Source organism: Myotis daubentonii, chromosome 1 (assembly GCF_963259705.1).
Source record: "Myotis daubentonii chromosome 1, mMyoDau2.1, whole genome shotgun sequence".
In the NCBI taxonomy this organism is placed as follows: Eukaryota; Metazoa; Chordata; class Mammalia; order Chiroptera; family Vespertilionidae; genus Myotis; species Myotis daubentonii.
Genome location: NC_081840.1, coordinates 233,185,702 through 233,319,659, shown reverse-complemented (window position 1 = coordinate 233,319,659; position 133,958 = coordinate 233,185,702). Strand labels below are relative to the sequence as shown.

Here is a 133,958-nt window from a genome sequence, read left to right as displayed (position 1 = left end):
GGGGGGCAGCCCGGAGCGGGGCCGTGCCCCCTCTGCTGCGTTCTCCTGGGCAGAGAGCCCAGCCGCTGCTGGGGGGGGGGGGTCGTGGCTCAAGGCAGGCCCGGCAGGGGCCCTCGGAGAGTAGGGTCCTGACAGTGGCGGCTCTTGGCGAGCCGGTGGCCCCTGCCCAGCCTCGGCCAGCTCACCGGGCACACTGCTGCCTCCTCCAATTAGTTCCGGGCAGCACCAAGCACCAGCATCCGGCCGGCCCGGGGGGGGGGGCAGGGGCCGCCTCCCTCTGGCTGCTGGGTGCCCGCCTGGGCTGGGGGGCCGAGCCTGCACTCTGGGCCCCGTAAATCCTGCAAAGGACACCCCCGTCCCTTCCTGAGCTCAGCCTAAACCTCCTGGGCAGGGGAGCTGAACCAGGTCACCGCGGACCTGGGGAGGCCACGCCCCCCGAGGGTCTGTGCCTCGGTTTCCCCGCCTGTCCAAGGAGACCGGTGGTGGGCTGGCGTGAGGACTGGCCGCCCCGGGGTTCTTTGTCAGGAGCCACCATCACCGCTGGCTTCAGTCCTCCGGCTCCCAGTCCCACGGAACATGGGTCGCCCCAACCGGAGGCTCAGGGAGACCCCCTGGCCCCGGCCTCGAGCCCGCGGACGCTGGGGACCCCAGGACCCACAGGACCAGCTGCCACTCTGAACTGGCGCCCTCCGGCTGAGCGAGTGGCCGAGGTTTGTCCGCGGGTGACCATTGCAGGGACCAGCGGGGGCAGAGGGAGCGGGGGGGCTGTGGCTGGGACTCAGGGCAAAGCTCGCAGGGCTTCCTGGAGGGGGTGACAGGCCAGCAGGACCCAGAGGAAGGGGCATCCGTGAGGGGGAGGCTGCAGGGAGGAGGCGTGACTGGGCTGGCCCCGGGGGCCGGCCGGGATTCCTAATTCAGCCGGAGCCTGCGGAGTCGGGCTTGTTTATTCTTGGCAGGGAGGCTGGTGCTGGGGGCGGAGGCGGGGGGAGATGAAGCCTTTTCAAAAAATAATAATAATAAAAACGCTCATTTAGAAGCTCCCAAGACGTGCCGAACTCCAAAAGGTCCTGGAAAAGACGCTGAGAAGGTTTAAGTGTAAATGGACCCAAAACATCATAATTAAATTTCCCTTAAATTTACCAGAGTTTGGGGTCAAAGAAAAAATAAAACTGAGGGAAAATACACTTGAGGTTTTCGGCAAATGCCAAGTGCTTAGGAAAATAGATTTCTGAGCTGCTCAGCGGCTACCGGCCTGGCCCCCGCCAGCCCAGCCCAGGAGCTGTGGCCGCCTTAACCCCGCCCTCCCTGGCCGCCTCTGGCCACCTCCACACTGCCGCATTCCTGCCCCCCCCCCACTCTCCCCACCAGCTACCTCCTGCCCTCCACCGGGCAGAGGAGCCCTGGGGGCCAGGCTCTGGCAGGAGCTGGGGGCCTCTCACCCCGGCCTGGGTTGGAGCCCAGGGCAGCCTAGGCCTTCCCCTCCCCTCGCCTCCCCTCCCCTCCCCCACCACTCTCTGTGCCTCCTGTTTTCTGCTCATCAGGAAACAACCACATTTTCCAAACCTGAAGTCAGGATTTGAGGTCTAGTGGCCGGAGGGAACCAAGGGGGCAAAAAGGCCAAATTGTTGGACTGGGGCTATCGCCGTGTGCATCCAAGGAGGCAGACTGCACAGCACATGACTCATGCGATTGCCCTTTTCGCTCAGACTGCCAGGAAGCTCGGCGCTAAAATGATGGGTATTCGACGGTAGAGTCAGGGTTGGCCAGTGGATTTGGAACTAACTTCTCTTATCTGTGTTCTTTAAAATTCCATTTCTGTGGTAAGGAGCCAATCAATTGTGCTTTTTATTTCAATCCTCCTTAAATTTTCTGAGAATAAAATAAAAAGGCAGACGTTACCTACCGTCCACCACAGACAGCCCCGGCCTTTCTCAGTCCAGCTCAGTGGGGCAAGGAGAGGGCCCTCCTCTTCCATCCCTGGTGACTCCCTGGTCCCTGGGGCCACCCCGTGCCCCGCCAGCAGACAGGGGCGTCAGTGGCTTCCGGAACATGGGGATGAGCTGCCTGGAGCAGGTGGCGCCCCTCCCTGTGGTCCCAGAGCCTGGGAACGCTTCCCGCAGCAGCAGCACACCTCTGGGCAGGGCGCTCCCTCCGGAGGGGGCTGAGCAGGGCCTGGCATTGGCCTTGACCGGCACCGATGGGCACGCGGCGGCCTCCACGGCCTGCCAGGAGTGCCGTGGACAGCACGCGGGAGCTGGATTCGAGGCCACACCAGGAGGGGCCCCTGGCTGAGCGCACCTCACTGCCATGCCCCAGCATCAGCCTGGCCTGGCCTGGGAAGCGAGGAGGGGAAACGCAGGCACTGCTCCCCCCCGCCCTCCTCCCCCGGCACCCTGCACCCCGCTTCCCTCCCACGAGGCCCTTTCGGAGCTCATGGCACAGGCACAGGCCCCAGCAAGCCGGCCGCCGGCTGAGTCACCCACCAGGCTGGGCCGGGCCGGGCTGCCCTCAGCCCCCTGACTCTGGTCTCGCCCTTGGCCTCCCACACTCACCTTCACTCAGGAGACCCTGTGGGTATGGGCCTCGGGAGACGGGTGGGCATGGGGGTGGGGACAGGGAGGCTGAACCCGGAGGGGTGCCCTGCACCCCGCCTGGCTCACCCGTCCAGGGGCCCGGCGAGGGCAGCCTGACCCGGCCAGTGAAGTGTGGCGTCGCAAAGCGTCCTGGGGGACATGACCCCGAGGGGCTGTGGCAAAATCGTGGCTGCTGGCGGCTCCTTCTGGGAAGCGTGACCGCAGTGAGGACCCGTGACGACGGTGGTGCGTGAGCCGCGGGCCTGGCCCCTCGCCAAGGGGGGAACGCCCTGCGCGGCGACACCACACTCCCGGGAGGACGCAGACGTGGAGACACAGCCGTGCACAAGAGCCTCACCTTGTCACCGATGACGCCGCCTCACGCAGCCCCCCCCCCCCCCCCCGGGAAAGCGCTGCGCTCAGACCTTCGGGACAATCTGGCCAAGTCGGCCCAGAGCCACCAGAAAGGCCCTTGACCTCTGACCTGAGCGCCACCAGACAGGGCCCCTGGAGAGGCGGCACCCAAGGCACCAGCCAGATGGGGCCCGTCCGGGTCCGGACCCCGACACCTGGCCGCGTGGCCTCATTTGGGAAAAGGGACGCGGGGACGCGGGGGGGGGGGGGGGGCCAGCATCCGGGACAGTGTCCTTACAGCGATGGGCGGCCATGTGACCCGGGCGGGCGGCAGAGGGTAGAGGAGGCAGCCGCAGCCCAGGGCGCCTGGAGCCCGGAGGCTGGGAGGCAGGTGGAGCCCCGGGAGCTGGGGGGGCCGGGCCCTGCAGCACCTGGTCTCAGGCCCCTGGCCCGGGGATGGGAGAGCCTAACCTCCAGCCAGAGGGCGGGGACTGTTTCAGGGGGGAAAGGACCCCGGGCTGTCAGTGCCGGGGTCAGCCCAGGCCTGCTCACGGCCCCCCAGGCCTGGGGAGAGGCCAGAGGCAGAAGTGCCCGTGCCCTGCCTGCTGGCCACGCCCTCCCAGCAGCTGGAGGGCACGAGGCCTGTGGTGCCTCCTATGCTGTGGCTTGTGGGGACAGAACAGGTGGGGGGGGTCAGTGGGAGAAGGAGGGGGCACTTAGAGAACAGCCAGCTCAGGCCCTCAATATCCCGGACACGCCGGCCCAGGCTCAGTGCTGGAGGCAGAGAGCTGCCTGACGAAGAGGAATGGACGCTCGCCTCTCAGAGGCCGTGGGGTGCGGGACCCCTTCTCAGGGCGGGAGGGGACCTGCTGGGGACAAGGCAGAGCCCTTTTTAGGCCTCAGAAGGGTCCAGTGGGAGGCCAGCCCTCATGTGCCAGCCACTGGCCCTCCTCCCTGCCCCACCCCAGGCTGACTCCTGCCCGGCCTACCAACTTCATCTACAAAGAAATCGGGGTTCGAGCCCAATCCAGCCCCGGCCCCCCAGGAAGGGGGCCCAGGGAGCCAGCAGCCCACCCCCATCCCAGCACACTGAGCAACTAAGTGACTGGTTAATAGATTAGAGCCGAGTGTGTCCCTGGGGCCCTGGGCTACAGTACCCGGGGGAGGACCCCGTGTGGGTGGCCTGGGGCTGTGACTCCAGTGGCAGGGGCGGCCCCGTGCGGTTTGCGGGCCCCAGCCTGTCTGGGGGACATGGGCCTGGGCAGAGCAGGTGATGAGGGTGGCGGGATCCGGCAGAGGTGCTCGCCTGCCCGGCGGGCTTGAGGGCTCCCTGGGGTGAGGGGGGTGAGGGGGGTGAGGGGGGTGAGGGCCCAGTGCCAGTCCCAGAGGGTGTCATTGCCCATTTTCCTGATGAGCAAACCGCATCCCAGAAGGCACGCCCAGGTGGCCCCGCTCTGGCTCCTGGAGACCCCATCCCTCCTGGGCTGGCCTGACAGGGGGCGGAGGGCCTCTTCCCGGTGAAAGTGGCACAGAAGCCGGTCACCCTGGGTCCTGCCCAGCGGGCACACCTCAGGCTCTGCCCCCAGCTCCTGGTGGTGCTTCCTCAGAGCCCTGGGGGGCCCCCAGCCCCTGCCCTCCATCCTGATGCCTCCTGGGGAGCAGGGAATGACCCCGCCCGCTCGGGCAGCTCAGCTGCAGGTGTCGGGCAGCAGCGAGCTTCCGGGGTGGAGGCCGCTGGCATCTCAGCCCCAGGCAAACAGGCGGAGGGTCCCGCACCCCAGGCCTTTGTGCAGGGTGCCCCGCCCCCTCCGTGCCGCGCCCCTGGGCTCCCGCTCCGAGGGCTGGCTGCTCACACCTCGGGGTTCAGCGGGAGCAGCTCCTTTGCTTTGAAGCCTCTCAGACACGCTTCACCCACGGAGGCCCCTGGAGCCCCGGCCGAGCGGCCAGGAGACACCCGGGATGCGCGCTGGGCCAACACAGGTCTGCGCTTGGCCTCCCGGTGCGCCCGGCGGGGAGACAGGGACCTCGCTCGCCTGCCCGGGGCTCCCACGCCCTCGGAGACCGCCCGGCGCCCCCGCCGGCCTCACCCCCTCTAATCCCCTCAGCGGGCAGGAGCGAGCGGATCCGCGGCCCCGCCCCCAGACCGCCCCAGGGGAGGGGAGGGTCCCCGCCCCCGAACGCGTCGGGGCGGGCGTGGCCGGGCAGGCAGGGCGGGCCCGGAGGCGGGGCGGGCGCGGGCCGGCCCCCACTGGCTGCCGCGCGCCCGGCCGCCTGGACTCAGTGCGCGGTGGCGGCGGCGGTGGCAGCGGCGGGCAGCTGGTGCTGCGCGGTCCCGTCCTGTTCGCCCGGGGACACGGCCGCACCGGCGAGCGGACGGCCGCAGGGCAGGGCGCGGGCGGAGGGCCGCGGGCAGCGAGAGGAAGAAAGGGCAGCGCACAGCGAGCAGGGCGCCGGCGGCCTCCAGGTCGGTGCGCGAGGTCGGGCGGGCGCGGGAGGGGTCGCGGCGAGCGCTCGGCGGGGCCGGAGCGCGCGGCGGGCTCGGATCCCGAGCGGTCCCTGCAGCGGGGCCGCCGGGGCGCGGGCTTCCCGCTCTGGAAAGTTTGCCGCCGCCGCCGCCCTGGGAGGGCTCTGCAGCAGCCAGGGAGGGAAGGGGGAGGAGGGAGGGACCGCGGCGGGAGGAGGCGGCCGGCGCCAGGCGGCCCGGGAGCGCTGGGCGGCGGCGGCGGCGGCGGGCGGGGCAGCCGGGGGTCCTGGGGACCGGGGCGCAGGGGCCGGGGCGCAGGACCCGGCCGCCGCCGCTTCCTCCCCGGTGCGCCCGGCCCGCCCGAGTCACCAGCTGCTCGCCTCCCGCAGACTCCGAGCGGCGCCCTCCTGCCGCCGGTGCGGAGCCGGAGCCGGACCATGGGAGGCCAGCCCGCGCGCACCGCCTGAGGACGCCCCCGCCCCCGCCCCCGCCATGGGCGCCCTGGCCTGGGCTCTCGCGCTCTGCGTGGCCGTGGCGGTCGTGACCGGCGCCGCCTCGGGGCCCCCGGGTGCAGAGCAGCGCGTCGTGCGGAGAGTGGCAGGTAAGGCAGGGCCGGGCGGCACCGGGGAGGGGCCCGGGACGGGCACCTGGTGGTGGGGGGCGCCGCTCCCAGTCGGCCCGCGGGCGCGCCCTGGACTGGCCTGCGGGCCGATGCCCGGGCTCCTGTCCCCCTTCCTCCCCGGGGATCGCGGCCAGATCCGTCGCGGCTGATGGTGGGGCGCCCTGAGCCGCCACCCGAGCACGAGCTGCCGCGTCCGCAGCCCCCGCCCCGCCTCCCCAGGGGGGCGCCGCCTGCCCAGGCACCGTCGGAGGGCGCGGGGCTGCCTCTCCGGGGACCCTGTGGTTGCGCCGCGGGGTGTGTATTGTCGGAAAGTTCCTATTGTGGGTGCCGCTCCCCCGGCCTCCCTGGGCCCCGGGTCCTGGCCAGCTTCGGCCACAGCGAGGCCGGACTTTGCAGGGACGGTGTAGGAGCGGGTCGGCCCTGCCCCCGGGGGCCTGCGTGCGAAGGCGATGCCTCCTGGTGCCCCGTCCACACCCCTCCCCTGCCTGTGGGTGAAGGTGTCTGCCCCCCGCTGGTGGTCAGGGTCTGGCGGGACGTCGGGGGTCTCAGGAGGACCCGGTCTGCGCGGCCAGAGCAGCGCAGGGAGCGGGTCTGTGCGCCAGGCTCCGCCCCGCACACGCGCCGGCCCTGGAGGTGCGGCGGGGCCCCCAGCAGGCCGGCCGGCCCTACCCTTGCCGCCTCCCGGGAGTCGGGGCAGAGACGCGTGGCCCGGCTGGCGGCCACCGGGAGTCCCGCCCGCGGGGACCGTCACCTCCGGGGCGCTGACGGGGCCTGCGGGCACGCTACCTCCAGTCCGGGGCCGCGCCGAGGGCGGCCGGAGCCCGGTGAGCTCACGCCCCACCCGGGCGGGCGCACCGAACAGCCGCTCCTTTGTACCTCGGCGCGGCCACAGACGCGCATTGACGGCGGGAGGTGCGAGCGCGGCGGCCCGGCGGCCGTGCCAGCGAGGCGGCCGCAGGCGGGACGGGACGCAGGCAGATGGCGGCCCGCCCCGCCCGCGCCCCCCGCGCCCCCGTCTCCGGCAGCGGCTGCAGCCTCCCGGAACAATGTCATTTTTTTATGAATGAAAGTGGGCCCTGCGCTTGAATGTGCGTGTCATTCAGCGGCGTGACAGGGGCCGCCGGGAGGTCAGCGCGCGCTTTTAGCGCCCCCGCTTCCAGGGCGCGGAGTGGCGGCGGCGGGGGCCCCATTAGCATTCCCATTCGCATTCAGATAAAGATATTACTCCCTGCGGCCGGGAATGCCAACTGGCCCGGGCCGGTCGGCGGGCCCCAGGTCCTCCCCCGGCCCCCTGCGGCGCGCGGGACCGTGGGCGCGGCCGCCTCCACCCCTTCCCCAGAACGGCCCGCCTCTGAGGCCGGGGCCTGGGACGCACAGCCTGGGGCGACCCCGCCGGATGCGGGCCGCGGGCCCAGCGACAGGAGGGCCCTCGGGGCCTGGAGAGGGAGACCTGGCCGCCTCCGGGCCGGAGCGTCCTGCCCTCCCCCCGCCCCGCCCCCGTGGTAGAGCTGGTGAAACAGGTAGTGAGTGGATAGGTCAATAAACTTAATCCGGTTCCTTCAAGAGATGGGCTGGGCAGGAAAAGTACAGAGTTCTCCTGAAATTTCCAGAGGGCCGGCTGGCCCTCCCCCGGGACAGAAGCTAGGGAGCCCGCCGGCTGGGGTCCAGGACAGGGGGACGGTGTGTGCTGCTGGACCCCCCCCCCTCCCCGCCCCCCAGGCAGCCCCTTATTCCCAGAGGGTCCTGCTCTCCGCAGGGGCTGGGCAGGGTCCCCCCCAGGCAGGGGGGTGGGGGCAGCAGAGGCCGCCCCCTGGGTCTGACCCACCCAGCCAGCGGGGGTTCCTTGCTGAGCATTTCCCAGAAGGCACTGGCTGCAACCTCTCCCACCTCCTCCGTCCACTGCGGGCTGGACTTTGAGCCTCCGGGGCCTCTGGGTGGTTCATTAACCCAGCATGAGCCCCAGGCTGGACTGCGTCCCCCAGGCCCCCTCCCTCGGGGCCCAGGGCCCACTTGGGGTCTGTCGCCCTAAGAATGTCCACGCTCGGAAAAATCCTGGTGACTTTGAACCAAACTGATAGTTGTCGGGCCGCACGAGCCCGCGGGGTGAGCCAAAGCTCGGGAGAATGCGGCCTTGGGCCCAGTGTGTCCTTTAGGGTCCGCGTGGGGGGTCTCCGGGGCGGGCCGGGCGCAGGGTAGCGGGCCTTCGCAGCAGAGATGGCATGCGGGCCTTCAGATAGCCTCGTGGTTTCCCGTGCCCCCAGGAGGGTCAGGAAAAGATGGCTCTGAGACTCCTTTCCGAGGTCCATTATAGGTGCACAAAGACTCAGTCCGTTTCAAAGGTAAAGTCTGACCTTTGTCAGGAAGCGGCAGGCCTCGGACGTGCCGACCACCACGGCCCACCACGCCCCGTCCCGCCACGGCCCGCCCCACCACGGCCCGTCCCGCCACGGCCCACCCCGCCACGGCCCGCCCCTCCACCGCCTGCCGTAGTTAGTTAGGAACTCTGCAGGCACCCCCTGAGTGTGTCCGGCTCACTCACTCTTCAGGCCCATGTTGCCCACGGACCCCGTTTCACACCGGCACCTGGAGAGGAAAGGGGTCTCCTTGAGGGAGGACCAGTCTGCTGAGCGGGCGTTTGGGGAGGTCCCCCCATCGGGCCACCCCGGCCTGAGTGACTTACAAGTAAACGAGCTGGAATCGGGGCTGCGCGTCCTGACCCCTGGCCCTGCCCTGGTGCCCCGGAGCCTGGGCTCCTCACCTGTCCCAGGAGACTGATAATGGAGGGGTGTAGGAGGATTAGGCGGGATAATCCCGTAAGCCCTCATCAGCCCGCCCAGCCGGAGCCCCCCCTGATCCCCTGACTTTGTGATGAGACTTTTCGGAATGTTCCTGGGGAGGGAAGGCCAGAACCTTTGCCCGGAGGCCAGGGTCCCTCTGAGGCGCCTCCGCCGGGCTCTTCTGAAGCCTGTGCCTGACCCGGCCGGGTGGCTCAGTGGTTGAGCGTCGACCTAGGAACCAGGAGGTCCCAGGTTCGACTCCCCGTCAGGGCATGTGCCTGGGTGGCAGGCTCGATCCCCAGTGGGGGGCGTGCGGGAGGCAGCCAATCACTGATTCTCTCTCATCTGTGATGTTTCCATCTTTCTCTCCCCCTTCCTCTCTGAGATCAATTGAAAGTATATATATTTTTAAAAATAAATAAAGCCCGTGCCTGATGCGGGTGCGGGGAGAGCAGGAGCTTCCACGCTCCACACCCGCTCTGCTCCCTGAGCGCCCGCGTCGGGTCTGAGTTAGATGCCTGTGTCCCCCTGCCTGACACTGCTCCCTCTGCCCCTGTGCCTCCCCATGGGCCCCCCAAGGCTCTGAGTGGGGCCCCCCAAGGCTCTGAGTGGGGCCCCCCATGGCTCTCTGTGGGGTCCCCCATGGCTCTGAGTGGGGTCCCCAAGGCTCTGAGTGGGGCCCCCCATGGCTCTCCGTGGGTCCCCCAAGCTCTGAGTGGGGCCCTCCATGGCTCTCTGTGGGGTCCCCCATGGCTCTGAGTGGGGTCCCCAAGGCTCTGAGTGTGCCTGGTATGTTGGATCTGCAGGGGCGGAGACTGACCTGGTCTGGGAGGCTCTGGCCTATGCAGGCACCCAGCTGAGCAGGGCGGTGGGCAGGTCAGGGGTCAGCCCCTCACCCCACCTCTGCGGATGGCTGCCAGGCGTGTCTGGCCTGGGGGTGCTGTGTCCCTCCGGCCCCCGCTGGACCAGGTTGAAGCAAATCCTTGTGCAGATGCCTCGCTGCCCAGACCAGAGCGGAACCAATGCTGTTGCCCTTGGCCGGGGCTGAGGCTCCCCCCCCAGCCCGTTCTCCGCCTTCTGGGGGGCCTCCGTCGGCTCTCGGCACTGGGTGGTCCCCACAGGACACAGTGGCCAGGACTGGGGGGCTGGAGGGCAGGCCAGGTGTCTGACACTCGGGTCCCCAGGGACACAGACTCTAGACGCTCCGGACACCCTGCCCGTGGGCACAGGGCTTAGGAGGACGCCGAGGTGGGGGGCCGAGCCGCCTGTCCGGGGAGCCAGGCCCCAGAGGGGCAGCTGGGCCCTCGAATCTAGGCCACGCGTCGGCGGAATGACAAGTAACGGAGCTGCCGACCCCGCGGGTGGGGCAGGGGGCCTGAGCCGCCGGACCACCCGGCCCGTCCTGGGCCCAGAGCCCGGGCTGCCCGCCTGCGCTGGGCATTGTCTGGCCCTGGCAGGGAGGCCGGGGGTGGTGGTCAGCCCAATGGGGGTGTGTCCCTGGGTCTCAGGCCTTGCTGGCCTCCTGGGAGTTGGGCAGCCGCTGGCGTGCTGCGGTGGCCTCCTCCTGTGACATTTTTTAAAAGTATATTTTTTTATTGATTTCAGAGAGAAAGGGGGAGAGAGAGAGAGAGAAACATCAATGATGAGAGAACCATGGATCGGCTGCCTCCTGCACGCCCCACACTAGGGATAGAGTCCGAAACCCAGGCCTGTGCCCTGACTGGGATTCGAACCGTGACCTCCTGGTTCATAGGTTGACGCTCAACCCCTGAGCCACGCCGGCGGGCACCTCCTGTGACAGCCTTCTCCCCAGCCTGTTGTCACCTGCAAAACCGCGCTTCCAGCTCCCTTCGCCCCAAACACAGAATGGGTTTTGCGTTCCTGAGTGGTTGGCAAAACGCGAAGGAAGGAGGCTGCCGTGGCTGTCGGCCCTGCCCTGCGTGCAGCCTGCCTGAGCGGCCACCTGTCTGCATGTGAACCTGAGCGCTGTGCCCGCGGCAGGCTGTCCGGGACGGGGGACCGGCCCGGGGGCCGGGCTGCAGACGTGCCCGCCCGCCGTGCTCGGGCTCTGGGTGCAGATCCTCCGTCACCAGGCCCGCCTGGACCCGGACCCGCCCGCCGGGCCGACAGCCGGGCTGCAGCCGGTCCACCTGTGAGGAGGCGCCTGGTGCCTCCGGGCTGTGTGCCCGGCCCAGTGCTCTGGGTTTGGGGCGCCTGCCTCACGGCCACCCGTCTTGCCCATAGAGGTCCCGGGACCGGAGCCCCCCCAGCAGGAGCAGCTGGTGTTTGGCAGCGGGGACACCGTGGAGCTGAGCTGCCACCTGCCTGCAGGCGTCCCCACGGGGCCCACCGTCTGGGCCAAGGACGGGGCGGGGCTGGCGCCCTCGGACCGCGTGCTGGTGGGGCCGCAGCGGCTGCAGGTGCTGAACGCCTCCCACGAGGACGCGGGGGCCTACAGCTGCCGGCAGCGGCTCACCCAGCGCGAGCTGTGCCGCTTCAGCGTGCGGGTGACAGGTGGGCGCGGCCACGGCCTGAGGGCCCCTGGTGGAGAGGGGGGCACCCCTGGGGGCTCTGTGAGGGACAACCCGCCCGGGGTCCCCTGGGCCGGAGGAGACAGATCAGGAGAGGACCAGCCTCGCCGCTGAGGAGGGTGGGTGCCTGGGTGGGGGTGCCAGACACCAGCCCCCCTCCAGCCCCTGTTGGGGCGATGGGCACGGCCCCCTCCATGGCCCCTTGTTGGGATGATGGGCACGGCCCCCTCCAGCCCCTGTTGGGGCGATGGGCACGGCCCCCTCCATGGCCCCTCTCCCCTGCACTGCAGATGCCCCGTCCTCGGGAGACGACGAAGATGGGGAGGACGAGGCAGAGGACACAGGTGAGACCAGGCTCCGGGCTCCCGGGCAGGTCGGGGCTGGGGACCTGATTCCCCAGACACAGCCCATCCCCCTCCCCCCCCAGGGATGGGGCCGCTTCTCACCTGCTGGTGAGAGACAAGGCCTGACCATCACCTGTTTTGGTTACGAGTGGGACTCCCCTCCCTGTGGGGTGGCCCTGGTGTCTGCCCTGAGCTCGGGGGGAGGCTGGCTCGGGGGACACAGGGTTTCGGATGAGGAGGCTGGGGCTGGGTGTGAGGCCTGTGGGGAGGGTCCGCTCTGGGTGTTAGTTCAGCAGGCGGTGGTTCAGGTGGCAGCCGGGGGCCGGGGCTGGGGGCTGAGGGCAGTGGGGGGGCGGCCCCAACAGTCCAGGTAGAGGGGACGGTGGCCAGGGCGCCGCATGCCAGGTGCAGGCGCCTCTCCTGGGAAGGGGTGTTGTCACCCCCGACGGCGGTGGGTGGGCGACCGAGGTGCTGGCCTGGGCGTGGCAGGTGGCTTTGCTCAGCGTGGGGGGCCGGTGAGGGGTCATGGGGACGGGGCCTCTGAGGTCCAGGGGGCAAGGAGGTGAGGACCCAGAGGGGAGGCCTGGGGGTCTGAGATGCAGGTGTCCCCTGGTGACCCCCGAGGTGGCCCCTGCCCTCTCCCGCCCTCACGCTCCCAGCGCCCCGCTGTCCCGGCCACCTCGGGCGGGGCCTGGTGTCCTCTGGGCCCCGGGACGCTGAGGGCCGCGCAGGGCTGCCCCCCAGAGGAAGTCACCGCCACTGCCCCGCCCCGCCCCCCCCCCCCCCCCCCCCGTTCCTGCCCCTCAGACCCTGGACCCCAGACGGCTCCTCTTCCCAGCATTTGTTCAAACTGCCCCACCTGGCCTCAGCCCTCTGTGAGGTGGCTGCCTGGGGGGGCAGCTTGTGGGGAGGGTGCCTCCCCCCTGGGGACACCCCATCCCAACCCCCGCCCACCCAGCCTCCAAACTGCAGGAAGGCTCCCCCACCCGGCCCAAGAGAAGCAGAAAAACCAGTCGGGCTCCGGGTGAGAGTGGGCGGGGCCTCCTGGTACCCTGTCCCCTCCTCCCGTCCCTCCTGCTGTCTGTCCCTCCTCCCGTCCCTCCTGCTGTCTGTCCCTCCTCCTGTCCCTCCCGCTGTCTGTCCCCTCCTCCTGTCCCTCCTGCTGTCTGTCCCTCCTGCTGTCTGTCCCTCCTCCTGTCCCCTTCTGCCCCTCCTGCTGTCTGTCCCTCCTTCTGCCCCTCCTGCTGTCTGTCCCTCCTCCTGTCCCTCCTGCTGTCTGTCCCTCCTGCCCCTCCCGCCGCCCTCAGGCCTGAGCGCTTGCTGCAGAGGTGGCTCAGGGCTCGCAGACTCAGCAGCACCCGAGTGCCTCCAAGCTCTGGCTCGAGGGGCACTGTGCCCCCGCCAACTGGGTGTGGGTGCTCCCCGAGGAGACGCCTCCTGTCAGAAAGCACCCTGGGGTCCTGGCCGGTGCGGCTCAGTGGAGGGAGCGTCTGCCCTCGGACTGAAGGGTCCTGGGTGCGACTCTGGGCCATGGTTGGGCGTGTGCAGGAGGCAGCCAATCGATGTGTTTCTCTCACATCAGTGTCTCTCCCCCTCTTGCACCCTCCCCTCCACTCCCTCTAAAAATAAATGGAAGATTATCCTTGGATGAGGAATAACAAAAAGTAAAATAAATGAGAAACAAAACAAGCTTATTACAAAGAAAGAAGGCGCCGGGGGGCGTGGACAGGGAGCGGGCCTGGCCTTGTCGCCGGGAGGGGGTGTCCCACCTGCCGGGCCCCCCACGCCGGTCATGGACTCCGCGGGCCCCTCGCCAGCAGGGGCCCCTTACTGGACGCGGCCTGAGCGGATGGAGAAGAAGCTGCTGGCCGTGCCCGCCGCCAACACCGTGCGCTTCCGCTGCCCGGCGGCCGGCAACCCCACGCCGTCCATCTCCTGGCTGAAGAACGGCAAGGAGTTCCGCGGGGAGCACCGCATCGGGGGCATCAAGGTGGGCGCCAGTGGTGGGCGGGCCCCGCACTCCGGGGCCTCGCCGCTGCCCGCTCACCCCCCCCCCCCGTCTGCCCGCTCACCCCCCATCTGCCCGCTCACCCCCCCCCCCCGTCTGCCCGCTCACCCCCCATCTGCCCGCTCACCCCCCTGTCTGCCTGCTCGCCCCCCTCTGCCCACTCACCCCCCATCTGCCCGCTCACCCCCCTGTCTGCCCGCTCACCCCCCATCTGCCCGCTCACCCCCCATCTGCCCGCTCACCCCCCCCATCTGCCCGCTCACCCCCGTCTGCCCGCTCACCCCCCCATCTTCCCGCTCATCCCCCCCGTCTGCCCGCTCACCCCCCGTCTGCCCGCTCACCCCCCGTCTGCCCGCTCACCCCCGTCTGCCCGCTCACCCCCCCATCTGCCCGCTCACCCCCGTCTGCCCGCTCACCCATCTGCCCGCTCACCCCCCCATCTGCCCGCTCACCCCCCATCTGCCCGCTCACCCCCGTCTGCCCGCTCACCCCCCCATCTGCCCGCTCCTCACCCCCCATCTGCCCGCTCACCCCCCCCCGTCTGCCTGCTCACCCCCATCTGCCCGCTCACCCCCCCGCCCCCCCCCGTCTGCCCGCTCACCCCCCATCTGCCCGCAGCTGCGCCACCAGCAGTGGAGCCTGGTCATGGAGAGCGTGGTGCCCTCGGACCGCGGCAACTACACGTGCGTCGTGCAGAACAGGCTGGGCAGCATCCGGCAGACCTACACGCTGGACGTGCTGGGTGAGGCCCGGGTGGTGGGGGGGAGGTGGGGGGGAAGCCGGGCCGGGCCGTCCCTAAGCCCCGCTCGCCCCGCCCGTCTGTCCGCAGAGCGCTCCCCGCACCGGCCCATCCTGCAGGCGGGGCTGCCGGCCAACCAGACGGCCGTGCTGGGCAGCGACGTGGAGTTCCACTGCAAGGTGTACAGCGACGCGCAGCCCCACATCCAGTGGCTGAAGCACGTGGAGGTGAACGGCAGCCGAGTGGGGCCCGACGGCACGCCCTACGTCACCGTGCTCAAGGTGGGCGCCGCCCTGGGCGGGGCAGAGGCGGGCGGGACCCCCTGCAGGGCTCCACTGGGCCCGGCCCTGCCCGGAGACGGCTGAGTCCCAGCTCGATCCCAGTGCGTCCTCCGTTTCCCCCTCGCTCTCGGGGATGCCTCCTGCGTGGGCTCGGCCCCAGGGCCCCGGCCGGCCAGGCACAGCCGAGTTCACCCAGCACCCCTGGCAGGCCAGGCGGGGGCCCCCTGAGCTGGGGCGGGGGTGGCGATTGGGCGGCGGTGTTTGTGTGCAGTCAGCTCGCCACCCAGCCGGCCTCCCGGCGCCTGGGGGCAGGACAGCCTCAGCGGGGTTCCCATGGCCCCAGGGTGGGGGCCACCCGGTCAGATGGTTGCGACACTCGCAGCCCAAAGAGAAACATCTGTTTCAGAGACGAGACAGGCTGATGGGGGTGGGGAGCAGGGCTCAGGCTGAGGACGCTGGGCCCCGCCTGGTGGTGCCTGCGCCCTGGTCAGCGTGTGAGCTGTCTGTGGTGTCACCACGGGCCCAGCCGGGCTCCAGGGGGGCAGGGCGGGCACCCCCCCACCCCGAGGGCCTCTTGGGGAGCCTGCCAGGCCCGTGCTCCATGTTGGGGAGGGAGGATGCGCAGAAGGTGCATCCTGTGAAACCACAGTCTGTTGCCAGGACGTGCCTACACGCCTCCTCCAGGCAGCCCTCCAGGCTGGCACAGCCCCAGTCATTCCTTGGGGGTCTCCCACATCCTGCCTTGGAGTCTCAGGATCTGAGGCTGCCCTCCCACGGGTCTCGACCTGGACGGGGCCACTCCTGGGCAGCACCTGGCGCCCGGCCGGCCCGCGGGCCCTGCTGAGCCGGGTCTCTTGTCCCCGCAGTCCTGGATCAGTGAGACTGTGGAGGCCGACGCGCGCCTCCGCCTGGCCAATGTGTCCGAGCACGACGGAGGCGAGTACCTCTGTCGAGCCTCCAATTTCATAGGCGTGTCTGAGAAGGCCTTTTGGCTGCGTGTTCACGGGCCCCGAGCAGGTAACGACTCTGTCCCACGCCTGCCTGGCACGCCGAGCTCCAGCTCCGACGCCCTGGCCCTGCGCCCGCCGCACGCCCCGCCCCGCTCGCTCCCCAGCCTGCCACCCGCTCGCTGCACATGCGGTCACCTCTGCAAGCCGGCGCCTGTGCCCCCGTGTGACACCTGCCTGCCTGGAGCCGTGGCCCACGGCCCCTGCCTGCGCCTGTGCCACCCACAGAAGGCCCTCAGCCTGGCAGGGCCATGCCCTCCGTCTGTGGGCACCTGCTTTCCTCCCATCTCCCTGGCCCCCTGCTCCGCTGTCTGCTCACTTCCCGTTGGTCTGTCTGTCCCTCTGCCACCTGCCTGTCCTCCCACCCCCGCCCAGTGTCCACGCTAACCCCGCACGCTGCTGGCCGCCCCGCTGGCCGCACGCCTGGCGCTCACTGGGACAGAGGACTCGCCGGTGAAGGGACTGGCTTCGGGTTCAGTGTGGACGCACAAGGCGGAGGACCCTCGGCCACCATGGCCGTGGCGGCGGCCGTGGCCGTGGTGGTGGCGGCCGTGGCCGTGGTGGTGGCGGCGTTTCCTTTGCAGCCTGGTGGGACCGTCGCTGGTGGACGCTGGCTCCGTGCCGCGGGGGGTGCTGGCACGGCCTAGCGCTCTTTCTCTCTTCGTAGACGGCAGGCGCTAACACCACCGACAAGGAGCTAGAGGTGCTGTCCTTGCGCAATGTCACCTTTGAGGACGCGGGGGAGTACACGTGTCTGGCGGGCAATTCTATCGGGTTTTCCCATCACTCTGCGTGGCTGGTGGTGCTGCCAGGTACCGGCTCCTGCTGCTGCTGCACCTTTCTCGGGGCGCTGGCTCGGGACACGCCAAAGCCGCCAGGGACCGGCCGGGGGTCCTGAGGCTCACGTCCGCCCGGCTCCACGCCACGCCCTGTGCCTGGGTTGGGGTCAGTCAACCTGGGCCGCGGCCGGTTTGGCTCAGTGGATAGAGCGGTCAGGGTTTGATTCCCCGTCAGGGCGCAGGCCTGGTTGCGGGCTCGATCCCCAGTGTGGGGGGCGTGCAGGAGGCAGTCGATCCACGATTCTCTGTCATCATGGATGTTTCTCTCTCTCCCTCTCCCTTCCTCTCTAAATCAATAAAAATATTTAAAATAAAAAGTCGACCCGGCCCTGTCCTGGCCCAAAGCGGCCTCCATTGAGCCCCCACGCCCAGCGGGGCCCCGGAGCCTGGCGGCGGCTTTGGCGTCTCCCCGGTGGCGGGTGTGGGTGCTGTGGCTCCACTTGCGCTCCTTCTCTCGGGCACTTCAGACCCCAGACCCCACCGCGTGGGGCACCGTGGCCTCGGCACCCACCCGGGGCCGCGCCTCCTCCCCAGCCCCCACTGCGCCTGCGGCTCCCGTGGCCGTGGCCGTGGCCGTGGCCGTGGGGCTGCGGTGCGGCCGGGCCAGGCCCCAACGCCCGTGTCTTTGCAGCCGAGGAGGAGCTGGCGGAGGCCGGCGAGGCGGGCAGCGTGTACGCGGGCGTCCTCAGCTACGGCGTGGGCTTTCTGCTCTTCGTGCTGGTGGTGGCCGCCGTGACGCTCTGCCGCCTGCGCAGCCCCCCCAAGAAGGGCCTGGCGCCCGCCGTGCACAAGGTCTCCCGCTTCCCGCTCAAGAGACAGGTAACAAAGGAGACAGCCGGTTCCAAGCCGCCCGCCCCGCCTGGCTCGCCAAACCCCCACGACCACCTCCCGGCCGTGCGGGAGGCCCTGGGGCTGCCCCCCACCCAGCGCGGCCCCGCGGCACCGACCTGCCCTGCCGACCCAAGCAGGTGTCCTTGGAGTCCAACTCGTCCATGAACTCCAACACGCCCCTCGTGCGCATCGCCCGGCTGTCGTCCGGCGAGGGCCCCGCGCTGGCCAACGTCTCCGAGCTGGAGCTGCCCGCCGACCCCAAGTGGGAGCTGCCCCGGGCCCGGTCAGTGCTGGGACGGACGCCGCGTGCTGGGGCCCTGACAGGGGGGTGGGGGGGCCATGCAGAGACCTGATTGGATTCAGGTGGGACTCGAGTAGGAGCCGAGGCCGCTGTTGGGTGTGAGGTTGGAGGAGGAGGCTGGGCCGCGGGGTGCCCGTGAGGTGGAGGCAGGATGAGCTCTGTCTTGAGGGCGTGGTGGCTGGGGCGGGGGGCGGGTCAGGGACTTCGTCCTCAGGAGCAGGTCTTGGGGGCAGGTGTGGAGGGCTTCCCGGAGGCGGAGGCACTGGACTCATTACCTCTGCCCCTGCCGCCAGGCTGACCCTGGGCAAGCCCCTGGGCGAGGGCTGCTTCGGTCAGGTGGTCATGGCGGAGGCCATCGGCATCGACAAGGACCGGACCACCAAGCCCGTCACGGTGGCCGTGAAGATGCTGAAAGGTGAGTGAAGTGAGGTGCGGGGAGCGGGCCGGCGGCGCGGCGGCACTGTCCCACGTGCCCTCTGCCTCTGCACAGACGACGCCACCGACAAGGACCTCTCCGACCTGGTGTCCGAGATGGAGATGATGAAGATGATCGGGAAGCACAAGAACATCATCAACCTGCTGGGCGCCTGCACGCAGGGCGGTGGGTGCACGCAGGGCGGTGGGCGTGCAGAGGGCAGTGGGTGCACACAGGGCGGTGGGTGCACGCAGGGCGGTGGGCGTGCAGAGGGCGGTGGGTGCACGCAGGGCGGTGGGCGTGCAGAGGGCGGTGGGTGCACACAGGGCGGTGGGTGCACACAGGGCGGTGGGTGCGCAGGCAGTGCCCCCCTGAGGCCCCTGTGCCCGCAGGGCCCCTGTATGTGCTGGTGGAGTACGCGGCCAAAGGCAATCTGCGGGAGTACCTGCGGGCGCGGCGGCCCCCGGGCACCGACTACTCCTTCGACACCTGCCAGCTGCCGGAGGAGCAGCTCACCTGCAAGGACCTGGTGTCCTGCGCCTACCAGGTGGCCCGGGGCATGGAGTACCTGGCCTCCCAGAAGGTGAGGAGGGGGAGGCGGGGTCCGGGGTCCGGAACGGACAGCGCTCCGGGCGGCCCCGCGGGAGCGGCCGGCGGTGGCCTCAGCCTCAGCCCCGGCCCCGTCCCCAGTGCATCCACAGGGACCTGGCCGCCCGCAACGTGCTGGTGACGGAGGACAACGTGATGAAGATCGCAGACTTCGGCCTGGCCCGCGACGTGCACAACCTGGACTATTACAAGAAGACCACCAACGTGAGCCGGGCCCGGGCGGGGCGGGCGGGCGGGGGAGGGGAAGCTGCCGCCGGGGGCGCCCGTGCAACGTGCGGCTCCCTCCCCGCAGGGCCGGCTGCCCGTGAAGTGGATGGCGCCCGAGGCCCTGTTCGACCGCGTCTACACCCACCAGAGCGATGTGTACGTGGCCTCAGGACTCAGGTCGGGGGTGGGAGCTGTGAGGGGCCCGGCCCGGCCCAGGGTGGGGCGATGGGAGCTCCAGGGTGAAGCTGGGTCCCCAGCTGGAGCCCCACGGCCTCTCGGGCCTCCACCTCGGCCCGATCAGCCGAGTGCCGCGTCCGCCCCGTGGGCCTGCTCCGGGGCAGGTGGGAGCCTGTGTGCTGTGTCCCCCCAGCTGGTCCTTCGGGGTCCTGCTCTGGGAGATCTTCACCCTGGGGGGCTCGCCGTACCCCGGCATCCCCGTGGAGGAGCTGTTCAAGCTGCTGAAAGAGGGGCACCGCATGGACAAGCCGGCCAACTGCACGCACGAGCTGTGAGTGCCCCCCCCACCCCCACGGCCCTGTGCCGGGCCCGGTGGCGGTTCCGCGGGGCCGGGGGGAGGCGGCGGGACCCTGGCCGGCGGGCGCTCACCGCCTGCCCCGCAGGTACATGGTCATGCGGGAGTGCTGGCACGCCGTGCCCTCCCAGAGGCCCACCTTCAAGCAGCTGGTGGAGGACCTGGACCGCATCCTCACGGTGACGTCCACCGACGTGAGTGCTGCCCCTCCCCCGCGCGGGCAGCCCGGGAGGGGGGAGAGGGGAGGGTGCGGCCTGTGACCCCACCCGCCCGCCCGCAGGAGTACCTGGACCTGTCGGTGCCCTTCGAGCAGTACTCGCCCGGCGGCCAGGACACCCCCAGCTCCGGCTCCTCGGGGGACGACTCCGTGTTCGCCCACGACCTCCTGCCCCCCGCCCCTCCCAGCAGCGGGGGCCCGCAGACGTGAAGGGTCCCCGCCTTCCGGCCGAGCCCCCCCCCAATGTGAGAGTGGTTCCCGGCCCGCCACGCTGCTCTGGGTGTGCCGCCGGCCACCGCGGCCCAGGCTCAAGACCTGGCACCAATGGACGGATGGACAAATAGACAACTGTGTGCGTGTGTGCGTGTGTGTGTGTGTGTGCGCGCGCGCGTGAGCACACGCGTGTGAGAGTCTCCGGGTCCCCGTGCAGGGGTCCCTGGGTGCCCGCCCTGCTGTACCATGACCTCCTGGCACCTGTGCCGGCAGTGCCAGGGGGACCGAGTGAGAATGTAAGGGCTCCCCGTGGGCCTCCCTGCCCCCATCCCTCCCTGTCACCCCGAGGGGCGCAGCTCCGGGCTCCGGCGTCCTCGGGTGCCTGAGCTGAGCCTGCAGGGACGCCCGTGCGGCGAGCCCCCCACCCACGCGGCACCTTGCGCCTGGGGTGAGTGTTCGCACACGCCCGCCCCCCAGGCCGCACCTCCCACCCTGTCCCTCCGAGACTGAGATTACGGGTACCGAAGGCGGGAGCCTTTAACTTCTATCCGAAAGGGTTACTCCAGACGAGTGTACATTTCTCTAGACGCCGTGTGACGCGCGCGTATGTAGTATCCACATGGAAGAAGGCGGGCACGTCGGCAGCACGGGCCCCGGGGCTGGGGTGGGAGGCCCCTGTGGGCGAGACACCGAAAACCGCCCGAGTGGAGGCGACCCGGCAGCAGTTTTGTTTTAAAAATTGTACCTGGACCCGTGTGTTCGTAAAGCTATTTATGGGCCCCCGACCCCGTCCCCTCTCCCCACCCCCAAAGCTGTAGTGTTCGGCCCCCCGTGACGGCGGCGGCTTCAGTCTTAACTTATTAACAGCTGAGAGGGTTTGTGCTTTGTCTAGAGGGGCCGCTGGGCGGGGGTACCCAGCTCTGGGCACCCCCCCCGCCCGCACCCCCGGCCGGAGCAGCCCCTCACACCCGGAGGTGGCGAGTGGTGTGAGGGCCTCTGGGGAGGATAGGGCTTCCCCTGGCCTTTCGCAGGGGATTCGATTATCTAGGACTTTTCTGTAGGAGATTTATTTTTTTGGACTTCAAAGCAAGCTGGTATTTTCATACAGGTTCCCGTTGCCGTGGGCCAGCCCTGCACCAGGCTCAGATGTCCTTAGATGTTACAAGTTTATATATATCTATATATATAATTTATTGAGTTTTTACAAGATGTATTTGCTGTAGATTTAACACTTCTGACGCAATGCTTTAGCCTTTACAGCCTGGGCCGCTGCCTTTCGGAGCTGGGGGGACGCGTGAGCTCACTGCCCGTCCTGCTAGCGCCCCACGTGGCAGCCGGCGAGCCCCACAGGGCTGGGGTGGTTTGTTCTCGGCCCCCTGCCTTGGGGGGGCCAAAGGTGTCGCCCCAAACTGGCAAACGCGCTTCCCAGAAATAAACAAAGATTCCGTTCAGCCTCGGCCGCAGCCTTCCGGTCTCCTGCCCTCGCCGCCCTGTCGCCGGCCCCCGAGGAGGGAGGGGTGGCCCACTGCTGCAGGAACAGCGCGTGCTGGGGGAGGAGGCCCAGACGGACATCCCTGGAGGTCCCGGCACAGGGCTCTGGCTGGGGTAGGGCGTCCTGGGCAAGGCCTGGGGGCGGGGTCCGTGTGCCCAGTTGCGTGGAGCCTGGCAGGGCAAAGCCTGTGTGTCCCTGAGGGTCTCCATGGCCCGGGTCTCGGGTCCCCAGTGGCAGGAAGTGCAGACAGCCCGGTGTCCGTGGGAGGGGACAGGGAGGCCACCATGGGGGTGGGCGGGCCCAGCTCCTGGAGTCCAGGTGGGCTAAGGGGGGGTTACGTCCAGACACCCGCACCCGGTTCTGAGGTCCCCCCTCTGCACCCTAACCCCTGGCATCCACCTCCCCTGGCAGCTGGGCAGGGGCAGGCTTCTAGGAGGGGCCCCCAAGGAGCCCCCAGACTGCACTAGTGGCCACACTCCTGCTGTGTGCACCTTACCTGTCCTGGGTTCCAGGCAGCGGGTGTGGCCGATACGCTGACGCCACTCAGGGAAGCGCCCAGCCCTCCAGACCCCCAGTCGTGTTTGCACCCGGTCAGGGCGCGGCGGGGCGGGAGGCGAGGGAGGCCAGGACAGCGCGGCCGGGGCGCCCTCTAGCGTCCTCGCCGCGCCCGGTCCCTCCTGCTCCAGACACCAGGGGCCCTCGCCCGGGGTGTGGGGGGCCTTCTGGGAAGCCGGTGGAGACCTCAGCGTGGCACTGGCCGGCTCCAGACGCCAGACAGGCGGGCACAGATGGCTCCTGCGTCCGTGCCTCCCCTGACCTAACCGAACCCACCAGCCCAGCTCCATCTCAGGCCCTGCCCCTCGTCCTCCGGCTGCCCCACCCGCCGGGCTCGCCTCCTCCCCGGTAAGTGGGCGGGTGTGGGAACAGATGGGGATGCTGCTGCTCAGGTTCCTGGAGGCACCCCGGAACTAGGTGCACACCTCCCCAGGACCCACCAGTGTCTGGTCTGGAACGGCTCCCCTTTTTCCCACTGCGGGGCTGCGATGTGCACCAGGCCCTGGCCCTGCCCCAGCGCCCGGGGCCTGCAGGGCAGGACGGGCCCAGCATCCTGCCGCCCCAGCGCTTCTAGTGTTCCGAGAAGGGCAGGTCCAGCCCTGCCTGCCGCAGGCTCACAGGCCTGTCTGGATTCCCAGGGTCCGCCTGAGGAAGGACCCACAGCACCAAGGGTCTGGGTACCTGCTGGGGACACCTCTGGCCCAGAGGCCAGGCAGGGGAAGGGGAGGGCTGAGGCCACAGCGGGTCTCGGGGTGGGTGGCCCTCAGACAGCCCGTTTGGTCCCCCAAGGAGCCTGGTACCAGTGCAGGGGGGAGGCCCCCCAAGATAGACTGGACATCTTGGGGTGGTGGGGGTCCTATCCACCAAGGGGCCGGGAGGGTGGGGGAGACCACCTCTGCTCTCTGTGGGCGCCCTCCCCGGCAGGCCTGCTCTCCACCCAGGGGAGGCCCCCCGCCCACGGCCCTGGGGAGCAGGCTGTGGTGAGACGCACCCGCCTCCTCCAGGAAGCCCCCCAGGCAGTGGGCCCCGTGCCCAGGGGGCCTCGGTCTTACAGAACAGAGCTGTGCTGTCCTGAGTGACCCCAGGTTGGAGGCATCCACTGAGGGCAGATGGGGGAGGGCTGGGCAGCAGCGAGCCTCCCGACCTGGACAGATCCAGCACTGAGGGGCCACAGGTCACCAAGGCAGCGCTTTATTGAATCCCGTCCTTACAGCAGACGGGCGCCTGGTCCCAGCACAGGGACCGTCTGGGCACAGGGTGACGGGTGGCAGTGCGCTCTGCCACAGCAGGGGACACCGAGCGAGGGGGCTGGCGCCGGCAGTGCCCCTTCCGTGCGGAGGGCGAGGCAGAGCAACCGGCCGCGCAGCTGCCACCAGCGGACGATCGAGACATCGTGACGTCCTCTGAGCTGTTACAGGAACATGAACTCGACGTTTTCATAAAAACATGATTTCCAAGAAAGGCGACGACACATGTGAAGCCGGGCCCTGGACACGGGGGCAGAGCCAGTGCACAGGCTGGGGCCGCAGTGAGAACGCCGGCTCAGGGACGGCCCCGCGGGGCTGACGAGTCCTGACGGTGAGACTCCAGTGACCAAGGACACGCTCCGACAGCGTGGGGGGCGCAGCGCCAGGGCAGGGCCAACAGCCCCCTTAGCCACCGTGTCGCCGCGACTCCCATTTCTAGGCCCACCACGTGCTCCGCCTGCGTCTGAGCACGGGTTTCAGCTGCGGCGAGTAAGTCCAGGACCGTGAAAGCCACACAAACGCCAGGGGAGCCCAGAGCAGACCCCACCTCAGAAGCGGAGGCTCCGCTAGCAGCCCGCGCCCAGTGCACGCACAGAGCCCTGCAGCTGGGGGGGGGGGGCATGCTTTCTCCCCAAAGCTGCAGGCCACCCAGGAGGGCGGTGGCAGCGGAGGGCACTCAGGGGCCCGGCGAGGCGGTGAGGACAGAGGAGCCGGGTGCGGCGGACGGCCCCATGGGACTGCTCACCAGGACAGCCACCGTCCCTGGCCACTGGCCAGCTCTCAGACAGGTGCAGGTCACAGCTGAAAGCCAGGCCACGGGAATGCGTGAGGCAACCCTCAGCACCACGGGGCACAGAGTGCAGTGCACACACCGATGGGATGGACCAGGGGTCCTCAAACTTTTTAAACAGGGCCAGTTCACTGTCCCTCAGACCACTGGAGGCCGGACTATAGTTTAAAAAAAAACTATGAACAAATTCCTATGCACACTGCACGTATCTTATTTTGAAGTAAAAAAACGAAGTGGGAACAAATACAATATTTGTATTTGCATGCGGCCCACGGGCCGTAGTTTGAGGCCCCGTGTCCTGTGCAAAGGCTGACGTCTGAGGAGACAAACGCTACTCCTATGCTGTGTCAGTTCCTCCGCGCCCGGGAGGAAGGCGCAGTGAACTGAGCAGCTCCTTCCTGAGACCTCCCGTCCGTCTGTCTGTCCGTCCGTCCGGGAGTCTGGCCACGCCTACGCTTGGATTCCCCGAAAGGACAGTCTTGCCTTGAAGGGCGGGTCAGAGCTGAGGCCACAGGCCACCTGGCCCTGCCCACCCCCACGCGGACACCTGCCTGAGCGCCAGGTACTGAGACTGCCGAGTGCCAGGCTGCACAGGGCCCTTCGCCAGCCCCAGGGCTGCCCATCACAGTTCCGGGAGTGGCCACCGGCCTGTGTCTCGGAAGGAGCTGGGCCAGGAGTTGGCATGATGGGCACCTGGAGGCCTTGGGGCTGCAGGGCTGACAGGGTGGCGCCCGGGGCTCCAGGGCCAGGCCCACCGCTGGGCGGGCGCAGTGCTAACAACCCCAATTAGTAAACCTTCTAAAAGCCACGCCAGCACAATAAACACGCAAACAGCCAAGCTTCGTTAGTGGGCCACGCCGTATTTACATTAGCGTCACGCCCGAGTCAGGCAGACGGCGAATTGGTAAGGGGTCAGGTGAGAACCAGGTGCATCGAGAAGAGCTGGCAGACGGAGGCCCCGGGAGCGTGGCGGTCCTCAGGCGTGGTCCTCAGGCCACAGAGCGCTAGGCGTGGCCCCGACAGTCGGGCGTCCAAGTCCACAGACCAGTGTCCTGAGCCGAGGGCCACGGGCCGGGCCTCCTCCCAGGACACCCACGGGCGCAGGCCCGAGCCACGTGAGCCGGCCCGTGGCCACGCGGGGACGCAGACACGACTCCCTGGGGCCGGGGATTCCAGGCTGACTGGCTCTTCGTGGAATGGTGAAAATTAAAAATTGCTTGATGGAAGTTCCTGATTTATTCCAGACAAAATATCAGACGTGTCACTAATAGAATCGCTTCCGCAGGAAGGGGCCGGGGGGCAGCTACCCCTTCACCTCGGCCGCCTCCTTCTCGGCCTTCTCCTTGGCCTTCTCCTTCTCCTCCACCTTCTCCTCCTTCCCCAGCGTCGCCACGATCTCGGCCACCTGGCTGGTGGAGATGTGAATGTCCGCCTTGTCCACCAGCTCGATCACCTGCACACACAGGAAGGACAGGGCTCGGGGCCGGCTTCCTCAACCAGCACTCGGCCCCACGCCGCCCCCAGGGGCTCGGTGCTCCCCCGGGGCCCAGGCTGCGGGGCACGTCCATCGGGACAGGCCTGCCCTGGACAGAGGCTCCGGCAGGGTGCAGGGTGCGGACTGCTGTCCATCCCGAGGGCCCCAGGGAAGGGGCAGGGGGCCTGGACTCGCCCTCCAGCCCCTGCAGCCGGCAAGGCGAGGGCTCCGAACGTGCTCCTGCCAACCCTCGATTCCCAACGAGACCGAGTCAGCCCCAGCCCCGGGCTGCCCAAGCTCCATGTGCCAGGGACCCCCGCAGTCCCTCAGGGTCACCCCCAGGCCTCAGAAGTCCCCCATACAGGCCCCTAGGACTGCCCGCACCCCCTCCCCGGGGTCTGCCCATCCAGCCACCGCAGCAGCAGCCCTGCCAGGGCCTCAGACCCACCTTGACCAGGTCATTGATGTTGATCTTGCCGTCCTTGTTGTCGTCCAGGGCCGAGGCCAGGCTGACCAGCTTGTGTTCTGGAATGTGCTTGATTTGCTTCATGGCACTGATGAGCTCAGTGACGCTGATGACAGTGTCCCTGGGGAGGGGGACAGGGAGAGCTGCATGTGACAGCCTGCACCCGTCGCAAGGCGCCCAGGCCAGCCCCGCCCCGTAAACGTGGGGAGATCTCGGACCAGTGAGGGCAGGTGGGCCCACACAGCCCAGCAGGTCAACCAGGAGCGGACGCTGCCCTCATCTGGGGGTGAAGGGTCTCCACCCAAGGACAGGACAGCACAGAGCCCGGCCCCGGGGGCGCGAGGTCAGCCACCACCTGGGGGCAGTCATGCTGGGACACCACGTGGGTGACTACTGAGTGCTTGGAGCGAGGTGGCCGCGGTGGGGAGGGCGGACAGCGGCGCACAGGGACAGAGGATGGCGCGCTGACGGCAGCCTCGTGGAGAAAAGAGGCTGACGGGAGGCGGGGTTCTGGCCGAAAACACTGGGTCAAGGCAGGGCAGCTGGGCACCAGGCTGTGCACGCACTGGTCAGCAGCCCGAGCCCTCTGTCCTCGGCGTCTGGCTACACTCACCCTGCGGGCAGGCCTGGGGCGGTGGGGCCCAGCTTGCCAGCCTGCTGGTCCGCCTCCAGCTGCGTGAGCAGCTCGTCGATCTGCCCAATCATCTGCTGCACCCGCTTGGTCAGCCTCTTGCTGGCCTTGGACTCCTCCACCTCCATCTCCTTGCCCGTCTTCGAAAGCTCCTTCTTAATCTCTTGCAGGTCCTGATGGGATCACACTGTATAAGGACTGTCCTAACCACTTACATGCGGTTACACGGTGACCGGCTCACACCGGCACCGCATGCTGTGCCCAGCACACACGTGTTCTGGGCTCCGCGGACTCGGACACCCTTGTCTAGAAAGGAGATGCAGTCTGTCTGGCACCTCACCCTGCGTGTGTGGCGAGTGGCAGATCAGAGTCAGAGTGTCAGCATCGCCTTACGTCCCTCACCAGCTTCGGGGGGGGGGGGGGGGCCTGAGTGTAGGAGGAACCTGCTCTCTCCAATCAGCCATCTTTTCCCAGCAGAGCTGTGAAAGCGTGGCTCCTTTAAGTCCCATTAGGAAGTGATACTGATAAGTAACAAAATCAGCAACTATGAAAGAAAGTCAGGAATGAATAAGACTTCACTCAGCAACCACCCCGACTCCACCTGGCGCCTGCAGGTGCGGAGACACCAAGGGTCCCTGAAGAGGACTTGGTCAGACCCCCTTCCTCTCCAAGGGCCTGTAGTAATAACATGGCCCTTTGGCCTATCAGATATTTAATGGAGGTGTTTTTGGAAACTGGAAGAAACCATAGTCTTAGGAGCAAATCCCACAGGCCCCCCGCCCCGCACCCTCAGCCCCACACCCTCAGCCCCGCACCTCGCTGTAGTCCCGCACCCTCAGCCCGCACCCTCAGCCCCACACCCTCAGGCCCGCACCCTCAGCCCCGCACCCTCAGCCCGCACCCTCAGCCCCGCACCCTCAGCCCCACACCCTCAGGCCCGCACCCTCAGCCCCGCACCCTCAGCCCCACACCCTCAGCCCCGCACCCTCAGCCCCACACCCTCAGCCCGCACCCTCAGCCCCGCACCCTCAGCCCCGGCCCGCACCTCGCTGTAGTCCTGCACGTCTTCCTTGAGCAGCTCCAGCTCCTCCTTCTCCTTGGTCAGGGACGTCTTCTGCTCCTTCAGCTTCAAGCAGGCGTCGCTGAGGATGTCGATCTCCTCCTTGGTGATCTCCTCTTCCTGGGAAGGAAGCCAAGCAAAGACCCCGATGAAGGGGTCCCTCGGGGGGCGTCGCAGGCGGTGCACAGGCGCCCTCCGCTCCCCTCCGTCGTGGGCGTGCTGGTCACCTTCACGCCCTCCAGGACGGGGGCCGTGTCCTCCAGGGCCTCTGGCGGCAGGGCCGCGTCCACCACCTCCGGCTGCAGCTCGGCCACGGGCCTCGCAGGGGCAGCTTCCGCTGCTTCAAGTGCCACTTCCTTCTGAAACACAGGCCGGGGCTGCTCGGTGCCACCCACCCACGGCCTCCCCAGGCGCCCACGCCGTGCCGATATGCCGCCGGCCGGAGGGCACACTCAACAGCCAGCGACGGGACGGTGGACCCGGGTCGCCCAGCAGCGTGACCTACCTCCGTCGGTCTCAGTGCGGGCGACCGGTGACCAGGGGCAGGCACAGCCCAGCCTCTCCCACCCTCCGGCCCTTTCCTCACCCCGGCAGGGAGCTGCGCGGGGACGCGTGTGGGAGCGGGAGCCCACCCGGGGCCGGGGGCCTGAGCACAGCCTGGGCGGGCGGAGCTGGCCCCGGGGCGGCCCGAGCACACCTGCCCGACCGTGCCGGCCACCCAGGAGGAAAGGAGGGCCCAAGCCCAGGCCCGTCCCCAAGGCAGGGCCTGCAGAGGTGGAGCAGGAGCCGTGCGGCGCCAGCGCCCGGCACTCACCGCGGCCTCCGAGCGCCTCTGCCGCTCCTCCCGGTGCTCCTGCCGGATGGCCGCCTCCTCCTGCAGCGTGGCCTCCAGCTTCGCCTTGTTGTCCACCTGCTCACCCTCCACCTCCGCCGCCTTCACCTGCGCTTCCTTGGCCTGCAGAGAGGGCGCGCCTGGGGTGAGCCGTAGGCTGCCACCCCCAGAGGCCCACACCCCTGGCCCTGACGGTCAGCCCCCGGGCTTGGAGGGCACAGGACGTACTGCGGGGCCCCAGCTGCAGGGTCACGAGGCCCGAGGCCACCCATGAGTCTCACAGGCCCTCACTGCAGGCCGACAGAAGGGGGTGAGTGGTGGGCACGGGGGTCACACGGCTGTGGATGGTGTCCTGTGGTCCTGCCCTCAGAAGCCAGGGGGCCCCTGGAGCACAGGGCAGGAGGTCCTCCCGGCCACACGTACCACGATCTCGGGGAGGGTCTGCAGCGTGGACTTGAGCTGGTCGGCGGGCGACAGGGTGTCTGGGAGGTACATGGCTCGGGACAGGATGAGCAGCGACGTGGGGATCTCCTGCTGCAGGTGGAGCTCCAGCCACTGCAATCGAAGGTCAAGACCTGGCCTCACCTGCCGGCCTCACCTGCCGGCCTCGGCCCACCCACACCTGAGACCTGGCCCTCCGCTGCCCTATCTGGTGGGGGAGGAGGGGAGAGGGGGCGGGGGCAACAGCCACACAGGACTTGGGTGGGTGGGGCTGATTCACTGCCTCGGTTCCTGACTCGATGCCCACCGGTCAGCGGCACGAGACGCCTGAGGACCGAGTTAGCGGCCGGCGGACAGGCCTCCAGGCGCCAAACACTGACGGAAAGATTCGCTGCCAGCCAAGTCTTCGCCTCAAAATGGCACCAAGCCCTGACGGTGGTGGTTGTGAATTCCCGCGGCCTGGGGGTTCCCACCTGCTGTGGCCCAGCCCCACATGAAGCTATTTTAGTGACAGAAAGACAACATTCAAACCGACAAGAGACCCTGACAATCTCTGGACAAAACTGGACACAGACAGAAATGAGATGAGAAGGAACTCAAAGGTCGGGGAGAAATGCTAAGGAGGGTAAGTAGCCAGAGGAGGGAGAGGCGAGAACACTGGACCGCATGCCCGAGCGAGCTCCGTGAGGCAGGGACGTCGCGTGCACGCTGGCCGTCGGCAGGCACAGGGTGGGGCCCGCCGCGGAGCACATCGCGCACTGGCCTCCACCTGGAGGACGCGCTGACCCCCGAGGAGGGGCCGCAGCATGGCGGTCAGGAGGCGGGCCGCTGGGCGCCCTCACGCTCTCCACCCTCCACCTTCCGATGTGGCAGGCGAATGGCTCTGAGCGCCACCTTTCCCAGGGCCGATCCCACCGGGGCGGGCGGAGCCGCCCTGAGCCTCTGGAGGGCGGTGCGCTAAAACCCGGCCTCGGTGAGACATGCCCGTGTCTCCAAGAGCGAACACGGTGCTCACCTGCCCAGAGGACGGGAGCGGACAGACAGGACAGGACCGCACTGCAGCCCTGGGAGCCACCGCGGCCTCCGCACATGGCGGGCACCGGGCACCACAGACCGAGTCAGGCACCTGTGCAGGCCCCGCGCCTGAGGCCCGGCCGCTGCCCGTGAGCCCGCGGGACTTGCAGGTCTCCTCCACGCTTCCCACAGGAGCCTGAGCGGGACTGACGCCCGCGGCCATGCCCCTGGCCCGGCCGCCGCGAGCACGCACCTGCTTCAGCTGGCTCCGCAGGCGGTCTTCTGTGACTCCCAGGGCCCGCATGCCTCGTGCCCGACACGCCGCCTGCAACTCCTTGACGTTGAGGCTGTCCACACCCTCCTCTGCAATCAGCTGGAAAAGAAAGTCAACACGTGGCTGCACTGTCATTCTGAAAGGGCACCAGAGGCTCCCGGCTTAATGGCCACTTGCTTGGGAACCACGTGCCCCTTGTCAGCCACGGCCTCAGAGGCTCTGCTAAGTAACACACGCCCTACCAAGGCCCCGCCTGGGTTTGCAGGGACAGGAACTGACCAAGAAGGGCCTGGGGAGCGCACACGGCCAGGACCAGCCCCAAGGCCGGCGTCTGGAAGGAGGGCGCCTCCACCCAGGCCCGCGGGGAGGGTCCCAGCACCTGTCGCTGCCCACAGCCCACCCAGCCCAACCCGAGCCTTGCTGTTCGCTGGACGGAAGAGAAAGGGCAGAGAGCAGAGCGACCACAGGCTCCCAAGATGTCTCACAGCCTCAGCCACCGCTCCCAGCCAGAGGGAGAAGAGGGGCACGGAGTCCCCTAGACAAGGACATGGGATGCAGCGCCAAAGACACCGTGCAAGGGAGGAGGGAGGGAGGGAGGGAGGGCAGAGACAGAACGACAGGCGCTCCCGATCTGTCCCCACCCCCACCTCGATTCGCAGTATCCTGAGGGGGACAGGGGCGCCCCCACCCCATCTTCTTAAACGTTCATCCTGAGATGAGACAGGTGGCGGTAACCTGCCGAATCCGGGCCCCGTGGTGACATCGCCCCAAGTGCAGAACGAGATCACAGCCAGGTGACAGCACGTCCCTCCCGCCGCCTCCCGCCCAGCCAGCCCTTCATTTCGCTGCATCCGACGCACGAGTGCACACAGGATCCATGTAACTTGCGGGGGATTCCATGAAGACCATTCACACAGGCTGCCAGCGTATCAACAACTCGCCTTTCCGTGCCAAGGAGCACGGCCCAGCACGGCCCTGGTTACACTCGCCCACTGAGGGCGCCTGGCCCTGCCCAGCATGCAGTGCTCACGAAGAAACTGCGTGCCTGCTTCCGGCCCCCATCCTCCTGGGGGTTCCGTGATCCCACTGCGACCTCTCTAGTGTTTCTGGGTGGCCCTCCTGTGTGTGGACCCTGAGAATAAGACACCTACTAAACAAGGGCTCCTGGAGGCTACCTGGGCTCGAATTTCCAAAAACAGCCTAGCACAGCTGGTGTTTCCCAGTGGTTGAGCGCCAACCTATGAACCAGATGAACCAGGAGGTCCCGGTTCGATTCCTGGTCAGGGCTCAGGACTGGGGGTGGGCTTGATCCTTAGTGGGGGGGGCGTGCAGGAGGCAGCCGGTCCATGATTCTCTCATCATTGGTGTTTCTCTTTCTCCCTCTCCCTTCCTCCCTGAAATCATTAAAAAAATATATTCAAACAAACAAAGTCCCAGAGCCTGGCAGCTGTTTCTGCACAGGCCTTCACCAGCGGCACTCTGAGGAGCCGCACTGCCCGGCCGCCGAGGCGTGTCCTTCTGCCTGAGCCAGCCCCCACCGTGTCCACGCGGGCACCACACCTGCGTGACCGGTCCGGCCGCGCGTCCTCTCCCCGTCCAGGTGAGCCGGAGGAAGCGCCCTCTTCCACTCGCACATGGAGCCCCACGTCACGGCGCCATCACTTGGGCTTTGACCGTCGAACGTCATCCGGGAGACGTGCGGAGAGCCTGCTGGACTGACCTGACGTTTCCTTCCTGGTGTTCCAGGGCCCTCCCCTCACTTCCTGCTTCAAAAACCTCCGTCAGGGTCTTCGAGGACATGCCTGCTGGGAACACACAGTAGCTTTCCCTCTTCTGAGGTCTGACTTCCTCTTCGCCCAACAGGGAACGCTGCTGGACACAGAACTGTGGGCTGACATTCTGTAGTCTTTGTCCTGCAGGCGAGATGCTGTTCGCTCTCATTACTTTCAAATGACTTCTGTCCTTGAAGGCTCATTAGTTTGACTGCGGCGTGTCCTGCAGGGTGGGGGTTGCTTTGGGTCTGTCCTGTCCGCGGTTCCCAGAGCCCCCACGACGGAACTCAGCTCTGCAACAGCCCACAGGTCCCGGAGGCTCTGGCCCATTCTCACCGTCCTCTTTGTAGTTCACACGTGGAATTCTACAACTTCCCTTGTTCACGGGGCCTGTGTTTTGTCCTGTCCATCCTACGGGAGGGCCCATGCGGGACTGGACCTGGGCGTGAGGAGCAGCTTCCTATTGGAGCCCGGGTGTGTGGAGTATGACGTTATGAGACTGGGCCCCGTTTCAGTCCTCTTAGCTGCCCCTGACAGGGCTCTGGGGGAGTAAGGGGCGCTCTTCTAACCATCTTTATAGACTTTGCAATTGGTTATCTGGCATCTGCTGATGGCCCAAGCTATCTGCATGTCCCTGGCAGCCCAGCTTTCGTGGGTGCACAAAGTCACCTTTCAACCCTTTAACCACAAACCCCGACCTCTGCTTCACTTCCTGCCCAACCAACGTCTCCAGCTGGCCACCCCACCAGTGACAACGGCCCAGCCCCTTTCCTCCAGCCTCCCCTGCTGCCGCTTCCCGTTCGGGGGCACCGTGGCCGTTTCCAGGGAACCTGGAACAGCAGGCTCCCTTCACGGGCACCGATCTCTCTGTGTGCATCAGCCAGCCCATAAGCAGCACCCAGGTGCATTCTGGGACAGGCACGGTGCTGCTTCCGTCCTGCACGCTTCCCGGCTCCCCGGCTGGGAGGCAGGAGACCGCGTTATGCCCCGCCTGGCCTCCACCACCGCACCTCCCGCAGGGGGAGGAAGTGTCCTAGGACTGTCAGGTGGGTGCAGGTCTCACACCCACCCATGGACGCGGGGCGGGGCCAGTGTGTCCTGGGGTGTCTGGCTAGAGTCTTCTCTCCCAGGGCAAGCCTGTCCTGTTCTTGGCCGAGAGCAGGCTCTGGACTTGCCAGTGTTTCTGTCGCCCAAGGCTGGGATATGAGGCACGAAGACACTCGGTGGTTCCTGGGGTCCCAGGGCCCCCCCACACCACAGCCCTCTCAGGTGTGCTTCCTGCTTCCTGTCCAGGGAAAGGGCCCACCCCCTATCGACAGCGGAGGTCGCGGGAATCTGAGGCACTTCACGGTGGGATGACTTGTCCAAGGTCACAGGACAGGTGAGTGGCAGGGACTCCACCCGGCCACCTGCCTGGAGCCGCCTCCCGAGAAGACGGCGCCTCAGGACGGCCCGCCCGCTGCTCTCCAGCAGAGTCGTGCCCTGAGCACACCCTCCCCGGGAGAAACGCACAGCGGCCGCAGCCGAGCTCCTCTCGCCCCCACACACTCAGGACGACAGGGAAGGGTAGCTGCCCCAGGAGCCGGAGAAGCCAGGGACCACAGGACACAGGCGCGTCTGGAGACCAGGCTTCAGGGCAGTGAGAGTCTGAGGGCCGGGCCGGACCAGGAGGCCAGGGAGTGAGCTGGCCATCCGGGAGCCGCCGGGCCCAGCGGCATACGCCAACTCGGAGCAGGCGGAGTCCAGGCAGAGACCACTGCTAAGAGGCAGCCACCTTGCCAGGCTAAGAAGGAGCAGCGGGAGTCCGGGGGCTCAGTCCAGAAAGAGCAGGACCCCCTGGCGTCGGGCCTCACGCTAAGCAGGCACCGGGGAGGAGCTGGCAGAGCCTTGTGCAGCAGGCGGGCACCCGGGCTGTGCCGTGGGAGCTCCGGGCAGAGGGCACCCCGGAAGCCAGGCCAGCCCTGGGGTGGTGACCTTGTGGGGGCTCCTGGAGGAGGACCACACCACCCAGAACCTCACTTCAGACAAGGTCTCTATTTGAAAAAGCTAAATACAACCAACAAGCCAAGCCCAGAGAGAAAACAATGAACACCTGTTTCATACTGTTATTGGAATAATTAGACGTGAACTAAGACTAGCATGTTCAAGAAAACAGACAGCAAGATGGACAGCTTTATGTGAGAAATGAAATCTTAAAAAAAAATCCTGGCATTGAAATGAGGAACTCGGAAGTGGGTCTAAGAGTAATTCAACCCATGCCCTGGCCGGGCAGCTCAGTTGGTAGAGCATCATCCTGATACACCACGGTTCAGGTCTGATCTCGTCAGGGCACATGCCCAGGTTGCGGGCTCAATCCCCAGTGTGGGGTGTGCAGGAGGCAGCCAATAGATGTTTCTATCTCTCTATCCCTCCCCCTTCCTCTCTCTAAAATCAGTAAGCATATATGTACTTAAAAAAAAGAAACTTACTGGAGTGCTGTTTAGGTAGCAGAAGACTGGCTGCAGTAACGAACAAGCTACAATGCACTCATCCGAGGAAGCGTCAGCCAGGCATCAGAACGCACCTTCCCAATGAGCACCAGCAACATGGGAGGATCCGATGCCACGCCAGGTGGGAAGTCACTTGGACGGCACGATCCCAGGATCATTGATCCCAGCAGACAGCACCCACGTGCCCACCAGGTGGGCACAGCCGAGATGCAAGGCTGACAGACCACCAGCGATGCCACCCCTGCTGCGAGGATGGCCCGATCGTGAGGCGTCACTCACCTTGTCGTCCGCCTTGATGGAGCGGAGCCGCATGGTGAGCTGGAAGCGCAGGAAGTTGTTGGTGCCCATGGACTGCAGCTCCAGCAGCTTGCACAGCGCCACCAGCTGCGGCCGCGTGAGGTTGTCCAGGGTCAGCTCGTCCTCAAACAGTTTGGAGAAACGAATGATTTCCTCATTGCTGGGTCTCTCCCCGGTCTCTCGGATCTGCAGGAGCAATGCTGCGTGTTACTCACGGCGGAGGCCTGTTCCCTGAGCATGCACAGGCATGTGTGCACACACGCACCTGCGCACAGCACCCCTCCCAGGCCCAGGGGCCACCAGCCCCAAGTGAGGAAATGAGGAGGACCGGGAGCTGGGGGAGGTGGACTGCCTGGACGATCAGGCGCAACCTCAGAATTGCCTCTAAGACTCAACGCCGAGGGCAGCCCAGCCCGGAGGGTAGGCTGGCGACTGGAAGAGGCCCGGCCTCCCCCTGCTGGCAAGGAGGCCCTGCCACTCTCCCCACCTCAGCCATGGCTGTGGAGCAGTCTGTGGTCCATCCTCTCCCCTGCCCACCCCCCGCTCGTCACACTGCAGGGTCTTAGGTTCCTCATTTGCCAAACTCTCCCTCTCCTGGGGCTGCTGCAAAGTTGGAGGCAGAGGCAAGTAACTGAATGTCAGCGGGTTCAAGTTCTCGGACTGAGGTTCAACCTGAGTGCGGAGGGAACCTCCATAGACCCTGGGCAGCAGCTGCCGCCCGCCCGCCCGCCCGCCCGGGGAGGGGGTCAGGAGCGCCCCCTGCTGCTACAGTAGAAAAAGGGAGGATGGCAATGAGGACCACTCCCCAGAGAAGACGGGTGGCCCGAGGCTCTAACCAGCACTAAGGACAGTGGGCTGAGGCCACAGGGGCTCCGAAGCATCAGGGCACCTTCTGGAAAAACAAGGAGAAGTCTTTGGTGGCGCTGCCCGTGGCCGCCTTGTTCTTCAGGGCCATCTCCTCAATGGTGTCCTGGAGGAACTTGGCCAGCTCCAGCTTGACCCGCAGCTCCTTCTTCAGCCTCTCCTCCTGCGGGGCAGAGACGGGCGCTATCCTCTGCCCAGACCCTCCCCGACGAGCGGGGCTGGAGCGTCCCCTCCAGCTCCTGCCTCCCACTGTGCCACCCAGAGCAGGGCTGGCAGAGTCCACACCCGGCTGGGCACGTGTCCCCACAAGACCTCACTGACCGAAGCAGGCAGGGCCGCACAGCGGGGGGCTGGCCTGCATCCCACCCCACGAATGGTCTCAGCCCAGCTTGAAGACACGGTCCGGAGCAACCATGCCGCACACACATCTAAGAGAAGGCGACCCGGGGGGGGGGGGGGGCACCGCGAAGGAGCACGCTCGAGCCCGAGCCCGAGCCCGAGCAGGGCGGCGCCTTCACCTTGATGGACTGGGTCTCGAAGGTGGACGGCAGCATGTTGGGGAACAGCTTCACCGCGACGGGCAGCAGGAACTCCATGAAGGGCACCACGACGAACACCAGGAAGGGCACCAGGCGGAAGAGGTCGGCGCAGATGCGGAGGAACTGCAAGGAGTGGCGGGGTCAGGGGTCACGGCGCACGGCCTGCAGGCCGGGAGCTCCAGGCCACCGGGACCCACAGGAACTCCCGGGCCGTCCCTCTCGCCGGGCCTGCAGGAGAGCTGGCTGGGAGCAGCACCCGGCACTGGGGCCTCCGGGACCCTGGGGTCCTGCTCTGGGGAGACAGCTACGGCAAACACAGTGCTGCCCACAGGCGGGCCTGGCCGGTGGAGAGCAGCCACGAGGACGGGTCGCTGCTGGGAGGCTGTGGCCACACCGCCCACCCCCCAGGCTGTGCGTTTCTCTGGTTCTTCCTGAAAGGGCTGGACTTAGCACTGAACTGCACGGCGATCGTTAGGGAAAACCCAAGTGCTTCCCCAACATAAACACTCTGCCCCCGGGGGTTGTCAGAACCCCGCCAGGCGAGCGCGGCTGCCACTCACAGGGCGGTGGGCGGAGAGGCCAAGGCTGCCTCTCCATGTCCTCACCCCACGCCCGATGGACTGGCCCGCAGGCCTCTGGGGAGAGGCCACGTGTAGAAACACCCCCGCTGCTGGGTGTGGGTGTGGCTCCCGCCAAGAACCAGCTTCCGAGGGAGGGCGGCCCCTGCTGGGCAGGGCTGGGGGGGCTGTGCGAGGCACTGGAGGCCAGGCCGACACCCACCTCTCTCCCAGGTCACGCAGCCACGGTGCTTCCCGTCTCTACTGACGCTCCCAAAGCAGCAACTGCCTCACTCACCCCGCCTCCCCGCTCACCAGCTCTGCTGCCTTTTCCGCACATTCGTTTTTCTATTTATTACCCTACGTTTTTCATTTGTTTACAATGCATTCTTGTTTTTATTTTATGCTCAAATGGTCCCAGATTTGGCCATGGAAAGGCCCGTCAAGTGGGTGCTGCGTTTTGTTTATTTTGTTGTGTTAATCCTCACCCACGGATATTTTTCCAGTGATCTTTAGAAACATCAATGTGAGAGAGACATTGATTGGTTCCTCCTACAGGTGCAACTGAGGACGTGCCTTGACCAGAATCAAACCTGCGACCCTCCAGTCCTTGGGCCGATGCTCTAACCGCTGAACCCGGCTAGGGTCAACTGTGTGCTTTGTTTTTTTCATAACAGCACATATTGTCTTCAACCAAGTAGCAAAAACCCTGTAACTTTCACAGCAGAACAGGGCAGGGAGGGGCAGAAGAGAACCTGAACCATACAGCCTTATCTTGCGAGTCCCCAAAAGGCAGTGTGCCTGTAACCCATGTCCAGTAAACACTAATTGGGAAATTCTAATCCAACTGTTCTTCAAAGTACCCATCTGCACCCTTCTCCCAGCATCCCTTGGACTCCAGCCAGGAAACACTCCTATGTGGTCCATGGAACCCTGAGCGCCGCATAAAGCCAGAAGCCAGTGCTCACGGGTCACAAGCAACCCCCCGCCGTGACCGAGGCCCCTCTTCCCACGGAGGAGCCTCGGGGTCAGCCTTCAGGGAAGGACATCCGGGGCCTGTCCTCGGGCTCCAAGGCCCTGAGGGCTGGAAGCTGCCCCTTGTCCCCTGGACTCGGCACAGAAGAAAAGACACAGGGTCCGGGAGCACTGATCCCAACAAGCCACGCAAACAACCTGGAAGGAGCTGCACAGCCCAACCACAGGGGAAGCAACGAGACGGCAAAGGCAGGCCACCAGCCCCCGCAACAGCTCAGCAGACAGGGCCCCGTCGGCGGGAGAAGCAGCCAGAGGACCCCAGCACCAGCGCCCAGAGGACAGACCCACAGGCACCAGGACCCGGGGCGGGCGGGCGGGCGTGCGCATTACCTGCCTGCGCTCGCGGCGGGTCAGGCTGTGCCCGTTGAGGATGCGCCAGAGCATGCGCGCCGCGATCTTGGTGTCGATCCAGAGCAGGCGGAAGCCGTGGTAGTAGTGCTTCAGCTCGTCCAGCACCCGCTGGCCCAGGGACTTCTTCACCGCCACCTCCGCCGGGGGGCTGTACACCGGCCCGCCCTCCTCCAGCTTCTTGTTCTTGTCCTTGAGGGACTTGAGCGACTTCTCCACCACCGAGTCGTCGCGCAGCGCGGGGGAGGAGTGCCAGCAGCGCGCGGGCGGGAGCTGCGGCTGGGCGACCAGCAGGCCCGCGGAGGCCGGGGCCCACGGCGCTCGGGCCACCGCACACGCGCGCTGGGGCCTCCGAGTCCAGCAGCCCAGGGGGTCGCCTCCGAAGGAAAGGTGCGCGGGAGCACAGCCGCCCGGCAGGACACGCCTGGGAAGGGAGAGAGCAAACAGCCATGTCTGACCTCCCCGCCCCCCCCACCGTCTTCCCTGCGCACAAAACACTTCCTCCACTTCCCTTCCCGATGCCTGCAGCCCACCCAGCCCTTCCCTCCAGAGCGGGGTGGGTGGAGGAGCTGCACCCCCGGAGCCACAGGGGCTGGGGCCTCACAGGCAGGACGCAAGCACAGGCAGCAAAAGCTGGACCCGGAACAGACACCCCAGCTCTGGGCGGGTCTCCCAGGCCCATTCCCACAGGCTCTGAGAATCTGGGGGTGGGGTGTGGAGCAGGGAGGCCCTCTCCCCTGTAGAAGGTGGCCTTCTACAAAGACCTGCCGTTCCTGAGCACGTCCTGAGATCAGCGAGGACGCGCCACGTCAACGATGGCCTGGACCTACCACCCGGGCGCCCACAGGTGTCGGCACAAAATAGCAAACACCAAGAAGCCTTTGCCAAGCCCACTGCCTCCCACTCAGCCCATCACTGCGCCCCTCGCCCCAGCAACGGGCAGGCGCTGCTCCCTCAGGCCGCCTGACCCACAGCCTGTCCTCCTGGCCCGTGACACTCAAATCCATCACGCATGCTCCGTTCCCCTGCACCGGCTCCGTGAAGCCCCGTGGGAGACCACAGGGGCTTCTGTATCTGCGCACCTGAGCCCTCTCCATCCACACTCAGGCCCCAGGGCGCCCGGGCTGTGGCCGCCAACGTAGGCCAGGCTGCTCCCCGGGCCCTACAGCTGCATCCTCGGGTCCACCCACAAAGCGGCCCTGGGAGGAGGGCGGCAGCAGCCTGAGTGCCTGGCGCAGGGACCGTGCCACCCGCAGCTTATGGTGCCCGGCCAGAGCCTGGCACCACCCAGGGTCTGCACTCAGTGAGGAGACCCTCTTCCGGCTGCAGCAGAGACAAAGATGTCTACAGGGCCAACTGGGACAGCTGCCCCCCAGTCCCTTCCGTTTCCACCTCCCACTCGTCTGTCGCTGAAGCCTCTCCTTGGTCAGGCACACACCTGCCTCCGGGTGGCACAGGCTCCGACTTACTTCAGGGCACACCCAGCGTCTCCTGCCCATCACCTCTCTGTGCCTCAGAATGTCCTCTGGAAGTGTGTGTGCTGCCACACCGTGTGACAGCATCTGGCGCACAGCACAGGAGCGGCAGCTATTGCAACTGCCCACAAAGTGGGTGAGAGGCTGCCAGTCGGGGCGGGAAGAAGCTCGTAGCTTATCGTGGGCCGGGACAGCTAGCACAGGGCACCGCCATCCCCCCACCTCTGCGCCCCACTTCTGTCCCTCACACCCTCCCTGTCCTGAGTCTCAGGCCCCGGGGGACAGGCTGCCAGGGCACAGGAGGGCTGCTCGGGCTCGGCAGTCCCCTGACCACTGCAGCAGTGACTGTCACGCCTGTCCTGGGGGACAGTGGCCACACACTCAGATCAGCCTTCCTCCTGGCCTCATCAAGCTGAGTATCCAATTCCACCCTCCATGAGCCAGGAAGCCAATGGCTTCCAGGAGAAGGCGTGACATCACAGTCTCCAGGGGCAGCCAACAGGCTCAGACAGATGTGTGAAGCCAGACTGAGCTGAGGAGCACCTGGTGTGCAGCGAGGGCCTGCTGCCTTTAAGCACATTACAGAGAATATTACTAACACTCTAGCCAGAAAGGGTGAGCTATTTTCAAAAGCATACGGTGTCATTTACTATTTAAAAATCCTGAACTAAACCAATCTGGGCACGGCCACCGCTCCGGGCAGCCGGGACAGATGGCATCGTCAAGGCCGCCCCCGCTCTGCCCACACCCACCAGCGCGCCCAGCACCCTGAGAAGCACCGCCCCTCACCTGTGCGGGCAGCAGCGCAGCCCCTGCACCAGCCACACCTGTTTCTCCTTCCTCCCCCCTTTTCATAGGTCACCTTCCCACTCAGGGAACCCCCGGGGGAGGCAACATGTCCGCAGGGAGCACGTGGTCGCCGAGGAGGGCCCCTTCGAGCACAGGCCGCGTCGGGGCTCCCCTCGCTGCGCGTTTCACTTCAGGACGCAGGCTGCGTCCTTCTCAGCCAGCCGCCTGCCATCCCGCCCAGAAGAGCAAGGTGAGGCAGCGCCTGGCAGAGGAGCAGGGCTCACGGGCCACTGAGCTCCTGGTACATGTCCCCTGGAAGGGACAGCCCACCAAGACAATGGCCTGAGGCCGGGACACCACTGTCCTTCAGGGACACGACACTAGAGGGGCAGGGCACCTCTCTGCCCAGAGACGAGAGAAACCACAGGCCCCCAACTGGGGAGCCAGAGGCCACCACCCACAGCACCTCAACGCCTGCTGGAGGCCCCAGGCGCCAACACAGCCAAGCTTGTGAACAGTCACACCGTGAAGCGTAAGGATACAGACAGCCTCCCGCTGCCCAGGTTTTCCCACTGAACGAGGTTATAGCCTGGTCCTCAGAGCGGGGTGCCTCCCTCTCACCGCTGGGGAGAGGTCAGGAGCAGCGGGGTGACGTCCACAACGAGGTCTAGGACCAGAAACTGTCCACCTGCTCACTCATCCGGGCCTGACCCATTTCAACCAAAGACTGAGATTGCAAAGCAACTAATACAAGTTGCTGCCGCTTGCAGACACATCCCTGTGCAACTCAGCATTTCTCATATTGTGCGATCACAATAAGGAGTAAAATTGGTGGATGCTGAGAATGACATGAGATTCTGCCTCTCATCTATAATTCCTAATTTGAGCCTATTGTTTAACTTTCTAAAAGTTGTGACCTTATAAAAAATGTCAATAAAGCACAGCTTTTGTCTTAACTAGAGGCCCGGTGCCTATGCACTGGTGGGGCCCTCAGCCTGGCCTGCACTCTCTCGCAATCCAGGACCCCTTGGGGGATATTGGACTGACAGTTTCGGTCCGATCCCCGCAGGCCAGGCTCAGAGACCCCACCGGTGCACGAATCTGTGCACCAGGCCTCTAGTATGCATATATGATCTTTGGTTAATCTCTTCCCACCCTCTCCACCCATTCCCTCTGAGATTCATCAGTCTGTTCTATGTTTCCATGCCTGTGTGTTGAGCGTCTGCCCCCTGGTGGCCCGTGCGGGTCACAGCTACTGCTCGAATGGTCGCTTAGGTGTATATATAGACATGAACCATGAGTGCAGGTATATTTGAATCTTAGAGGTTCCCGACAAAGTCAGCACCCATTGCTAATAAAAACTTTAAAATGAGAAAACAAGCTACTGTTACACACAGCAGTGCACACCAGACACTGCTTGCTATTGTGACGCACGCATGACCACAACTGTCATGCCTGGCCCCAGAGACAACAGGCCTGGCTACTGAGGTCCGAACTGCAACCACACAACCAAGGCACTGTGTGGAGGACGACCCCAGCACTAACTACAGAGGCTACAAGAGCAGCTACAGGTGCTCAGTGGAGCTGTGTGAAGTGCTGGCCCAGGAAGACAGATTCCTGAGTAAAGACCACGGAAGGAGGCGCATCCCACCACCACACAGGTCACCTCTGGGAATTGTCATAAAGGCAACTGTTTAACTTTCTAAAGAAAGTAAGTGTGGCCCATATAAAGAAACTGACATACCTTCTTCTGAAAGAGAGAAAAAGTCTTAATAAAACTCCTTACACCAGGGACACCGTATGTAAATTAGAAAGTGGCCCAGGCTGGTGTTGCTCAGTGATTGAGTTCTATTCCCAGTCGGGGCATATACACGGGTTACGGTCTCGATCCCCAGTGGGGGCATGCAGGAGGCAGCTAATCAATGATTCTCTCTCATCATTGATGTTTCTCTCTCTCCCTTCCTTTCTGAAATCAATAATGTGTGTGTGTGTGTGTGTGTGTGTGTGTATAAATATATATATATATATTTTTAAAGTTAACATTCCTCTCCATGGATGAGTGGCTCAGTTGGTTGGAGCATCTCATGAACCAAAAAGGCTGTGGATTCGATGCCTGGTCAGAGCGCATGCGGGAGGCAACTTATTGATGTTTCTCTCTCTCCTCCCTCCTCTCCTCTAAAAATCAATAAAAACACATCCTCAGGTGAGGATTTAAAAAAGGCAGTGTTCCCCAATGATTTTATGGATTTAATGGCATTTCAGTTACAATCCCAAAAAGACCATCTTAGAACTGAAATAACCTCACTGAGGGACAGCCCAGAGACGAGGGCCGGCTGGAGAACTCGCACGAGTGACAGGCGCAGCACGGGGACAGCCGCGCCCACGGGGCAGGCCCTGGTCCTGCAGGCTCCAGGGCCCGATCAGCGGCGCCTGGGCTGCTCCTGCAGGTGAACCCGACCGCACAGCCGCCCCCAACCTGGCTTGGCCGTCAGGACTCTAAACCAGCGACCGCACACCCAGCACTGACTGCCAGCCGGGGGCCACCTCGTTCACGCACCAGGACCAGGCCCCTGGGGCCGCAGGGCCCCTGGTTTCCTACCACCCACAGGCCCAGGCCCTTGAATGCCCCTAGTCCACTGCAGAATGAAATCTACGAAGACCAGGAGTCAAGATGTCCTCTGCTCATACATCAAAGGCTCCCGTCGTCACCAGAAGGGCTCCACAGCCCTGTGGCCACAGAAATCAAACGAAAATCAAGAGCCGGGAGCGCTCTGGCTGCAGGGGGCCAGTGGGGCTGCTGCTGGGAGGGCTCCTACACAGACTCTATCGTGTCCCCTCGAAGGCTATGCGTCTGCCGGTCTGCCATCAGATACGCGCACACGCGTGCACGGCTGTGGGCAGGCTCCTGGGAGCACCTCATGCAGTCCTAAAATGGGAAATACGCTTGAGCACCATTTTGCTTTAACAACCACCAAGTTTTGGTTGTTTGGGACGTGCAGGAGGCAGCTGATCCATGATTCTCTCTCAGCATTGACGTTTCTCTCTCCTCTCTCTTCCTCTCTGAAATCAATACAAATATGTTAAACTATATATATATACACATGTTTGTGTTTTTTTAAAGAAGCAGAAACATAAGAAACAGAAGAGTAGGAGACACTGGCTCCCCAGATGGAGGGTTCCCATCGTTCCAGCAGCCCTCGAGGCAGACACGCTTACTTACAGGCGGCTGATCCACCCCACGGTGTTGGCACAGCTGAGACAGGCGTGGTCCCCCGGACTACCTGCAGCAAAGCAGAGGAAAGGGTCAGTTCACACCGGGCGCTCTATGCTGACACCGCGGCGAGTCTGAGGAGCCTCTTTAAGGTAAGCCGGAACCCCGAGTGGCTGCTGAACAGTTCAGGGTGCTGCCAGGTGAAGGGTTTGCCCCGGGACGGCCCGGTGTCTGGGGGTGGCTCTAGGGGAGAAGGGGAGCCCGAGTCAGTCCCTGGCTCCGCATCTCCCAAGCGGAGCGCCAGCCAAAGGCCCAGGGACTCCAGCTTCAGGGCCCCAGGGGCAGCTCCCTGCTGGCCCCAGCTTGGCTCTGGTGGGCAGAGCCAGAAGGAACATGACCCCCACGCACAGGCAGCCCCGCGTGCCAGCAAGGCCACACCCAAGTGACCCACCGCTTCCCCTGCCCACAGGGGGGCGAGGGCTGAGAATTACTAGGAAAACCAACGCCAAGAGTAAGCCATTTTTGGCTAAACATTGATGAGCACACAGCGCAATGTGAGGATCTGGTTGTGTTTGTGACCCTTGCTCTACCTCACTAGTCCCCCTCAGCATAAGGGCAGGGTCACCCACAGGACCGGCCTGCGGGCCTCCTGGGCTCAGGCCCTGAGGGGACAGGACAGTCCTGAGCCGCTGGGCGCAGGCAGGGAGCCTGGAGGGCGCTGGCAGCAAGGCGGCAGGAGCAGGAGTGCCTGGAACAGGCCGGGCTTGCTGAGTGCCACGTTGGGGCCAGCAGAAGAGAAGACGGCCGGGACCGGGGCCGGCCCCACTCTAGGCCCTGCGGTGCGGCCAGGCGAGGTGGACCCTCTGAGGACAGGGACTCCAGCTGTCACTTGTGAAATTCGATAGGAGGCTGCTGTCAACACGCACTAGTCTCACTTTCCTGTGCAGAAAGCTGCTCCCATCGAACATTAAATTTAGAGTCTTGCTCGTGGATGTCAGCCTGGCTGTCAGCTGGGGGCTGGGCTCACTAGCTCGGTCACCATGGTTCATAAAGTACCTTTCCTATTTCACACGCGACATTTCCTGTTAACATTACAAAACACATGGCCAACACACCACTCCAGCCGGGGGGCCCCCAGTTGTCTCCCAAAAAGAAGTCTGCCCCTCACCCCTGGCCTGTCCCCTCTGCCTGCCCAGGCCAGCACCCCCCTCAAGTTGGCTCAGAAATGGCTCCCCACCTGCACATGCCTCCCAGAAGCCAACAAGCTGCCACAGCTCGAGGTGGCATGAGTTCACCCCCCCGCCCCGCCTCCTCCCTTCGCAGGCCCCGCCCCTGCAGCAGCGAGGTGGTCCGTGGACACCCCCTCCTCCTGGAAGCCCTGCTGTGTTGTCTTTTTCCCACAACAACTCTCCCACACCAGCTGTGTGTCCTGCCATTCAATGCTGACACTACCCGGGGTTAGTACAGACCCCAAGTTACACGAGACTCCCCGCACGCCCCGCACGCGTGTCAGCTGCAAGGAGGGTGCCCAGGCTGCCCGCATTCTGCCAACCACAGATGCAGGTCCCTGAACGCCTCCCTGACAGCGTGCGGGGATGACACGGGACCCGGGAAGGTGCTCTCCTGCTGCTGCAGTTCATTACAGGGACACGGTGCCGCCCAGAGGAGGAGGCACACAGCTCAAGGTCCGGCCGCCCTGAATGCAGAAGCTGCCTCCTTGTGGGGTCAGCAAGTGCCGCCAACCCAGAAGCTCCCCGCGCCTCCCTGTCCAAGACCTTTATCTTCGGTACCTGGTATGACTAGTTACCTGTTTGACCACTGGCGACTGAGCTCAATCTCCAGGCCCCCACTTCTCCCCGAGGTTGGGGTGGGGGAGAAGGTCCAGACCGCTAATCACAGGGACTTCATCAGCATACACTCAGGTTAGAGGAAGAGTGGCTCATTCTGTATCACCCAAGACACCCTGATCACTCCAGAAACTCCACCCACCAGCGTGGCTCAGTGGCTGAGGGTCGATTTATGAACCAGGAGGTTCAATTCCCCATCAGGACACATGCCTGGGTGGCGGGCTTTACCCCCTGTGTGGGGCGTGCAGGAGGCAGCCAATGGATGACTGTCTCTCATCATTGATGTTTCTCTCTCTCTCCCTTCCTCTCTGAAATCAATAAAATATATGGGAAAGAGAAACATCAATGATGAGAGAGAATCATTGATTGGCTGCCACCTGCACGCCCCACACTGGAGACTGAACCCACAACCCGGACATGTGCCCTTGGCGAGAATCGAACCCGGGACCCTTCAGTCCGCAGGCCAATGCTCTATCCACTGAGCCACACCAGCCAGGGCCTATGTATATATTTAAAAACATGAACAAGAAATCCCAAGGGCTTTTGGAGCTCTGGCAAGAACTGGGGGAGGGGCAGAGACCAAGTGTATTTCTTCACACCCCACACCTCTCTTCATGGGGCCCCGGATTCTCCCTGGCCAGCTGCCCCACCTCCAGCTCCCCCACAGGCACTGTACCTGAACACCTGTGGGTGCACCTGACCCAGCGTCCACGGGCACCTGCCATTCCACAACCCTAAGACCCCCGGCTCCCCCAGGCAGCTCCTCTGATGCCCGTTTCCATAACGGCTGGGAGCCTCCCTGAGGGCGCCTGCCCTCTGCCCTCACACCCAGTCCCTGGTGAAGGTGAGCCTGGCCCGCCCACCCCAAGATGCCCTGCACACAGCACTTCCTCCAAAGAGCAGCGTGCCAGTGGGGGCGGGCGGGAGTGACCGCAGAGCAGGGGGCCTGGCAGACCCCCCCCCAGCCTCACGCTGGCAGCTGGCCCCTGGACCAGGGGGATGAGGACGCTCCCCAAGACCCACAGCCGCTCTGACCCTGAGAAACACGGGTGCATCCCCACAGAGGAGCGGCCGCGATGTATCCACCGGTCCTCCCGAAACCCGGGCAGCTGGAGAGAAACGGGCTGAAGGCGCCGCGGCTCCTGGGGTCCGGGGGTGAGGAGGGTCCGTGAGAAAGAAGCGCGCGCGGGACGGGACGGGACGGGAGAGGATGTCACAGGGAGACGGGATCAGAACAAGGGCAGTGGCCCGCGCGGCCGCAGCTAACACAGTCTCCGCACCGGCTCCGCGACTGCAACCAAGAAGCGCCCTGATGCCAGATGCCAGGTGTCAGATGGCAGATGCCAGTACCGGGCCTGGACCGGAACGGAACGGCCGCAGCAGCCCGAGCCCGCCGCCCACAGCAAACCCGCGGCCTGGCGGCCACCCCGCGGGGGACACGACCACAGGGAACACGCGTGACCCCGAAACGATGCCGCCACCCAGGCTGGCCCCGCCCACCCCAGCGCTATGAAGGCGGGGGCCAGGGCGCCGTCACCAGGAGCCCGCGGCGGGGAGCGGCCGGCAGGGCGGCACCGGCACCGGCACCGGCACGCAGGCCCTTCCCGCTGCCAGCGCTCCAAAGGCCCGGCAGCCATCGCGGCTGAAAAGTTTCCAGAATCGCGCCCCGGGAGGCTCCTTTCACTCGAGTCTCGGTCTCACAGGACAAGCGTCCTCTTTCCCGCAACCTGGGGTTCGTGGAGAGAGGGGGGACCCCGAGGAGCCCGCGCTGGGTGTGATTCCCGGGTCCCAGCTGGGGTCGCGGGCGCCCCGGGTGCAGGCGCAGGTCCCACCGCAGGTCCTGCCGCCCCCCCGGCCGCCTCGTCTCGGAGCCCGGGCAGCGGCCCAAGGACGCGGCTGCTCTCGTGATGGGCGCCGCGTTCCACGGGGCTTCCCCGCGAGCAGCGCCGGGCGGACGGCAGCGCGTTCCCTGCAAAGCTCTCCCTGCCCCGCTCTGCTCGCCGCGGCCGGCGGGCGGCTGAGGTCACGGCGCGAGCGAGTCACAGGCCGCCGCCCGCCGGCCTCCGGGACGCACGGCCCTCCGTGCCCGGCAACCGGCCCGCCCGCCGGGGCGTGGCGCGGGGGCAGGCGGCCGGGCCCAGCCGGCGTGACCCAGACCCGCCGCGTCCCGCCGCCCGGAGCCCCCTCCCCGGCTCGGTCCTCCGGCCCCCGGCCCGCGCCGACGGCGGAGCACTTACCCCCCCGGGCGGCGGCGCGGGGCGCCGGGAAGCGGGCGGGCCCCCGGCTGCGGCAGCTCCTCAGCAAGATGGACGCCATGTGTCCGGCGGCTCCCGCCTCCTGAGGCGGCCTCCTCCTCCTCCTCCTGCTCGCCGGCCTGGCGGCGGCTCGGCCCGCCCGCGCGGACGGTTGAGGCGGCGGTTGGCTGCCGGCGGCGGGCGCTCAGCTCAAGGACCCGGCACCGGCGGCGGCCATGTCCCGGCACAGACGTCCGGCGGCGCGGGGCGGGGCGACGGGCGCCGCTCCCATTGGGCCCCTCGGGCGCCCGCCGCCGGCCAGGTGAGGGCGGTCCCGGCGTGCCCCGCGGCCGACTACGGGTCCCGGCGTGCCCCGCGGCCGGCCCCGCGCGCTGCATTCTGGTCCTCGCCGCGCCGCCGCGCACGCGGGCAGGGAGCTGTGGTGCTGCGTGCGGGTCCTTCCGCGTCCGGAGGCGGCGGGCAGCGGGGGGGCCGCCGGGACTGGGGAGCCCGGCCCCGCCGCTCTGTGGTCGGCCTCGGCGCCGCGGGGCCCCCGGTGTCGGAGCGGCGGCCGGCGCACAGCCCACACGCCGTGTCCGCCGTCGGCCTCGGGTCCCGCCCCGCCTGCCCACCCCCCCGCCCGGGACGGGGCCTCGGGACTTCCCGCCAGCGCCGGCCCCACCCGCGGCCGCCCCGCCGGCTCCAGCGCCGGCTCCCCAGCGACGCCGGGCGGCGTGACCTTGGAACCCCGCCCTCCCCGCCCTTAGAGGAGGTCACGCCCGCGGGGTCGGCGCGAACACCGGGGACAGCGGGCTGGGGGCGTGGAGCCCGCTCCCCCTGCAGGCCGCGCCCGTCGGCCTGCACCCGGCCCCCCGCACCCGGCTCTCTGCGGGGCCTCGCCGCACTGCCCGCTCCCCCCGCCCCCCGCGGCCTTCGCCCCGTCCGTCCGCCTGGGCGCCTGTTCTCTGGATGCACGAGCGCGGGCCCCTGGCCCGGCCGGCTCCCTTGTCTGGAGAGGCTGGGTGACCTGCTCGTCTTCCCGGGGCTTCCCCGGCTCCCGCTGTCACCGTCCGGAAGGAGCGTAGCCCGCCGGCCATAGTTTTCCCGAAGCAGCACTGCCAAGCGCTGCCCTGGCCGGTTTGGCTCATGGATAGCGCGTTGGCCAGCGGACAGAAGGGTCCCAGGTCCGATTCCTGGTCAAGGGCACATGCCTGGGTTGCGGGCTCGATCCCCAGTGGGGGGGGGGGGGTGCAGAAGGCAGCCAATGATTCTCATTGATGTTTCTCTCTCCCTCTCCTTTCCTCTCTGAAATCAGTAAAGAAATATATTTAGTAATTTTAAAAAACTGCCAGGTGCTGGGCCAGGCCTGCCGTCCTCATCCCGGCGGGAGAAGGTGCCAGGCAGTGCAGGGGCTTTGAAATGACATGACGTGGCCCTGGGCGGTGAGCGCCATAGACGGCAAATGCCAGTGAATCTGAGCACACGGGCCAGAAACCCAGACTCCGCTGCCCACAAACGGTAAAGCCAGGCCCTTCTCCTGCCCGTCCACCCAGGAGGCCAAGGGGTATGCGGAAGGACGATCCTTGCTCCTGCGCCCACGGCCAGGCCGGAACCAGGATGGACAGGCACTCGGGTCGGACAGGGCTGGCACTTCAATGCCCACGGTGTGTAGGACTATGTGTGCCCGAGTGCCACAGCTGGCAGCTGCCAGGGCTCTGTCCCCAAGCCTGGCAGGGGCAGGGAGGGGAGGCCCCGGAGAAGGGGCTGATGCTGAGGGGCCCCGGGGGACCCCAGACAGCAGGAGGCGGGGGTGGAGGGCGGGACAGGGTGTCTGCAGGACTTGGAGAGACACGGAGGAGAAAGCCCCCCACCCCGTATTGCCCAAGGCTCCAGCTGTTAAAAAAATTTTTTTTTTTAAATGCAGCAACACTTCTCATCTGCCCTTGAGATGACCCCCCCCCCCCCAGCCCTGCCCAGTGAGGTGGGAGGGAGAAGTGAAGAACAGGGTCCCCACAGGGGCACTGTGTCTGAGTTCTCTGCAGCCCAGGCTGGTTGGGGTGTCAGAGAAACTGATTTCTTTTTTTAATGTTTTTATTCATTTCAGAGAGCGGGGGAGAGAGAGAAACATCAATGATGAGAGAGAAGCATTGCTCAGCTGCCTCCTGCACGCCCCCTCCTGGGCCTCAAGCCCACAGCCCAGGCTGGTGCCCTGGCAGACTCCAGCCCTGACCTCCTGGTTCATAGGTCAGTGCTCAGGCGCAGAGCCACCCCAGCTGGGTGAGGAACCCACTTTGCAACAATGTGTTTATTGGGTTTGCTGCTTATCTAGAGGCCGTGTGCGCATGGTGGCTATTTCAAGTTTACAAACAAGCCTGGTTTAAACCAGGAAGGACCATTCGCCCTACGTAACCTGATGCCCGCATCTCCGCCCGCAGTCCAAGTGCGCAGAATCAGGGCACAGCCCCTTTGTTTTAATGTCAGGGATTCTTGTTGCCTTTTTCTCTTTTTGTGGGGGTTCCCTTTTCCTCTCCCCTGTGCTCCCCACAACTCCTAATAACCTTCCATAATTGCTGTGCATTTCCCCAAGGGACAAGAGTGGAGAGAAACAGGGCGGTGGGGGGGGGGTGGTCCCGGTAGCAGGACCGTCCCAGTTAGGGACGTTGGCAATGAGTTAGGGCAGTGGTCAGCAAACCGCGGCTCTCGAACCACATGCGGCTCTTTGGCCCCTTGAGTGTGGCTCTTCCACAAAATACCATGTGCGGGCGGGCACGTGCAGTGCGATTGAAACTTCGTGGCCCATGCGCAGAAGTCGGTTTTCGGCCTGGGCGAGTCTATTTTGAAGAAGTGGCGTTCGAAGTGGGGGGTGGACATATAGAGGGGATGAACGAAAGGAGATGGACGAAACAAGTGTACAAGACGAGTGTGGATGGGAGAGCTGGAAGGGGCCGACCTCAGCGAACGTACCTCAATCAGATTGAGGATGTTTTTAGCAAAGGCCAGCCTAGGAGGACCCTAATGAAGTTAAGGCTTTGGGCTGTCCGTCAGCCACACTCGGATGCAGAGCAGGTGCAGTTGGATTTGAGCAAGTTGGAGTTCTGCCCGAAAGTATGATGTAGGAGGAAGGGAGGGACCGTGGAGCCCGGGTGTGTGCGAGGGTAACTAGGAGGCTGGGTGGGAAGTCTGAACTGGGGAGGCGAGGGAGGCAGGAGGGGGTGGAAGGTGCCAGGGTCGCCAGCCTTGGGGCCCGGGGGGCCTGCAGGAGGCTTGGAGTGGGTCCCAGAGTGAGTGAGCTGCCAGGGAGGGGCGCTGGAAGCTCCAACCGGGACTTCCCGGGACAGGACAGGTCTTTAAAGCGAAGGGGGCCCCTTCACCCTCTGCTTCCCTCTGCTGGCAAGCGCCATGGCAGTTGGGACAGAAGGAAAGGGGCCTGGACTGCCGGCCGGCCGCAGCCTGTCCGTGAGGCTGAGGAGATGGCTGTCTCCGCCCTGTTGTTTGAAGGGGTTTCTGTGCCAAAAACCTGAACTGAGCACCTGGCTTCAGGACAGACCTGAGAGGTGGGTTCGTCGGGCAGTGCGGTTGCAGAGGCATATTTTTGTTTTTTGTTGTTGTTAATCCTCACCCAAGGATATTTTTCCCATTGATTTTTATTTTATTTATTTAAAAAGTATTTTTATTGAAGGGAAAGGAGAGAGAAACATCAATGATGAGAGAATCATGTATCGGCTGCCTCCTGCACCCCCCCCCCCAACTGGGGATCGAGCCCACAACCCGGGCATGTGCCCTTGACCAGAATCGAACCCGGGACCCTTCAGTCCGCAGGCTGATGCTCTATCCACTGAGCCAAACTGGCCAGGGCTCCCCATTGATTTTTAGAGACAGTGGGAGGTAGAGGGAGAGGCACAGAGAGAGAAACATCGATGTGAGAGAGGCACATGGGTTGGTTGCCTCCCACATGCGCCCAGACCCGGGCCAGGGATCAAGCAAACCTGCAACCGTGGCATGTGCCCTTGACCGGGGTCGAACCCCGGACCCTTCAGTCCGCAGGCCGATGCTCTATCCCAGTGGTTCTCAAACTTCCTAACGCCGCGACCCTTTAACACAGCTCCTCATGTTGTGGTGACCCCAGCCATAAAGTTACTCTCGTTGCTACTTCCTAACTATAACTTTGCTACTGTTATGAATCGTAATGTAAATACCTGATATGCAGGATGTGTTTTCATTGTTACACATTGAACATAATTAAAGCACAGTGATTAATCTGTGTTTTCCGATGGTCTTAGGCGACCCCTGTGAAAGGGTCGTTCGGCCCCCAAAGGGGTCGCGACCCACACGTTGAGAACCGCTGCTCTATCCACTGAGCAAAACCAGCCAGGGCCAGAAGTGTGCTTTTGTCAACCTCTAAGGCTTTCCTTTTCAAGTGAAAACTTTCCATTTCACTTCATGGTGTTAAGAGGGGCAGCTCTGCCGAAGGCGAAGGCAGGGTGGCCACAGCCAGGGCTGCAGCTGTGACCGGCTCCCTGCGCCCTGGGCCTCCGGGGAGGAGCTGGCGAAGGGGCTTCGCGGGCTCTGGGCTGGCGGCAGCGGGCTATTTTTAAAACCCGGTAATTGAGTTGAACACAAAGTATAGCAACTGATCTCCCTCTCCCTGGAGGAGGTGGGGTGAAACGGTGCTGTCAGCACCCCGGAGCTTAACTCTGCCCCTGTTTGCAGCGATGCTGCGCTTGGGTGTGGCTCCTCTCTCCGGGGCGCTCGGCCACGCACACAGCAGATGCGGTGACCTGGGGAGGCACGCCTGCTCCCCTCCGTCATCTTTGTATGAACTCAAGGGATGTGGTGGTTGTTACATTTTTTTTGTCTTTTGGGGTTTTCTTTCCTTTTTTTTGTTTTAGTCTTTTTTATTTTTATTTTAGTAAATCATCACCCTGGGATACTTTTCTATTGATTTCAGTTTTTGAGCGAGTGGGAGGGAGGGGGAGAGTCGAGAAAGAGAGAAACATCGATGTGAGAGAGACACATCGATTGGTGGCCACCCGCACGCCCTGACCAGGGCCAGGGATTGAGCCTGCAACCAAGGTTCGTGCCTTTGACTGAAATCAAACCTGGGACCCTTCAGTCCGCAGGCAGATGCTCTAACCAATTAGCCAAACTGGCCAGGGCGAGAAGCTAATTGTTAAAAACTGGTGCCTGGCCCAACGGTGCTCGCCCTCTAGGGAGCAGGCCAGGCCTTTCTCTCCCCCCGCCCCCCAGGGCCCCCCACAGATGCATTACCTCTGCCTTTCTCCTCCAGTGGTCGGCAAACCGCGGCTCGGCAAACCGCGGCTCGCGAGCCACATGCGGCTCTTTGGCCCCTTGAGTGTGGCTCTTCCACAAAATACCGACTTCTGCGCATGGGCCACGAAGTTTCAATCACACTGTACGTGCGCGCCCGCACGTGGTATTTTGTGGAAGAGCCACACTCAAGGGGCCAAAGAGCCGCATGTGGCTCGCGAGCCGCGGTTTGCCAACCACGATAGGCCCCAAGGGCCTTCTGTGACTTTCGAAATAAACTTTCTCTTAGCATTTGCAAAAATGTAATAAATGGTGCCAGGCCCTGGCCAGTGTTGCTCAATGGACAGAGCATCAGCCCGTGGACTGAAAGGTCCCAGGTTCGACTCCAGTCAAGGGCACCTACCTCATCGCTGGCTCGATCCCCGGCCCATTCAGGTCGTGTGCAGAGGCAACTAATCAATGTTTCTCTCTCTCTCTGTCTCTCCCCCTCCCTTCCACTGTCTGAAAATCAGTGGGAGAATGTCCTTGGGTGAGGATTAACCAAAAAAAAGAAAGAAAGAAAAAAAAGAAAAGGAAAAAGGCCCCACAACAGTAATAGAACTTTGCTGTTTTCTGGGTATTGTTTTCTCTTACATTTTTCTTTTTGAAAAAAAAATTTTTTTATTGATTTGGGCCAGAGCATTAAGGCATTTTCTTTTTATTTATTTACTTTTTAAATATATTTCTATTGATTTCAGAGAGGAAGGGAGAAAGAGAGAGAGATAGAAACATCAATGATGAGACTTGTTGATCGGCTGCCTCCTGCACGCCCCACACTGAGGAGTGAGTCCGCAACCTGGGAATCGAACCGTGGCCTCCTGGGTCATAGGTCGATGCTCAATCACTGAGCCACGCCCGCTGGGCTGAAGGCCTTTTCTTACGTTTTATTCTGGAGAAGTAATTGTCCTGCCGTTTGCACTTAGCTTTATGATCGTTTTGAGCTGCCATTTGTGTGTTTTATATGTTGTGGGGCAGGTGTCAAAGGCCACTCCGTGGAGTCGGGAGCCGTTTTCCATTATGTCCACACCCAGGTGGCAGTTCAAGGCTGGTCAGTGGGGGCACATGCCTGGGTCGTGGGCTGGGTCCACGGTGGGGGCCATGCAGGAGGCAGCCGATCAATGATTCTCTCTCATCGTCGATGTTTCTATGTCTCTCTCTCCCTCTGCCTCCTTCTCTGAGATCAATACAAATATTAAAAAAAAAAAAATACAAGCCCTAACCGGTTTGGCTCAGTGGATAGAGCGTCAGTCTGTGGACTCGGGTCCCGGGTTCGATTCCGGCCAAAGGCATGTACCTTGGTTGCGGGCACATCCCCAGTGGGGAGTGTGCAGGAGGCAGCTGATCGATGTTTCTAACTCTCTATCTCTCTCCCTTCCTCTCTGTAAAAAATCAGTAAAACATATTTTAAAAAAATACAAGAGGAAGGCAGAAGCGAGGACACTGAGCCACGCCAGCCAGGCCGCAAGCTGCCTTTGGGAGCTGGACAAGGCAAGAGCACGAACTCTGCCCTAGAGCCTCCAGAAGAGAAGGCAGCCGGGGACACCTCAGTGTCAGCCAGCGAGACCTGTGTCCCACTTGTGACCCGCAGCGCTGTGGACGACAAGTCGGCGGGGTTTTCCGCCTCTCCGCGTGTGAGACTGTTACAGAAGCAAATAACTCACAGCCCCACGGAGCTGCTGTGGCCCTGGCGCCCTGTGGGCCGCTACCCTGCCCCTTGGCCTTTTTGTGTATGCCGGAGCCCATCCCCAGGCTCCCCAGGCTCCCCAGGCCCGTCGCTTTCTGATTGTCTCGACATACGGTGCTGGCGGACCTCCAGGTGCTGCTGCTGCTGCTGCTTCAAGTTTGTTGGGGGAGTTTCTGATGGTTTTGATGAACAGATGTTCTTAATTCTAGTACAATTTGTCAATCTTTCCTTTGACAGCTGATGTGTTGTTGGTGTTTTTCTACTGTCCTTTGAGAACAGTGGTTCTCAGCCTTGGCTGCACATTAGAGTCACCTGGGAATCTTTTTAAAATCCTGATTTCTTTGTTATGGGGTGGGGCCCCAACATTAGTAACAAAGAAACAGAACTTCCGGAGGACGAGGCCCAGGAATCAGGATTTTAAAAAGACTCCCAGGTGACTCTAATGTGCAGCCAAGGCTGAGAACCACTGGTCTGGAGAAATCTTCCCTGGCCAAAGGCCAGAAGGGTATCCCTGCCCGGCCGGCGTGGCTCAGTGGTTGAGTGTTGACCTATGAACCAGGAGGTCACGGTTAGATTCCCGGTCAGGGCACATGGCCAGGTTGCAGGCTCAGTCCCTCGTGTGGGGCGTGCAGGAGGCAGCCAGTCAATGATTCTCTCACATCATTGATGTTTCTCTCTCTCTCTTCCTCTCCCTTCCTCTCTGAAATCAATAAAAAAGAGAAAGGTATTCACTCATACCTTCTGCAAAAAGAGTAAAAGATTTTCTTTTACTGTTTAAGACCTGTTCCATCTACAGTTCCCAGGAGACTGGCATGCTATGGGAGATAAAGCCCAGCTTCAATTTTTGAAAAGATATATATATATATTTTATTGATTTCAGAGAGAAAGGGAGAGGGAGAGAGGTAGAAACAGCAATGATGAGAGAGAATCATTGATTGGCTGCCCCCTGCACCCCTTCCTGGGGATCGAGCCCGCAACCCAGGCATGTGCCCTTGATTGGAATCGAACCTGGGACCCTTAAGTCCGCAGGCGACGCTCTACCCACTGAGCCACACCGGTTAGGGCCCAGCTTCAGTTTTTACCCTACACAAAGCCCAGCACTTCCCCGGGGCCTCCACATTCAGGAGCTCTCCTTCCCCAGTCTGTGCCTCCCTGTCATCGTGTGTGAGTCCGCCTGGACCCTGGCTGCTCTTTCTTAGCCGTTCCCTGTACCAGGACCCCACTCCCGGCCCCTCTGACCGCGGCACAGGCTCCTTGAAGCTAGAGGTCCCTGCTAAGGCCCTGGCCAGTCAGTGGGTCCACATGGCCCTCTTTGGGGTGAAGTTTGCAGAAGTGGGATGTTCTGGCTGTGATTGGCGAGGACCACCGTCTCCTTCCTCACTGCCGGCCCCTCTGGTTGGCAGCCCACCAGGCCGGATCCTGCCAGAGCTCCCAGAACGTCCTGGTGTCCAAGTCAGCATTTTTGCCAGCTTTGGGTAAACTCTGGCCATTATTTTGGCAAATACTGTTTTTCTGTCCGGTTCCTCCCTGTCTTTCTCAGGCTTCAACACACATGTGCACCCGTTAAATCTTGTCTGTCAGGTGCCTGAGACTATCACTTCCACAGTTTCCTCCCTGTTCTTCGGACTGGATGATCCCTGCCGGTAAGTTCATCGACTCTCTCTCCCGGCACCTTCCATCTTCTTCCACGCCCTTCCCCTGATTTTGTCATGTGGGTACTTTTCATTTCTAGAATTTTTATTTTATTCTTTTTTTTTTTAAAGATATATATTTTTTATTACCCTAGCCAGTTTGGCTCAGTGGATAGAGTGTCGGCCTGAGGACTGAAGGGTCCCAGGTTCGATTCTGGTCAAGGTCAAGTACCTTGGCTGCAGGCTCCTCCCCGCCCTGGTGGGGGCTCATGCAGGGGGCCACCTATTGATGTGTTTCTCTCACATCGGTGTTTCTCTCTCTTTCCCCCTCTCTCACACTCTCTCTAAAAATCAATGGAAAAATATCCTTCAGTAAGGATTTTAAAAAATATACATATATATTCTTGATTTTTCAGAGAGGAAGGCAGAAGGAGAGAGAGAGAGAAACATCAATGATGAGAGATCGGCTGCCTCCTGCACACCCCGCACAGGGAAGTGAGCCCGAACCCAGGCCTGTGCCCTGACCGGGAACGGAGCCGTGACCAACCGCTGAGCCATGCCGCCGGGCCAGGTTTGCTTGTTAAACGGGACCCTCGTGTATCTGTGGGGAACGGTGAGCTCTGGCCGCGCCGGGGATAGAGTCCGTGGCAATGACAGGGTTAGTCTCTTCGTTTTGACACAGCTGCTCGACGTGTAAGGAGCTGACACGAGGGGAGACAGGGAGAGGGACCTCTGTGAGCTCTAAAGCTTCCCTGTGAACGTGAAATGATTCCAATAAAAAGAATGAGAACGACCCCACTGGCTTGGGGGGTGCGGGGGGCGGGCAGGGGAGGGCCAGCCACCTGTGGTGTGTGCCTGCTGCCAGGCGGCTGTCTCCGGTTAGGCCCTGGCTGGGGTGGCAAAGCTGGTTACCAGCCCAGGGCGGACGAGGTCCCAGTGCTTCCAGTGCGCGGCCGGCCCAGGGCTCAGAAAGGACTATTTTAAAAATATATATATTTCTTTTTTATATATATATAATTGATTTCAGAGAGGAAGGGAGAGGGAGAGAGATAGAAACAGCAATGATGAGAGAGACTCATTGATTGGCTGCCTCCTGCACGCACCCTACTGGGGATCGAGCCCACAACCCAGGCCTGTGCTCTGACTGGGAATCAAACCCGGGACCTCTTGGTTCACAGATCGATGCTCAATCCACTGAGCCACACCAGCCGGCCGGGTGATAGCTTGAAGTTCAAAGCCCAGCATGATCTTAAAGATGTCTGCCACACCCAGTTCCCTCATCAGCTGTGTCATTTTTTGTTTGTTTATGTAAATAAAAGTGCATGCTGACACACTCCTCCCCCCACCCCTGCAGGTCTGTATTTTGCTTCTCACTTGGCCTCATGCTCTGAAGACCTTGACAGCAGCACGCAGCTCACTCTCGCCCTCGCTCAGAGCTGCTTGGTGTCCCAGCAGCCCGGGCGCAGTAACCCAGGCCCTCCCACCCTCTGCCTGCGGGCTCGGCCCCGGGCGCCATGGTACATGTAGGTCGCTGTGCAGGTGGCCGGTGTGACCGAGTTACCGAGCTGGGGCTGCAGGCCAGGTCCCTGTGTCTCCCTACCTGTGGGGACAAGACAGATCCCTCCCGATGCTGCCGCTTCCACACCCACCTCGGGTGCAGCCCCTGCTCCCAGCCCAGCCCAGCCCAGTGCCTCTGGCCTGCGGCCGGTGTGCCCATCTGCGGGGGGAGAAATGGAGTGTTCGTTTCCGTTGCCTTCCTGTTGTTGGGAACGAAGAGCCACTGGACTGTGTGTCCTTGGAAGAACGATCTGGACCTCTCGTCCAACATCCACCAAACACCCAGCACCGGCTTTGGGAGGCGCCTAGTGAGACCGCACCGCGCACCGCACTCCCCTCCCTCCGCCCCGGTGGCTCCCTCTGGAGGAGGAGGGAGCGCACAGCACGGGGAGACCCGCTGAGGCCGGCTTCCTACTCCTGTTTGGTGGCTGGTGCGGTGGCCCAGGGGGCTTGGCCGGTGCCAGCGTGAGCCAGGCAGGCTGAGCCAGGGCGATCCTAGGGGCGCCGTCTCAGCACCCAGGCCCCTCCCCGCCCAGGCGGCGTCCCTCTCCTCTGAGCGGGTCCCGTGGGCGGCCTGCCAGGCCGTGAGGACCCTGGAGCCTTGGTGTGGCCCCAACCCCCGCCCCTGTGCTCACAACCACCTTTGTCGCAGCCACAGGCCCCTGGTCACCTCGGGGTGACCTCACGCAGGGCGCAGGCTGTCTCCGCTGGAAGAAGCCGGTGGCTGAGGGTTGGAAATACACAGACATTTTTAATGGAAGCAAAATGGGGCAACGGCGTCACGGCCATCCGGGACTGAGCTCAGGTGAGGCAGGGCGGGCGCTGTGCCCCTGTCATGGCAGCCACAGCAGCCGGGAGGCAGGGGGGCAGCCTGGCCGTGGGGGGCCTGCGAGGAGCCCAGGCTGCCAGCTTCCTCCCTGGGCAGGAGCACAGGCTCTGGCCTGCAGGTTCTGCAAACACCCCGAGGGCGGGCCCCTAGCGGCTCCCAGAGCCTCCTGAGCGTCATTACGGTAATCACACACCATGAGTATTTAAACACACCCACACAAGCGAGCCTGCGAGCTGGTGGAGGGGGGCGAGCTGGTGGAGGGGGCGAGCTGGTGGAGGGGGGCGAGCTGGTGGAGGGGGGCGAGCTGGTGGAGGGGCGAGCTGGTGGAGGGGGGCAAAAAACCCACAAAAAAACAAACCTCTCGGCCTTTGCGCCATCTTCTTTTTTCTTAAGGCAACTCAGGTGTTTGTTTTTAAATATTTTTTTATTGATTTTTTACAGAGAGGAAGGGAGAGGGATAGAGAGTTAGAAACATTGATGAGAGAGAAACACGGATCAGCTGCCTCTTGCCCACCCCCTACTGGGGATGTGCCCGCAACCAAGGTACATGCCCTTGACCGGAATCGAACCCGAGACCCTTCAGTCCGTAGGCCGACGCTCTATCCACTGAGCCACACCGGTCAGGGCCTCAGGTGTTTATTTTTGGCAAGCTGACGGAAGGAAGATAAGATTCCCCCTGGCTGAGGTTCAGGGCTCAGAATGGGGCAGGATCTTGGAGGGGAGCGACCACACTTTGAAGGTTGAGTTCTTCATTAGCTGTGCCCTGGTCACCTGGGCTTCTGTCTGGATGGGGTGCAACTCCATGGGAGGAGAGGTGCAGCCTTTTTTGTCCTGCTGGGGTGCGCCAGACCTGAGCAGCACCTGTGTGGTTGGGTTCCACATGCTCACACCAGGAGCCAGCTTCAAGGCTTTCGGCAGCAACACTGGCTGCCACAACACCTGGGACGTGGCCTTGAGGATTTGGGGTTCAAGATAAGACCACCTGTGAGGGTCCTGGCCCTCCTGGTCCCGGGGGCCCTGCGGAGGTACGTGGCTGCGGGCGGCCACAGCTATTCCAGCAACTCCGCCTCCCTCTCCCAGCCCCTCGGCCACTTCGCACCTGGCCAAGTGCAGGGGCTGGGGCTGCGGCTGCGGGCCATTTGGGAGGCCTTCAGGTGCCTTTCAGGAAAGCGGCTCTCTGAGCCCGGTAAGAGCCCCTTTGACTGGGAGCCAGGTGATGATGGGCCTAAGCTTAAAGGGGGAAGTTGGAAGCCGGGGCATAAAGTAGGGAAAGGACCGCTGGGAGGGAGAGGGCAGAAGGCTCTGCCACTGGAGCCAGTGGCTTGGTCTGGCCAGGGCCTCTGTCTTCTTGACCTGGGGGGGCCTGCGGTAGACTTCCAGGGGGCGTACCTCAGTGTCTGTATCCACAACCTCAACTTCTGGGCATGCCCATGGGCTCGGCAGCACCCAGGCCCTGCGGCCCGCCCTACGGGGAAGTGTCCTCAGCTGTGAGCCCAACACCAAGGCTGCTGGAAGGATTCGGAGGGGCGAGTATGATGGGGTTCACGGCTGCGTGGGGCTTCTCGCCCTTCCTGAACACCTGCTCGCTTAGGTCCCCAGTGGAGGGCGAGTAATAGAGGTCCTCTGGCGAGAGCTGGGAGCTGAGGGGCCGCGTGCTCTGCCGATTCCTGGGAGCTGGCTGCCAGGGACTGAGGGAGCTGGTGGAGGGGTGCGAGCCGGTGGCGGGGTGCGAGCCGCTGGAGCATTTTTTCTTTCTGGATTTTAATTTCCTGCAATTCTCATAATCAGAAAAAGAAGTGTTACTTTAGCGCAAAACAACGTTTCTTTAGCCAAAGCCTGAGCGCGTGGGCAGCGACGGCCGGGAGCCCAGCCCTGGGGGTCCCCGACCTGGGCCGTCCCCGGGAAGGGTGGGGGCCGGATGGCGCCTGTCTTCTCTGCCCTGGGCCCTCGGGCATCGCTTCCTTTCTTCCGAGGGAACCGGGAGCTCCCTGAGCCCGGCCGCCGGTGGAGTCGGGATGCAGGGGAAAGAGCGGCCGGCCTGGGCGGCGGGGCGGGCGGGGCCGTGGGCGGAGCCACGGCAGGGGCGGGGCCAGGGCGGACTGGGCCGTGGGGCGGGGCCAGGGCTGTGGGGCGGGGCCAGGGCGGACTGGGCTGTGGGGCGGGGCCAGGGCTGTGGGGCGGGGCCAGGGCGGACTGGGCTGTGGGGCGGGGCCAGGGCGGGGGCGGGGCCAGGGCGGACTGGGCTGTGGGGCGGGGCCAGGGCGGGGGCGGGGCCAGGGCGGGGGCGGGGCCAGGGCGGGGGCGGGGCTCCGGGAGGTCTCTAACCCTGCGGCCCCAGCGGCGGGCGGAGCCTCCACATCCGCCCGAGCACGCGAGCTCAGCTGCCCCCGCCGCGCCGAGCTGCTCGGCCCGCACCTCCCTCCCCGGGCTTGTCTGGAGGGAGCGCAGCTGGGCAGGTGCGCCCGCGCCCTGGGGAGGCGGCCCGACCCCGCGCCGCTCTTCCTTCCCCGCAGCCGGTGACAGCATTGATTTTATAGACACAGGCCAGGTCATCCGCTAGGAAGAGAGGTGTGGGTCGGTCGCGCCTCCCAGGAGACAGGGTCAAGTCCCAGCTTCCTGCTTGTGAAGGTGACCTCATAGGGAAAGCGCCTTCGCGGGAGAAAGTAACTTCACAGCTTAAGGCCTGGCATGGGGAGGGAAGTCATGCAATTCAGCACCTGCCCAGGTGGGTGTGCGTGGCTGTCCGAAGGGTGAGGTCCAGTGGGGAGGCAGCTCTGGGGGGCCCAGCCCGGCTGGAGAGGCAGCGGGAGCCCCACTCCCGAAAGCCCAACATGAGGCTGACTGAGGAGTGGGGTCTTTGTGAAGGGCACTGGGAGACCTAGCAGGTGGGTAACGTGGTCAATTCGTGCTTTAAACAAATCCCCTGGCCCAGCCAGCATGGCTCAGTGGTTGAGTGTCCACCTAGGAACCAGGAGGTCCGGGCACATGCCTGGGTTGCAGGCTTGATCCCCAGGGGAGGGTGTGCAGGAGGCAGCCGGTCAATGATTCTCTCTCATTACCCATGTTTCTATTTCTCTCTCCCTCTCTTTTCCTCTCTGAAATCAATAATGATAATAATCATTATATATACATATGTGCACCATCCCCTGGCCTATGGGGATCGGGCCAAAACCAGCTCTCCAACATCCGAGGGGTCCTGGATTGCGAGAGGGTGCAGGCCAGACCAAGGGACCCACCGGTGCATGATTGGGACCTTGGGACCGGGAAGGGCTCCAGGGCATGTCCGGCCTGTCTCGCCCAGTCCCCATCAGCCAGACCCCAGCAGCAAGCTAACCTACCGGTCGGAGCGTCTGCCCCCTGGTGGTCAGTGCGTGTCATAGTGACTGGTTGAACCGTGGAACGAAGGGTTGGACACTTAGCATATTAGGCTTTCACTGTATAGGGGATATATATATATATATATATATATATACACATATATAAATTTCATTTAAAAAAATCCCCTGGCTGGGTGCAGAGAATGGACTGTAGGGGAAGTAAGTGGGGCAGGAGAACAGTGAGGAGAAAGCTGCCCAAATTCCAAGGAGGAAGTTGAACTAAGGCCATGCAGGGGCGGGGGGGGGGGGGGGGCGGGGGCAGGGCAGCAGGAGAGACAAAGAGAGGAGCGTGAGGCTGGCTGGGGTGGAATCGCCAGGAAGCAGACTTTGTGGGGAAGATGGGTCTGTAGTTGCTCCAGGACTGGACCCCGGTCCTGGGCTGTGCTTTGCTCCTGGAGGTGACCACGGAGACTGATGACAGGCACCTAAGGGCCAGCCCCAAGGCAGGCGGAGATAGGCTGGGTGGGCAGGGAGGGTGGGGGCCCTCCCGCCTGCTCAGGCCTCTCAGCCAGCACGTGGGGAGGCGCTAGCAGGGTTTCAGTCCGCACGTCCATCTCCCTAGAGACAAGAGGGGTGGCCCATGTGACCGAGGGCCTTGCAATGCGGTCTGCTGGCTCCTGGGGGCTGCCCCGGGGGCTGAGGTAGGGCCTGGCGTTGGGAAAGGCCGGCTTCAAGCCTGGAGAGTGGTCAGGACTCTCCACTGCTGGGTCTGGGCTTGCCCTGGGCTGAAGGGAGGGCCTCCTTCCCCTCCTCTCGTCGGAGGCAGGGGCCGCGGGGGCGGGGGGGGGGCATGGGAGGAGGGGCGGGGAGAGAGGCTGGTTCCCACTTGGAAGCCCTCTTTATTTGGCCAGGGATGGAGAAAGGCTGAGGTCAGAGAGCACGCATCCCCATGGAAACAGCAATGAGCCTGGCCCCTGGGGGACCCGGGCCCAGGTGGGGGATGGGGAGGCCAAGCTGGAGCTTGGGGGGCTCCTTCAGTGAAGGGGCCCGACACTGGCCTTTGGCCGCGGCTCTTACAGGGGGGTCTGGGCCCTGAACTGCAGAACCGTGGCCGGTTCCGTCCCTGCTCCAGCAGGACCGCAGAGAGGAAGCGGGGGCTCCGAGGGAGAGTAGATGCGCCTCCAAGAGCTGGAGGCCCCACGTGGGCGGTCAGTGGACAGTGGGCAGCCGGAGACGGGAGGCTGCGGGGCTGGCTCCAGAGCCGGCGGGCAGGTCTGGGGTACCTGGGTCCTCAATGCCTTGCTCAGCTCAGCTCAGCCTGAGAGGCTGGTTGTAGGGGGTGGGGGTGGGGGCAGCTGGTGGGAGCCATGATGGAGGGCCCCTGAACCCCAACAGCCCGAGCAGGGCAGCCCTGGCCCTCTGAAAGGCCTCCTGTGTGTCTGTGGTTGCTGTTTCACGTCGAGACTGGACTCTTAGTCCTTCCAATGGCTGCGGTTGCCCCCATCCGAGTACAGAGTTTTCGTTTAGGGAAGTGATGAGTCTCAAAGAGGCCAAAACCAGGTTCAGGCCCAGCTGCTGCCACCCTCGAGTGCCCTGCACACCTCTGGGCCGGCCGGGCTCGAGGCTCCGCCTTTCCTGGCCCTCACCCACCTGCCTGAGGCCTGCTCTCCAAGAACCACCGTCCTCGCCGCCCACCCTGCCGCGGAGGCTGCCCCGGCTCTCAGAACTCCCGAGCTGTGTGCCCACCTGCAGGAGCCTCACAGCTGGGTGCATCCGAGGACGTGCACCTGCCTGGGACCTCCTCCTGCAGTCCATCCGGCCAGGCCCCCGGGCTGTGCAGGGCTGGGGCCTGTCCCGCCTGCCACACTTGCTGAAAAGATCTCAGAACCTCTGAGAGACAGCCAGCTGGGTCCTGGGAGGCCCACCCCAAATACCCTTCTTCAAAAAAATACACACACACACACATGTTTCGAATAAATGTACATGTCGAGCCCGGCCAGCGTGGCTCAGTGGTTGAGTGTTGACCTATGAGCCAGGAGGTCATGGTTTGATTCCTGGTCAAGGGCACATGTCCGGGTTGGGGGCTCAATCCCGTGTGGAGCGTGCAGGAGGCAGCCGATCAATGATTCTCGTCATTGACGTTTCTCTCTCTCTCTTCCTCTCTGAAATCAATAAAAATATATTTAAAAATTTGCATGCTGATTGCATTATTCTAATATTTTTGCCCCCCTGGGAAAGGAGCCTTCATTCCTAATCCGTGAAATAAAATGAGATACGTTGGTGTTTATCTTGTACTGCAGGGACTTCAAAGGTGCTGGGGGGGGGGCATGCATTTTCTTGTGCTAGAGGGCACCCGGCCTCCCGCAGCTGGAGGGCTATCACAAGATGCAAAGGCGAAGGGGCCGCGGCCCAGCTGGCCGCCTTCCAGGGGCGCCCAGGGGGTCTCTTCTGGGGGCTCAGGACCCCGCACCCTGCACGGTTGCAGCACACAGCAGGGCCTCGCCATATAGTTTCCGGACAGAAGGTGAGCAAGCCCATCAACCCTGTCAGCCGGGAGCCTGGGGAGGGCCCTGGCCCGTCCCTGCTGGGGGTGGGGTGGGGGAAGCAGCTGGCCGCTGGCCACGGGGTAGTCCGAGTGCCAGCTTCCCTTTGGCGAGTGCTGCCTACAGAGCCCTGCACCGGCAGAGCTGGCCAGGCCTTTGTACCCCGGTCCGAGCCTGGCGGGGAGATGGCGCTCTGCCGCGGAGGCCGACCCCGGAGAGCCGGCGGCTGGAGGGCGGGGAGGAAGACCCGGGAAAGGAGCCCCGCGGTGGACCTCCGTGTCCACCATCAGTTACGTCCTCACCACAGCCCAAGCGCCTTCCCCGGCCGGACTCTGACCAGGGGCCGACCCTCCAGGGTGGCGCCTCCCCCAGCAACGCGGGGGCTGTGGCCCCTGACTCCGAACCCGGCCCCCACGGCACCAGCTCCAGGCCGGCCCCGAGCCCGGAGCCGAGAGGCGGGACGGAGGGCACGGCTGGCCCCGCGCCCCGCAGATCCCGCCGGAGGACGCACCCCGCGGGGCCGGCCCGCCCCCCATTCCTGTGGCTGCGGTGACCCTCACCCCGAGGCTGTCCTGCGGGGTTCGGGGGCGCAGGCGTGGAGAGCGCTGCGCCTCCTCTGCCGTCCCGGGAGCGCCCGGCTGCCCGGCGAGGTGCCCGCGGGCGGGGGCAGAGGAGCCTCCGCCGTCTTCCCGGCCCCGGTGGCACCGCCGGGGCCCGCGCCTTCTTCCCGCCCCGCGGCCCGGGCGCCTCCCGCGCGTGGCAGTGCGAGCGCCGGGCGCGGGGCGGGCGGGGGGCGAGCGCCGCGGGCGGCGATTGGACGCGCGGCCGTGACGTCAGCACGCGCGCTCGCTCCGCCGCCGCCTCGGGCGCCGAGCTCTCCGTTCCGCCGCCGCCTGGCGCGCGCCCGGCCGAGAAGCGGGAGCGGGGCGCGCTCGGCGCTGGTCTCAGGCGGCTCGCGGGGTCCCGCGGCCCCGGCCCCGGCCCCCCGGCCCCGTCCGCGGCCGCCGCCCCGCCCCGCTCGCCCGGCGCGGATTTGAACCGCCCGGCCGCGGCCCGCGAGCGCGGCAGCCAATCAGCGGCGCGCACTTTCCCGCGGCTTCTGCGGCGGCGGCGGCCCGGCGGCGGCGGCGGCGGGCGGGAGGCGCGGGGGCGGGGTCGGCGCCGCGCGCGGAAAGCCTGGGCCTGGCCGGCCGCGCCCGCCGCCGCCCCCCGCGCCCCCGGCCCGGCCCCCTTCCCGAGAGCCGCCGCCGCGCCGAGCGCCGCGCCCGAGAGCCTTCGCCGCCGGAGGATGCGACGCACCGCAGGTCACTGGGGCGGCCGCGGGCCGAGGGCGGGCGGGGGCCGGGCCGGGGGCGCGGGCGGCGGTAACGGGGCGGCGGGCGCGGCCATGTTGGGCCTCGGGCGGCTGCACCTGTGCCGCCGGCGGGCCGAGCGGCCTTTGTTCGCGGCGGCGCCGGGCGGCTGGCCGGTCTTTGTGAGGCGCGGGCCGGGCCGGGGCCGGGCAGTGGGAGGGGCGCGCCGGGCGGCGGGAGGCGCTTTTTGTCTGCGGTGGGTCCCGGGGACGCTGGCGGGTGCCGGCCGTTGGTGCGCGCGGGCGCCGGAACCGGACCGGGCCCGGCAGGTGGCGGCGGGGGCCGGCGTGGGGACCCGCTGGGCTTGGGGGCGCCCGTCGCTCCCGGCCCCGCCCGGCGCTGCCGGTTTCCCTCCGGTCCTCGGGCGGACGAGGGGCCCTGAGGCCTCGGGACGCGCGGAGACGCTCGCGGGGGCCGGTGAGCGCCGGCATTTAAAAACGCGCCGGTGCGGGCGGCGGGAGGGCAGGAGGCGGGCCCGCGGCCGCCGGCGTCTCCTCTCCCCGGGCCCGGGACGCCGACAGCCGCGGGTTTGACATGTAAGCGGACACTCGGTGTCTCGAGCAGGTCGTTGGCGCCCGGCGGTTAACCGAGCCCGCGCCCCGCGGGACCGGCGCGCCGGTTGGGGGAGCCCCGCGCTGACAGCCGCGCGCCGCCGCCGGCGGAGGCCTGGGCTTCGGAGCGCGTTCCGCGCCTCGGCGTCCGCCCGCCCCGCGGTCTCTAACCGCGTTACAGACCTCGCGTTCGGAGCGGCTGCGCGGCGCCCCGGCCGGTGTGTGGACGCGAGGTGACCCCGCCGGAGGGCGCGCCGCCCGGCCGCGGCTGGGACGGGAACCCCTTTCTTTCCGCAGACGGTTTACACGGCCGGGCGCGCCTTGGAGCGGTAGGAAGCCGCTGCCCCGAGCCCGCGGGGGCCTTCCCTCCCCGCCCCCGCCCCCGCCCCGCCGCCCAAATCTCAACCGCCGGCTGGAGCGAGGACTCACGCCGCAAGCACGATGCCTTTGAGTCACTTCCTTTCCTCTCCTTCCATTTTCTCAGACGCCCTGCAGCCCCGGGTGTGGGCCTGTGGCTGCTAACCGGAGGGCTCCCGCCACATGGTCGGGAGCGTGTGAGGGACTCCCCTCCCCTCCGGCCGCTCCTGCGAGGCCGCCTCCGGTCCGGGTCCGGTCCGTCCCGGTCCCGTGGGAGGGCAGCAGATAAGGAAGGTCACCCGTTCCCAAGAGCACGGGCGGGATGCTGTGTGCGGCGAGGGGCAGGCTGCGATGTGTAGGCTGACCCAGCAGACGCTCGTGGAGCCACACAGTCTGGCAAGGTCCACGGCTGCCCGGTGGGGCCACGGGCCCTGTTTTCTCGGGCATCTGATTGGCTGAAGCAAACGAAGCGGGGTCAGCCTGTCCCGTCCGAGGCCCTGCGGCCTGGCGACCTCCTCCCCTCTCACCAGTAGCTCAGCCTCCAAAGGTTTGCTCGCATCGCAGAGCAGAGCGTGAGCTAAAACCCGTCGGCTGCTTCCTCCTCACGCTTGGGTGCCAGTGGGTGGAATGGGGCTTCTGGTGGGAAGACAGGAGCCACTAAGGAGACGTGTGCGAGGTGAGACGCAGGGCTCCGTGCCGGGCGTGGAGAAAGGGGGTGCTGACGTGATGCTGGAGCTGGTCACCCACACTTAGGTCCCTGCCCTTGTCACCTGGACTCCCAACCTGCCCAGGAGCGGCCTTGGTGGCAGGAACGGAAGCTACAGGCTTCGTTCTCGGGCTCGGCCTGTGGGCTTGTGTGTGGCGGACGGCCTGACGGTAGCATCTGTGCAGGTGTTTGTTATCCTCCCCCGAGGGTATTTTCCCATTGGCTTTTAGAGACAGAGAGAGAAACATCTAGGCGAGAGAGACGCATCGATTGGTCGCCTCCGCATGCGCCCAGACCAGGGCCAGGAATGGAGCCTGCAGTCGAGGTAGGTGCCCTTGACTGGAATCGAACCCGGGGCCCGTCAGTCCATGGGCCGATGCTCTATCCACGGAGCCACACCGGCCAGGGCAAATGTATGCCGTTTTGAATGAGCATCTTAGTTGTCTGAGCCTCACTCTTCTCTGGCTGGACTCCAGGCCTTGGTGTTGGTTGTGGACTGCTGCTGGTCCTCCCTTTCTGAGGACAGATACCCAGCCCTTTTCTTCTCTTAATATGTTTTTATTGATGTCAGAGAGGAAGGGAGAGACACATCAATGATGAGAGAATATCATGGATCGGCTGCCTCCCGCACACGCCCTACTGGGGTCGGGCCCGCAACCCGGGCATGTGCCCTTGGCCGGAATTGAACCCGGGACCCTTCAGCCCACAGGCCGATGCTCTAGCCATTGAGCCACACCGGCGAGGGCCCGACACCCAGCCTTTTAGTGGCCGTCGTGACCTCTCCCCCGGGCTGAGCTCTTGGCAGGAGGCAGATGCAGAGCCCTGCTGTGCCCTCACGCAGGCACTCAGTCAAGGCTGCATCAGTGGGCATGGAGCGCAGGGTAAACCCACCACCCGCGTCAGTGCCAGCCCCTGGCCTGTTTGCCTCTCTTTTTCGCCAGTCATGTTGGAGCAGGAGGGGACCCTCTGGGAGAAGCTGAGTATGGACAGTCGGGGGCTGGCCGAAGGTCTCCCTCCTTTAATGGGGAAGCCAGGATCGTGTGTGCCTCTTCTCTTCTCCTTTTCTCAGCGTAGCTAACTCAAATGTGAAGTAGAAGTTAGTTATGAAACATGCAAGTACAGCCGCAGGCAGACCTGAGCCTGCCTAAGCTGAAACGAGCAGTGGTGGTTCCCCGCCCGTCTAGGGTCCCGGGCAGGCGGAGCGTCGAGTCTGCCAGACACAAGCACAGGGGTCGAGGCCGTGCTTCCCGAACTGTCCACTGTCCGCACCCCTTGTGCACTTCCTGCTCAGGACGGGCTCTTTACAGCGAGCGCCATGGGGAGGGAAAGGCTGCCCCTGGCTGCCCAGGGGCTCGTCCACATCTTGCCGTCGTCTGTGGTTGCAGCTGACGGATCCGATGGACTTGGTTTGCTGGTTTTAAAACATCAAGACACACCTCAGAGCAGTGTCGTTCTTGACTCTGCCTTCCACAAAGCAAACGGCCCGCGACGAGTCTTCAGGGCATCTTAACGCCTGCGATACGTAACGGTTTCAGCAAACACACAAGGGCGGGCCTTGCGGCTGGCTGGGCTGAGCGCCGGCCTTCGGCCTTCGCTAGGGGTGCGTGGAGTGTTTGTCCTGCAGAAGGAGCTAGGACCCTGTTCTGTGTTGACCGGGTTGTCATGGAAAGTTGGTTAAATGGTAATGTATGTCTGTTCCTCTCATGCTGACCAGTTTTTCACACGTGTCTGCACTCGTGTCGGAGAAAGTGTGTTTCTGACTCCAGGTTTCCTCTCCCCAGCGAGTGCTGAGCCCTCCTGCTCTTTCTAAAAGGCACGTGCGACCCTCTGAGGCCACTCCTCAGGGAGTCCATTGCCCGTTGGGGTTCAAGACGAGGCAGTCACTGCATGTCTTACTTTGCCCTCTCCTGGCCTCCCAGCTGACCTCTGGCTCCCCTGCTTCCGCTGGGGCCTTGGCATGGTCAGCTTGCCCCTCCCCCCGCGCCCCTCCCAACCCCTTGCAAGTGTGGGCGTGGCTGGCCCTTCCTGTTAATTCCTCCTCCTTGGTTCCCAGCTTGGACGCACTCCTAGGGAGCACCGAGTCCCTGCCTGCTGCGGGCGGCTCTCTGGGTGTCCCAGCCACCGTCAGCACCGTCCATGCTCACTCTGCTCCAGCCGCTGCCCCTGGCCTGCTGCTGCCCACAGCCACACGTGGCCTCAGGCTGCTGGAGGCTCCTGTGGACACTGTACGGCTTGCTCCTTGCTCAGGCGGCTTCCTCGCCCACCCTGCTGCCTCGCGGCACTCAGCCCTGCGCCAGCCCGTCCGACACTGTCCTCTGATGTGCCGTACGCTGCTTACCTGTCCGTCTTCCCGATGGCACTGAGGGGTCCGTAAGGGCTTCGAGGACTGTCTTACCCCATGACAGAGGGTGCCCGAGGGACTGTCATTCACAGCGACGCTGTATGAAGGGGCCCTCGGCCCTCGTGCAGGCTTTGAGTGTGACAGCTCCCAGAAGGGGGGGGGCAGGGTGAGCGTGCTGGTCCTGGTGTGCGGCTGGAAAGGCGTCACCTCCCCACGGAGGCCCGAGGGGGGGCTCCGGGACCGTGGCCTTCCCAAGCACGGGGCTGGGGTCGGAGGAGTGGCAGCTGCAAGAGAAGGTGGCATTGATGGGCTGGGTCAGCGTTCGGTTCCCCATGGGGAGAGCGGGCCCAGGGATTCTGGGGTTCGCAGTCTGCAGGGTGGGAGGACAGGGTGCTGCTCTCGTCTCACTGTGGACCATGGAAAGGGAAGGCGGGTCCAACTTCTCGTCCGCTTACGTTCTTTCCCAAAGAAGCTGTGCTCTCGCCTGTGGGCCGAGCCGTGCGGTGCGGTTCATGCAGGAGCGGAAGCCTAGGCCGGGGCTCCGTGTGGTCCCGGGCGCTGGTCCAGCTGCTGCCCTGAGACTCATCGCCGGGCTGCTGCCGCTGGTGGGGAGCGTGCTCTGTCCCCGGCTCTGCCTGCGTGGCGGGCTCTGCTGTGTTCCCGTCCCAACCCAACCAGGGCTCTGTGATGCTGGGCCCGTGCGTGTGGGCTGCACTGGTCTCTCTCTGTGTGATGCTGGGCCCGTGCGTGTGGGCTGCACTGGTCTCTCTCTGTGTGATGCTGGGTCCGTGCGTGTGGGCTGCACTGGTCTCTGTGTGATGCTGGGCCCGTGCGTGTGGGCTGCACTGGTCTCTGTGTGATGCTGGGTCCGTGCGTGTGGGCTGCACTGGTCTCTGTGTGATGCTGGGTCCGTGCGTGTGGGCTGCACTGGTCTCTGTGTGATGCTGGGCCCGTGCGTGTGGGCTGCACTGGTCTCTGTGTGATGCTGGGTCCGTGCGTGTGGGCTGCACTGGTCTCTGTGTGATGCTGGGCCCGTGCGTGTGGGCTGCACTGGTCTCTGTGTGATGCTGGGCCCGTGCGTGTGGGCTGCACTGGTCTCTGTGTGATGCTGGGCCCGTGCGTGTGGGCTGCACTGGTCTCTCTCTGTGATGCTGGGTCCGTGCGTGTGGGCTGCATTGGTCTCTGTGATGCTGGGCCCGTCAGGCTGTGCTGTGGACTCACTACGTCGTGAGTGTTTGTGGCGAGGACCTGCTGACTCTCCTGGGCTCAGGCAGTGCCAGGGGCAGTAAGTTAACAGTGGAGGTAGCTTTCGAGTCTTCTGTTTCCCTAAAGAGTTTTGTTTCATAAATAACGTTAATTCCTAGAATTACTAAGTTAAAAGATACGTTAGAAGAAAGCGGCTTCTCTGTCGCTTCTCCCCAAAGATGTGCAGTCAGGGCGCTTCTCTCCTTCGGCGGCTTTGAGCTGCACCTTCCTCCCCTCCTCGCCCTCCTCTCAGCAGGAGACGGGATCCCCGAGGTGGCCCGTGAGACCCCAGCCCAGGGCTGGGCCTCCCTCGGACTCTGCACTCAGGGGACATGTTAACGGGAGACTGTCCTGGAATAGGAGGTGGGCCCTGGTGTGTGTGCAGGGCAGTGCTGTCCAGCGGCCTACCTCGCTGGCCGTCCGCGGTGTGCCAGGCTGAGCAGGCCCGTGCCCTGGTCCCAGGGGGTTTCCGGGACCGGCTGGAGGGGATAACACAGGGAAGAGCCAGTGGACAGAAGACACCTTTTTGGAAAACCTGTTGACAGTCTTGCCAAATAATTGAACCTGAATCTTATTGCCAACAACCCATTCACAGGACGTACGGGAGAGAGGGGCACGCTCACCACTCGCTGCAGAATTGTCGCTGGCAGCGCAGACACGGGACCCGAGACCAGCTCGGCCTCACCCGCAGGAAAGGGGTTGTGGGGAGAGGACCAGGCAGCGGAGACGGCTGCATGCGCTGCGGCTGCCGCGGTAGGACGGGAACACTCACTAGGCTTCCTGTGGAGGGGCTGCCAGAGTGGCTCGTGTGTTTAAGAAAAGCACCTGTCCCTTTTAGAGAAGCACACAGATCTTTACCGATGACACAAGACGCCACCTGGGTTTGCTTCTGGGTCCGCGAGGAGAGCGGTGAGTGTGTGGCTGGGTCCCGGCTGGCCTGGCCGCTGCTGCACTGTCCTCGGGGCTCTGCCAAGGCTGCTGACCGTCCTGTGCACTCAGAACTCTGCAGAACAGACGGAAGCCAGGAGGGAAGAGGGGGCACCTAGTAGGTCTGCTGGGCGGTGCCACGCACCGGAGACTGATGGAGCAGGAGAGCCCTGGCCGCCCTGGTGAGCGCTCCTCCCGAGGGAGCAGCTGTGCAGTCCCTGGGCGCTGTGTGCAGACGGGCTGCAGGGCTGGGCGGCTCCTCCAGCCTGGAGTAGGGCTTTCCTCCCAGAGCGGTGGGAGGTCCTGCCGGGGTGTGTGTGTGTGTGTGTGCCGGGTGTGTGTGTGTGTGCCGGGTGTGTGTGTGTGTGTGTGTGTGTGTGCCGGGTGTGTGTGTGCCAGGTGTGTGCCGGGTGTGTGTGTGTGTGTGTGTGTGTGTGTGCCGGGTGTGTGTGCGCCAGGTGTGTGTGTGTGTGTGTGTGTGCCGGGTGTGTGTGTGTGCCAGGTGTGTGTGTGTGTGTGGTGTGTGTGTGTGTGTGTGTGTGTGTGCCGTGTGTGTGTGTGTGTGCTGGGTGTGTGTGTGTGTGTGCCGGGTGTGTGTGTGTGTGCCAGGTGTGTGTGTGTGTGTGCCGGGTGTGTGTGTGTGTGTGCCGGGTGTGTGTGTGTGTGTGTGTGTGTGCCGGGTGTGTGTGTGCCAGGTGTGTGCCCGGTGTGTGCCGGGTGTGTGTGTGTGTGTGTGTGTGCCGGGTGTGTGTGTGTGTGTGTGTGTGTGTGTGCCGGGTGTGTGTGTGCCAGGTGTGTGTGTGTGTGTGTGTGTGTGTGTGTGTGTGTGCCGGGTGTGTGTGTGTGTGCCAGGTGTGTGTGTGTGTGTGCCAGGTGTGTGTGTGCGTGTGTGCCAGGTGTGTGTGTGTGTGTGCCGTGTGTGTGTGTGCTGGGTGTGTGTGTGTGTGTGTGTGTGTGCCGGGTGTGTGTGTGTGTGCCAGGTGTGTGTGTGTGTGTGCCAGGTGTGGGTGTGTGTGTGTGTGCCAGGTGTGTGTGTGTGTGTGTGTGTGTGTGTGAGAGAGGGGGGTGTGGATCTGTCTGTTCTGTAGTTGTCAGTCCTTGGTAGAGCTGGTGGTGGGTGAGGGAGGAGTGGGCCCAGGAGCCCGGTCTGGGGCACTCTGTCCAGGTGGCATCTCTCCCCGTCCCTGCTTTGATGTGTGGTGTGGCCACGTGGTCTGCGGGGGGCAGTGAACAGGGACGAGTCGTCTGCCTGGAGGCTGGAGGAGACGCACTTTCTCACTCTGTGTCTAATTGTGGAAGCACACGGACTGAGCTGGCGGACACCTTGGGTGGAGCCGAGTCACACGTGATTGCTTTGGGGCTGCCGTACCCAGCGAGTGGCCCAAGGCCGGGCGCCTGGGGACGGGTGGGGAGTGCAGATCCGCAGGCCGCCCTCCGCCTGGAGCCGGGGCTCTGGGGGAGCCCTTCACCTGGCTCTGTGCCTCAGCACGGGACGGCTGCTGCCAGGGGCTGGTGTGAGCCCTGGAGACGGTGGCGGTGGGGCCGCAGGGGGAGGAGGTGACAGGCTTGGGCAGGAGGGCTCTGGACTCACCGGGAAGCCTGTTGTTTGGGATATGAGAGATGGGGGAGAGGTGTCAGGAGGGCCCCAAGGTTTTTCTTCTTTCTTTCCCCCCATCTCTCCACCCCTCCCCTTTGTCAGCCATTTGCTTATTCTCTGTATCTAAGGGTCTGTTTTGTTTTGTTGTTCATAGTTGTTGTTTTTAGATCCCACCTGTAAGTGAGATCACGCGGTATTTGTCTTTCTGTGTCTGACTGACTGACTTAGCACAGCACCCTTCCGGCCATTCATGTTTCTGCAGATGGCAGGGTTTCGTTCTTCCATGGCTGAGTACATTGTGTGGGCACCCAGCTTTTCACCCACTCGTCCGGTGAGGGGCACTTAGGTTGTGTCCATGTCTTGGTTATCGTAAATAATGCTGCTGTGAGCGTAGGGGTGCATGTGTCTTTTTAAAAACGGACTTTTTTAGGGAGAGAAAGGTGGGGGAGAGAGAGAGAGAGAAACATGTTGGTTGCCCCACTTCCACATGCATTCATTAGTGATTCTTGTATGTGCCCGACGGGACTGAACCCCAAACCTTGGGACGATGCTTTCACCAACTGAGCTGTTTGGCCTGGGATATGTGTGTGTGTAAAATACACACACACACACATATACGTATATATATATTTAATCTATGTCAGAGAGGAAGGGAGAGGGAGAGAGAGAGAAACATCAATGATGAGAGAGAACCAGCGATTGGCTGCCTCCTGCACATCTCACGCTGGGATCGAGCCGGTAACCAGGGCATGTGTCCTTGACTGGAATCAAACCCTGGACCCTTCAGTCGGCAGGCTGATGCTCTATCCACTGAGCAGAACCGGCTAGGGCTACAGATACTTCTTTATTATGTTTTGGGTTTCTTTGGCTAAATATCCAGAAGTGAAATTGTTGGGTCATAAGCAGTTCCTATTTTACTTTTTTGTTGTTGCTGTTCATCCTCACCTCAGGATATTGTCTCCATTAATTTTTAGAGAGAGTGGAAGGGAGGGGAAGAGAGAGAGAGGGAAACATCCATCTGAGAGAGACACATTGATTAGTTGTCACACCCTCCCCCACTCGCCCCAACCTAGGGATCAAGCCTGCAACCGAGGCACGAGGCATGTGCCCCTGACTGTGCCAGCGCCCCAACCCCTGAGTCAAACCGGCCAGGGCTATTTTACATTTAAAAAAATAATAAATGCTGCCCTAACCGGTTTGGCTCAATGTATAGAGCGTCAGCCTGCGGACTCAAGGTCCCAGGTTCAATTCCGGTCCAGGGCATGTACCTTGGTTGCAGGCACATCCCCAGTGGGGGGTGTGCAGGAGGCAGCTGATCGATGTTTCTCTCTCATCGATGTTTCTAACTCTCTGTCCCTCTCCCTTCCTCTCTGTAAAAAATCAATAAAATATATATTAAAAAAAATAAATGGTTTTATTGATTTCAGAGCGGAAGGGAGAGGGAGAGAGATAAAAATATCAGTGATGAGAGAGGATCATGGATCGGCTGCCTCCCACACCCCCCACACTGGGGATCAAGCCTGCAACCCGGGCAGGTGCCCTGACCGGGAATGAAACTGTGACCTCCTGGTTCGTAGGTCGATGAGCCACGCTGGCCTGGTGGAATTTTTTGATTCTTTCAGATTTTCTGCATATGTGAGTGATCATGTTATCTATGAACGAAAGATAGTTTTATTTTGCCCCGGCCATTGTGACTCAGTGGTTGGAGTGTCATTGGCTCACGAACTGAATGAAGGGTCATGGGTTCGATTCCAGGTCAAGGGCACGTACCTGGGTTGCAGGTTCGATCCCTGGCCCTGGTTGGGACACGTGGGAGGCAACCAGTGATGTGTGTCTCTCACATCAATGTTTCTCTGCCCCCTCCCCTTCTCTCTCCCTTCCACTCGTTGTAAAGCAATGGAAAAAATATCCTCAGGTGAAGATTAACAACAACAACAAAAGATTAATTTCTTCCTGTCCATTTTGTATACCTTTCACTTCTTTTTCTTTCTTATTGCATTACCTAGGATGGCAGAGTATTCTTAAAAAACTTTTATTGATTGATTTGAGAGAGAGAGAAACACGTATTTATTGTTCTACTTATTTATGCGTTCATTGGTTGATCCTTGTATGTGCCCTGACGGGGATCGAACCTGCAACCTTGGCCTATCGGGACTGTGCTTTGACTCACTGAGCTGCTGGGCAGGGCCGTGTACCACCCCTTTATCCACTCACCTGTTGGTGGACACTCAGGTGACTCCTGTGCCTGGGCTCTTGTTAATAACACTGCAGTGAACAGAGGGGTGCATACATTCTTTCATTAGTGTTTCTGGTTTCTTTGGATAACTATCCAGAAGTGGCACCACTGGGTCATAAGGAAGCTCCACCCTGTTCTCCGCAGCGGCTGCTCCCGTCCGCATTCCCACCAGCAGCGCACGAGGGTCCCTTTCTCCACGTCCTCGCCGGCACGTGTTTGCTGGTTATTGGCGGTGGCCCTCTGACAGGTGTGCGGTGGCACCTCGTGGTGCTTTTAATTTGCACCTCTCTGGCGTGGAGCATCATTCATCTGTCTGTTGGCCGCCTGTGTGACCTCTGACCTCCACAGAGAAACGTGTGTCACCTGAGCTATTCTTCCCACTGATTGCTAGTGAGAGTTGAAGGGAAGAGGAGAGAGATGACCGGGAGGGGAGGGCGGGGGGGGGGGTGACATTGATGTGAGAGAGACACATGGATTGGCTGCCCCCCCCACCCACACACACGTGTGCCCCTCCTGGGGCCGGGAAACCTGAGCCAGGGCTCTGCCCATCTTTTAATCGGGTGGTTTGTCTTTTTGGGGCTCCCCACCTGTGGCTCCCCCCGCCCCCCAGTTCTTTCCTGTTGGGAGTTCTGTTTCCATACAGCGGTTGAAGCGACTCAAACTTCCTTAGGCACAGAACTGTGGCAGGGCACCTGCCTGGCACTGCTCCTGTCTGTCCGGAGCCGAGCCTCACTCGCCTCTCCCTGCTCGGGGTCCCTCCCCTGTGCTTGGGTAGTTGTGCTCCATTCTTGTCCGGTTAGTCTGATGTGGGCCGGAGCAGGAACCGGCCCTGATCTACCTTGAAGACTGGGTGCGAGCCACACAGCATCTCCTGGGTGTCCCGAGGCCCAAGGTGTCTGCACGCGGAGCTCGCCCGACCTGACGGGCTGCGGCTGCTCTTCTAATTGAGCTCTGACTGAGCTGCTGGGCAGGGCCGTGTACCACCCCTGTATCCACTCACCTATTGGTGGCCACTCGGGTGGCTCCCGTGTCTTGGCTATTGTTAATAGCCCTCAGCCGTCCACGCCCTCCCCGTCGCTGCTGTGGAGGCTGCAGGCTGCCCACGGGTGTCTCCACCTCCACACGCTGTCCTTTCCGGCCGGACTGTCCTTCATCGGAAGGGCTGCCCGCGGGTGCCGGTGTTCAGCGTCCTGACCCTTGCCAGCATTTGCCAGTAGCAGCCCCCAAGGGGTGACAGTCAGACAGGCGCACGAGGGTCCAGTCGTCCCTGGAGAACGGCCGGGTGCCCCGTGGTGTCCCCTGGCCTCCGCGCACCTCTCAGCGTCGGGTGGGCCCTCACGGTGGCCGTCGGGGCACTCTGGGCGGATGGCCTCCGCGGGGACGGGTGCCTGCCTGCATCTGGTCTAGCTGCCCTTGGGGTGGGCGCTGTGCGGTGAAGACCTGCATTAGGCGGCACAGGCGGAGGGGTCTCTGCGCCGGATGCAAGCTCGGGCTCGGCGGTCGCCCCCGGACGTTCGTACTCTGGTGTATCCCTGGCCGCTCTCGTCATGGCCTTTGGTCTGGGCCTGGGCAGGGCTGGTGGGGGTGGGGAGGGGGTGTCGGCCAGGCCCACACCAGGACTGACCAGGCCGCGGGCTCACTTTCTGAATCTCGGCATTTCCTCGTCAGTCTGGCACTAATGGTGTGTCAGGTGGTGGAGAGTCTGGTTCTAAACTTCACTGACCAAGTGACCTTGTGCACGTCACTGACGCTCTGCCCGGGAGGCCCCGCTGTGCCAGGCCGGCTGTCGGCCGCGTGGGCCCCTGTCCTGGGCAGGGGTGGTGTGTGCACGGCCACACTGCTTGTGCGAGGCGGGCCGGACTTTTGTGTTCTCTCCCTTAAAGGCTACTCTTTCTTTTTCTTTTAGTTTTGTTCTTTTGTGACGTCGTCATTTTTGTGATATTGGGACTGCCTCCTGTGACTTAAGTCATCGTACAGTACGTCACACACCGGACCAGCCCACACGCTGTAGAGACGTGGCCTGCTCACCGAGGTTTTAAAGGTAACAGGTCTCTCCTCTCTGTTTTCCTAACAGGGTAGTGTTCCGAACGGAGCACCTGCACTGCATGGAAGTTAGCACCAGAAAGGGCCCTGTTTCCGCGCAGAAGGGTGTCACGTGCGTCAGGATGAAGCAGGCGCCGGAGATCCTCGGCGGCCCCGCGGGGAAGCCCCCGGGCTGCGACGTGAACCGCGAGTGCTCCGTGCTCCTGGGCAAGGCCCCGCTCTCCGCCAGCCTGCAGGAGGGCGTCGTGCAGAAGTTCAACGGCCACGACGCCCTCCCCTTCCTCCCGGCCGAGAGGCTGAAGGACCTGACCTCCCGCGTGTTCAACGGAGAACCCGGTGCCCACGATGCCAAACTGCGTTTGGAGCCCCAGGAAACGAAAGGGGCTGAGACGCCGCCTCACACGACCCCCATCAAAAACGGCTCCCCGGAGATCAAACTGAAGATCACCAAGACCTACATGAACGGGAAGCCGCTCTTCGAGTCGTCCATTTGTGGAGACGGCGCCGCCGCCGCGGCCCAGCCGGAAGGAAACGGACAGGAGCCGGAGAGTAAGGCGAGGAGGAGCAGGAAGAGGAGCATCAAGTACGACTCGGCGCTGGAGCCGGGCCTGGCCGAAGCCGCTGTGGGGGCCGAGGCCCCCAGCCCCTCCGACAGGAAGGTATTCACGGCTGGGTCGGGGCAGCCGCCACGTGCAGGGGCCGCGGGGAGCTGGGTCGTGGCGCCGGCCTGGCTCCTGGGTGCCCGGCGCTGCCTCCTTCAGGCCGCACGGCCCTGCGGAGCCGGAGCAGCCTGGAGAGGTCAGCTGCGGACTCTAGGTTACAGTGGCCCAGAGGCAGCCAGTTTCCGAGCCAGCGAGGCCGTTCGGGCTCCGCTGTCCCGTTTCCTGGGCCTCTGCAGGGGCCTCGGCCTGGCTCTGCTCAGGGCTCCCATCGGAGCCCTCCGTTTCCCTCCCCTCACCTGGCTCCTCCACCAGGGCCCGGGCTGCGTCTCAGCGCAGAGGCGGGTGCAGAGCCCTGATGTGCTACGAGAGCGCGCGGGACTCATGTCACCACGTCTTAAAGTGACTCTCCAGGTCGCCCCCACTTAAATGAGCGTAAGCCCATACAGCAGCCAGGAGCCTCGCTGAGGCCGGAGGAATGGGGAGGGTGCCGCAGCCCCCCGCTCCCGTCACAGGAGCTGGTGGTCTTGAGGGGGTCCCCTTGCAGGAGTGAAGGAGGGGAGGGAGACCAGGAATATTTAGTTTAAAATTATACTCAAGGAATTCTGTTTACAGTTTCCACAGATAGAGGAGGAAGTGGCCAAATTCCTTGAAATTATTAAAATAATGAAGAAGTTTGAGGGTTGAAACATGTCTGAGTGCTCAGGGGCTGTCCGGGTCTCGCTAATGTGATGGTAGCGGCGGGATTCTCGGAGGCCGGGCGTGCGTGGTGCTGGTGGTGCCCTGGCGGTGCCTCCCGGCCCATCTCTGGGTTTTGTTAGGACGAGTAAAGCCCTGATTGCTGACCTCCGACTCGTCCTCGTGGCTGCTGTAAGGCTGGGTGCTGAGGACTAGTAGAGCCCCTTCCTCAAAGTGCGACATGGCAGGCCTGTGCCAGCCCCCAGCACCCGCACCCGCTCTGTGAGCATGCCCAGCCCTCTGCCCGTGGCCGTGGCCTCCAGGGCCCAGGAGCCCACACTCAGAAGGAGGTCAGGCCGCCGGCTGCTGGTCCCCTGGAGGCCAGAGTGAGGGTGCTGGGAGGAGGTGGCCCCCTGAACCCTGGGCTCCATGACGGAAACAGGCCACGAGGGTGGAGCTGAGGCTTGCTGCCACGGTGCTGCCACATGTGCCGGGGGTGGGTTCCGTGAGAAGCAGCACCGTCGGGCGGGAAGGAGTCGGCCGCCCCCCGTGGCCGCGCAGTGCGGGCAGCCCCTCAGCTGAGGACACGAGATGCACGATTCCGAGGGTGATGCCAGAGCTGCGATTTGAAAACAGTGTTGAGGGGGCGGAGGGGGGCGGTGTGGAGCCTCCAGCTGGTTACCCTCCGTGTTCTGTGGCCGGAAGGCTGGACTGAGGGGTAGATGTCTTTTGTTCATTTTCAGATTCCAGCTAAGAAAGAGCCCGGCCCCAGCCCCGGCAGAGACCGGGACCAGCTGCTGAGATACAGCGTGGGCGACCTGGTGTGGGCCAAGGTGTCGGGCTACCCCTGGTGGCCCTGCATGGTGTCCGCCGACCCGCTCCTGCACAGCTACACCAAGCTCAAAGGTGCGCCTTCGCGGGGTTCTCTCTCTCACTTTGCTGCTGCTGCTTCCTGTGTTTAGGCACACGACGTGACATGTGCCATCTTAACTGCTGTCATGTGCACAGTGGGCGATATTAGGCTCATTCGTGCTGTGCAGCTGGCACCACTGTCTCAGGAAATCCTCCTGCCCCGCCCCCTCCTGCCCCAGTCCCGGGCACCAGCCTCTGCTCCGCTTCCTATGGCTTTTGTTTTTAATAATTTCTTTCATTCTGGAATCACATACTTTTTTTTTTTTTAATCCTCACCTGAGGATATTTTTCCATTGATTTTAGAGAGAGTGGAAGAGAGAGGAAAGAGACAAATATCGATGTCAGAGAAACACATTGATTGGTTGCCTCTTGCATGACCCCCGACCAGGGTCCAGGCTGGCGAGGAGCCTGCAACCGAGGTACGAGCCTCTGACCGGAATTGAACCCAGACCCGTCAGTCCGCAGGGCAACGCTCTCTCCACTGAGCCACACCAGCCAGGGCTGCTCGCCATGGTTTTGACTTGCATTTTCCTGGTGATCAGTGACGTTGAAAATTTTTTCATGTACTTTTAGCCACGAGGGCATTTCCTTTGGGGATCAGGCAGGGGAAGTCTAGCATTTCTGTGATATGGAGCAGCAGCCCTGTCCTGGCCGCGGCTTCCCGGGGCTGGCGTCCGATGGACCGCGCTTCTGCGTTGGAAAGAGCAGCCCAGCGTGCTCTAGGCCGTGCGCTGCGGCCGGAGGGTTCTGCTGCGTCCTCACCGTCTTCTCTTAGAAAGCGTCTGGAATCGGGTGTTTCCTGTGGTGGAGATTCTGTCACCACTTTTCCTGCTTTATGGAGTGAGACCTTCGCTGTCTGACTCCTGAGCTCAGCAGTCTTGGGCTGTTTGGTACGAGCTTTCCTTACTGGCTTTATCTTTGCCTGTTACCAGCTGCTGAGATGTGTGGCGCTCTCACTGACAGTGGGTGCTTTTCTACCCGCAGTTTGGTCAGTTTCTGCCTGACCTGCCCGGGGCTGGTGCCCTCGGAGCCTGGCCTGGGAGACCCGGGTTCTCCATGGGCGTCTGGCTGCCCATCTGGGGCGCTGGCCTTGCTTCTGCGGGCGCTTGGCTGTCTGCCTGCGGAGGCTTCCCTCCCTCCCCGCCCTTCCGCTCGAGGCGGCTTGTGCACGTGAATGGCTGCTGTCAGTTTGGAGGCTCCCGGTGCTGGAGGAAGATGGGCTCAGGCCAGCCCAGGGGGTCAGGCCGTGATGGAGGAAAGGCACCGAGTGCCAGGAGGTACCTGGGCCCAGGGAGCCCGGCTCTCTTCGCAGGTGTGGGTTGGGGAGGCAGTGACGGGCGTTGACCAACAGCCGTGGTTGGTGACTTTCAGAAACTGGCCCAGAAAGGAAGGTGCCCCCTGATCAGTGGTTGGACACCTGGTGAGTCATGTGGCGAAAGAGACCAGACGCCCTCTCAGCTGGGCTCAAGCAGGTTTCACGTGGGAGAGAGACCGTTTAAATAGGAGATAATTGGGCGACATCGTTACCAAATGCCTAGGCAGACAAGGACTTAAAAAATGTGACGTTTATTTTACAAATTTAAGACCCATACGGACTTCTCTCCGCTTTCCTGCCCAGCGTGGGGAGCGTAGTCTGTGTCGGGAGCCGTTGATTAAAAACGTGTCAGTTCATGCGACTTCCTCGCACACATTGCGGCCGCACTTCCTCGTTGTGCCGGCGCCGACATGCACCTGTGCCCATCGTCACGGCCACGGGAAGTTCTTCCAAACACCGAAGGGTCAGGGAGGAGCCTGGCCAGGTGGCTCGGTGGGTAGGAGCGGCGTCCGTACACCAAAAGGTTGCGGGTTCAATCCCTGGTCAGGGTGCGTGGGGAGGCAACTGGTGGATGCTTCTTACGTTGATCTTTCTCTCAAATCAATAAAAACGTATCCTCGGTGAGTATTTACAAAAACAAAGTGTGCCCGCGCCGGTTTGGCTCAGTGGGTAGAGCACCGGCCCTCGGACTGAAGCATCCTGGGCACCTCAGTTGCCGGCTCAATCCCTGGCCCTGAGAGGGTGCACGTGGGGGTAACAATCGATGTGTCTCTCGTCAGTGGAAAAATATCCTGGGTGAGGATTGACAAAGCAAAACATTGTGACGGAGGAAGACACACGTCACTGGCCTGTTTTGAGTCTGAGCCGATTTAAAGTGAAAGCACACGCATACATATGTCCACGTGGCTGGGCTGCTGTGGCCAGTGGCTGAGGGTCCATTCTGAGCCAGGAGGTCACAGTTCAATTCCCAGTCAGGGCACAGGCCTGGCATCCCCTCTCTCGGGTTCTGGGACCAGGTGCCTCTTCCTCACCCAGGTCCCTCTGGCTGCGCTGTCGGTGTGGCTCATTCCTGTCTGCCGAGAGCCACCCCTGGGATATCGTGGGATCACTCTGGCCTCCTGGCTGCCCTTTCCCCACTCTGAGCTCTGGACTGAGTGGCTGGCAGGGCTGCCAGCTGGTAGGAGGTGGTGGGGCTGGGCCTTGCGCCCAGGCCACCCGACACCAGCCGCTCCCCTTCCCGGCGTCTGGTCCCCTCTATCGAAGGGCCTTTGGGATGTGCTCTCTTGTTTTGTTCGTTTGGTATCTTTTAAAGTGGATCTGAGAAGGGAGGAGGTGAAGGTGATGTAGTCAGCTCTCTCACCAGGCCCCTCGGACCCTCCCCGGGGTCCCTCCCTGGCAGAGTGGGGGTGAGGGGCCCTGCAGGCAACGCCAGCTCTGGGCCAGTGCCAGGAACAGGCTGGTTTCCTAACGTCCCACTGTCGGCCCTCGGGCCCCAACCTTTCATTTAAAACCCAGGTCAGAGAAAGAGCGCGCGCCAGTATCACGTCCAGTTCTTCGGCGACGCCCCCGAGAGGGCATGGATATTCGAGAAGAGCCTGGCGGCTTTCGAAGGAGAAGGGCAGTTTGAGGAGCTGTGCCAGGAGAGTGCCAGGCAGGCGCCCACGAAGGCGGAGAAAGTCAAGGTGACGGTGCCCCCAGGGCCGGCGCAGACCCGAGCTGGGTGCCCGCGCTTCGCCTGGGTCTGGTGTTGCACTGGCAGTGGCTTGAGAGGGTGTGACGGCTCCTGTGTCTGTCGCTGCTCACTGTCGCCCGAGAATGCTTGGATGCTTCCACGCATCACACGTTTCTTTTACTCATTGGTGACTCCCAGAGATCATTTCTTCTGTAATTTGTATTTTCCTTTATGGATCTGTAAATACGTAATATCATATATAACGTGTGCATCTGTGTGTGTTCACATTAGTGAACTGTGATTAAAATTCATTTCTAGCGTAAAGAAGCAGTTGTTATATGGAGCTGAACTCTGTAAACCCTTCAAGTTAATTGGTTTTTATAATTATTTCTAAATTTATCTGAAATTGTGAAAGTATCCTTTAAAGTGGGCTATTTTTATGTTTTTATAGTGAAACTTAGAGTATCTTGTGTTTTTCTTTTCAGCTGCTGAAACCCATTTCAGGGAAATTGAGGGCACAGTGGGAGACGGGCCTCCTGCAAGCAGCCGCAGCAGCCGCCATGCCGGTCGAGGAGCGGAGAGCCAAGTTCACCTTCCTGTACGTGGACGGCCAGCTGCACCTGAACCCGCACGCGGCCCGGGAGGCAGGCCTGGCTGTGGAGGTGCCCGGGGCCGCGCTGGCGCCCGCAGGGGTCCCCGGAGGAGCCGCTGGGGACCCCGGGTCCCGGAGAGAAGAGGGCGGCCCTGGCAAGAGAGGGCGGAGAGCCCAGCTGGGGCGCGCTCCCGAGAGCCAGGACGGCGGCCCTGGGACGGGGACGGTGGCTCCTCCGAAGGTGGCTGAGCCCGGCTCCCCGAGAGGCCCGGGGTCTCCGCCCAGGAGGAGGAAGGCCGCGGCCTCCGGGCTGCGCAGCAGGAAGGGTGACGCCGCATCCCAGTTCCTGGTTTTCTGCCAGAGGCACCGGGACGAGGTGGGTGCCGTGTGCGTGTGCGTGTGCGTGTGCGTGTGCGGGAGCACCTGCTTCTCAGCGTTTCCAGGGCCCCCAGGCCTGTGCAGGTTCAGACTGACAGGCAACCCCTTGATAGGAACGTGTCCTGCGGGCAGCGGCTGTGGCTCCCGTGGGCTGCCCTGTGCTAGAACTTGGCCTCGCGCTCAGCGTGGCCCTGGGGCATCTCTCCAGGGCTGTGCTGCGCCGGTGGGGTCCGCGTCACAGACCCCGTGTGCTCCCGACCTCCGCGTCTGCTGAGCTCCCGTTTCTGTGAGAGAATCAAACCCGCAACCTCTCAGTGTGTGGGACGCACCCACCGCCGGAGCCACCGCCGGGCTCAGGGCCTGGTGTCCGCAGGGACCGTGGGACGGGCCTGGGCGGCAGGTGCCGGAGCCGCAGGGTCGGGGGGTGGGGGAGTGCTCACTCAGTGTCTGCACTTGGAAGGCCCTTTCTCCTCCTGGTCCTGGTGCTCCCGGCCTGAGCGGCGGGGCTGTGCCCCTGCCCGTTGTCACGTAGCAGCCGCCGCACACCCTGCGTGTCTCTCAGGGCCGCGGGTCAGGCTTCTGTGAGGTCACAGGCTGCTGGCCGGGCTGTGTCCCCTTGGGCCTGACCAGGTGCTGCCCGCAGGGCCTGAAGGAGGCCTGTGCCCTGCAGCTGGCGACCTCTCCCTGCACCTCGGGCTGCTCTGTGGGAGGCACGGCTCTGGGGTCAGGTGGGCGCCTCTGCCGTGTCCCTGCTGGTCCCGGCGTCCTCAGCGTGTGGACGGCGAGTGTGGGCTCCGTGCTGCCCGTGTGCCTGAGGTGCTTTATGACGAAGATAGAGGCAGCCACTAACGAGGCTGCAGGGCGGCCGGTGCATGGCGGTGCGCATTCTCACAGCGGCCTGGAGGTCGCGTGAGTCCTCCGTCCTGCAGCTGCGACACACAGCACGGGCAGGGAGTAGAGCTGGGACCCGACCCTCCCCGTGTGTGGGCAGAAAGGTCACCGTGGCACCACCCTGTTGTGGAATGTAGACTCCAGTGGGAGGCGTGGCCTCCTCGGCCAGGTGAGGAGGAGGCGAGTGCTCTGTCCCCCGCGGACTCGGAGGAATGAGACGTGGACAGGGGACAGGTGAGCCCCAGAAGGGGGCCTGTGGCTGGGCAGTGCTGCCCCTGAGTGCAGGCGCTGGTGGAGGAGGGAGGCAGCGCTATGCCCCTGCCTGCCGGGACCGTCGTGTAGCGGGTGCAGAGGGCTGGGCGGGACGGGCGGGGAGGCAGGTGTTGCCAGGTGGCAGGGACCGTGGGCGGCGGAGCTGAGGCATGATCTTTCCCTGGCGTGTCCCCAGCTGAGGGCCAGGAGGAGCCAGGAGACCGGTTGCTGACCCCTGGCAGAGGCAGCGGGTGGACACGAGGGCGCTCGCGTGGAGCTGGCCCACCTGGCTGACTCGGGAGCAGGGCTGGGGTTGGGGCGCCTTGTCTGGCTCAGCAGCTGGGAACCCTGCTCTGGTCATTTCATTCGAGGGCATTGCCGTCAGGCTTGTGACCATTTTGGGCTGCAGGTCTGTGGGTGAGCGCACCACACGTGAGGACTCTGGTGGAGTGTCCAGGGGCCGGTGCCCAGGACTCTGGCTGCTGAGGGTCTGAGACCCTGAAGGCTGACGTGTGGAGGGCGGCTGACTCACCCCTCACGCAGGGTGGGCAGCAGGCAGGGCACAGCGCTGCTGGCTGAGGGCTGCTGGGAGCACAGGGTGAGGGTGACGCCACCGAGAGGGACATGAGGACTCTGGAGGCGGGTGCACTCCACGCTGCAGAAGGAGGCCCGTGACGCCAGCACACGGGGTGCCCCAGGGCCAGGAAGGACAAACAGGGCGGGGACACGCTGCCTGAGCTGACCGTGTGCGGAGGAGGGGTTTGCATGGGGGCGGAGTTCCCAGTGTGGGCTGGCAGGTGTGAGGTGTGGGTGGTGATAGGTCTCGGCAGTGCTAATGAGCGGCCGGCATGAACGGTGGTGCCTGGTCACTGCCCAGCGAAGCGTGGCCCGTCACGGGGGCGGGGACACCCCTCCACTTGCCCGTTCACAGTACTGCCCCGAGCAGCCCCTCCAGCCAGGCTGGCTCCTGGGAGCCGCCCGCGCTCTGCGCTGGTCGAAAGGGCCTCGGGCAGCGCCGTCTCTGAGGCGGTCGCCAGCTGTGCCCTCAAATTCCCTGCAGTGTTTCCTGGACCATCCAAGGCAGTGAAACGCGTTCTTAGTCCATAGGCACCGGCAACAGCTGTTGGCCAGTTTGGCCTGAGGGTCAGAGTTTGTTGACCTCTGCTCCCCTGCTGTCGCTGGCTGTCAAGCTCAATGCCCACGAGAAACCCAGGGGAACCTTCTACCAGCTGGTGCAGGCCCCGGGCTGAACTGGTCTTGAGGGGACTTGCACCTTCTAGATGGTGAGACTCGGTTATCAGTGAGCAGCCAAGGCCAGCCCCCGGGTGGTGGGTGGAGGGCGCCGGGAGTCCTCGGGACCTCGCGAAACCAGGGCCTGGCTGGCAGGCCTGGGGCTGAGGGCTGCGTCTGGGTGCCGCCCGAGTGGGACATCGGCGCTGCCTGCGCTGGGGTGGATGGGGCTGAGGGGCGCCCTCAGCACCCACCCGCACGCCGTCTGTCCAGAGCGGGTCCCTGAAGGTGCCCTGGGTGCTCCGGGCCCAGACCTCACTCCCTGCTCCAGGGCCGCGTTTCCATGGGGCTTTTCCTGTAACTGGATTTGAACCTAGAAAACTGTAGCTTCCTAACAACTTCATGACTTTGGAAAAGTACATTTTCTCTTCCCGTCTATCGCCCTGTTTGCCTCGCAGTCGAACCTCTGCTCCAGCCTCGCTTTCAGGTGTGAGTGCCAGCGGGGCCGCCGCGCCTTCTCCGGGGCCCAGAGCAGAGCCCAGTGGGTGTTCGGGCACGGCCTCCTCACCACACCCTCCCTCTGCTCACAGGTGAGGGCTGAGCACCCCGATGCCTCCAGGGAGGAGATCGAAGAGCTGCTGGGGTCGCAGTGGAACATGCTGAGCGAGAAGCAGAAAGCCCGCTACAACACCAAGTTTGCCGTCCGGGCAGCGTCCCCCTCCGAGGAAGACTCTGGTAAGCGCTTTGATGTGGTGTGTGCAGTGTGGCCACTCTGGGGACTGCAGGGCGGCCCCCTCCTCAGCTCTAACCCGCGTGCTGTGCTGGCCTGGCCACCAGGGTGCCTGGTCACTCAGGCACCGCTGCCGTCCATGTGGCCTCCCTCCGTGTCCTGAGAGCGGCCTGCGGGCCCTCGTGCTTCTGCCCGAGTGGAGAGCTCGCAGGCCAGGACGGTGACGTGGCTGACCTGGCCTGGGCGTCCTGGTTCCTCCTTGGCCTCAGGCCAGAAAACAGACAGCTGCTCCTTTGCTTTCGGCAGCAGGAGAGGAGAGGAGAGGAGAGGAGAGGTGCCCAGTTGGCTGCCAAGGCAGGTGTCTGTGGCCTCGCGAACTCCTGCTGACGGGCAGCTTGGACGGAGCCGGTCTCGCCTGCAGGGCCGAGCAGACGCCCCGCCCACTGCTCCGCAGGCCCTTCCCGGGGTGGCCGTGAGCAGCTGGGGGCTGTGGCCTGGAGTGGGCTCCACGAGGCGGCTCGGCGGGCTGGGCCTGACCGGCGTGAGGCCGGGCTCGTCTCGGCCCTGGGCACGGTGCTCTGTGCCCCCGGGAGTCAGGTTCGAGGGTGACACTGCGCTCCCAGGGGGCGTCAGACGAGTCCAGGCATGAACCCTGAACGTCTGGAGTGGCCGTGCGAAGGGGAAGGCCGGGTTTGTGGTCCACACTAGTGTCCCTCCGGAGCCGGCCTCTCCTCTGGGCCCCGCGGTCTGGGTGGGAGGGAGCCCTGGGAGCCCCTGTGGACCTCGGTGTGGAGCGCAGGCAGCCCTGAACTTGCAGGTGCACACGGAGCTGCTTCTTGAAGGAAATAGATAAAATGTAGCAAGTTGTAGGGTTTTTAAAGTTCAACCTAAATTCCACTAGTCTGAATGTTAGTAAGTAAAGGGTTAAAAAATACTGGATTATATTTAAATTTTCGTTCAGTTCTTTATTGATTAAGGTATTACATATGTGTCCTTATGCTCCCATTGCCCCCCTTCACCCCCCTCATGCCCTCACCCCCTGGTGTCTGTGTCCAGTGGTTAGGCTTATGTGCACGCACACATATACTTACATGTAATGCTGTCGTTTGTTAAAATTAATTGTAGCGAATGCCAATCTAATAATCCTGGATTAGATGAGGGTCTTCAGAATTTGATGTTACCAGAAACACAGTCCCTGGCAGGTCACCAAACGCAGAGGTTGGATCTGTGACCTGCGGCCCTGGGGCAGGACGGCTGGGTTTGCACCCCCGAGCCCGGTGGTGCTCAGTGCCGCTGTGCAGCGGTTTTTTGTTTTATTTGGTTTTCGGTGCCTTTTTACTGATTTCAGAGAGGAAGGGAGAGGGAGAGAGAGCTGTGGATTGGCCACCTCCTGCACGCCCCCTGCTGGGGATCAAGCCCGTAACCGGGCCTGTGCCCTGACCGGGAATTGAACTATGACTTCCCGGTTCATAGGTCAGTGCTCAATTACTGAGCCACGCTGGCCAGGCTGCGCCGCCTTTTTCATGTAAGTTCCCGTCCCCATTCCTAGGTAACCTCTACGGGAGAAAAAGAACCCCCCCGAAGAGGACTCAGGACCCTACAGGGGACGCTGAGCTTGAAGAGGCGCCCAGGAAAAGACTCAGGGCGGACAAGCAGGGTCTCCGGAAGGTAATGTCCAGGTTCGCCTGGCACTGGACCCCGTGCTGTGTGACCCTGACCCCTGGCACCTTGTCCTCCCCACCCCGTGGGCTGCTGTGGGGGAGTCGGCGAGCTTCTCCCCCGGCATCTGGGCGGAGGCCGCTGCCGAGAGCAGCTCTGACCTGCCAGGGCCCGGAGCACCAGCCCGATACCAGCTGCCAGAGAAAAGCCCGCGACCCTCTGAGCGGCACTTGGTGTGGAGCCCACGGGTCCACGGAAACGTGACCCCGTCTCTGGGGCTGGCTGACGGCGACGTCACAGCTCAGCCTCCGGAGACGCGGGCGGGGTCTGCTTCAGCGACAGGTGTGGCGGCCGCACAGGCCTCCTCACTGAGCGGCAGGAGCTTGGGGTGTCTGTGCGGACCCCGCGGTGCTGCACCGCCTGGCGCAGAGGCCAAGGCCCGCGCCTCACGCTCCCGCCCAGGCCAGCTGCCTGTGGAGGGGGCAGGCCTGTCCGCGTGGCCCGGGAAGCGTGGCCAGTGCCGCCTGCGGTGCTCATTGCGGGATGGGTGGCATCAGGAAGTCGCTCCGTTCCTTCTGCTCTGTCCACAGACAGAAAGTCACGGTCACGCACGTGGCTGACGTGTGCACAGTTGGCACCGCTGCGCGTCGTTTCTGTGAAGCCGTCTTGGCAGCTCTGGGGGTGGCCCCGCCGTGCTCGGGCCCCCGGGCGGTTCCTGCAGCCAGAGGCAGAAGCTCGCTCCGTGCCCTGGCACTGCCCGCAGCCTGTCTGACACGGTGCTTTGAACTATTCGTATACGTGACTTACCAGGAAACGGCCCTGACGTGAAAGTCTCAGAATTCGCACTGAGTGGCTGGGTAGACGCGTCTTAGAACGCGCCGCTCAGGGCGGTGTCTGCCCTGCTGGGCGGGGGGCGCGGTGCAGTGCGGGGTGGCCCGGCGGCCTCGGCCACAGCGCCCCGCACGGGGGTTCAGGGCCGTGCCTCCTCCTGGGGGCTGGCAGAAGGCTCAGGGTGCCTGCTGGGTTTGCGCCACATGCTCGGCTATGAGATGTGCTTGTGTGTGAGCGTGAGGTTTGTCTGCGAGTGACACCCTCCAGAGAACGAGCCGGGGGGAGCTTGGCACTGACAACCTGGTGCCACTTGAGGGGCTGGGCAGCCTGGAGAGGGCCCTGCCCACTCCCCACGCCCTGGCGCCCGGCGGAGCCCCCCGTGTGTGCGAACGGGGGCTGGGCTGCTGGTGACCTGCCGGGCGCTTCCCAGGAGGAAGTTGGGGCTCACCATCTTGCAGCGCCCTCCGCTGGTTCACGCAGGAGACTCTGTCCTTTTCCTTCTTTTCCTTTATCCCTTTCTGTTTTTGTTTTTAATGACAGAGAGAGACCCCTGCAGACAAAACACCCCGCACAGCGTCCTGCAAGGCCGCAGAGGCCCTGTCCTCCCCGAAGAGCCAGGCAGGTAGGTGGGCCTGGGAGACGGGGGCGGGTGGAGACAAGCCTGCCTCTGTCCTGGTGGGTGGCGGGGGCTGGGCTGGGGAGGGACCGGAGCCTTCAGGGGTCAGAGCCACAGTCAGGCTGGACCGGCGCCAGGACGGCTCCGTGCACGCGAAGAGCAGACCCTCTTAGTGGTCAGTGTTCCGCGACTCGGGTCTCTGGAAGCCACTCCTGTGCCTCTGCGCGGCTGCGTTGTTCTCAGAATAAAGCTGCTGGAGAAGGGGCCCCAGCGGGCTCCCTCCGTGCTGGCCGCTGTCAGCTCCCCACTCCGGCGTGTGCCCCGGCATCGGCGCCTCGACACGGGCTGAGACGTTGGTGAAAAGTGACTGTCAGGACAGCGCCGGGCAGACACAGCAGTCCTCCTGACGGCTCCTCTGGGTGGCCTGTCTGGTGGCTTGTTTACCTAAATAAATTTCTGATTGATTGATTGATTTGAGGAAGAGAGAGAGCGATTTGTTGTTCCACCTGTTCGTGCGTCCACTGGGTGATTCTTGTCCGTGCCCTGGCGGGATGGAGTCTGCAGGCAACTGAGCTACGCGGCCAGGCCTGTCTGTTCGTTTATTTTTTATTTGGATATTTTCCCATTGGTTTTTAGAGAGAGTGGCAGGAAGGTGGGGAGAGAGAGACATCGATTGGTCGCCTCTGGTACACGCCCTGGCCTGGCACCGGGGAGGAGCCTGCCACCCCCGGTACGCACCCCTGACCAGAATTGAGCCCGAGACCCAATAGTCCACAGGCCGACGCTCTAACCTTGGAGCCACACCGGCCAGAGCTTGTCTGGCCATTTACGACAGGAAGCTTCCAGCTCCAACTCTCAGTCGGAAGGAACGCCAGGTTCAGGAGAAGTCGTAGGGCAGGTTGCAGACGGCGCTGGCGCCCTCGCTCTCTGAGGTGCTGTGCTGGCTGTAAGTTAGCCCGTCAGCCCCAAGAAGACCTGCGTGAGCAGGTGGGCACAGCGTGGGCGCTGGCTGCTGAAGAGAGATGGCTGCATTGAAGTGGGGAGTGGGGCTGTAGCGTCGCCCCGTAGTTTCAGAGAGAGGCTGCCCCGCTGTGGGCGCAGTGGTGGGCTTGGTGCAGGACGCCTGGCGGCTGTGGGGCCGCGCCGTGCGGAGCCAGGGCCGGGGGACGGCTGGGGACAGTGCGGCTCACGGTGCGCGGTCGGCCTGCCTCTGCCTGCAGATGTTCCCCCGAGACACGTAAGCCCCGGTGCGACAGCCGTCTCAGTTACCAGAGGCCCCTCCAGCGCAGGAGAGGGCCGGGGGCTCAGGCCCAGGCTTCAGCTCATGGGCTCAAATTACTTTGCAGCAACAAAACACCTGTCTGACGCGTGCAAACCGCTGAAGAAGCGGAACCGGACGTCGGCAGCCACGCCCTCTGCACTCGCCTTTAGCAAGAGCTCATCTCCCTCTGCCTCCTTAACTGAGAACGAGGTAAAGCACATTCCCACGAAGGCCCTTTCCTGAGCCGGGCCAGGCTCGACCGGCGCCCGGTGCGCCTCCACGCCGTGGGCGAGGCGGAGGCGCTCTGGACGCGTCGGAGCCACGGAGTGGGAAGAAGCCGCTCTCTGCCTGCTTGAGCGCACGCGGCGTCTGTGCGAACGCATGTGGTCATGCTGTAGGGCCGATGCATTGAATTCCCGAAATCTCTGTGCTTGTGTGAAAGGAGGCTGCTTTGTCCCGACGTGACGTCAGCTGAGCTGACGTGGTCACTGGGCACGCGTCCCGACAAGGCTGGGACACCTCTTCCGACTCCCGTGGCTTCTGGACCCAGGCTCGGGGCCGTGGCTCTGTGTCTGTGGCTCTCTGGTCCTTTCGATGGTGGCATATTCGTCGATAGTTGAGCATCGAGGTGGAGTGGCGCCTGTTCTCGGGGCTTGCAGAGTGTGTGAGGCGTGACCGTCGCTGTCGTGTGGCGCGTAGACGGCATCGCAGACTGGTCTTGCCATCGTGAGGAAAGCAGAGCCAGCCTCAGGCAGACACGCCACGCGCTCGTCCAGGGCACGGTTGGGATTCAGGACTCAGAAGCCCAAGGAGCTCAGTTCAGGTTTCACGTCGTCTCTCGTTCCCGTCGCTCTCCGTGTCTCGCGGTAGACAGGAGCCCGTTCCTAGAATTGTGAGGAGAGAGCCCCGAGCCTTCGGACAGGGCAGTGCGGCCGGGCGGGCAGACCCTCAGCCTGTTGTGTTGGAAGGCGGCGCTGTCTCTGGCATGGCCCCGGCGGGCGGGCATTCGGCTCTCCGCCAGCCTCAGTTGCTTCCTCCCACAGACGAGGCCAGGCCTTCCACGTGTGGGGCGTCCTCCAGCTGCCGAGGTGCAGGGGGCCTGAGCTCGCTGCCCGGTCCTCTGGCTCCGCTGCTGGGAGTGGTGACTGGCTGCCCCGTGGGCGGGACCAGGCTTCCTCGCCAGCGCTGTGTGCAGGACGCTGGGCCTTCTTACACCTGGCACCCCCAGGAGGCAGCAGAGTTCCTCACGAACCCCAGGAGCTGTTGAGATGAGAGAAGGCTCGTCCTGTACAAGAGTGTTCCCCTTTCCTGTCCACGTTCGACTCTGGGCCCTAGAGTGACGGGGAGGGGCCTGCCAGTCCAAACGGCCCAGGGCCCAGGCCTGTGCTGGCCTCTCCTGGGTAAGGCTTCGGGGAGCTCCCTGGCGCCTTGTCCTCGCGCTCCTGTCGGCACAGGCGAGGCAGACACGGAGGCGCTTTCCTTGCCTGTGTCCCTGCCCTGGGCCTGGCCGGGACGAGGGGGGCTGGCGTGGTGGGTGCAGAGGACGCGCCGTTAGACCAGCCGGCGGTCCGGCGCTCGTTCTCCAGGCTGGGCTGCAGCCCGGCGGCTTAGATGTCCGTAGGAACTGGGGAAGCAGGTTCCCGTCGCTGGACGTAGTTGACTATCAGTTCTTTTACTTCGGAAATGGACAGACTGTCAGATACACCTGTGTCGCGGGACGCCCACCCGCCCTGCCTTTTGGAGGCGAGGTCCAGGTCTGCCTCTGTCCGCATGTAGAACAAGGAAATCATAGGCCTCCCATCGGTCAGCGTGACTGACCCCGATCGTCCCGCAGAGTTGGTGTCACAGGACGATAGTGTCCCCGAACCGCTGCAGGTGGACAGGAGCCTGGCTGTCAGCGTCCTGTCACTGAAGCCCACACAGCCCCACCCCAGCATGTGCCGCGCTGAGTGCCTGCAGCATGTGAGGCAGCGGCGTCCCCGCGGACGGCCGGGCGCCCCGGCGGGAGCCGAACCGGGCCCTGTGCTGGGCTGCAGGCCGGCCCTTTGCCTCACCCTCGCCCGAGTAAGGGGCCAAAGAGGGTTGGTGTTTCGAGATGTTCCAGGTCATGTTACGTTTCAGTCCCTCAGAAGGGCGTGTGCGGCCACACTGTACACAAGCCGGGTTCCCGCACCGCCCCCGGCGCCCAGCGAGACCGGGCGGAGGCACCCTTGCATGGCAGCCTCAGTGGGTGGGAGTCCCGTGCTGTAACTGCGTTTCTTGTTCCCTCAGTAGAGCAAATTCTTACTGTTTCCGCCTTCACTGGTGACAGCTTCTGTGGGAGCCCACACCCGTCAAGTTGGACTGACTCGGCTGCCCTGTGCTGCCCCTGACCCGGCGCCGTGTCCAGGGCGCCGGCGGGGCGGGGCGGGGGGGCGTCTCCTCGGTCACCCCGTGGAGGATGAGGGCGGGCTGCTTATGCTGGTGTTAATAAACACATACACGGAAGGAGGCAGATAGCACGTTTTAAGACTGAGGTAAGATACTGTTCGAGGCATTAACCAGTCACATTTATCCCACGACAAGCACATCCGCAGCCCAGCGGTCACTGTAGGGCCAGGCTGGAAGGCTGCCCTCAGCCAGGCGTCCGGGGCCTGTGACAGGGACACACAGGTTCGGTCGTGTCCTGCAGCTCATACTTCCTGGGTTTTTACTGACCAGCACTGACACCGGAGCCTCCGGGAACCGCACAGACAGCACGCTGAGCGGCGCCCTCGCCAGCCGCCCTCGCCAGCCGCGTGCAGTCGCTGCTGTGGACACAGCGTTTCCAGCATACGAGGCGGAAAGGTTTTGATTGTCTTTTTTGCTGAACAGCTTTACGATGACACCACAGAGTCAGTTTACAGGAAGGAAGTTTGCAGCATTGACCAGCACTCCCCAGGGTCACGTGCCCACATGGCGAGGGCAGAGCCTCGTGTCCTCACGGTCCAGCAGCACGCGCTGTTTGCTGTAGACGCCTCCGTAGCCTGTTACGCCTCGTGGAGTCTTCTGACCACGTGTGTGTCCTGAGCCATTATTATTGGGGGGGGGGGGGGCATAGCTTCAAAATCTTTTTTTTATTTTATTTCATTTTATTTTATTGCTGAAAGTATTACAAAGAGTATTACATATGTCTCCTCCCCCTCCCCCTTGACATTCCCCTGGCCTCCCCTACCCCCCAGTGGCTTGTGTCCATTGGTTGTGCTTATATGCACTGAGCCATGATTTATTGTCATGCATGCAGAGCCCTTGGGTGCCTGGCTCCTTGCAAGGACGCAGTGGTTCGCTTGTGACAATGTGGTTATAACAATAAAATGACACAATTCCCACCATTCCGTCCTTACCCCACCCCGCATGTAAATGCTGTGTAAACGCTGTGTGGGCGTGGAGAGCGCTCCTCTGGGCTGCATCCTGCACGTGGGACAGACTGAACCGAGACCTGGCGAGCCGGGCTCCTGGGGCCACGTCAGAGTCCGGGGCGGCGGCGAGGGCGGCGGCGGCTCTGCTCGGACGCAGGGCCACGGCCTCCGGGTGACCTGAGCTGCGCCTCCTCAAGGCCACGAAGAGCCCAGCAGTTACGTGTGCTCCCCAGGAAGTTAGCCACTGAGTTCACAGTGTCAGAAACTGGTGGTGGTCACATGGCCCTAGTTCGGAAACCGTCACGGAGATAAAGACTCGAATCGTGGCCTGGTGGATTCTGACGGTGAGCCAGCGGCCAGCCAGTGACCGTGCTCTCTGCGTGTCCTGGGGAAGGGACCAGCACTGCCAGCCCAGCCGAGGACGTGGGCGCGTGGGGACGCGGATGGGGTGTCCCCTGGGACCTGGGAGGCGAGTGGGCAGGCGGAGGAGTCACCTCCCCGGGCAGGACTGTCCCCGCCAGCGCGAGGGTGGCCTCGCTGAGGGACACCCCTGTGAGGCCTGGTGGCTCCAGGGGGGCGAGCGGGGCTCTGCCCTGAGCTTAGGGGCCTGGGCTCCCCTGGTGGCCGTCACCCCGGCGGCTGAGCTGCCTGCTGTCAGGATGCACCACAGCGTCCGCACAGGGTCGTCTAGCTATGCCACCCGTGTGCTGAGTGGGTGGATTCGGGCCGGAGGCCTCGGCCAGGGTCTGAGGCAGCCGCTCTGAGGGCACAGGCCCTGCCCCTGGGCGCATCAACCCCACCCCTGCATGCAGTGCCCCGCCCCTCGCATGGCCCTGTCCCTGCGGGCAGCACCCGTCCTGGCACGGAGGTCGGCTCTGACGGCACCGAGTGCGGGGGCAGCGGTTGGTGGTGGTGGTGCCCACGCGCCTGTGTCCCGAGGGCCTTGCTCCGAGGTGACAGTGGGCGGCCAGTCTGCAGTGGATTGAGGTGCAGGTGCCGGGTGCTCTGTGCTCTGTGGGGGGCGTCCTGTCTGTCACGGCCACTCCTCCCAACGGGAAAGAGCCAGGGTTGAGAGGATGCTTCCAGAAGCCGAGGGTGCTCGGGTGTCGGGTTCCAGAGGCTGAAGCAGCAGCTGAGCACAGAGAAGGGGGAGAAAGCCCTGCAGGCGGCAGGACCAGGCGGGATGCACCTCGGCCTCTGGCCCTGGCCCGCTCCCCAAGATCGGTGACCAAAAGCAGCGAGAACGGCCAGGCTTGAGGGCAAGGCAGAGCCAACAGGTCCTCATGGGGCAGCTCACACCGACTGCGTCTGTCGTGGAAACGGCCTGAGAAGAGAAGACCAGGTTAGCGCGTAGCTCCAGCCCGAGACGGGCCTGTGTGAGGCAGGTGGTGGGCCCGTGGCCGGCGGTCGGCTGTGCTGTGGCTGTCAGCGGTAGCGTCAGCGTGTGTACGTGAGGGACGGCCCGCTCACAGGGCCCGTCGGGTGAAGGTGGAGCCGCGTCCTGGGTGACGTCCCTCGATCGCCCGTCTGGCGGGGCAGTGGGAACGGGAAGGCGGGAGCTCTGGCAAGTTGGCGGACTTCTTACTCGTGTGGTTCCTGACTTCACGCGCGTCTGAGACATGGCCCCTCGTTCTCCAGGTGGTTCTGGCAGGTGGGCCTTCCCACCGGCACCGGGCGCCTCTGGCTGTGCGGTCAGCACGCGGTGCCGGGAAAAGCAGCCGGAGTAGAGACGTCACTCTGACCGGGAGGTTTCTCACCGGCTCCGGACCCCGCCGCCGGCTTTCAGTTGTGTTTTTAAAGTGCCGGGTCCGCTCCGTGTGGGGTTTGGGCCAGTGAAGCTGGTTCTGGCGCGCAGTGTTGCTGCTGTAGCTGGAACCCTAGCGCTTGCCTGGGTGGGGCGTGGGCTTGTCCCTGGTGCGCAGGGTCCGGCCTCCTGGGAGCTCGGGGGCAGGCTGAGAGCCGGCAGCCGGCCTCTGGGGCACCTTTGTGTCTCGGTGGTGCCGTGTTGGGCCCGCACACGTGGGCTCTCTGGCCCGTACCTAGTTGTTGGGTGACTGCGTGTCCGTTGCCAGCATGTGTTGTGAGGCGAGCTGCCTATCGAGGCTGAGATGGGGGTGGCCCGCCCTGCCCTGCCGCGGGGCTTGCTCCCTGCAGTGCTGACGGGCCTGAGGCGGGTGCTGTTCCTGTTCTCCGGGCCCCTCGCTGGTAGGAAACTCTGGAGACTTGTGTTGTCGGTGACAAGGGCTGGCCCTGGGGCTGGGGCCACACAGCCTCTGCCGGGCACGGTGGCACAGGGTGACGAAGGGTTTGCTGAAGGTCGCTGTGTTCACTGGCCTCGCTGTGGCCGTGAGACCAGTCTCTGCCTTGACATGGACCGAACCTGCTGAGCACGGTCCTGTCACCTGTTGGCCGCGCGCTGAGTGACAGCGGAACAGGCTCACGGAAAGGCCGTGTGGAGCCGGCACTGGTGCTTCCGAAGCGCCGTGGTACCAGCCGTGAAGGCGTTTGCTGTCAGTCACAGCTCACCCTGCGTGACGTCCTGTGCGGGGCCGGGAGCTGCTCTCCAGGCCGGACCGGCGGGGCACCTGCCTGGTCTGTGCGTCCCCCACACGCTGCACGGCTCCCGGGAGCGGGTTCGCACACGGTCGCCAGGCCTGGGACCTGTCTGCGTGGAGGCTGCGTCCACGTGCAGGAGTGCATTTCTCAGGCCTGCAGGCGAGCAGAGAGGCTGCTCCGGCCAGTGCGGGGGTCGGGCCGGCCGTCTGGTCAGCCCCGCCAGGTCCGTTCCGCATGCGTCCTCCTGGGTGTGGGGTAGAGGCAGGTGTGCGGGCTGGGGCTGGGACTGCTGGGCCCGGACGGGGGATGTCACTGTCACAAACGTGGCCCCTGCCCCAGCTGGAGTGAGGGGCCGCTGGGCTGGGCCCCGACGGAGCCGTGCTGGAGGGGCGGGCGGTGGGCTGCATGGACTGTGATGCCAGGCCTGTGTTCTGTGTGCACCTGAGCCCCCCGGACACGGCCTCTGTGTGTCCGACACTCCCCCCCGAATGTGCATCCGTGTTCCTCCTCCACACGCTGTCCCTGGGAGCCTCCACGTGGAAACGGCTCCCTTCTCTGTAACCAGAAATAAACGGTGCTGCTCTTCCTCTGCCAGGACTGGTCTGTGTCTTCTGTCTTTCTCTCCTTGCCTTTTCCTTCCAGCCACACTGAGGGGGACGCGGGGGGCGGGGAGGCCCCCGAAGGCCCCGCTGGGCCTGGTGGCTGTCGGGCAGCCCCCTCCCGTGTGGCGCTGCCCCGGCCGCCAGCCCTGCACTTCGGTCTCCAGCGCCCAGCCCGGCGGGGACCTGTATCTGAAGGGCGTGTGGCGTGGAGCGTGGCTCAGAGCACCCCGCAGGCTGCCTTCTTGGGGTGTCGTGCTAGAGAAGGAGGGCGCGGTCAGGAGGGCTGCGAGCCCCGCCTCCCTCCAGGCAGCCACGTGACCGACCGGAATTCCGTGTCATTCGCCTGCTGCTGCCGTCCTCCTGGAAAACACGAGGAAACCGGTTAAAAGGTCCCTTCCTCTTAGGACTGAGTGATGGGGTGTCAGACACGAGCGTGTTGAGGCTGGGCAGTGGCCACACACCTGTCACCCGCCCACACCACCTGCTGGGTCCCCCCGAAAGCCGGCCCTCACGCCAAGTGGGGTGTGCTCACAGGAATGTCAGGCTAGACAGTGATGGCGAACCTATGACACGCGTGTCAGAGGTGACACGCGAACTCATTTTTTGGTTGATTTTTCTTTGTTAAATGGCATTTAAATATATAAACTAAATACCAAAAATACAAGTCTTTGTTTTACTACGGTTGCAAATACCAAAAAATTTCTCTATGTGACATGGCACCAGAGTTAAGTTAGGGTTTTTCAAAATGCTGGCACGCCGAGCTCAAAAGGTTCGCCATCACTGGCCTAGACTCTAGACCAGGGGCGGGCAAACTTTTTGACTCGAGGGCCACAATGGGTTCTTGAACTGGACGGGAGGGCCGGAACAAAAGCATGGATGGAGTGTTTGTGTGAACTAATATAAAGTCAAAGTAAACATCATTACATAAAAGGGTACGGTCTTTTTTTTCAATAGTTTTATTCATTTCAAACGGGCCGTAGTTTGCCCATGGCTGCTCTAGACAAAGGTCGTGGATGAGGCTGCAGAGCAGGGCGTTGTCTGTGGGCTGTGCACTCGTTTCTGCGAGTTTTTCAATGTGGCCTCTTCCCCTTCCTCGCTCTGTCCATGGGCGGACAGCAACCGGGGACACGTCCGTGCCCGTGGCTCCTGGGGGCAGGAAGTGCAGTTCATAGGTTTGCTCAGTTGAAAATTCACTTCTCAACATTTATTGGACGTGAGATGTATTTATCTGATGTTCCGTTGAGAACTGAATTTAAGAAAGTCTCCAGTTGCTAATGGGAGAGTTTCCTAATGAGAGTTTTACTGGTTTCTATTTAAAGACACAGTCTTGCTGGTCAGGGAGGGGATGCTGAGTCAGAGGCAGGGGAGGGAAGCCCCAGGAGGAGACGGCTGGAGCTGCCCCGCCTCCAGGCCGTCACCCGGCCCCACGGCTGACAGGCGGCTCCCGGCCTCGCGAGGGAGGAGGACACGCAGGGACTGACACACGGAGCCTCGCTCGGTGTAGCCGAGCGGCTTGCGGAGGGAAGGCTCGCATTCTGACTGCACGTTGGCTCTTTCAGAAACTCGCTGGCACTGATGTTCCTTTTGCTTAAAATAGCCGGACCGTTACCCACCGGGTACGACAGGCCAGGACCCTCCGTCCCAAAGCCCGCCCGCGGCCACCTGTGCCAGCACATGGCCTCCCATAGACGTCGCTTCCTGCCTGAGGCCGTCAGGGCGTGTCCATCTCCCTCTCGCACATGTGTGCACACGCCCTGCACGTGCGCTGGGAGGAGGCCCGTTTGACTTTCTGTCCAGCTTCTCTCCACGTTGTTATCAGAGACCCCGCTGGTGACCACGTCTGCTGAGAAGAGCTGGCCGCGCAGGCGAGCGGAGAGGCCAGTGCACGTGCGCGCCATGCGTGTCCCACGTGTGTGCACGTGGACCGAGCCCGGCGGGCCTGTCCCTGGAGCTCCTGCGACTAGTGAGCTGTCGTCACCTCCTCCACCCGCAGGTCTCGGACGGCGTGGGCGACGAGCCCTCCGAGTCCCCGGACGAAAGTGCCGACGAGACGCAGACCGAAGTGTCCGTCTCCTCAAAAAGGTCGGAGCGGGGCCTGACTGCCCGGAAGGAGCACGTGTGCCAGGTGAGGGCGCTGCCGCCTTCTCACGGCCCGCCGGGCGCCAGCCGCCTGCCGGCCCTGGGCCGGGGTGTGAGTGAGGCGCCCGCGGACACGTGTGCTTTGGCGGTGGGGAACGTGGGAGGCGGCGGGAGCTGCCGGGACGCCCCCGTGGCGCACACGGGCAGCGGGTCACCAAGGGCTGTGTGCCCAGCACCCTGAGCGCGTGGGCCACCGTGCGGTCAGCTCGGCCCTCGCAGCTGCCTGGGGGCGAGCTTGACTCCTGGGGAGGGTGTGGGCGTCTCCCGGGACGTCCCGCAGGCTCGTGCTCCTGTGGGTCAGCGGACACGGGGGCTGGTCTCGGGCGCGCCCCCGTGTGCCCCGCTCCCGGGAGGAGCTGGGCTGCAGGGCTCACCCGCTCTCCGCCCCCAGCTGTGCGAGAAGCCCGGCCGCCTCCTGCTCTGCGAGGGCGCCTGCTGCGGGGCCTTCCACCTCTCCTGCCTCGGGCTGCCCCGGCCGCCCGAAGGGGGCTTCGTCTGCAGCGAGTGTGTCTCAGGCAAGTGCCGTCCCGGCCCCCAACCCCGGGCAGTGCCCAGGCCGCGGTCCTGCGACGCCCCCAGCCCCCGCCCTGCACCCAGAGGGCCTGCCGCTCCCTCGGCGCCTCCCTCGGAGCTCGGTGTGACTGCTGTCAAGACGGTGCCACTCGTCTGGTCTGGGGACTGGCAGTGGCGTCCCGTGGGCGGTGTGGGCCCGGCTCTGTGGAGGTGGCTGTGGTGGCTGCCACGGCGGGTGCAGGCGACAGCCCCTCAAGGACACAGGAGCCGGGAGTCCTGCCGGCCGCAGTGGGGCTCCCTCCGCACACAGTCTGAGGCGGGTGGGACGGGGCAGCACAGTGGACATCGCTCCCCTCCTGTCCTCGTCGGCCCGACTCCTGGGAACCTGAGTCTCTTGGGGAGACCCTCAGGCTGTGGCCTCCCCTGGGCGCCTCCCTTTGGGCGCCAGTGCTCTGCGTGGCTCTTCACGTGGTGGCTCAGCCCCTCTCCGCGGGGGAGGGACGCCTTCCCCTCTCGCTCACTAGTGGCGCCCACCTGGCTGCTGCACATCCCGGTCCTGCAGGTGAGGCGGGACTTGCTGAAGCCGGCGTGACCGCCCCCGTGGCGGGAAGCAGCCTGGCGGCTCCCAGCGCTGTGGCTGCGGCGGCTCGGACTCCGGCTCATCCCTGTGCTTGTCCCGCCCGCCCCTTCCTCGCGTTAGGGATCCACTCCTGCTTCGTGTGCAAGGAGAGCTCGGCGGACGCCAGGCGCTGCTCCGTGCCGCAGTGCGGGAAGTTCTACCACGAGGCCTGTGTGCGGAGGTTCCCCCTGACGGTGTTCGAGGGCCGCGGCTTCCGGTGCCCCCTGCACGGCTGCGTGAGCTGCCACGCCTCCCACCCCTCCAGCTCGCGCGCCACGAAAGGTGGGGTCTGCGCCAGCCCCGCGGGCGCGGAGGGTGGGCTGTGGCCGCGTTGCTTGGAGTCACTTTCCCTGTTACTGACCAGCACAGGTTGGGTTGGGGTTTTTCTTAGCAAAGGACTTGCTGCCCAGCCCCCTTCGCTCCCCCTTCTCGCCCCAGCTGTCACCGTACAGACCCTCCGTTCTAGAGGGGCCCTTGGAACCGTTCTGATAGGTGTGTTAATTCTCACTCGGGTGGTTTTCGTATAAGAACGGGGCTCGGAAGAGAGGAGAGAGCGTCAGTGTGAGAGACACATCGAGTGGTTGCCTTCCACACGTGGGGCGGGAATTGAACCTGCATCTCAGGTAGATGCCCTTGGCCGGGAATCGAACTTGCGACCCTTCAGTCCCTGGGCCAACGTCCTAACCACTGACCCACCGGCCAGGGCTAGAGTGCGGCGTTTCAGGTGCCGGGCCCTTTCCTCGGGCGTCTTTCAGAACGTTTTTCTGTTACGTGTCTCGTCCGTCGTGGCCGTGTGTGTCCGTGGGTGGAGGCGGGGCGGTCTCACGGCTGCTCACGCGGGCCCTCCCGCCTGCCCCCAGGGAAAATGATGCGGTGCCTGCGCTGCCCCGTCGCCTACCACGGCGGGGACGCCTGCCTGGCGGCCGGCTGCCTGGTGGTCTCGTCCCACAGCATCGTCTGCACGGCCCACTTCACCGCCCGGAAGGGCAAGCGGCACCACGCCCACGTCAACGTGAGCTGGTGCTTCGTGTGCTCCAAAGGTGAGGCTGGCGGCCGGGGGAGGGCGCCACCACCGCGGGGTTTCCCACGCTCCGCGTGGCGGGCACCCTGACCTGAGTTAGCGGGGGCATCTCACAGTCGCGGGTGCTGGCTGTGGTGAGGCGCCCCGTGCTCATGCCCGGTGCAGCTGCCGGTGCTGCGTGCTGTCCGGGAGGGGGTGCGAGCGGGGTTGTGCTGTCCGGGCGGGGGGGGGGGGGCGCACTGTCCGGGTGGGGGTGCGAGCAGGGGGGGCGGGGGTGCGAGCCGGGGCCACGGGCCACGCCAGGCTGAGCCGCCCCCTTGGCAGGAGGGAGCCTGCTGTGCTGCGAGTCCTGCCCCGCGGCCTTCCACCCCGACTGCCTCAGCATCGACATGCCCGACGGCAGCTGGTTCTGCAACGACTGCCGGGCGGGGAAGAGGCTGCACCACCAGGACATCGTGTGGGTCAAACTCGGGAACTACAGGTTGGGACCGGAGCCCCCCGCCCTCACGTGTGTTTGCTTTGCAGAGCTGCAGTGTGGAGCGGTCGCCGCGCTCTCTGAAGAGTCTGTGAACCCTCTTTTTAATATTTATAATAGATGGTGGCCGGCAGAAGTTTGCCATCCCAAAAATGTCCCCCCAAATATTCAGAAAATGAAGCACGAGGTTGGAGAATTCCCTGTGTTTTTCTTTGGGTCTAAAGATTATTACTGGACGCATCAGGCTCGAGTGTTCCCGTACATGGAGGGGGACCGGGGCAGCCGCTACCAGGGGGTCAGCGGGATCGGCCGAGTCTTCAAAAACGGTACGGACGTTGCCGGGGCCGTGAGGCCGGGGGCGCGGGGCCGGCCCTGGTTTCTGCTTGTGAAAGTGGTTTCCGTGGAGACCCTGGCCCGTGGGGGCCCAGAGTGGGTTGGGCTCCTGTGACCTGGGGGTGCGGTTCGTTTCACTGGCACACGTTGCGCCGTCTTCGGGAAAGTCGAGTGCTGGTTTGCAGGAGTTTCTCGCCGCTGTGACTCAGAGGGAGGTGCGGGGGGAGCTTGCCTGCTGTGGCCTCGAGCACAGGGGACCGGCGCCCACCCGCTTCCACGCGGAGTGTGGGGTGTCACCGGTCCGGGGCCTGGGGCCGCGGGGGGGACCGTGAGCTTGAAGGGCAGGTGGGCTCGCTGACCGAGCGCTGTCCTCCCACTGCGTTGACCTTCCAGCACTGCAAGAAGCGGAAGCTCGCTTCCGTGAAATCAAACTGCAGCGGGAAGCCAGGGAGACGCAGGAGAGCGAGCGGAAGCCCCCACCCTACAAGCACATCAAGGTGAGCGCGGGTGCGAGGCCTCGGCCGGTCCTTGGGCCCGGGGCGGAGGGGCGGGCAGGGCTGAGCCAGCATCCCGGGGACCAAAGACTGTGCCCGCCCCGCAGGCGTGGCCAGCAGGGCCGGAGCTGAAGGTGGCCCTGCATCTGCTCCGGGTGCCGTGCCGGAGCCCGGCAGCGGTCATCGGGCCCCGGGTCCAGGCTCCTCTCTGCGTCCGGTCGCAGTGGGTCCTGGCGAAGGCAGCCCCGTAGTCCTCAGCGGGTGCCGAGTCTTCCCTGGCCAGTCCCGGGGGCGCCTGTCGGAGGGCCTGCCTGGGCTGGAGGCCGCTGTGCCAGGCGCAGGCTCCCTCCCCGGCCGCTCCTCGCTGCACTTTCCTTCCCACTCGTGCTGCTTCCCTGGCGGAGGCTGCCCCCTGAGCCCGCCAGTCCAGGTGGCGCCGTGGGTGCTCCTTGCGGAGGGAAGTGCCCACGGACGTGGGCCGTGAGGGGTGCGGGCACCTCCTTGTCCCGGGCAGCCTGTGTGCCAGCTGTCCAGTAGACGGGGACTCGCACTACCACAGAGCACACGGGGGCGGGCACCTTCTGAAGCTCCAGGGCAGGTCGGCCACTCCCTGCGCCTGGCGAGGGCCCTGTGACCTGTGGGGGCTGCGCACCTCTGGCCAGGCTCCTCCCTGGGCCTTGCAGCTGACGGCCAGCAGGAGGCTGGTGGGTGGGGCAGGGGTGTCGGGGTCACGGTCGCGTCAGGGCACCGGGCTGAGGCAGTGTACCTGTCCCTGCAGGTGAATAAGCCGTACGGGAAAGTGCAGATCTACACGGCCGACATTTCCGAGATCCCCAAGTGCAACTGTAAGCCCACGGACGACAGCCCCTGCGGCCTGGACTCGGAGTGTCTGAACCGGATGCTCATGTTCGAGTGCCACCCGCAGGTGTGCCCCGCCGGGGAGGCCTGCCAGAACCAGAGCTTCAGCAAGCGCCAGTACCCCGAGACCAAGATCGTGCGCACCGACGGCAAGGGCTGGGGCCTGGTCGCCACGCGGGACATCCGCAAGGTCTGCCCTCCCCTCCACCTGGGCCGCGGCTCCGAGCTGCGCTGGGCACGCATGGGGGGCGTCCAGGTGGGGGGTTGTCACCACAGTTACCTGTCCAAGTGCAGCCCAGAAGTTCCCGTCGGCGGCGGCCTGCTGGGAAGGCGGGGCCGCGGGCAGGGCCGTGGGCAGGGCCGCCAGACCCCGGGCGGCCTCCAGCCTGTGCTCCACCCACAGGGAGAGTTCGTGAACGAGTACGTGGGCGAGCTGATCGACGAGGAGGAGTGCATGGCCCGCATCAAGCACGCGCAGGAGAATGACATCACGCACTTCTACATGCTCACCATCGACAAGGTAGCCGGCGGCGGCGGGGGCGGGGCCGGGTTCAGCCTGTGCCGCGGGGGGCGGGGCCGGCACCGTCCCTCGGTGCGAGGTGTCTGGGGCCTCGTGTCTCACCAGTGTGAGGGGCGCCGACCTCTTCCTGGGCATCAGGGAGAAGCGGGGGGCCCGGGTGGGGGTGACACCCCGTCATAGGGAGCTGCCTTGGCTGGTTTGGAAGGAAGGCCTGCGGTGGTCAGTGCGGGGGGAGTGGGAAGGGAGGCAGGTGCGTCGGGCGCAGTCGCGGCCCGTTCCGGGGTGACTTCTTTGGTGACCACAGCCGCTTCAGAGGCAGCAAGCGAGCTTACACGTTCCGGGCCAGGCCCTCCTCCAAGTCGGGGGGAAGCGGGGCCGGGGCCTGGCCCGTTTTTAGAGCCTAAACTTAATCTTGTGCCGTGCAAGTGCCAGTCGCTCCTGTAACGCAGACTGGTTCCTGCCTGGTGCCGCCCGGGCAGCGGCTGGGGTGCAGGCTCTGCCCAACACGAGGGCAGAATAAACAGCCACTCTTCAGTGTTTCTTACAGAAACAGCCCAGCCCGCCCCAGCGTTCGGGGGGACGGGGGACGTGAGCAGACCCTCAGTACAAGGCGAATGCGGGTGAGGGCCCGAGACGAGGCGACCACGCTGAGCGAAACGGAGCACGTGTTAGAAATGGGGAGACCCAGATAGGACCGGGGACCAGGCCCCCGAGCAGCCATCCTGGGGACCGGCTGGGACGTGCCCGGCGGGTTAAGGGCGTCAGACAGCTGTTAGCTGGGTGAGGGCGAGCGCGTGGGAGAGGTCAGGGGTCAGAGGTGCAGGCACGCGAGAGATGGAGCCTGGAAAAGTGCACATCTTCTCCAAGTCAGGCCACGGGAGTTTGTTACCACCTGACCAGGGTCCCGTGACCTGCGGCAGTCCCCGCCCCCAGGCTGCCTGCAGGACCACACCCATGGCTGTCTCAGCAGTGAGGCCCCTGCAGGGGGTGGAGACCTGGGCAGATGCAGGCCCGCGCTGCAGCCGGGAGGGGAGGTCGCTGCGCAAGACCAGGACACTCTGAGAGCAGCGGTCTGTGAGGAAGCCGGGCACTTACACAGAGAGACCATCTGAACACGAGAGGGCGGTGGGGACAGGCCAGGCCTGCGGGGCCCGTGGGGTCCAGGACGGTGTGCACCCTGCACCGTGTCAGGGACCGTCCGTCACGACCCCGCGAGTGAGCCATGTGGTGTGAGGCGCGTCTGCTGTGCAGGCGTGGAGAGGGGGGTGCGTGCGGCCAGCGCGTGGCAGGGGGGCTGGCGTGTCCGTGTCCCTCGCTGGGCCTGGTCCTGGATGTGGCCTTACGCTCGGCGCCTGCCGCCTGGCGCTCCCGGCACAGCGGGCCTGCCCACCTTTCCCTGCTGCCGGGCAGCCCTCACCTCTGGGCTCTGCCTCAGGGATGCGGAGTCTGGAGCACAGGCCTGCTGACCGCCAGCTGGGCTCTGACCGCAGCACTGTCGGCTGCTCAGAGCGCGGGCGTCTTCCCTCCTGCTGGGAGCCGTGTTTGCGTCCTGGGCCCGTTCGTAGTTGTTGGCTGCGCTCTGTGCGTCTGGGGCTGTCGGGGCCAACCTTCGGTGCCCGCCAGCGAAGGGGCACCAGGCCTCGGCTCCCGCCCGGCTCCCAGGGCTGGTCCCATCCACGTGGTCCTGACCCGCCCTCCGGGAGCGACAGCAACGGGACTGGATTGGGGGCTCCTGCCCGAGTGGACGCAGGAGACCACGGTTGCCAGTACAACACCGGCTGTCCGTGAGTCTCGTGCAGGGGCCCATGAGACGGCCGGCGGGTGCCCTGGGCCGCACTTGAACCCTACGTTGTGCCTCCAGGACCGCATCATCGACGCCGGCCCCAAAGGCAACTACTCCAGGTTTATGAACCACAGCTGCCAGCCCAACTGCGAGACCCTCAAGTGGACGGTGAACGGGGACACGCGTGTGGGCCTGTTTGCCGTGTGTGACATTCCTGCAGGTACGGCCTGAGCCCCGCGCGTCGGAGGGCCCTGGGGAGCGCTGGTCACTTGGAGGTAGTGTCTGGTGCGAGGCCGCGTTCGCAGCCGTGGGGCCTAGTGTGGGGGTGGGGATACCGGCGGCCGGAGGCTCAGATGGTTAACAGACAGTGTTTCCATGTGGCTCGTCTGCCGTCACCAGGGACAGAGCTGACGTTTAACTACAACCTCGACTGTCTGGGCAACGAGAAGACCGTGTGCCGGTGTGGTGCCCCCAACTGCAGCGGGTTCCTCGGGGACAGGCCGAAGGTAAAGGCTGCGTGCGCCCAGCCTGGGACTCCACGGCAGAGCTGCGCTCCCAGGTCCCGGGCTGCTCCTGCCTCTGCTCCCAGCCACTGGCTATCCTGGGCCGGGGGCGGCCTCTCCCAGCCCCAGCCCCTCGTCACACGGCCTCCATGTCGGTGTCCCTCCTCTGCTAAGGACACGAGTCAGGCTGGAGTAGGGCCCCTGCCCCATGTGACCTCCCCTCCCCTCCCCTCCCCTCCCCTCCCCTCCCCTCGCACATCCTCTACGACCCTCTCCACACACAGCCCCCCCCCCCCCCCCAGGTGGCAGAAGGACACGACCTGGGGCGACACAGGCGCCTGCTGTGGGGATCCCTGCCGTCCTCATATAACAAAAGCCTAATATGCAAATTGACTGAACTACAGAATGGTGGGTGGAACTATGGTTGCTATGGCGCACACTGACCACCAGCGGGGCAGATGCCCAATGCAGGAGTTGCCCACAGGCCCCAGGCCAACCAAGGCGGGTGCCAGTGGGGGCCCTGCCAGTCGCCCCACAGATCGGCCCTGATTGCCAGCCAGGCCTAGGGACCCTACCTGTGCACAAATTTCATGCACCGGGCCTCTAGTTTTCTCATGTTCACCACCACACCGGGTCGGGCAGAGCCCCATGTCTTTGGTTCTGCCCGTCAGCAGGTCTGGCCACCTGGGCCTCAGCCGCTAAGGGCTCGTGCCTGTGCTGCTTCGTGTGCAACTTTCTCACTCCGCACGGGCGTCGGCACAGGCGTGGGGAGCCGCTTGCCGTGTTGAACCCCGTTCTTTCAATGCTGGGGTAGCCCCAGGGTTTTCTAAGCCCCCGAAGCGGCAGCTTCAGCCTGCTGCTCTTTTCCATGGACCGTGCTCACTCTTCCCCCCAGACCTCCACCGTGCTGTCTTCAGAGGAAAAGGGCAAAAAGACCAAGAAGAAAAGCCGGAGGCGCCGGACCAAAGGCGAAGGGAAGAAGGAGTCGGAGGACGAGTGCTTCCGCTGCGGCGACGGCGGGCAGCTGGTGCTGTGTGACCGCAAGTCCTGCACCAAGGCCTACCACCTGTCCTGCCTAGGCCTGGGCAAGCGGCCCTTCGGTGCGTCCCGCCTGGCGGCTCAGGGCCCGTAGTAGGGGAACAGAGCTGTGACCCCGGCAGGAAATCAGGAGCCCCCAGCGCTGTGAAAGTCAGACGTCTGTAAAAAACAAACGTTTGGATGGGAAATGACAAAGGTTGGCAGACAGGTGTCAGGAGAGGGGCCTGGCGCCAGGCCCTTAAGAGAGGGAGACCGGGGCAGCAGTAGGCACAGGCAAGCTGGGGGCAGGCCCTGGGCAGCTGGCCTTTGCGCGCTCAGGTGGGAGGGAGGCGGCTGATAGGTGTGGGACTTGCCACTGGCTGCCCGTCTGGTAACATGCCATCTCCTTACAGGGAAGTGGGTGTGCCCTTGGCATCACTGTGACGTGTGTGGCAAACCTTCGGCCTCCTTTTGCCACTTGTGCCCCAATTCGTTCTGCAAGGAGCACCAAGACGGGACCGCCTGGCGCTCCACCGCAGACGGGCGCTCCTACTGCTGCGAGCACGACTCGGGGGCCGAGGCGCAGAGCCCCTTCCCCGAGCCCAGGAGGCCCCAGGGCAGGAGGCGGCGGAGGTGCTGGCGGAGGGTCACGGAGGGCAAATAGCACCTGGTCTGGCCAGGCCAGGGCTGCCAGGCCAGCCTGCCCAGGGTGGGCCGAGCTGGTGGGCTTGGGGCCGGGGCAAAGCCGCGACAGGAGCGCAGGCCTCTCGGGAGGGAGCGCCTCCACCACTGAGCCATCGGCAGCCCCGCTGCGTCTGCACTGACCGCCTGAGCCGGGGGGCTCAGGGCGCCTGGGACGAACACCCAGGACGACACAGCATTACAGCTACTTGAATCGCCAAGAATGTCGACTTCCCTCCCACTGGTTTTAGGTTAAAGTTGTGATTGACATGACCCATGAAATGTTTTTATCTCCCCCAAAACCTATAGCATAGTTTTTTCTGAATCGTTGGGGCTCAGACCCCGGAGTCCTCGGAATCCGTGATTTGGGTGGACCGGCTGTATTGTACTAACGAAGTTTTCCCTCCAAGTGCCCTTCTCATCGGAGCACACAGCTGGCCCAGGGTGGCGATGGGACGGTGCTAGCTTCCGGGGTCGTCTGCTCTCTGCGGACTTGAACTGAGGGTCCCTGCCCCGTCAGCCTTCAGAGCGCAGCTCCCTCCTTGAGCCCAGCTCGCTGGCGTCTCCACCGCCCTGGCTCTTACCAACACCTGGGGAGACTTTGTACATTATTTTCATTTGGCGTTTCTTTATGTTCCTGGATTTTATTCTCAATATATTTTTGCTAAACTTCTCACTACCACCGACTGAATCTTGTATTTACTGACGCGACCCTGAGTCCTCCCGCCAAGGTGTGGCTTCGGCGGGTGCGGCCGCGTGGTGGCTTGGTGACGACTCTCGGGGAAGGCCCTCTCCGGGGCCCGAGGAGAGGCGAGGCTGGAGCTGGCCACGCAGTCGTGGCCGCTTCCTCGCTCTGTGGGTCTGTTCGCAGAACTGAGCTGTGCTGGTCAGATGTGCTCGGCCAGGGCACCACCTGCTGACCCCGGAGAAACTTCTGGAAAGTACTGCATTCTCTGTGCAAGATGCGATTCTTCTTCCTGGAGTCCTTCTCCACCCTGGGGCTCAGAACCCCCCAAGAAGAGGGAGCATCCGCCAGGCACACGTGTGCGCTGGAGCCTGCTGCCCCAGGCGTGGCGGGGCAGGAACACACAGCGGGCACGTTTCCGACGAAGGCCCGTGCTCTGCAGGGTTCACAGCCGGTCCCACGTGGCGGGGGGGACCCTCTCCACCCCCCGGGTTTGTGACTAGAGCTGGGGTGGGTCTGTCAGGCCGAGACCGTGTGGGGTCCAGGCCTCCAGGCTGACTGGTGGTTTTCCTGGCTGGTCGCCCGGCCTTCTCTCGTGACCCCGGGCAGTCACCACACAGAACCGAAAGGGAAGCCCAGAGCTCCGCCCCGACCACGTCTGCGCGTGGGGTTTTGTTCTCATGGAAACCACCTGCCCGCCGTGGGGCTGCGGAGCGTTTTCGTTCATAACTTCTCAATTGTCTTGAGAAAACCCCGGCTTGATTCAGGTTTCCCTCCTACGTCCTGGCAGCGTTCGGGTCTGGGCCGTGGCTGCAGCTGCCGTGGGCGTGGCGCGCTCTTAGCCAGGGCCAGCGCAGGCAGAGGCCGCCATCCTTGCCTCCTGCTGGGCGTCTACGTCAGGGCCCAGACTTGGGTTTGCAGTGCACTTTGGGGAGCAGGTTAACTTATTTCCACATTTGACAGTAAAATCTTGTGATTGAGTCACTGATATTTCCAAGTTTTAAACGATCTTGAAGGAAATACTAGAAACATTATCTTCAACATGGCCGCCCTTTTCCCCAAAACTGTTACGCGAACGAGCAGATAACACTACCTTTGAACGCGAGAAAACCATCGCGGGGTCAGGGCCGCAGCCGTTGGAGGTCCTTCCCACTGGGGCCGCGGGCTGTCTCCACGGGGGCGCTCGCCTCAGAGGTGTGGTTTGTTTTTCCAAACATGGTCCAGCCCTTTTGTCATTAATGTGAAGCAGAAACGAAATGAACACGGCCCAACCTCAGGATTCCTCGGTGTCAGGAGCCTGTGCCCAGCGTGGTCACGGCTGGCACTGGCCCGGGAAGGTGGGCACCTCACCAGCTGCAAGGCCCAGGAGCGTGTCCGCCTCAGCAGTGACCACTGGGGAGGCCAGTCTGGCCCCCAGCACGTGGAGAGGTCTGTGCGCTGGCCCTCCCTCCCGGGCCCCACACTCAGGTCTGTGCTCTGACGCCTTTTGAAGTATTGATCTTGGCGGAGAACCGTCACGTCTTCCAGGACGACCTTGTCAGAAGCGGAAGGCAAGCCTGTTCCATGGAGTCAGTGCCACGTCCTCAGTCCTACGGGGGCGGTGTCTGACGCACCCATGTCCACGGCGGTGCCCACGTGCCGTCGGGATGTGAAACTATCCGAACTTAAACCTCAGCCTCTGCCTCCCGGCGTCTGGACTTGACGGACGGGGCCTGGCTTCTCTTAGGAACCTTGGTGCTATCGGTTCTGACAGACTCAGAAACTTGAAGTTCACCTCTAGGGGGGATATACTGAAATGTAGATGTGGGAACTGCCAATAGCATTTAAAACGGAAACTTGTGCTTGGCAAGGTGTGTATGAGTATTTTTGTATTAAAAACTTTGAAAGGCTTTTTTCTTAAACGTGTTTTATATGGGAGGCAACGTGAAGTTCTGAATTGTCACTGCAAGGCACCCAGCACGCCCTCCAGCGCCCCGGCCTCAGACGAGGGCGATAGGCTGGTCTCAGGGAGTCTAACAGACATCAGAACAGCAAGTGCAGAGCTGACTGAAAGGACGTGTGTGTTTTAATTTTAAAAATAAGTTGTTGCAAGTCCCCATTAAAGGTGATGTGGTCAGTGGGGACGAGCTGCTGGCTCTTCCCGCCTCTAAAGAGCCTCCCGTGGCCCCACCCCACCCCACCCCACCCCGAGGGGGCGCTGCCCCCAAAACACGGCCCTGGGCTTCCTGTAGAAAAGCTAAACTTTAATCACTCAGGTAGTTTGTACAATGAACACAGGTGCCCGGAGGCTGGTCTCAAATGCTCACAACTGTACAAAAGACTAGAAAACCTTGGGCGGGAGTGTGGCTCGGCCTCAGCAGCCTGGCCCCACCCTGTTCTCAGCCCCGCCTGGCCCCCCTTTGGTCCCCTCAACCTCGAGGGCAATGGAATTTAAGAAAAATAAAAAAGTAAAAGTCTATAACAGGCAGAGCTGTCACTAAAATTAGGAAGTTAGAACTTTTTTGGTTAACTCTAACATTCAAAAATGTAATATTGAATCCAAAAAAGTGACTTAGATCACACAAAAAGTAACCCATCTTAAAACTTAAAAAATCAGTCTAAAACGCCCCGAGAGCGAGGCGGGGCTCGGCAGCACGGAGGCCTGCGCTCGGAAGCCGGGGCCTCGCCCTCGGGGCCTAGGACACGTTGGCCATGGGCTTGTACTTCTTGAAGCGCGTCCACTGGCCTGTGGCGTAGTTCATCTCGAACACGGTGTCCACCAGCATGGTGGTGCTGCCCTGGCCGTCCGACTTGGGCAGGTCCTCCGTGTGCTCGCTGAGCTTGATCTGGATCACGTCCCCCTGCTCCTGGCACGGGTTCTCTGTGGAGGCGCAGGCTGCTGGGCGGGTCCTAGGGCCAAGGAGCCCACCCCTCCCACCCCTGCAGGGCCCCGGGCCCCCCACGCCTGGGCCGGCCACACGAACCCACCTCGGGAGCCGGCCATGAAGCCCAGAATGAGGGCCTTCTCGGGCCGCGTGACCTTGTTGGCCGTCTTGAACATCTCCTGCGCGGCAAACATCTGCTCTCTCTGCAGTGCAGGCGGGGGGGTAAGTGTGGGCCGCAGCCCAGGTCCTGCTTCCCTCCACCCGCAGGCCCTGCCAGGCACCGCTGGCACCCCCACTGCCGGGCACACCTACCGTGAGGGACAGATTCTTCTTGGGCTGCTGCTGGGCAGGGGGCTGAGTCTGTGGGGCCACCATGGCCACTGGAGGTGCCTGGGCAGCGGGGGTGACAGCTGGGGGTGTGGTGGGCGTCAGAGGTGAGGCGGGCGCCGCAGGCGTGGGTGTGGGCGTGGCTGGGCTCAGGCCGCTGTTGTACATGGGTGCCCTCTGCTTGAACTGTGCTGGCAGGGCAGGGCTCGGGGTGCTGGGCTCCTCGGGGGGCCGGCTGGCTTCCCGGGAAGGTGGGGCTGTAAGCACAGTGAGGCCTGCTGAGGGGCCAGGAGGTGGGGGACCCCTCCCCCAAGCCCTGTGCCGGCCCGGCCCCTCCTGGTGACTACCCTGCCCACCCTGCCTGGCCGGGGCAATGCTCGGCCCTGAGACCTGGGCTCCCCAGGCCCCCGGCCCTCAGGTGGCCTCTGGCCGCAGCAGGGCACGCGCCACAAGCAGCACCCCCGCCTGAGGTGGGCACAGGCTGCAGAGAGCCCTGCCCTGGACCAGAGGCCTCAGGCCTTTTCAGACAACACCTGGGCTCTGCTCAGTGCCTGGCCTGGGCCAGTTCTCGTCCTGGTCACTGGCGAGGCAGGAAGGCAGCTCCTGGAGCCCGCCTGGCTGGCAGACCCCAAGGCGTCTCTGGCCGCCCTCTCCCTGGGACCTTGTTCCTCGCAGCAAAGGGGAGCCCGGCCAGGTAAGACCACAGGCCTCTGGGACGCAAGTTCCAGGACAGGGAGGGGACCCGCGGGGCCTGCGCTCTGCCCCCTTGGCCCCTTCCCGGTTGAGCTGCAGCTGAGGCGCCGCCTGTCGCCCCAGGAGCCTCATGAGGGCGGCCCCCGCTGCTGCCACGGCCTACCTGGCGGCGTCTCGGAGCTGGGGATGTAGGAGGAGGCGGGGACCACGCTGGGGGTGGCAGGCAGGTAGCTGGTGGAGGGCAGCGACGGCTCGCTGTTCAGAGCCCCGAGTTTCTGGAAGACAGTGCATGTCCCTCCCAGGAGAGGCCGGGGTCTCCGTGCCCCCAGGAGCCTCGCCTGGAGCAGGGCACGTGCCGCCCCGGCTGGAAGGGCTGCTCTGGGCCCCAGCAGAGGAGGGCTGGGCTCCTGTTTGGTTAAGGAGCCCCAAGCCAGCCCTCTTCGAGGAAAGAAAAAAGTCCAACAACGGTTTTCTTATGAAAACACGACAGAAGGAAGACGTGCGCACAGTAGGAAAAGGCGAGGACAGCTGCGCAAGGGGAAGCTTCTCCAGGCCACCGCTGCTCACAGTCTGCGCAGGGGACTCCGAGAGGCGGGCGCCGGTCCCCCGCGCAGGAAAGGGGCCTGGCGAGGCGCCACAGCTGGTGATCTCAGCTCGCCAGCATGTGTCACGTGACATGCACAGGCTGGGGGCCCCCTGGCCAGCGCTGCCTCTCATATGCATGTCCATGTGCATACACACCGCACACGCGTGTATGCACACATGTATATACACATATGTATTCTCCGACAACACACTTTAGGGGCTAAGGATCGGGACGAGGGAGCACAGTGGCCACGTGAGGCTCTGGCTGGGAGCCTACCTGTGTGGACACCAGGCCGGCTGCGTAGTCGGGGGTGGCGTTCTCGATGACCGTCTCCTCCTTGGCCGGCTTTTCCACCACTTCCGTGTCTGCGGACAGAGCCTCGTCAGTGCCCCCAGTAGCCCCCCTCAAGCTGCTCAGCAAGTAGCCCCGAAACGCTGCCCACGCCCGTCTCCAAGCAGAGAAGGAAACGCGTTCTCGGGAAAGGGCTGCCCCTGCGGACACCTTCTCCGAGAGGCGGCCCCACTGGGACCAGGCACCAGGGGTGAGCCTGGGCCGAGCCCCTGCCCGGTGGCAGCGCTCCCTCCGCCGACCCGGGGGGCCCAGGTACGCACCCAGCGTCTTCCTTCTCCTCTTTGCCTCTCGGCCGGCACCGACCGTATCCAGCTCAGAAATGTGCAGCAGCTGTCAAGACAGAGGCCGCCTTAGCTACGGTGTGGAGCGCGCCAAGGCCGGCCACGAGGGCAGACACCGACGGGGCGCGCCCACCTTCACGCCCCTCTCCTTCCGCAGAGGCGTCCTCGAGGGGGGCATGGGGGTCCGGTTCCCGGCCGGGCTGAAGACACTGGGGGCCGTGGGGCTGCGGAAGGGCGCCTGCTTCGGGATGCCTTTGAGTGGGGCTGTGGGGAGGACGGGGCCGTCAGGGGCCGTGGCCCGTCTCTGCCGCCCGTGCAAGCCGCGCTCTCTGGACCAGAGGCCGCCGCCGTGCCCGAGAGGACGACGCTCACCCGCGAGGCCCTGGTCCTAGGAGCCTGCTGGTGCTGAGCAGCACGAGCCTGACCCACAGCCTGAGCGCACGGCCCTGCTGCGTCTGAGACGGGGGTGGGGGGGGGGGAGGGGGGGGCCTGCTCTCGCCAGTGAACAAGCACTCGGTGCCAGGTCACCTGCTCAGCAGAGAAGGCCTCAGCCGACAACGACATCACAGCCAACCTATGACATTTTTGCCAAAAATACCGAACAAGAATGCCACGTGGGCAGCCCGCACCAGCAATGGCCTTCCCTGCAGGCAGCACCTCGCCCGCCTTCCTGCCTGCCTGGTGAGCGGCTGGCACCGGCTCCATGGCTCCCTCCCCCACGCCGGCCGGCATCTGTCAAAGGGTCGTCACGGCACACACCAGGGACAGCTCCCTCTGAACGGGGCCTGAGCAAGAGGCAGCCCGGGGCAGTCTGGGGGCGGCCTTACTGGTGGTGTCCATCTTCCGGAGCAGCCCCCGGCCCTTGGCGTGGAAGGGCACCCCCGCGCTCCTCTTCAGCTGCTGGGCGGTCTCCGTGGCTGCGAGGGGAAGGGTGCAGGTCAGCGGGCCCCACAGGGAGTGCCCCCACCACCTGCCGCACCAGGAGGCGCACGGCGAGTCCTCCCGCAGACACGCAGCCTGCAACTCTGAGCAGCGCGCCCGCACACGGGGGTCCACACGCGGACAGCGGCGCCGCGGGGCTGTGCTCGCCTGGGGCACTGTCCATCTGAACCAAGGGTCACGGCAGCTGCTGGGTTTATTTGGCTTCTCTGGGACAGGGCACGTATGTGTGTTATTGACACGTCAAGCGCAGAGCCTGCTTTGTCTTCCTTCCCGTTTAGCCCACGATACCGATTTCACTGATATGCTGGCTGCACCGGTGACTGACGTGGCGCTTAGCGTGTTACTATCCATCCCACAGCCATTCAAAACCACTCAAGTCCGTGTTTTGCTGTTTGGCTGAAGGAATGGAGCTCCCTGCTTCCCGCCGGGACCTGCCACACACACTCCCTCAGCTGCGAGCTGGAGAACGTCAACTAAGACCCGAACACCTTTCTGGCCAAACCCAGGTCTGCACCCGAGAACGAGGCGGAGTCACGGGAGCAGGAACAGCCTGTGCGAGGCCGCCTGTCTCGTCGCCCGTGGGACTCGGGACAAATTTCATTTTTGCAACTAAGAGTACAGATACTTAAACCTGAAAATCCTGAAGTTTCTAAAACAGATTTTAGAACATAGTTCAGTGTAGCAATATGCAGGACTCCGAAAAGACCGTTTAGAGCGTGAAATCTAAAAGGAAGCTAAGAATAAAGCCACGGACAGACCAGCGCGGCCGCCCCCCACCCATCGCGGTCCGGGGCGGCACTCACATTTCTGCAGGAGCTCGGCGCGCAGCGTGGCGCTCTTTGGTTTCCTCTTGAGCTGGAAGTGCTTCACCGGGGGGGTGAGGGGGCCGGCGAGGGTCGTCAGGGCGCTTTTATTCAAGTACCGGCACTCGAGAGGCAGCATGGCGGACGCCTCGCACTCGGTCACTGTCCGTCCAGAAGCAGCACAGTGAGGAGGGGGCTCCCTCCCTGCCTCCTGGAGTCCTGGAGCAGGTACCCGCCAGGCCAGCGGGGCCTCAGCGCGGCCACCTGGCCTCCGCCTGGCTCCGAGGCCTGTCTGTCCCCGAGTTAGTGCGCAGGGGCTGTGGGAGCCACCGCGGTCAGGCCGTGGCCCACGGAGCAGACATGGCTCCCTCGTTAAGGGACCGCCAGCTCTCATTCTCCAAACGCGGAGGGACGGGGCGGCTCTCCTTCACGTGTCCTTTCAGACACTGTCATTTCTAACAGTTCCTGGCTCATGTTCTGAACTGAATTGCTGATGCTTCCAGCACCACTTCTGCGCACCTATCTGCTCTGTGCCAGGCACTGTTCTAGGCACTGGCGACACCCCCCGAACAGGCAGTGCACTCGCCTCATGGGCTGCGAGGCAAGGGGGGGCGGGGGCGTGTGAGCAGGAAGAGAATAAGTTTCAGAACAAGTAAGTGCGGGCGGGGAGGCTACGGGTTATAGGCTCGTCTCATGGTCGTGAGGACCCGAGGCAGCGTGAGGGCGGTGCGTGCACACAGCGCTCTCCTGCGCAGGACAGGGTCCACGAAGCCCTCAGAGACCAGATGCGTTTTTACAAAGACGTTTCCTCTCGGGAAGCCTGCTGCCCTCCTCCCAGCACAAACCAAACAGGCAACATACCCTTCTCTCGAAGTTCTCCCAGAATATCCTGAACGTTGGGGTTCTGCTCTTCAAGATCAAGGTTAAGCGAGCCCGTGTCGGGAAAGGACTTGAGAATGTCGGCGACCATGAGCACCCAGGGGTCCGAGTCCAGGGCGGCCAGCTGGATGATCTCCGCCAGGGCGCCTTTCATCTGCGGGAGAGGGCGTCCTCAGTGGCCCCCGCCCTCCGGGGAGCGCGCCCCGCTGCCCTGAGCAGTGCGGGCAGGAGGAGCAGAGCACCAGGTGCGGCCACCATCCTTTGTTTCTAAACACAGAGGGGCCCCTTCAAACTCCCTGTAGCTTCTGGGGGCCACAGGGCAGCGTCCAGCCTCTCCAGCACCTGCCCCCTGCCAGGCCCACCCTCACAGGAACCACAGCCCCCTTTCCTCCTGCCCCCCAGCCTCCACCAGGCTGCAGTGCCCTCAGATCTAGGGCTCCCACCAGCTGGTGGCCGCTCTCCTGCGGGGCAGCGCCAGCGCCCCAGCCTCCCACAGCAGCACCAGGCCCCTGGAAGCTGACGGCATCTGCAAGGAGCTCGCACGTCTGTCTGCGGCCTGTGAGTGCGTGTTGCTGAGAATCACACCAGGCGCCACACGGTGTAGGGAGCCTGCTGATGAGGCTGCTGGGTGTGGAGAGCTGGGCCCAGGTGGTGAGGACGGGAGCGGCGGCCCTGGCACACTCCCCAGGCCCGGGTCACTCCTGGGAGGGCAGGGAAGGCGTGTGGCGTGCTCACTGGTTCTGTGACCCACACGCCCCGCATCTGGGGAGGCCTCCCCAGGGCACAGACGTCACTGTGGGCCTGGAGTCAGCAGGCGCTGGGATTCGGGACAGAAGGCGCCCACGCGAGCAGGAGCCTCAGGAGCAGCCAGGCCCGGCACTCCCCTGCGACAGCACAGGAGACCCTGGAGGCCAGCACGCCAGAGCCCCAGGGTCACACGGGCTGGGCCCTGTCCCCTCCATGCCCGGAGGCCGAGTTCTCCCCCCAGCGCCTCTCTGCCCACCCGGCACCCCTCCCCACCAAAGCGTCAGCATGTGTGCGACACGGCCTCGCAGGGTGAGCAGTGACGCTATGACCCACAGTCCCCCCCCCCACCCCCCCGCAACCTGAGGACTGAAAACATCCGTCCTCAGTGCAAACCAAGAGCCGCGTCCCCCAGGACTTGCCATGAGTCTCCTCCACACAGCATCTCTCACAACAGACACAAGGTGGAGACACCCCGTGCCCCCCAGCTGACGAGTGGCTGGTGACGACAGCGGTGGGTCAACCAGTGGGACATCCCCCGTCATAGATGAGGCACGACCACAGGGTAAGCCGTGGGAATACCGCGCCGCTGCAGAAGCCAGTCGTCCAGGCCACAGATCACGAGTCCACGCAGCAAACGTCCAGACCCGGGGAATCCACAGACACAGAGAACAGATGAGCGGGCACGAGGGCTGGGAGGGGGGGCCTGCTGGTTGGCACCGGGCTGACGGAAATGTTCTGAAGTTGATTAGGATGATACACACCGACCACCAACTCAACTGTCCCTATCACAGGGGTGCGTGGTATGGTACCTGAGCTATAGCTCAACGGAGTTGTTAAAACTCATTCATGATTAAAATAAAGTTTTTAAATTCTAGGGATGGAATTTTCATAACCAGATAAAAGGTACCTACAAACAGCACCAGGAAACACTGCCTCGCTAGTGGCAAGAGCGAGCCCCCCTGTGATCAGGAAACTATACTGGAGGGCCCTGGTGCCTGGCAGGGGGACGGGGAGAAAAAGAAGTAACTGGGCAGCGACCATCACAGAAAGGACACAGCAAGGTAAGGCGCTACAGGGAGGGTATGGCAGCCAGGCAACTTCAGCAGAGACGCCATCACACACTCACCTAAAACACGTCTGTAACATGCTTATGACATGAAAAAACACGGATGTCTAGAAATCGACCTCACACCGCGGCCTGAGAAGCGGGTGTGGGTGCGGCTCCTTCGCCTGGTGCACCAGGCAGAGGGGACTGCTCGGGAGGCCAGGAAGGCGGCGGAGAGAAACCTGTGGACCAGCCGCCCGGGACCGGCACCGCCGGCTCAGAGCTCCCCGAGCGTGGGGGGCAGCAGCCGCCTGTGAGGGGCCTCGCCACCAGCCGGCTCCCGGTGGATCCCGCCCCAGAGGAAACTGGTCTTTGGTTCCGCAGTTCAGTCCATCCGGCTGAAGAGGGGCAGCTGGGCATGTTTCAGGGGAGAATTAAGACTCTACAGCCGTGTGTTCTGGTCCGTGGAGGCGGCGGCCCAGTTGTCTGAGGCCTCCATTCCGGCTGCTGGTGGGGCCCGCGTCTCCCAATGGCCCAGAGAGAAGAAGGGGAACCAGTGTGATGGTTTGACCGACAGACCAAGGCGAGTGCCGGGCCGTGTCTCATGTGCGTGCGGAGACACCAGCTGTGAGTCCGCCTGGCCGAGGGGCTGGGGCGTCGCAGAGCCTCTGGGGGTTTCTGTTTCCTGCCGAGGCCGCGCTCCCGGGAAGCCTGGGGCCCAGGCTCAGCGCCAGCTCAGCGGGTCTCTCCAGGCCCCGCACCCACCGGGCGCCCCGCACCCACCGGGCGCCCCGCACCCACCGGGCCGGCGCTGGTAAACACGGGCCCATGCCCATGCCCGCTCGGTCTGGGTGGCGCTGTAGGCTCTGCCGCTTCTCCACGGCACTCACATGGTCACCTAACCGCGGCCCGGCGCTCCCTTCTGTCTCCTCCGTGGACGGGCGCCCCGCCTCCCGCTGCCGCCCGGCGCTCCCCCCGCGGAGCGGCCCGAGCCCCGAGCCCGTGGGAGAGCCGTGGTCCCGGGTGCGGGGTCAGCGTCACGCACCGGGAAGCAGGGACGGCGCCGGCACGGCGGGGAGGACGGGGCTCGCGGGGGGCGCGCTGGGGGCCCAGTGGGGGAGGAGACACGGGAAACTTCAGTAAAACAGAGGGAAGCAGCCTCAGGAACTGTTCCCGAACGACGAGGTCCCGGGGCGAGGCCATCGCGACTGAGCGCGGGGGCGCGGCCGGGGCTCCCGGACTCCGCGGACGGAGACCGCGGTCGCCTCCACACCCGCCAACACCCGCCGTCACGGCCGCGCCCCCCGACCGAGCGGGGCTGTCGGCGGCGCCTCCCGGAGGGAAAGGCGGGGGGGGGGGGGGGGACCGGCTCCATCCCCGCGGGGTCCCCCTCCGCCTTCCTCTCTCGAGGCGATGGAGAGATCATTTCAGGAGAGAGCGCGGCCGAGGCCCCCACGGCCCCGGGCCCGGACAGGCCCACGCGCGCCGCCCCGAGGAGGCAGCGCCGCGGACACGCCCGCGGGGGCGGGACGGCGGTTGGCGCTCGGCCCCTCCGCGCGGAGCCACCCGACGCGCGTCCCGGGGAAACCAACCCGAGCCCCCAACTCGCGTGACGCAGACACGGGCGGGGACGGGCCCCGGCGTGCGCGGCCCCGCGCGGCGGCCGCTTCGTGGGGCGCAGCCGCCAGGCCGCCCTCCGAGAGGCTCCCCGCCCGGGCCCGGGGCCGCGCTCCTCCGCCGCCGCGCACAGGGCCCCGCGTGTCCGCGCCGGGAGCGGGGGGCCGGCCCCGGAGGCCGCCGCGCGCGACGCCTCACCTCGTCCACCGCGCGGCGCGGGAGGTGCAGCGTCCCGAGCAGCAGCTTGAGCTTCACGGCCGACGAGAGGCCGTGGAAGCAGAGGCGGATGTTGTCGATGACCGCGGCCGTGAGCAGCGACGCGATGCTGGGCGGCGCCCACAGCTCGTCCGTGGCGCCCAGCTTGTTGTGCAGCCACAGGCCCGTGTCGCTCTCCCGCATGGACGCCATCTTGGGGGGGGGACGCCGGGCGCCGCCGCCGAGCCGGCATCTTATGAAGACACCTGCGCGCCCGCGGCGAGGCCCCCCGACATGGCGGCGCCCGCTTGGCGTCTGCGGTGACGTGTCGCCGGGGCGGGGCCTCAGCGTGACGCTGCGTGGCGACGCCGGCTGAGGCGCGCCGTCCGCCGTCACGTGACAGGGCGCCGCCCACTGTCCGCTCCGGGGACGGCATGACGTCAGAGGAGGGGCGTGGCGCCGACGGCGAGTGCGCCTGCGCGTGGGCGGCGGCGAGTGGAAGCTGCTCCGCCGCGGGTCCCCGAGAGAGAGCGCGCGCCGCCCGCCGAGGCCTGACGCTGCGCCTGGGGAGCGCCGAGGCCCGGGGGCCGCAGGGAGGGTGGAAGGCCGGCCCGGTCCGGCTCTCGTTCGCCCGCCGCGTGTGCCCGCGCCAGGCCGCGCCCGCGAAAGCCCAGCCCGCGAGGCATGTCATACTTGAGCCGAACCTGCGGGCGCGCCTCGGCCGTGGAGACGCCCCCGGGAGGGGCAGCTGCCCTCGGAGTCCGGGGAGAGGACGACGGCCGCGGGGAGTCGTGGGGGTGGGAGAGGCGCGCGGACCGCGGGGACGCCCACGTTCCGGAGGCGGGTTCTCCTGGCAGCCCTGCCCCACCCCCACCCGCGGCGTGGGCCGCAGCGGAGCCCCGCCGCCGGAGGCGGGCAGCAGGCCGGTGACACGCTCCTCCCGGCGGCGGACGGCGTGATGGGTTTGTTACTGGGAGACGTGCCCCGGCCCGGCCGGTGTGGCTCCGGGCAGCGTCCACCTGCGGGCCGGAGGGTCCCGGTTCCATTCCGGGCCGGGGCGCGCGCCTGGTTGTGGGCTCGTCCCCGGTCGCCGGTGGGGGGCGCGCAGGAGGCAGCCGACTCGTGGGTCTCTCCCTCTCTCTCCCCCTCTCTGAAACCAATAAAAGTGTATTTAATAATAACTGGAATTGTTCGCAGACAGACCGCAGTGTGGTGACGACCGGAGCGGGGGGGGGGGGGCGGAAGGAGACCCGCCGGGCGGTGCTGCGGCGCACACCTGGGAGCGGCACCGCGTGGTCACCCGACGTCACCCCAGTAAGTTCCATAGAAAAGAAGAGAAATAACGGATCGTGAGCGTGAGAAGCAGCTTTACACGCGGCTGCGGAGCAGGCCTCCTGAGGACGCGGGCTGGGGCAGCGCGGGGCTGCGGCTCCAGGGCCGGGGCGGGAGCCGCCCGGCGAGCCCACCGGGTGCGGTGCAGGCGGCGCGGCAGCCTGGCTCCTCGGGGCGCGGTTCTTTGAGTCCTGGGGCTCGGTTCCGGGTCATCAGGGAAACGCCCCCGGCCTCCGGCTCCGGAGGAGGAGGCGGACCACGAGGAGGAGGTGTTTGCCAGATTTCAAAGCGACGGAGGATTTTTTGTTTTTTTTATCCCCCCCCCCCCCCGGGACATTTTCCATTGGTTCTTAGAGGGGAAGAGAGAGGGTAAGACAGAGCGAGAGAAACATCGATGTGAGAGACATGTATGCATTCGCTGCTGCCAGGGCCTGGGCCAGGGAAGAGCCTGCAACCCAGGCACATGCCCTTGGCTGGACTCGAACCCAGGACCCTTCTGTCTGCAGGCCGACGCTCTCTCCACTGAGCCACACCAGCCAGGAGTAAAAGCAGCCGAGAATCAACAGCAGGAGTGAGAGGGAATGCCTGTACATCAGAGAGAGAGACGGCCAGTAAACCAGTGGGCAGGAGGGAAGAGGGCGAACGGAAGGGAACCCCAACCTGAGAAGCAAATAGATGCTTGAACGGATCAGCCACCTGAGCATCAAAATCACCTGGTTCCCCGTACCCCCATCTGACGGCAATACGAGAAAGTCTACGTTTCTGGCTTTAAATATGGATAGCTCATGCCCCAGCACCATTTTTTGAAATGAATTGCCTTCGAACCTTTGTTAAAAATCTCATCTGGCCCTAGCTGGTGGGGCTCAGTGGGTAGAGCGTCGGCCTGAGGACTGAAGGGTCCCGGGTTCGATTCCAGTCAGGGCACAAGCCTGGGTTGCGGGCTCGATCCCCAGTAAGGGGTGGCGTGCAGGAGGCGGCCAATCAATGGTTCTCTCATCACTGAAGTGTCTCTCCCCCTCCCTTCCTCTCTGAAATCAATAAAAAATGAAAAACCAAAAAGCACCTCCTGTGCGGCAGTGGAGGAGGGGGCCCAGGAGGGGGCCCGGGCTGCCACGGGGTGAGGAGGACAGGGCTGCACACGCACGGGGCCATGGGGAGCGGGGGGCAGAGTGGCCTCGGTCCTGCCCCGGCCCAGCCCATGTCCCTGTACCAGTCTCCCCCAAGCCCTCCACCTGTGGGGCCCCGTTTTCCGTCTGCTCTGCGCACACACACACCCGGCCCCAGGAGGCAGTGCTTAGGGTAGACAAAGACCTAGCGCTGGGCCAGAAACCCTCTCCAGGCCGGCCGGGACCGGGCCCAGTTGTGGGGCGCCCACCACTCGCCCCGCAGATCAAACTGTCCTCCCTCCCTCTAGTCTTGCTCCCAGGTCTCCCTTTGTCGCTGACCTCCTCCTCATTTACACCCCAAAAGCACTCCTCTGGGTGTCTCCTTCCTCAGCGTCCGGCCAAAGCGCCCCACTCACAGTGTGAACCCGACCGTGCCTCACACCGGCCGATGACGGTCCGTTCAGACTTAACGTTCTCCGGGGCGTGGACATGTCTCACCGCGACGCGAAGGGTCAGAGACCCCCCTCCGTCCAGCCCTTCACTCTCCGCCATCGGTCAGACCTGCTCTCCCATCGAGTCCCACTTCTCCACTCACAGCCCTGCCGCCCACCCCGACCGCACACCGGGGCTCTGGTCCCTCCTTCCCCACCCGACAGGCCCTCGGACTGGAACTGGACAGCAGTGGTCGGCTGCTGTCCCCGCATGAAGCCGCCGGGAGTGGCCCCATGTGAGTGTTGGGCCCCGCCGGCCGGCCGAGGTGGAGAGCAGCCAGGCGCTCCCTCGGGGTCAGTCGTCTCGCTGGGTCTGCGGAGCTTCTTGCCGGGGACAGTGAGGAGCCGCAGCCTCCGCTGTGGCCGTGGGCGACCACTCGGCATCGAAACACTGGACCGAACGCAGGACATGTGGTGCTCCCCAGGCCGCAGGCCACGCCGTGCCCAGCGGGGTCCCTGAATGGAAGGTGACAGGTGAGTTCCGCGAGCCCAGGCCGCCCTGGGAAGACGGGTGGGTGCCGGGGTCCAGCCCCTGCGGTCCAGGGGTCCCCAAAGGTGAGGACGGCATGGGCGAAGAATGAAGGACACGGAGACAGTGTTCAGATGATCCGCATAGCCAGGTCCTCTCTTTATTCTCCTGTTACATCTGTATTTATACCATTTGATCCTCTAAGCATGCCTCTGTAGTTACATCATGGTATGTTTTGGGTCCTCCCTTAAACTTCTACAGTTCCTTGTTTCATGTCCATAGTTTTTTATCTAACCTTTGCCAAAAATCCTGTTTCTATCTAGTTCTGTAGATTTTAATCCTATCCATTCTATTCCAAAGGTTAGGGCTAGTTATTTCCATTCCAAGGTCACTACTCTACTGTTCTGTTAAGCTACAAGGAAGTAACTGAAGGAGATTATCCTAAGTAAAGATTATGTAGCTTAATCGTGATTGTTCCTAGTTAAAGTGATTAACTACCCACCTAGTACTTAGTTAAGGGGTTTTACTGATTTATTCCCTTCCTTAGTCCTGTTAATCCTTAACTCCAGGGAAATATCCCCACCTGGAGAGACAACCTTTCTCGGAGAGGTGACCTTGGTTAAAACACACAGCGCTAAGAAGGGGAGCAAACATATTAAGAACAGTATGCCATATGCGCCAGGTCCCTTGAAACATATGCTGTGCAGATGTTTCTTCCCGGCAGCAACTGTGTCAAGCAGCAAGGATGGACCGGCTTCTGGCAAGGGGGGACTCCGTGGGCAGCACCCCGACGAGAAGAGACAGAGCGTAGAACTTGGGGCGACCATGGTGACTGGCAATTCAGGGCCGAGTACCAGAGGAGAGATGCATAAAAAAAGCAGTAGGTGGGGGCTCAGCATGTCCCCCGACATTTTCAGTGGAGCCCTGGTCAGCACCTGCGTGTGCAGACTGCCTGAGGCTGGGAAAGGCACAGGGCCAGGCAGGCACCCCTGGGGCACAGGGCCAGGGTGGGCACCACGCCAGCGCCGGGCACCGAGAGGAGGCCTCGAAGGCTCTTGCCTCGGCCGTGGGGTCTATGGCCTGAAGACTCAGAGCTCATGGAGCAGAACCTAAAGACCCAGGAGCGCCCTGCCCTCCAGGGCACAGCTCCCGATTCACAGTGGAATGAAAATCCCCCAGACGCTGACGTCCAATAAAAGGTGCCACGAATGCAGCCTGGCCGTGTGGCTCAGAGGTTAGAGCACTGGCCTGCAGACGGAAGGGTCCCGGGCTCGACTCCGGTCAAGGGCACGGACCTCCGTTGCAGGCTCCTCCCCGGCCTGGGCCCTGGTCGGGCACCTGCAGGAGGCAACCCATGGATGTGTTTCTCTCAGGTGGATGTTTCGCTCTCTTTCCCTCCCTCCCACTCTCTCTAAAATCAATGGGAAAACATCCTCGGGTGAGAATTAGAAAAAAGTGACGGCAATGCAGAGCAGCAGCAGGTAGGACCGCAGTGGGGGGTGGTTGTCCCGGCTCTGGCCGGCACCCGCTGGCCTCCCTGCTCCCGGCTGGCGGCCCTCAGGCTGCGCCCCTGACCTTCACCTTCGGGGCCACAGAGCTGCTGCCGCTTCTCCCTGCGTCTGGGACCCACACCCCGTCTCCCGGCCCAACGCCATCTTCACTGCTCCTCTCCCCCATCCCGGGTCCATCCGCGTCACGTGGGCTCCACCCGACCATCCCAGCCCCCCTTCCCGGAGGCGGATGCAGGGGGAGCAGAGGGTTAGTGGGGGCCCTGACGCTGAGCGCGGGGCGGTGGGCCCGGGGCGCACCTGCTCTGGGAAGGGTCCGGGCAGAGCCCAAGCCAGCGGGCAGCCGCCAACCAGCCTCTTCAGGGGTCAGGTGCCCCGACCCACCTGGTCCCTGAGGGCTTGAGCATGTGGAGGGGTGGAGGGCTCTAGGTGTTGGGGTGGGGGCGCCAGGGGGGTTCATGACCTGCGCTTCCTGGAGCCACTGAGCGGCCCGCCAGCTCCCCCACTCCAACCTCCGGGCCCCACGGCTCTGAACTGGGCCTGCAGGGCCCGCACCACCAACGCACCGTTTCTGACCGAATTTCCCCCCCCCCGCCCCCCCACCCCAGCACCCGCCCTGCGCCACCCTCACCCCTCCTCCCTGGAGGCCCCGCCCCACCAGCGGCTCTTCTTTTCGTGCCCTTTGTGCCATCCTATCCCGGCCTGGCAGCCCCTGAGGCTGGCACCTCTGCCCGTGCAGGCTGGTTCCCTGCTCCCCTGGGCCCCTGCACGCAGCGTCCTGGCATCTGACCGAGCAGATACCGGCTCCCGCCTCCGGGGCGGCATCCCAGGGACACGACGCAGACCATGGCTCTCACTGCGCCACCAGCGACAAGGCACCAGCGGGCAGGTCGCCCAGTGGGCTCGGTGGCGCCTCCCCCCCCCCCCCATCGTGACCACAGGAAATGTCTCCAGACTTTGTCAAATGTCCCTGAGGGCACCCCCCCCCCCCCCAGCCCAAGAGCTCTGGGTGCAACAGCAGTCAGGCGGGAAGTGAGAGTGAAAACGCAGTCAGGGAGGCGCTGGGGGCGCGGTGCCGGGACCAAACACGCCCCCCAAGGCCACATATGGAGCCCTGGCCCCCGGCACTGACCGCGGACACAGCCCAGGTGTCCGTCTGCAGGCGGATGGACAAGCAGACGCGGTCCATCCACGCAGCCCAGTGTTAGCCTTAAAAGGGAAGGGGATGCGCCCGGCCGGTGTGGCTCAGGGGTTGAGCGTCGACCTATGAACCGGGAGGTCATGGTTCGACTCCCTCTCAGGTTTGCGGGCTCGACCCCCGGTGGGGGGCGTGCAGGAGGCTGCAGATCAGTGATCCTCTCCCATCATCGATGTTTCTGTGTCTCTCCTCTCCTGTCCTCTCTGAAATCAATAAAAATATATTTAAGGGGGAGAAAAAGGAAGGAAATCCTGCCACAGGCTCCAAGCATGTCAAACTCAAAGGCTAACGCGGGCCAAATAAGGTGTACGTGGATGTGGCCACAAAACACAAAGCTGCAATTTTCATAGAAACGGGTTTATTTCGATAGAGACATGCTGAATGCAAAGGGCTGAAACAAATGAGTCATCGTTCACATAAAATAATAGAACACAGTAAAATTATTACTTTTTCTTGAAGATGAACTCAGTAGACATTGTATAACTGCACAAATTAATAAGCGCCACGCAAATAAACCTATTTCCCTTGTTCTCTGAAAGCGAAATATTTCCTGTTGCGCACACCAAACAAGTCCATCCAAGACTAATGACGTGGCCATCGCTGCTAGAATATTCGCTGCTGGTATTAGTGGAGAGAAATGGTACACTTGTGTGTAAGGCGCGTAAGGGAAATGAAGGCAACATGATTATAGTAGTCAGTAATTAGCGAACGGTGCAGTTCAGTGGTTCTCAACCTTCCTAATGCCACGGCCCTTTAATACAGGTCCTCATGTTGTGGTGACCCCCAACCATAACATTATTTTCGTTGCTACTTCATCACTGTCATGTTGCTACTGCTATGAATCATAATGTAAATATCGGATATGCAGGATGTATTTTCATTGTTACAAATTGAACATCATTAAATAATAGTGATTAATCACAAAAACAATATGTAATTATATATGTGCTTTCCGATGGTCTTAGGCGACCCCTGTGAAAGGGTCGTTGGACCCCCCAAAGGGGTCGCGACCCACAGGTTGAGAACCGCTGGTGTAGTTTGTTAATAATAACTAGAGGCCTGGTGCACGAATTCATGCACAGGTTGGGTCCCTCAGGGTGGCCTGTCCCCAGCCTCCTAGCCCCGCCTGGCACCCCGCCTTGGCCTGGCACCGCCCCCTCACCTGAGGATCTATCGGCCACCCCCCCCTCAGTGCCTGAGAGCCTGACAGCAGCCCCGCCCCCCACCTCCTCCGCTGGTCACTGTCTGCAGGCGATTGGTGGGGAAATCGCCCCTCCACGCCCACGTCACACCCACTTTGAGCCGCCAGCTCACCTGTTCCACATACGTATTGGGGCCCTGAGATTGGGCCGACTGGCGGCATGGTCCCCTCCGCAGGGGTGCGCGGTGGCGGGGAGGACTGGGGGGCCGGTCGGGGGGGGGCCGTGATCCCACTCTCCTCCAGCCCGTCAGGGCGGCAGCACCTCTACTGCCGCCTGCTGCCAGCACGTGTCACTGGCACCTGCCGTGTTCTGCGCTGACCCCTAGTGGTCAGCACACGTCATAGCGAGTGGCCAAATGAACACCGGAGGGGGTGATTTGCATATTAGGCTTTAATGTTATAGGATTCTGTGTAACAGGACATTGTAAAAATTAATTATGAAATTTTTATTGAAGTGTTTCTTCCATACCGTTATATTGGCTGGGCTGCAGTAATACTCATTGTGGGCCACCCTTGGCCCGCGGGCCACGAGTCTGACATGCTTGGCCGTGGATGAGCCGTGAGGACCCTGTGAAGTGAAATAAGTCAGACGCAGAGACGAACACTGTGCGGCCCCACTCCCACGAGGTAGCAGAGGAGTCAGACCCTGAGATAGGAAGCAGCTGGTGGGTGCAGGGCTGGGGGAGACGGAAGGGGCAGGGGGTTTAATGGGTCATGGAGCCTGGACCCTGGGGGGCAGCAAGTGGAGGGCAGTGAGGTAACTGAGAGCCGAGGCCTGGGCAGCATGGGCCAGGGTCGGTGGGACTGTGGACCAGGGGTGGTGGGCAGCGTGGACTAGTGGGCAGAATGGACTAGGGCCGTGGGCAGCATGGACTAGTGGGCAGTGTGGACTAGGGCAGTGGGCAGTGTGGACTAGTGGGCAGTGTGGACTAGGGCCGTGGGCAGTGTCGACTGGGGCTGTGGGCAGTGTGGACTAGGGCCGTGGGCAGCGTGGACTAGTGGGCAGCGTGGACTAGTGGGCAGCGTGGACCAGGGCCGTGGGCAGCGTGGACCAGGGCCGTGGGCAGCGTGGACTAGGGCCGTGGGCAGCGTGGACCAGGGCCGTGGGCAGTGTGGACTAGGGCCGTGGGCAGCGTGGACTAGTGGGCAGTGTGGACTAGTGGGCAGTGTGGACTAGGGCTGTGGGCAGTGTGGACCAGGGCCGTGGGCAGTGTGGACCAGGGCCGTGGGCAGTGTGGACTAGTGGGCAGTGTGGACTAGTGGGCAGTGTGGACTAGGGCTGTGGGCAGCGTGGACTAGTGGGCAGTGTGGACTAGGGCTGTGGGCAGCGTGGACTAGTGGGCAGTGTGGACTAGGGCTGTGGGCAGCGTGGACTAGTGGGCAGTGTGGACTAGGGCCGTGGGCAGCGTGGACTAGTGGGCAGCGTGGACTAGTGGGCAGTGTGGACTAGGCTGTGGGCAGCGTGGACTAGTGGGCAGTGTGGACTAGGGCCGTGAGCAGCGTGGACTAGTGGGCAGCGTGGACTAGTGGGCAGTGTGGACTAGGCTGTGGGCAGCGTGGACTAGTGGGCAGTGTGGACTAGGGCCGTGGGCAGTGTGGACTGGGGCTGTGGGCAGTGTGGACTGGGGCCGTGGGCAGCATGGGACATGGGATGGTGGGTGGGAGTGGTGGGTTCTGTGGCTCCCTTGGCTCTGGGATGGAGAGGATCTCTAGGGCTGGAGGGTCTGGCCGCCCCCGATGGGACAGCTGCGGACAGAGCCACTGAGGTTTGGGGGGGTGGCAGACGGAGGTTGACGTCAGGTTTGGACTCGCTGAGTGGGAAGTCCCTTCCCCAAGCGGAGCTCGATGGCGGGCGAGCGGGACCTGGGGGCCTGGAGCCCGTGGCTGGAGGCCGCTGCCGCCCGTGGGGAGGGCAGGCCCCTGGGGGGCTGGGGAGATGGAGGGAAAGGGACAGCAGAGGGAGGGGCGAGGGGTCACAGGTCTGTGTTGTTTGGAGGGGAGAGGGGACCCCGTTCTCAGGGCCCCGAGATTCGCCCGACTGGCGGCCTGGTCCCCTCCGCAGGGGCGCGCGGTTGCGGGGAGCACTGGTTGGGGGGTCCGAGGATGTGCGCGGCGGCGGGAGGGTCAGGCCGGGCCTGGGAAGGGATGGGGTGGGGGAGGCGCAGGGGGAGGCTGTCCCCGCGCTCACGCCAGCTGGGGTCCCGGCGCACATCCCCCGCCCGGTGCGGGCTCGGGACCAAGAAGCGCGTCAGGGACCCCAGCCACCGCCCTGCTCCCGCGTTCTGGGCGCCCCCACCCGGCCCGGCTGCAGCAGGAGCGGCCTGGGGGTCAGGGGCCGCGAGTCCCCCCCCTCCCCCCTCCCCCGGTGCCCGCCGGACCACTGATCCGAGAGCCAGGGCGGCGGCGGGGCCGGGCGCTGCCCCCCCCCCCCCCGGCGTCCCCCCCCCCCGGCGCTGCCCCTCCCCCTCCCCCCCCGGCGCTGCCCCCCCGCGTCCCCCCCCCCCCGGCGCTGCTCCTCCCCCCCCCCCCCCCCCCCCGCGCAGCAGGACGAGACTGGGGCGCCTCCCGGGGTAGCGGCTTCGGGTGGCGGCCTGGGCGCCCTGCTGGGCTTAGTGGCGACCAGTGGACGCCCAGTGGGTCCCCCGAACTCCCAGGCCAGACACGCTCATCGGCTTTCTCTTTAAGGCAACGACTTCGCGTTCAAGGGGAGTGAGGGGAACAGAGACCCCCGGACCCCTCCCTCCGAGGGCACACAGTTGGGGGGCCGCCAAGAGGTGTCCGCACCGGCACCGGGAGGGGGGAAGGCGGGCCACACGGGTCGGGCCGGGCCGGCGGAGTCAGGGCCGAGAGGTGGCTGCGCGGGCCGGGTCGCTCCTGGACCGGGTCTCCCGGGACAGCCCCCGATTGGCCGCCACCAGCCCGGGATCGGCCCAGGGACACCAGGCCCCCGGACGGCCCGGCTCCTCCGCTTCGCTCCCTCGGGCGATGGCTCTGCTGGTCCCTCCCAGACGCCGCCTCCTCCAGGCAGCCCTCCTGACTTCACCCTGGACCAGACGGTGCTCCGGGCTCAGCCCGGTGTGGGGCTCCCGGAATCCCTGAGCCACTTTGGTCCCTTTAAATCTGCAGTTCCGAGGCCTCCGGTTTCCATGACGACGGGTTGGGACTGGGGGGGTGGGGGGACCCCGGGCGAGGTCGGGGAGCGCATGCGCGGTGCGCGCTGAACGCACTGCGTCTCCGCCAGTCGCCGGCGCTGCGTTCGCGGGTCCCGACCGCGGTGAGGGCGGTGGCGCGGGGGCCGCGGGGCGGGGTGTCCGAGGGAGGGGGTTCGGGCTGGTGTGCTCAGGCTGAGGTCGGGGTGAGGGGGCGCGGCGGGGGGCGCGGGGCGGGGGCTCGCGGGTCCCGGGAGGAGTGGGGGGCGCGGCGGGGCGGGGGGGCGAGGCGGGCGCGAGGACCCTCCTGCGCTGCAGGCCCCGCTCCCTCCGCTCGGCCATGGCGCCCCCGTCGCCGTGCAGTCCCCCGAGGCCGCTGCTGCTGCTGCTGCTGGGCGCGGCGCTGCTGGGCGCCCAGGCCCGCGCCGAGCCCGCCGGGAGCGCCGTCCCCGCGCAGAGTACGTGCCGCGGGCCCGTCCCGTCCCGGTCCCCGTCCCCGCCCCGGTCCCCGTCCCCGTCCCCGTCCCGGTCCCCGTCCCCGCCCCGGTCCCCGTCCCCGCCCCGGTCCCCGTCCCCGTCCCCGTCCCGGTCCCCGTCCCCGTCCCGGTCCCCGTCCTGGTCCCCGTCCCCCCATCCCCGCCCCCGTCCGGTCCCCGTCCCCGTCCCCCCATCCCCGCCCCCGTCCGGTCCCCGCCCCCGTCCGGTCCCCGTCCCCGTCCCCGTCCCCGTCCCGGTCCCCGTCCCCGTCCCGGTCCCCGTCCTGGTCCCCGTCCCGGTCCCGGTTCCCGTCCCCGTCCCCGTCCCCCCATCCCCGCCCCCGTCCGGTCCCCGTCCCCGTCCCCGCCCCGTCCCCGTCCCCATCCCCGCCCCCGTCCCGGTCCCCGTCCCCGTCCCGGTCCCCGTCCCCGCCTCCCATCCCTGTCCCGGTCCCCATCCCTGTCCCGGTCCCCATCCCTGTCCCGGTCCTGCGTGCGGGAGGCCGCCTCTTTGTTCCCGGCGTCCCCGCGCCCCGCCTCCCTGGCCGCCCCTCGGTGGGGGGTGGGGGGTGGGGGTGGGGGTGGGAGGCTGCGGGGATGGAGCAGGGCCCCCAGCTCACCCGCGCCCCGCAGGCCGCCCGTGCGTGGACTGCCACGCGTTCGAGTTCATGCAGCGCGCCCTGCAGGACCTGCGGAAGACGGCCTACAGCCTGGACGCGCGGGTGAGGGTCCCCGTTCGGCTCCGGCCACCGGGGCGCACCGGTCCAGCACCCCCACCCCACCCCACCCCTCCCGGCCCAGCCTTCCCCTGGCGGCGGAGAGGAGACTGCGGCGGGTGGGGGTGTGTGTGGAGGGGCTCCTTGGCGGGGGAGTGCCGGGAGGGTGGGTGGCCTGGGAGGGAGGGTGGTGCACAGGCTGCCTGGGTCCAGGAGGCAGGGCGACGCCCAAGTGTGGAATGAGCAGGGAGCCCCCAGCCTTCCCGCCTGTGTGACGGACCCACCGTCCTGGGGCAGAGGGGTTCCCGGAAGCAGGAAGGAGGGAGGCCCAGCCCCCAGGTGAGGGGCCTTCAGAGGATGGGGAGGGCCGGGCAGGGGCTGGAAGAGTTGGAGAAGCAGGAAGAAGTGCCCTCCGTCCCAGCCAGCGTGGCTCAGGGGTTGAGGGTCGACCTATGAACTGCGAGGTCAGGACATGCTGGGGTTCAGGCAGCATCTCCCCCCCCCCCCCCCCCGTGGGGCGCAGCAGGCAGCCCATCAGGGATTCTCTCACCATTGATGTTTCTCTCTCCCTCCCTCCCAGGGGTGTGGGTGTGAAGAGCCCCCAGGCAGACGGTGCAGGGGGAGCGGGAGGGGCTGGAGGGACTCAGGAGGGAGTGGGACAGCAGCAGAGGGTCCCTGCAGGAAGTGGGGTGCAGACCGTCAGGGGCCTCCGAGAGGAACGGCCACCGGGCTTGGGAGAAGCCAGGAGGTGGAGCACCCCTGGGCGGGGGCGGGCGACTCTCACCCTGCTGGCCCCTGTTCCTTTGCAGACGGAGACCCTCCTGCTGCAGGCGGAGCGCCGGGCCCTGTGTGCCTGCTGGCCCGCGGGGCGCTAGGACCGCCAGCCTGCCCTCGTCAATAAACACCCAGCCCAGCCGCCGTGTCCTGTCTCCCTGCTCTGGCCCCGAGCCGCCCGCGTCCCCAGTCGCCCTGCGTGGGCCCCTCTCTGGGCCTCGGTTTCCCAGCTGTCCACGTGGGTTGAGGCCCCCTGGGCACTGCCCCACGACAGTGCCAGCGCTGAGCAGGGACACGCAGTCCGGCCACTGGGGTGGACCTGCACCCGCTCAGCAGGTCCGCCTCCGGCTCCTGCTGCCTGCCCGCCTGCCCGCCTGCCCGCCTGCCCGCCTGCCCGCCTGCCCGCCTGCCCGCCTGCCCTTGGGTTCCCGGGAGCGCAGAAGCGGGCGTGGCCCTGGGAGCAGCTGCCCCGCACAGCATTCCCCGCCCGGCGCTGGGGTGGCCTCGACCAAGGCTTCCTGCAGGCCCAGCCCGTG

General features: G+C 64.4%; 5 protein-coding genes, 1 non-coding gene and 1 pseudogene across 20 annotated transcripts; 4 read left to right on the top strand and 3 right to left on the bottom strand.

Moving 5' to 3' along the window:
- The first annotated feature begins 4,871 nt into the window (after positions 1 to 4,871).
- FGFR3 (fibroblast growth factor receptor 3) lies at positions 4,872 to 19,994 on the top strand. Of its 12 annotated transcripts, none has more exons than XM_059677574.1 (18): positions 5,256 to 5,391; positions 5,781 to 5,992; positions 11,035 to 11,304; positions 11,612 to 11,665; positions 13,486 to 13,655; positions 14,292 to 14,415; positions 14,503 to 14,693; positions 16,368 to 16,512; positions 17,171 to 17,358; positions 17,508 to 17,653; positions 17,965 to 18,086; positions 18,162 to 18,272; positions 18,479 to 18,669; positions 18,777 to 18,899; positions 18,988 to 19,058; positions 19,273 to 19,410; positions 19,523 to 19,628; positions 19,715 to 19,994. In XM_059677574.1, exons 2-18 carry the CDS (start codon positions 5,884 to 5,886, stop codon positions 19,859 to 19,861), a joined length of 2,406 nt encoding a protein of 801 aa, XP_059533557.1. In that variant the 5' UTR covers positions 5,256 to 5,391; positions 5,781 to 5,883; the 3' UTR covers positions 19,862 to 19,994. The 12 variants fall into 12 exon arrangements, with proteins under 12 accessions (XP_059533496.1, XP_059533512.1, XP_059533506.1 ...); XM_059677564.1 differs by having other exon boundaries at positions 17,505 to 17,653; XM_059677546.1 differs by lacking the exon at positions 16,368 to 16,512 and adding an exon at positions 15,560 to 15,710.
- Positions 19,995 to 24,788: 4,794 nt separating this feature from the next.
- LETM1 (leucine zipper and EF-hand containing transmembrane protein 1) lies at positions 24,789 to 47,884 on the bottom strand. Of its 2 annotated transcripts, none has more exons than XM_059677481.1 (14): positions 47,601 to 47,884; positions 43,526 to 43,586; positions 38,024 to 38,465; positions 36,081 to 36,224; positions 35,588 to 35,725; positions 34,681 to 34,884; positions 30,120 to 30,239; positions 28,835 to 28,966; positions 28,394 to 28,534; positions 27,807 to 27,935; positions 27,565 to 27,699; positions 26,502 to 26,692; positions 25,871 to 26,009; positions 24,789 to 25,401 (listed from the first exon to the last, which is right to left on the bottom strand). In XM_059677481.1, exons 1-14 carry the CDS (start codon positions 47,677 to 47,679, stop codon positions 25,252 to 25,254), a joined length of 2,205 nt encoding a protein of 734 aa, XP_059533464.1. In that variant the 5' UTR covers positions 47,680 to 47,884; the 3' UTR covers positions 24,789 to 25,251. The 2 variants fall into 2 exon arrangements, with proteins under 2 accessions (XP_059533464.1, XP_059533457.1); XM_059677474.1 differs by having other exon boundaries at positions 27,807 to 27,938; positions 47,601 to 47,882.
- An 11,126-nt stretch (positions 47,885 to 59,010) lies between these two features.
- Positions 59,011 to 60,350, bottom strand: LOC132242865 (uncharacterized protein C2orf81-like; annotated as a pseudogene).
- A 5,244-nt stretch (positions 60,351 to 65,594) lies between these two features.
- NSD2 (nuclear receptor binding SET domain protein 2) lies at positions 65,595 to 109,800 on the top strand. The gene is made up of 22 exons (XM_059677461.1): positions 65,595 to 65,769; positions 77,852 to 78,479; positions 79,901 to 80,063; positions 82,900 to 83,066; positions 83,542 to 84,024; positions 86,990 to 87,134; positions 88,679 to 88,797; positions 90,160 to 90,241; positions 91,582 to 91,706; positions 100,025 to 100,156; positions 100,562 to 100,685; positions 101,384 to 101,584; positions 102,163 to 102,342; positions 102,648 to 102,804; positions 102,919 to 103,124; positions 103,525 to 103,628; positions 104,404 to 104,673; positions 104,887 to 105,003; positions 106,865 to 107,006; positions 107,186 to 107,292; positions 108,185 to 108,389; positions 108,720 to 109,800. The coding sequence occupies exons 2-22, from the start codon at positions 77,883 to 77,885 to the stop codon at positions 108,968 to 108,970; spliced, it is 4,077 nt and encodes a 1,358-aa protein (XP_059533444.1). The 5' UTR covers positions 65,595 to 65,769; positions 77,852 to 77,882; the 3' UTR covers positions 108,971 to 109,800.
- LOC132224908 (small Cajal body-specific RNA 23) lies at positions 106,656 to 106,777 on the top strand. The gene has a single exon (XR_009450762.1). It is a non-coding gene; the product is annotated as a small Cajal body-specific RNA 23 (non-coding RNA).
- Positions 109,801 to 111,894: 2,094 nt separating the features above from the next.
- Positions 111,895 to 121,385, bottom strand: NELFA (negative elongation factor complex member A). 3 transcript variants are annotated; one of them, XM_059677429.1, is made up of 11 exons: positions 121,006 to 121,385; positions 117,381 to 117,552; positions 116,520 to 116,681; positions 115,602 to 115,691; positions 114,908 to 115,038; positions 114,754 to 114,823; positions 114,419 to 114,507; positions 113,720 to 113,831; positions 112,849 to 113,141; positions 112,640 to 112,739; positions 111,895 to 112,532 (listed from the first exon to the last, which is right to left on the bottom strand). In XM_059677429.1, the coding sequence occupies exons 1-11, from the start codon at positions 121,213 to 121,215 to the stop codon at positions 112,348 to 112,350; spliced, it is 1,614 nt and encodes a 537-aa protein (XP_059533412.1). In that variant the 5' UTR covers positions 121,216 to 121,385; the 3' UTR covers positions 111,895 to 112,347. The 3 variants fall into 3 exon arrangements, with proteins under 3 accessions (XP_059533412.1, XP_059533422.1, XP_059533432.1); XM_059677439.1 differs by having other exon boundaries at positions 112,849 to 113,120; positions 121,006 to 121,371; XM_059677449.1 differs by lacking the exon at positions 121,006 to 121,385 and adding an exon at positions 118,505 to 118,799.
- A 10,079-nt stretch (positions 121,386 to 131,464) lies between these two features.
- Positions 131,465 to 133,563, top strand: NICOL1 (NELL2 interacting cell ontogeny regulator 1). Its single transcript, XM_059677420.1, has 4 exons — positions 131,465 to 131,581; positions 131,775 to 131,914; positions 132,566 to 132,654; positions 133,458 to 133,563. The coding sequence occupies exons 2-4, from the start codon at positions 131,797 to 131,799 to the stop codon at positions 133,521 to 133,523; spliced, it is 273 nt and encodes a 90-aa protein (XP_059533403.1). The 5' UTR covers positions 131,465 to 131,581; positions 131,775 to 131,796; the 3' UTR covers positions 133,524 to 133,563.
- The last annotated feature ends 395 nt before the right edge of the window (positions 133,564 to 133,958 follow it).

Excerpts from the sequence above, each read along its gene's own strand:
- FGFR3 (XM_059677494.1), top strand. The coding sequence starts at position 4,887 with ATGCGCGCTGGGCCAACACAGGTCTGCGCTTGGCCTCCCGGTGCGCCC. Across the intron at positions 17,359-17,504 it reads GCTTCCCGCTCAAGAGACAG|CAGGTGTCCTTGGAGTCCAA; the intron begins GTAACAAAGGAG and ends TGCCGACCCAAG. Across the intron at positions 18,900-18,987 it reads ATTACAAGAAGACCACCAAC|GGCCGGCTGCCCGTGAAGTG; the intron begins GTGAGCCGGGCC and ends CCCTCCCCGCAG.
- LETM1 (XM_059677474.1), bottom strand. The coding sequence starts at position 47,679 with ATGGCGTCCATCTTGCTGAGGAGCTGCCGCAGCCGGGGGCCCGCCCGC. Across the intron at positions 35,726-36,080 it reads TCGAGACCCAGTCCATCAAG|GAGGAGAGGCTGAAGAAGGA; the intron begins GTGAAGGCGCCG and ends TCTGCCCCGCAG. Across the intron at positions 26,010-26,501 it reads GCCCCAGGCCTGCCCGCAGG|GGACACTGTCATCAGCGTCA; the intron begins GTGAGTGTAGCC and ends CCCCCTCCCCAG.
- NSD2 (XM_059677461.1), top strand. The coding sequence starts at position 77,883 with ATGGAAGTTAGCACCAGAAAGGGCCCTGTTTCCGCGCAGAAGGGTGTC. Across the intron at positions 83,067-83,541 it reads CGAAGGCGGAGAAAGTCAAG|CTGCTGAAACCCATTTCAGG; the intron begins GTGACGGTGCCC and ends TTTTCTTTTCAG. Across the intron at positions 108,390-108,719 it reads CCTGGGCAAGCGGCCCTTCG|GGAAGTGGGTGTGCCCTTGG; the intron begins GTGCGTCCCGCC and ends ATCTCCTTACAG.
- NELFA (XM_059677429.1), bottom strand. The coding sequence starts at position 121,215 with ATGGCGTCCATGCGGGAGAGCGACACGGGCCTGTGGCTGCACAACAAG. Across the intron at positions 113,832-114,418 it reads CCGGCCTGGTGTCCACACAG|AAACTCGGGGCTCTGAACAG; the intron begins GTAGGCTCCCAG and ends ACTGTCTTCCAG. Across the intron at positions 112,740-112,848 it reads AGAAGAATCTGTCCCTCACG|AGAGAGCAGATGTTTGCCGC; the intron begins GTAGGTGTGCCC and ends CCTGCACTGCAG.
- NICOL1 (XM_059677420.1), top strand. The coding sequence starts at position 131,797 with ATGGCGCCCCCGTCGCCGTGCAGTCCCCCGAGGCCGCTGCTGCTGCTG. Across the intron at positions 131,915-132,565 it reads GAGCGCCGTCCCCGCGCAGA|GCCGCCCGTGCGTGGACTGC; the intron begins GTACGTGCCGCG and ends CGCGCCCCGCAG. Across the intron at positions 132,655-133,457 it reads CCTACAGCCTGGACGCGCGG|ACGGAGACCCTCCTGCTGCA; the intron begins GTGAGGGTCCCC and ends GTTCCTTTGCAG.